The following is a 125,318-nucleotide window of genomic DNA, read 5'->3' on the forward strand; positions in this document are numbered from 1 at the left end:
GACAGACATAGAAAAGGAAGCAATCATGATTTGCCATTTATTATAAAATCTTGCTTTCAGCTTGGTAATCAAGGAAAAAAGATAGCAACAGATATTTTATTTTAGGGTTTTTCAATAGCATCAGCAGTTTCAAACACAGTGTTCATCATCCTGCTCTGGCCAAAGCTCAAAAAAAAAAATAAAATATCTAAGGCTCTATTTTGATGTATGGTCTGCATCTGGTTTGAAGGCATACATTCAAACCTGTTGACTTGTATTAGATCAGGGCTCCAAAATAAATAGCATTGAGCTAATTCCAACAGATGTCCAACAGTCAAAGTCCTGATGGAGACAAACCAGTTTATGACTCCTGAGAATTTAAGCTGTTTTGTGATACAAAATAATGATCTGGGCAGAGAAAAGCCTGCTGGAGATTTACCAGCTGGCATAAGCACTTTTAGAAATAAATCACCTTTTATTGTATTTGCATATTTTCTATTCTAAAAATGAAGAAAAGCAAAAACTTGAAAATTTAAAATATTTTACATTACCTGCAGTTTAATAAAAAAAAATGTTGATGTTTCTAGCAATCGCCAGTCTTCTGAAGTGGTCAAGAAAGATAGATAAATGCCCCTATGGTATTAACCTCATTTACCAGCTATCTGAAGTTTAAAGAAGTCAAGAGGCATATAGAAGATATAAAATATATGGCATAGCAAGAACAGAATGTGTGTTTCCTGGGTCTTTAACGAGGTTGTGGATATTCATGCTTTGCCAACAGCTAGTTCGTTTTAGTCCCAATTATGAGTACATACACACAGACATACATCCTAAGAACCTGATACATCACAAAAAAATTGTACTGAAGACAAGTAATGCCCTATCACAGGTAATAACCTCTGAAAGTTTTAATGTGAACAATAGCATGTGTCTATTCTGCAGATTTTTCATTAAAGTACACAGACTGATCTTGAAGAAAAAAAATTATATTTGAGGAAGTAATAACCCAGAGGTTAAAAAAATATTGATTAGGAAAAAATGTTTTCTTCATAAAGGCAATGTTTCTATTTTAACAAAAAGAAGCTATTTAGTCTCCAGGAAAAAAAAAAATAGAAAACAAAGTATGTTCTTACAGCACACATTTCATTTGTTGTGAGCTTTGTTGAATAATGAGGATTCATCTTACAACCTTCTCTCACCTTACCTATCACAGTAAAAGATTTAAAATTCTTCTGGAATGTCTGTTCCATTTCCTTTATTACATGGAAAAAAATTAAACATCCATTTTTTTTTCAATGTAACTACCTGCCCTTTGGTATCTAATACCTTCTTAGAAGATAAGTCCTGGTAAATTTAGTATGGATTACCACAGACTTCTTCACTTCTAATGAGACATAGCTTCTCCTGATCTTTTTCATCTACCTTCAGAAAAAAAGATAAAAAAACCCCAGAGCTTGTTTCTGTCAGAGTTCTTTCTTTGGTGTCAGGGAAACATGCTGGAGCTTTTCCTCCTCCGTCTTCTAAGTTTTCACCTTGATCTTGTAAAATATTACAAATAATCCAAATGCATATATCATTCTGCTGTTTTCTAAATTCAAACTGAATAGTCAAATAGTCAAAGATAATGATAATGATTACTTGAGAATATATTTTTCCATCTTTGAGAAATGCATTCAGTGGTACATTTCCAAATTTCAGGACTGTGGTGGGGGACTTGTAGAGTAAGCCAAATGCAAATTAAGATAGCTGAATCAAGGCCCTTCTGAGGACTTCAAAGGGCTTTGGAACAAGCCTCAGATTTTTAGGACATTTCATCCTAGATATCAAAATACCTCACAACAATCAGCACATTTCATGACTTCTATTTCATTGATGGGGAAGTGATGTATAAACAGTGAAACAATTCTCTTCCTGTTTAGTGACTCTGTGGCATATCCCAGGATAACAGCCAGCTCCCATTACTTTCCCATTCAGCCATCTCAATCAAATTTTCTCACAGAGATGGCCTTAGAAAATAATACTTAGGCTTAATACTCCAGTAATTCTGCTCCCCAAATGACTAATGTCTGAATTTACATGTTATGTATCACTTGACAGAGGAGATCTGTATACTCATTCTTCAGAAGTAGAGCTAGATGTATTAGCAAACCTCCAAAATCCCAGTGTGCTGTACCTGCCACCACCAACTCACTTCCATCTTTTCCTACAACCTTTTCATCCTCCCCATCTCTTACGAATACCAGCTACTTCAAGGGTTAGACAGAATTCAAATAAGATCTTGTGTTGATTTAGAAGTGTATTTTTTCAGCTAGAAATTGTATCTTCTCAACTATGTTCAAAAATAAGTAGTATGTTGTTGTCATCACTATAATATAAATGACTAATTATAATAAGGAGCTGGATGCCTATAAAATAAACAAGAGTTATGAGTGCTCCTGTCCTGTTCCTTCTAAATCATATAATCTGCATTAAATGTTGGGAGCAGGACTACCTGCATGATAATAAATAGTTAAGGGGAAAGCCTGATACTTTGTCATGGAAAAGCATTCTTAATAGGTGCGGCTTGACACATGTCATGAGAAAAGACACTTGTGATTGCCCATTAGATGAGTAATAGCAGGTAATTAATAAATTCTATTCTCACGTGATTCACAAACAATGAAGCAACCAAAAAGAGCCAGGTTAATTTCCAGTCTGCTTGCAAACAGGAGAAGAAAATCAGTATTTGCTTAATGCAAAAAGGATATACTTGAAGCAGGACATCAAAGGTGGAAAAGCTGTCCTATAGCGAAAACATAATCCCGGGAATCAGGAGACAGATTGTCATGGTCCAGCAGCTGCAACCTCAGAACTGGACTGGCCAGGAGTAATGTGATAAAAGAAATGTAGATGGGTCAACTGGGTTGCCTGAAAACAACAGAACTTTAATGGATAAAATAATAACTAACAGAAGGTGCACACAGTATGAGGTTAGCTCTAAAGGACCTGAAAATGGGGGAAACACAACAATATATAGTGAATGATTAGAGGGCAGGGGACCAACTATGAACAAGAGCTAAGAACGCTACCTTATATGCAACACACTAACGACCAGCTAGGAATGGGAACTAAAAACATAACCATATAAGGCGTAACCTTATTAACATAACAATTCCCAGAATCCCATTCTTCTCACCCAAACGAAAAATATTTCTCCCATGGCTTTAAGTTAGTGGCTGTCTCAGGTTGGCCGACTCCCACATTTCCCCCTTTCTAATCTATTAAAAATAATGAACATAAAGACTTCCTAAAAATGTTCAACAAATAGCTTATTAAACATGGTAACAACATTAAAACAATAACAACAACTACAATAACTAACAATACAACTTCGACTAGAGACAACTAGCCTGATAAACCCCAACTTTTAAGTAGTCAATTTACCTAGTCATTATTGTCTTTGACTTGTAGTTTCTTGACTCTTTCTTTTAATATTTGGATGCTTTTGTGAATTAACTTGCTGTGGTCTTTCAGATTTATGCAGCACATGCCACTGAAGTCCTTGCAGCTGTGTCCTTGAGCTAACAGCTTATGGTGGCCTTATTTTGCAGGGTGGCATGCTTGATGCTATCAATATTAGTTAGTAGCTCATTTAGTGCTTTGCATGTAGTGTGGGTATACTTACTCAGCTAACACCTAAGAGAGTCTAACATTTTCAAAGCTCTTGCTGCAGCACTCCAAGAACTAATGCCAGTGCTGCTATTCTCTGTCTTAAGACCTAAAAGTTAATTTTGTCTTTGTAATCTGCTTTAAATTGCTGAACAATTTTTTTTTGCCTAATCTTTTTGTTACGAATCATTGTGAGGTTGGATGTCAGTAGAGTAAGCTTCCCTAAGCTACATGGTCTGCTCTTGATGTCTGATGAAATGGTGGGCTATGCTCTGCCTCCACAGATGAGAAATGTTTCAGATGGTAATTGTAATGGGGAATCACTGGATCAAGAGAGGATGGATGAGGTGTAATTAAACCACATGCTTTCATTATAATGGGGGGAAATATCCCACCATATTTTTTTGCTCATTTCTTATTTGTCGGGTATCAGTGCCACTCTGTATTTTCTGTATTGCTTCTGTCTTATACGCATAATGAAATTTAACACAAAAATCTATTTTAACAGAATGCAAAAGTTCTAATTTTTGGGGTTCTAGTGGTGCATGTAGTAGGTCCTAGGCTTAGTAATCCCAATTATTAACGGTGCATTGTGGAGATGCCGTTTGCAGATGGCATCCTTAGTTAACAGCCACTCATCTGCCGGCAACTTTACTAACCAGGTGGAAAAGGGGTTGTCTGGAGTAGTTATTGATAGCTATTGGTAGTTTTTGCTGCGTGGCATTGGTTAGTGTTATCAAAACGTTTTGCTTCGGCTGTGGGACTTCCTAGGTTTTAGTGAGGAACATAGTGTTGACTAGGATGGATATAGCGAGTAGGAGTCTTTTGCAGGTCATGTCTGAAATTTGGTAATACTAAGAATTTTAGTAATAGTAGACCATTAGGAATTAAGGGTTACTATTTGTAGGTTGTTGGAGTTTTGCTTTTCTTTGTGTAATCTCTTGGGATCTTTTTGCTTGATGACTTGGTGTTCTTGTAGCGGCTGTAGGTACAGCTTGGCATTTTTAGTCAGAATCTACTGAGGATTTTTATCTGTGGAAACACAAGTATATCTCTTCTTCCAAGTAATCATTGGAAATTGTCTCAAAATTTGGCTTGTTTCTAGGTCTTTGATTAAAATTGCAGTTTTTTTCTTTTAATTGCGCTTGTATTATGTTGGAAAAATATCTGATAATTGGTGCATTTGGTTTTATAAAAGAGTTGTTTAGAAAGTGAAATATATATATACCTTTAGTAAGCTTCTCTATAGTGGATAATGTCTCTCTTTCCTCTTTCTGTTGTTCAGTAGGCACTTGAGAGACCTATGGGCTTTCTTGGTAATTAATTGGCCTGTGGGGGAGTGTGGAATGCCTGTAGTGCGTTTGATTCTCTACAGCTTAAAAAATTGTTGTGTTTTCTGAGAAACATAGGTGGGTCTGTTATGAGTTTTAATTTCTTGTGGGATTCCTAAAGTTGAAAAGGTCCATAAAAAGTGTTTGATGGTATCTTTGGCTGTTTCTCCAACATGAACAGAGGTAAAAATTGCTCCTGGGAAGGTGTCAGTTGAAACATGTAAATATTTAAAATGGCCAAAAGATGTGAAGTATGTAACATCACTCTGTGAAATTTGGAGACTGTGTAGCTCTTGAGGATTTACTCTTGCCCTGACAGATGGTAGGGAATACTTTTGACAGTTGGGGCATATGGTGATAATTGCTTTGGCTTGATCTTTGGTAATGTTAAACATGGGTGTTAGTGTGGGAGCATTTTGATGGAAGAATGAGTGACTGAGTTGCGCCTGTTTAAAGATGTTTGGAAGTGTGGTTAGTATAGTCATTGTAAAGGTGTCAGCTTGTCTGTTTCTTTCTGCCTGAAATCTTGGTAATGAGGTGTGTGAACGGATGTTTATGACAAAATAAGGATGCTGTCTCTTGGAAAGAATGAGAATTAAATTTTTAAGTAAAGAGTATCATTACTAACTGAGTTCAGAAATTAATTTTTAGCTCTTTTGACGATTTCTGAAATATAAGAAGAATCAGTAATTAAATTAAAAGGATCTATGAATTTAGACAAGGTCAACAACTGCCAGTCCAACTATTTGTGGTGACCCCTCCATGGTCTCAATATCTGACTTCTAATTATGTGTTACCAGATCCTGTAATACTATAACTCATTTATGAGACTGTCTAGGCCCATCTGTGAAGAGGTAATTGCATTAAGAGGTATATCACTTTTCAGTGGTTTGGGAATTAAGTTAAATGAGGAATGCAAAAATTTGTGTTTAGGGTAGTGAGTTGAAATTTCTCTGGTGAAATTTTCAAATGCAATTTGTTAATGTTCTGATTGCTGTCATAACTATTCCAAATATAGAGTAGTTATTAGTAAAAATATAATGGAAAAAACTTTTTCCTGAAAGGGAATTTAAGCATGACCTAGCTCTTATGACAAGCTGAGACATCATTTCTGGTTTTGTCGTTATAGTTTTCCCTGGCTGATGGGGTAGGAAAACCCATTCTAAAATTAACAAAGGAACAAGTGATTTAGAATCTCACTGAAAAATTGAGCATGAAGTTGAGGTTCTTTCCCCAGAATAGCTAACAAAAATGGTAAATCAGGATTCATTGATGTGCTTGCTGAGTTTGAATGGGTTGAGACACTTTGTCTAAGGCATTTTTTGCCTCATCAGTTAGATGTCTGGGTGAATTCAGTGCTGGATCTCCTTTCAGTAGGACAAACAATGGAGCCAAATCTTTATTAGTAATCCTAAGCAGGGATTTAACCCAATTGATGGTTCCAAGTAGTTTTTGTAAGTCATGGAGTGTCTGTGGATTTTCATTCAGTTGTAGTGGTTATGATCGCATAATCTGGGAAAGAATTTGAAATCTCAAGTACTTCTAAGGTGGCATTTGCTGTATTTTTTCCTCAGTGATGGTGAGCCCTGCCCTTTGGACAGCTGTGTTTGTAGCTCTTGGTGCAATCTCTAGGGCTGAGCTGGTTTGTGTAGTAATGAGGATGTCATCTATATAATGGTAGATGATGGTCTGTGGGTGTTTCTTGCAGAACGCATCTAACACCTTGGTGACAAAACACTGGGAGATGGTTGGAGAATTCTTCATACTTTGTGGTAGCATGGTCTAGTGGTATTGCTGGAGTGCAGCTTCATGAGAGTCCACTCCAGGGACCACTTGGATCGTGATATGACTGTCATGTCCGCACTGGTGTTTACTAGCCTTGTTAATATAATTTTCTTGTTGTTAAATTTTAAAGTGCAAGTTAATTGAGGTCTGCCGCATAGTAATGGGGACTTGAGTCCCCATTACTAGGGATTTTGGTGTGCTGTCGATGTTTTGTTTAGGGGGTAAGATTGCTTGTGCAATTTGTAGTCCTTGGGGAAAAAAACAAGGTGGATTAGGATACACAGCTAATACTGCAATCTCCTGTTGTGAAATTGCTGATAGTAATGATGGTAAAACAAAAAGAATATCTCAGTCTTTGACCTGTAGTTCCCCACATTAACAGCTCCTGTGGCTGATCTTTAGGCTCAAGCTGTCCAGTGGAGATGCAGTCTGCTGAGCAATCTGTCAACATTACTGGCTTGGCACTTCCCAAACCCAGCACAGCACCTATAGGCAAGGCTACTGGATATCCTAAAATGGTGCACTGAAGCTTTGGGCTACTTGCCCTTCTCTAATGGCAGGCATTGATGGCTGGGTTATTTGTGTCCTTGTGCAGGGCCATCCTGCACTCCACTGGAAGTGTCCTGGTGGCAGCCTGCTACAACTTCTCCATTTTGTGCAGAATTGGTTAGTGCTTTGATAATTTCTTTTGTGTCTACAACTCCTAGGAGTGAGTTTTGCTCCTCACTGGGGGTAGTCCTTTATGAAATATCCCTTTTTGCTGCATCAAAAGCAAAGCTTTGGGTTCTGTTGCTGTTGCCTTTGAGAGATGACTCGCATTGTGGCAAAAGCTTCTGCAATTCCTTGTCCTACCACCTGTGCCTGAAAAGTGACTGAGTGTTTTGGTGTTCTGAGGCAAGCCTGTATCATTTGTGTCAAAGTAGGTTCTGGCTCAGGTGGTAAAGAACGTGGAACCATTTTGCACTCTGGGTTGGCATTGGAGACAGCTAGCTTTCTGAGTAGCTTTCTGAGTACCATTCTAGCAAAATTTGTCTTTTGACGGCAACCTTGAGTCTATCAATAAATTTCATGTAAGGTTCATTAGGCTTTTGTCTGATGTCCACAAAGTCCAGGTTAGGGGCACTGTTATTGAGCACCTGCATAAGGGCCTTTCTGGCCACATCCTTGATGTCATTTAGGACAGGTCTAGGGAGGCACACAGCTTGGTCATTGGGTTGGGTGTGTGCCCCTTCTTCTGTGAGGCGATCTAAAGTTAAATTCGCCCATGCTTGGTCCCTAGCATAGTCTACTTTCCTTCCCAAAGGGTGTATTCTGTAGGGGATAACAGCATGGTCATTATGTACTGCATATCATGGGGCACTATGTCATGTGTGGTGAAAGTAGCCCAAATTAAGGTGTTGAAGTAAGGCGATCCCTTCCCATACTCTCTAGCAGCCTTACACAGTTCTTTCACCTCCCCATAGGCCAATGGCTCCGATATTGGGTTCACGTTTGCCCTCCTTTAATAGCACACCTTTAAGAGCAATAACAAATTTGGAGACTATATCCTAATTCCCCTCCTTTACTGCAGTCTTCTCGATCCTTTCCCATGGAGCCTCAGTGTTGCCAGATCCAGAAAGGCTGAGATTTTCCTCAGAGGAGGAAGATATGAAAAGGAGCAGTCAGGGATGTGTCTTCTAACACCTCTAACTCCATGCCTGTAGATAGCATGGATATCTTATCCTGCCTAGGATAAGACAAGGGAGTGAAGCTCAGAGGTATATGGTCTCCCCAGACTCCATCCTATCACCAGTGTGGAAGACCAAGATAGATGCACCACTGCTTTTCTATTCTTGATTTTTCTAGCAGTGAGCATAACTGCTCTTGAAATGATTTAGCAGGAGTGCAGGGACTTTTATGTAGTTGGAAATGTTATGTCAAGGTATGTTTTCTATTTTAAAAAATGGTACAAAGAATAATTAATTCAGGTAATTCTCATGGCCAATGTTAGGGAGGAGCTCAGATTAAATAACAGCACTATTCCCATCTGGCTTCATAATCTACAGATCTATGACATTTTCTCACAGCACAATAAATTTTCAATTTCAGACTTGACCCTTCTCTACAAGATCCTTTTTATATTCAACTATAAGTTTTTTAGTAGGATCCCTTACTACCTACCTCTCCCTTTATAATAGCCCTTGTTTATCTTTAATAAATGGCTTTATGTTGTTTACTGTGCTTCACATTTTTTCATCTTCTTTGTGTGTTCTACACAGCACAAGTAGGTATCTTTCAATAAAGACTGCCTGAGAGCAAAGACAAGGAAAGTGAGCAAAAGAAAGACAGATGGGAGGGAAGGTCAGAGGAAGAAAGAAAAGACTGATGAGAATGTTATTCCTGAAGGATTTGAAAACAATTTACTGTAATTCAAGAAAATCTTTAAATGTCAGGGAATAAAGTTCAACTATTTTAAAGAATTTGTAATAATCTTTCTGATTTTTTTACCACTCACATTTTAATAAAAATAGCTGATCATTTAAACTTAATTTTAACACACTGCAGTGGTGGAACATAGTAGTTATGCATACTTCCATTTCTTACCTTGCCTTCTTGATGATACTGTAAATTACACTGGAGTTATCTTTAGCGAAGGCAGTTACTATGAAGGCAGTTACTATGATGGCAGTTACTATCATGTTACTATGAGTTACATGTTAACTACATGTTACTACTATGTTTTAAATATATAACTGATTTTTTTTATAGTCATTGTTAGGATACTTATTTCACGAAGAAATGTTGTAAATAAATTTTAGATATGGATTAAGAAGAAAAAAGTAAGTAACTGCACAACACTATATTGCTAGCAAGTCAAACAGGATTGGTATTAAAGTACAAAGTTCCTGAACATATTCAAGATTATAATTATGTAAGCTATAGTATAAATTGAAAGTGTCTTACAGAAATAATTATTTCAGTGCAGGGATAAAAAAAAAAAAAGAAAAGTCCTTGTAAGTTTATTTCTACAAACAAACCAACAGAAAGAGGAAAATCTTTGAACTTCCATTGTATTGACAACATTATCTATGTTTTATACAGCATAGTGTTTTTAAACACTGTTAACTTAGAGACAACATCACCTTTTTTTTTCTTTTAACTGAAGAAGTGGGGATGAAAAGGGGTGAGAGATAACCCAGCTGAACATTTTGTTGGATGAATTAGTTTTATTCGAATGCAATTGAGAGCTCTTGGAGACTGAAATACAGTAATATACCAAAGGATACTTGCTACTTGTTATGTTTCACAGTGGTCTCTCACTTTCACAGAGAAAAAGTGTGTTAAAGCAAGACAGAAAAATTTTAATACTATTTGAAGTCTGAATGTTGGTCAAGGTCCAAGTTTCAATGCTAATTCTGATTTCTGTGGCAAAAAAAAATAAATCAGATACTCCTGTCAGACTTAAATTTTTAAAATTCAAACTGGCTGGTATGTCATCATCCTGTTAGAAATGTCCTGCAGAATTCCCATCCACTGGAAGCTGTGCATTGAAATAGGCACTAAGAACATTAAAGGCATTATGGTATGGCTAAAATATTTATTTAGATACTTATGAAGAGTGCCATTTTTGCTGAACCAAGTTAAAACTAAGCAACCAAGTACAGCCACCTATCACGAGGTGAATCTGAGCCAAAATGCTCTACCTCAAAGCATCTATAATCTCACCAGACATCACAAATCTCTACCTCTAGTACAACTACTTTAACCCAGACTTCAGTTCTATGCTGGCAGACAGAGTGCAAGTAGGTTTTAAGGTTAGGACAGAACATTTACTTCCCTTAGGCAGTGCTATATTTCCCACTTATGCTGAACTATGCTTAAGCTTTTTATCTCCAAAGGTTGACTGTTCTCAGGCCCAAATCTGAAGGATGCTGAGTAATTTGTAGGAGGAGCTGAAAGGTTTTAAAACCTATTGATGGCATTGCTTGTAGATGACTTTCGGCTCTTCTGGAGGGCAGATGTGGAAGGGGTGGCAGAATCAGATGCAAACATGTTAAATTTTCCTGACATAATAAAAACCTATTATCACGGCAGATTGAATTCATACCGTAAGTCTAAACAACAAAAGAATTAGTTTTGCACTATTCTGCCAGAAATAAGCAGCACACTATAAGTAAATCACATTGTTTATACTACTTATTCTGTGTGCAATGAAAACAAGAACAGCTGTTCCTTGACGGCTCAGTTTGTGAAAAATGAACAAATGTACACCGTTAGCTGTTATAATAGCAAAGGTTACAAGATCTGCCATCCTTTCCCTTACATTCTGTTTTTCTTGGCACTTACAAAGTCAGTTACTAATGCTCTTTCCAGTTTAAAAAGTGCCACAAAATACCTGTTGATGTAGAAAAAAAGGAAAAAAGGGGGGTACTGGGGAGGGGTTTTGAGGGGTTTTGGTCAACCTATTGAGGGGTTTTGGTTTTTCCGCTGAAAGTAGGGAAAAACCTCATTGGCAAAATTTCCTTTTACAAGATATACAGAGTGTCAAATAACAGAAAATATAGCTTGTGCATTACATATTAAAGGACTAATCCTGCTCCACTGACAGCAATAATATATTCTTTCACTTGATCTGAACAGGACTAAGATTCAAGAAGAACTGAATGGGCCTATAATGGGCAGCATTCTGGGTACGCCACACAGCTGTCAGCAAACACCTCTTACAATCTCTTATTTAAGTTTATTAAGTTTCATCTTGAAATCAGTTAAATTCCTTGCCAGCAAGATTCTTCTGAGGACCATGCATGTCTGACACATGGGAATCTATTTCTCATTTCCAGCCTAAATGTACTGAAAATATCTGATACTGATTTGATCTCACACATTTTACTTTGATAGTTCTTCCTCTTCAGATCCCTTTTATTGCTAGAATGAAGTTGCTAAGCCCTTCTTTTTCATCAGTCTTCTCCAACACATCAGACCCTAAAAGTGGTCCTTTGGTCCCTTCCAGTTTCAATCAGTTTTTTTTGTAACTAAGGTCACTCCAAATTTACAATTATATCCAGGTGTGGTCTCAACAATATTTTGTACAATGTCAGGCAAGCATCTCTTTATCTGTAGATATCCTATGGTTTATATGGCCTGGATGACCTTTAAACACTTCTTTGCCATGGCACTTTGACAGTCCATAACAATCCATAAAAAAGATAGTTTCTTTTATAATTTTCAAATTAAATTTATTCAGGATAGCTATTTTCATATGTTCTTGCACTGAAACTGTAACTTCGATACCTCTCTCTCAACCATGTGTACCACTTTCAGTGTGACTTTAAAGAACAGTTCTAGCTTTCCTCAGCCAAAATTCTGGCAATTGGTTTCTAAAGGTATAGCAACGATATACATTATTTTCATAGCCAAGGTAATAGTCTCTTGCAATTAACTGTATGGCCTTAAGGTTTTGCAGTGTGGTATTATAAGATTTCTCTTTTATTGCCAAAGGTAAACTGCACTGCGCATTCTTAAATTCATGGCTTCGAACCCAAGGACGCATAACACTGTAGCTCCACCTTAGATTCTAAATAGCTCCAAAGGCAAAACCCAAACTATAAAAGTTCTGCCTATTGCTTCTTAGCTTTGATTATGTTTGTAACACATAAAGAAAAGCCGCTTGCGTACAACAAAGACAGTCAAGTCTTATTTTATGCTTTTAAAAATCAAGATGCAGCAGCTTCCAGAATTGTAGAAGACATTTAGGCTTCTGAAATCCTTCTCGTGACATTAGTGTGGGCCATTTCAATACTCATGATTAAGTAAAAAGTACAAAGAGGACCAAAGCTGCTACACGTAGGCTCTGATGGAAACTGGAGGATATAATGGCAACCGGAGCTGTGCTCGACCAGGCGCTATTGAGATGGATGATGAGATAAATAGGTATGATTCATGCTGATAAAAATTGAAACAGTAATCAATATAGACACAGTAATTAATATTTGGGAATAATAAAATAGTTAAAAGTTGTAATGCCAAAGAAGAGAGGGAGAGGAGTGGCTCCACCCCCACTCCCAGCAGATGTTCTCAAGGACCACAGGAAAGAAGCTGAAGATACAGTTGCTAAAAATGAGCAAAACCTGGTTGGGTTCTAGAAAATGCTAATTATAAGGGATTTATTGCTTTGATATGTAGATCTAGTGATATGTTAGTCTTGGCTTACATTGTACTGGCTTGATGCGCATGTGTAACCCAAAGGTGAATTAAAGGACACAGATGAAGACTACGAAATCTTCATCAGACGACCCCCAAAGACTTGTGCCACTAAATTGAGTGGTGGCGCATGCGTGGTAAAGGTGGTAATGAAAGCAGAGATAGAAGTATGACAAACCGAAAATAGGAGGAGATGGCATTGACACATGGCATAAAAGGGGTGCATCTTTACTTGGCAAACTTGTATGTGATGTGGCAAGGGTCCAAGAGCCCTGCACTCCGTACCCCACAGTTATCTTTTGCTTATGCGCTATTATTGGAACCAAATTATCCCTTATTTTAATCAAATTATATTGTATCCAATTTTATATTTTTTTTATTTTAACTATTCAGTTAAAATTGCTACTACTTTTAATATTGTTTGGGGTTTTTTTATGATGGGATAATTGGGCAAACATAATAATGACAATTAAAGGGCCCGGACCGGGAGCACTGGCAGTGCTGCACACAACAGCGGCAGCAGGCAGGCTCTCAATGGCTCTTGGCTTCAGCTACACCCGAACCCTGATCAGGCGCCAGCTCATCAAGCACTGCGGTGGCTGCCTTCAGTCTCATCACAGCTGGGTGTACCATGGAGCTAGGAGATCATGCTGCTCTCCCTCAGAGAATCGATGGGTTTCAGCTTAAAAAAGCGTCTCGCAGCTAAGGAAGGTGGAGAGGAAACTTAGCTGGGCTGCGCCCTCCGTTTTGTACGGCATCGCCACCCCACTTCAGCTGCGCTGAGGAAGGAAAAAGAGCGGGGGGAGGGAAGGAAACGCTTGCTTCCCGCCGAAACTACATTTCCCAGAGTGCCTCCGCCTCGCCGGCTTCCTGCCCTCCCATGACAGCTGCCTGGCTGCGCCATGGCGGAAGCCGGGGAGAAGGTAGAGACTGTCAATGCACTGTGGCCGCAGCGCCGAGGAGCGCGGCTCAGAGCGGGACGGCGGAAGCGCGGGACCGGGGCGGGCGCACCTGGGAGCGGAGGGCCGGAGGGACAGTGGGACAGTGGGACAGGGCCTGTGCCAGGGGCAGAGGCCGGCAGCCAGCCCTGCGGGGTGCGGGGCCGTCGGAGGGAAGATGGAGGCAGCGGAGCCGGCGTCTGCCCGGGAGGGTGGGTTTAGAAGGGCGTCCGATGCCGCTGTGGAGCCAAGAGCTCTCTCTGCCGAGGGACATAGAGACATGACCAAGTGCATTTCAACAAGGGAATTTTTTTCTGAGAAAAAAACTTGAGGATTTTGGGGTTGTTTCCTTAATCGGGTGTTCTCCTAAAGCTCCCCGTCCTCCCTAGATTGCTCTTTCCCAAGAAAAAATTAAAATAAAGGAAAAAGTGCAGTTCCTGGCCTTTTCAGGTACTTTCTAAATGCTTGTTTGCTGAGCCAGTATTTGAACAGACAGCTGAGCTGTGCAGTATTTGTCAGTCATAAATGCCCAAAAGTGAGAGAGTCTTGGAAATACTTCAAGGTAACTGGCCGTGAGAAAGTTAGAGCATCTGGTTTGCACCTTCCCTGCTGACAGAGTTTTGTTGGGAGGGCTTGGCTTCCCTGGGGGAGAATTTTTTCCCCCAAGACTGATGAGTTTTTAACTGTGACAGCCTTTGGAAGGATGAAACAAACTTGGACAAGTCTTCTCTAACAATACAGTAGATTACACTAGCCTATGTTTTGCTCTCATTGGACTGTGACAGGAGAGTTACTTTATTCATTTCAGTTTATTTCCTGTGGGTAGCATGCACACCTCTGTTGAAAGGGCTGTGTGTGTGTTGTGCATGTGTTTCTGTAAAACTCAACTTTTGTATCTTTCAACTTCTGTCAGGTTTACATTATGAGCCTAAACACATAGTGGATTACATATGGTGTTTGTGAAACCAGGGGAAGGGAAAACCCTTTACCCATCATACTGGAAAGCCCACTTAAGAATATTTTGAGAAGTTATGTTGTATCTTTTAAGTGAGAGATTATAATGGTGAGAGATTACTTCATATTTCTATGGTTTCCTGATCTGTGTTCCCTTACTTCACTCTTGGGCTACTTAAGCAACAGTGTTTGTCAGCTGCCTGAAGTGTACTGCTGATTTTCCCCTAGAGTCTGAGATTGCTAAAGACTGCTATTCCTACATGACTTTGGATTCTGGTTGTCTACAAATCCCTTTTTAGGGATTTCCTTTCCACAGTTACAAGGCTACTAAAAAGTGGAAGTGGAGGATAATGCTTTCAGTTCGTGCATTGGGAGACAAGGCAAAGGAACCTAACAAAGCCCCAGGGCAATCATAACTACAGTTTACTGTTCAAGTTTGCCTAAACAAGTAGGAAAACCCAGGGAAAAAGCTTTTCATAGTAAGTTGCTACCAAAGTGAGTTTGTAGGTAAGTATCAATTCTAAGCACCTTCAGCTAAGTTCTTGTCAGAGAACAAATACAATATTTGCATTGCTTTCCTAAGCCAAAGCTCCCTTTGATTTTTTTCTATGTTATTTTTTTGCAGTAAAACATAAATGCCATGAAGCATTTACCTGTATTAGTATGCCATTTATGAAATGTAGTATCTGATACTGCAGTGCCTTGTGAATACAGTAGAGATACCAGGGTAGATGTCCTAAATAAAAATAGATATTTTCTTAGTTCACATGGATTGATTATTGGAATCAATTTCTGGCATGCCCTAATTTTAGATGTCAATATCCTCTAGGGATGCCTTGCACATAACTTGTGGCTCAGTTAAGTGGCTCAGGTGGGTGTAAGGACCAGCTGCTGTCTCAGTAAGTGAGCTTATAACTCCATCCTGCACGTGTCTTGGTCTGACAGCACGGTGTTAGATAGTGAATTCATCCTGAAAGTAAGTTTCTGTTTCTAGACAACCAAAACAATTGGAACCATGAGGAGCAGATGTAGTTGGTGTAGCTACACTAGCAGAAATGTCACTTGCTGTAATTCCTTTGTTTGGGAGAGATTTTTTTTCCCCAGTCTGTGTGAATACCACAAAATACCACAACAATAGTGCTATTAATTTTGATTTATTAAGGATTTGAGTAGGTTGCTCTTGATATTCAGAAGAGAAAATCATTGTTTTTTATTAGCAATCTGATGATACTTTGTGTTGGACTTTGTGTGTTGTTCTAGCTCATCCAGTCAGCTGGCAATATTACACCACACTGTTGTAGTTCAGTTCTCACTTGGTTATTGTTAAGATGCACAAAGATTGTATGTAACAAAATTGTAATTTCCTGAAAAGTTACAGCAGCTTGTGATTAGAGACTGGGAGATGAACAGGCAAGCAGTTGGGCTTGCAAAGTTCAACCTAAACTTCAAAGGATGCCAGGATTTTACTCCATCTTCCCTTGATTCCCATGTACTTTTTACTTGCAATTTCCCAATTCATGACACAAGTGTAGACTACACTGATAACCCTTCTATGGGATGTGTGTTTTAGAGGTGAGTCTGTCTGAAGTGTGTAAAATGGACTAAATGGATGTCAGTGATTGTGGTAACACCTTGCATGAAGCTTCCAGTAGCCGGTAGGAGTGCTGCTTTGCATCTGTCCCATCTGCTGTGATGGTCATGATGGGCATCAATGTGAGTCTCCACTAATGAAAAGGAAGCCTTTGCTTTTGGTGTACAGGTCACAATCAGTGCATTATATAAACATAGAAAAGAAATAAATATGAGAAACAAAAATTTACACTGGTTGTCAGTGCATTAAATTTTCTCCCTTTTCCATTTTTCTCTAAGCTGTTGGTAAGGGTGTAATTTATTTTTTTTTTGTCTGGTCTGGTGGAATTCTGTACCTATTAATCTTACTCTTCAAAGACTCCCTTCATCAGATTTGAAATGCTGCTTTCTCTCTTACTTGTTCTTTGTTTATATCATATTTTATTGTTAAAATGCTTACATTCACTGCTGGTGTATTAGTTGTAATCCTTTATTGCTATTGATAAAGATAAATACGTTAAGTAAATCTTCGTTTTGCTGACTTCTTTGAGGAGGCATTTCATCAGCAGATTTTCTCAGTGAGCAGATGAGAGATGAGCTGGAGTTGACTTAAAAAAATTTTTTTCCAGGGTAGAAAGAATCATCTTGCCAGAGAGATGTTTTAAAGGTACAGTTGTTTCGAAGGCAGGAGAAAGCCACATCTTGCATTAACATCACATGGGAAGGAGAAAGTCATTGAATGCTGGATTTCTATGGAAAATGGTTTGAAATTATTAAAGTTTAAAATAAGCCTATTAACAGCTAAATAGTTAAATAGCAGAGGGGGCTTGTGGATAACTTGAGAATGCTGTTCTGCCATGAAAGTCAAGATATGGGCAGTTTCTTTGCAAAATTTACTACTGCTTCTGGAAGAGGGGAGGATAATCTCAGGGACAGATTCTCAGATCCCCCAGTCACTCTCCCTTCTAGGGTAACTGACAGCAGAGTCCCTGCTGCTCCCGAGTCTCACTGAGACACTGAAATGAGAGTGCAAGCACAAATCCAGTATGAATGACAAGGATGGAAACTCTGAACTTTGAGTTGCTTCTGCTTTGTCTTTCATTTCTTAGTAAGGGTTTAAAAGTACTTCTTAAAGGGAAATACTGCTCGGTTATGTATATACATAGCTATTTACACCTTTGTTTCTTGTGTCCTTTTCAGGAAACCAGGTCTTATGAGGAATCAACAGATGAATCTGAGGTAACCCTTCTTAACATGTTTCATACTCAGATTTGTCAGCGTGGTCAGTGCTAGTTTTTTTGTCAATATGGAGTGAAAAATACTATTTCACTGGTTGTTTTTAGAAATTTGGCCAGTATTATGTACCAAGGATTGTTACTCTGATCTTAAATTATTAAAAAGAAGCTGTGAATTGCTATTAGAAGCTTCTTTATATTAAAAAAACCACATTCACCCCATTATTGTAAAATTAATTATGTTGAGAGATAAATTGAAGTGCATTTGCTTCTGTTTTGATAAAATGAAAATTTGTAAGTATAATTATATATGCAGTAATACTGCATCCAGGTAATTACTTTGTGGTTTTAATAGCTTCACAATCTCAACTTAATCATGTCCTGTAGACTCTCTATTCTTAAGATGATGTTTTGTCAACAATTGTCTCATTTTCTGGAGAGGTCTGCCTACACTGCTGTAGGTGATGGGAAAAGGGGGGCCTGCAGTGAAGAGAGGAAGGAAGCTGGAGAGAGTTAAGAGCTTGTCTCTGAGCAGTAATGTTATAAATAAAGCTCTCAGGAAGATTTTGTTTTTCACCAAGGGACAAATCTCCATGCTGGGTTTAAGCGCTAAGCAGACAGAAATCCTCATTTCTATGACAGCGGATAGTGCAGAGACTGTAGTGGTGGATTCTGAAAAAACCTTTTTGCAGTGGAAGGGGGCTTTGTTTCTTGTGAGATTTTTTTTTTTTTTTTTTTTTTTTTTTGCCATTGAGTGGTTGTCTTCAGTGGCACTGAATGGCAATACTGGTGAGAAGCAGAGGTTTTTGGCCCTTTAACATTGCTCTGTGGAGCAGCTGCCCAGGCCAGACTTTTTTTTGTCCAGTGTGAAATGCCTTCATTCTGAATAGTGCTTTGTGATGTGGAGATAAACAATCACTGGGCAATGTGTCAGTAGAACAGTAATCCTCTCGAGGCTTGACATTCACAGGATAGTGAGCACAGATACAGATACTTACCTGCTGAGGTGCTTTTTTTTATCTTAAAGCTTATTGCAATGAGAAAATGGCACTTTTACTGGCCTTTCAAGATTTCAGCTTTAGCAAATCATTATTTACAGCAGAATTAATCACAAATGGGTTGCCAGGTTGGTGGAGGTTTACTAATTTTCCCTTAAAAAAATAGGCATCATGCATCTTTCACAAAATTTAAAGTCCCAAAATTTCAACTAGACCTATGTTGAAGTTGACATCTAATTTCACATGCAGAGAGAAGTGAAAATTTATATATTGAGAATGCAGATATTGGGTCTAAAGAACAATTGTCATTCTAATGTCTATGAAAATGCTTTGCATTAGCCATCTTTAAGTCTAGTCTTTAGTATATTGATCATCAGTATGAGAAATGAGTCCTCACTTTTAAAAATTTCAAAGGTTTATTAAAAGCTTAAGAAAATACAACAAATGAGTGAATAAGGAGGGACAGCACGCTTGGAGTAGGTGACCCAGCAGCCACAAGCTGGCCTACAGAATGGCTGCTCTGTGTTTTGCACCCCAGGGGTTGCACTGAACAGCCCTGTCCCCTCTTAAAGCCTGTCAGTCAACTCTTCTTTGCCGCTTACTGGTGGAGATCACTTTCTTACAGCTTGGTTGCAGGTCAGGTGTTGCCATGCCGTGTCTCCTAGTGACAAGCCTGCCCCCCTCCCAAATGCCTCTGCGAGGGGCACAGGCACCTGCCCTCCTTCCACATGTCCCCATTACCAAGGCTGTCCCTTGGCAACAGTACCGGGAGAGACTATGGGGAGAACAGAGGACATCTAACCAAAAAATCCCAATAACAATACTATACATTGATAAAACTTCTCTTAACATGCACATAATAGTCATCTCTTTATTGTGAGAGCCAACCATCACGTTACCCATCTATAACAATCAGCAAATCGCTAACGGAATGAAACTGATTAGAATATTTCTAAAGATTGTTCAGATAAAACCAAAATGGTAAAAGCACAAAGTGTAAAAATGTTCTCAGTGCTTGCTTATATTACTTGAAGTATGGTCAGAGCTTAGATCAAACAGCTTCACTCCTAACTCTTGTGATCATAAAACTGTAATTATTTCTTTTGAATGGCCTGTAGTTTGAATAATCAGGGATGTATTTTATGGTGGTGGTTCTAGAATCAGAGACTCTGATTCCTGCAGCCTGTGTTGTTTTAGCCACTAAAAATATATTTATGGCATGGACTTCATAGACACTTTACCATAGTACTAAAAATCTTTACATATACAGTTACTCTTGCAATAAAATTAATTTAAATTCTATGAATTTTGAATATTGTTGAATATTGTTACTAATTATTCCAGAGGGCACATGACACATATCTGACTTAAATTATAGATGTGCTTTCTGTTAGGGAGAAATGCAATATTAAAATTTCCAATTTTGAGTAAATTATACCCCTAGATGTGTAAATAAGTATGGATTTTTTTTTTCTGATGTTTTTACCCTTCTGTGCCATTATTTTAGCAAAGGATCAAATATACATTAATTCTATCTCATGCAGGAACTCTCTTACTATCATTCCTTTAGCATCTTCTACCAAATAAGATTCTAGTGCTGTTTTGCTCCCTGCTTGGTTTATTTGGAAGGACAGGCTCTTTAACAATTGCCAGGATGCCCATTTGCACAGACTTGGTGGTAGAGCTTGATAGTAAGCCTCAAATGTGGAAGTCTGCAAAAACTGATTGTCTTGAATGTATGTCATCTGAAAGCTCATCAATGTAAGTTTGGTTCCAGCAATGGCTGCACAGGAAATTGAGTTCCTAAGGCTGCCCTGGTGTAAAATACTTCTCAGCTGTTTAAGTCAGAGTGTGTAAAATGCAAAGGTATCAATGAGCAGAGATAGTGCATTTGTTCAGATCTTCCTTCAATATAGAAATAGCTGAAATTACTAGTAAAATTTGTAGAACTGGTAGCACTTGTAGAAGTGTTGTTACATTTCTTTCCTGGTAACTACAGTACAGTTGGCACTTTCCTGTCATGTTCTTATATATGATTTGGGGTAATACATCCTTTTTCTTTTCCCATAGTCAGACTACAATATATTATGCCAGGCTATGATGAGGAAGCTGTATATCTAATAGTCCTTTAATTCTTAGGGGAAAACCTCCTTCTTTTGTGAAGTAATTTTACTCAGTCTTGAAACACAGGTATTTTCTTTTTGTATGTTTGGCTTTAGACATTTGGTTTTGGTGTTTTTTGATGGGGTTTTGGGGTTTTTTGGGTTTTAAATTTTTTTTGAAGTATATTTGCATTACTTATCCCAACCTTGGCTAATCATCACATATGCAGCCAGATTTAAGGGTGGATCTGAGCAGGTTTGTTTGGCTGAAAAATCCTGGTTTCAGTGTGGTTTCATTGGCTTACTTAATTTTGTTTTATAGCACCTGAAGCTATATGTTTGGACTGTCACATTTGATGAGATCTAAAAAGTAGATAGCAAAGTAATCAGGCTTTTGGCTATTTGGAAACTGTGGAGGGAAAAAATATCCATAAATTATGTACAGCCTGAATCTGAATTTATTTTCAAATTATTTTTCTTCCTTGCAATGCATCTGTTGCTGTAAAATCTTTTCTCAGTTGAGCTGTTTTCTGTCAGACAGATAGTTATGTTTTGCCAACTAATTAGCAAAGAATAAAAGACTTAAAATTTTCTCCTCCATTCTAATTTACTACAGGGATTATTAGCAGATTGTGCTGATCCATCATGTGACTTTTTTACAGGAAGCACCCTTTCAAGAACAAATGTCCCTGGAATTATAAATGCATGCTATGTCCCAAGAAAAGATCCTTGATTATGTAAGGCATAAGTCACTGTTTGTGGTTTTGTTTCTTTATGTCCCAAGAAAAGATCCTTGATTATGTAAGGCATAAGTCACTGTTTGTGGTTTTGTTTCTTTTTTTGATGCTGCACTACAGCAGAAATTTTTTTTGCAATTGTTTGCTTATTAAACTACAAAAAAAAAGCCATGTGGGTGCAGATGTTCTGCAAAGAGGTATTAGAATAGTATTTTGTAAAGACAGTACACTGATATCTGTATTCTTGCATTTTTGTCAGATACATCAATGTGTTAGTTATCAGTATTGCATATATTTTCATTCCAGCACTTCCATTTTTTATTTGTCCCCTTAACATTTTTTTGCTGTTTTGGTCACTGTTACCCTGGGAGAGGGACATGTTTGTTCATTTAGTTTCTTGATTAGTTGTTTAAACACTATATTAATAAATTCTATGAGAGTTTGTAGAGAGAAAGGTACTGTAGAAATTCCTGGTGAATCCAGTGCTCCAACTATTTCTGGTGGTTTAGAAATATCCCTCTCTGATACATTTTACCACTGAGACTAGTGGTGGTTTATTCTTTAGGGTTTTGAAAACAGATCAGAGCAGGAACACAGCTAGGAGAAAATGCAAGCCTTAAAAAAAGGCAACTAAAAATCCTTGATATTTTCTTTCTCTTTTCAGTGCACTCCAAGTTTTAGTCTTGTAGGTTGGGTCTGGATTAGGTCAAAGCAATTAAATCATTTCAAGTAAATAAAGCATCTGGTGAAAAAGGCTCCTTGTCATATTGTGTTTCCATCACAGCGTTCTCTTAACATGGGGTGTGGAGCACTGGGCTGGAAGAGGTAAGCTGTTCTGTGGATTGTAGCATTTGAAGGGGCATCAGCATTGCGAGAAAAATGGATGCTTGAAAAGTAGATGTGGCTACTGTACTTCAGTCTGAGTTGCCTTTTTTTGTCTACGGTTTGACCTTTTCCAAAGTAATTATTTTAATCATGCCATGTTTCCTTATTACCGAATAGTTGTACACTAGATTATTTTTTAAAATGTAAAACGCGAGAAAAATGCTCAAAAATATATTCTGTTTCATATATTGGACATCTGAAGAGAGATTTCTTCTCTCTGTATGGCTTTAAATTAAATTGGCCTTTTGGGGAGAATGGAAGGAAAAGTTACATAAATTCCAAGTACTAAGTTCTCCTTATTGATGAGGAAATGTATCATGCAAATAATTTATCAGTTTGAATCAGTAGGGTGAACATAGTAAAATATTTATTGAAGTTTAAATGGAATCTTTTCCTGCATTAATTTGAAAAACAAGTTTGCAGTGACTAGTAACTAATATTATAATAAATATTATTAGAGGATTGGCTCGCAGGAAAGAAATGAATTATTGCAATATTCTTTTAAGATGTTCTGGTTTTGAATGAAAATTAAATACTTCATTTAATGAGCTATTAATATTAACCAGAAGTGCCTGTTCTATTTGTGTGTTGTGGAATACATAAAAAGTAATAATGCTGCTGTGCTTACATACATTAAAAGCGATTGCAAAGCTACTGTGTTAGCAGAGTATGAAGACGTGGCTTTCCCAAAGCATTAAATGTATTTCACTGTATGGAATAACACTCCTGGCTGCAAAAAGAAAGTAATGGTGAAATTCAGCTCTTCCCCAGTGGTGGGTAGGTGAGCTTCAAAAACTGCTGTTCTCAAAACCGCACTGTCAGCATTTCCTATGCAGTAGATCACAAGGTGGCAACCGGGTTGCTTGAATAGTGTTCACAGGGGAAACAAATGTTTGCCCAAGTTCCTTACTCAGCAAAAGGACAATAAAAGTAGAAATCCATAGCTTCATTGATATTTGGACTGAGTTTGGATTTTTCTGTGCTGGAATTGGATTTGGACATGGAAGATGAAACAGCCTATCCTGTGCTGCCTCTGTATAGCGCACTTGGTGTGGATGGATGTATCCTGTGTTTTTGAACACTGAAGTGGATTTGGAAGTTTCAAGTGTTCTTTTTCATGCACAAAACCATCAGCAAAATAAACTGAGGTAGTTGAAATGAAACCAAATTATATTATATTGACTTTCTACTACTATTTTTTTTAAACATGCCATTTTATGAGGATTGGTCATGGGCAAGTATGTCATCTCTGTGTTACTTACGCTTTGAAACTTGGCTGATGCCCAGCTCCTTCAAATCTGTAGGAGTAAATCTTCAATTGGTGTTGTGCAAAAATAGTCTAATATTCTTTATGTCACAACAGTTTTGTGAAGAAATAAAATGCTCCCTGTTTTGTCTTTCATCTGTGTCATTTCATACTGCAAATGCAGCCCTTTTTGAGACATTCACAGGCAGCCATGTAATCTTAATTCCATGCTCCTGGTGTATATCTGCATTTTCCCAGAGTATTAAATAAATCCCTATGGAAAATGCATGGTGAGAACAGAAAGTTGCTGTGTGAAATTTTACCATCCTAATCCATATATACCAATTTTACAGCTAGGTACTGGAAAAGCGTTGGTGATTGCCTTATGAACAGTTGTAAAGGAATGAGATCAGAGGTTATTCATGTTTTTCACAGAACTACCATTACTGTATTTTAACCATAGAATTAGGGGAAAATATTTTTAGCAGCGTAAGTCACAAAACATGCTGTCATAGTTTAGAAATTTCAGTCTTCGTGCCTTTTTTGTGTACCAATAGTTGGAGATTTCTTGTACAAGTTGAAAACTGTAATGGGTTTCTAGCTTTTATTCACTATTGCTCTATCTGCTTTTGAACCAGTGACTTCAGGATAAAATGCTCTTTGCTATTCTCATTCTTAAACCAGTTTTTTTTTTTTCTCTGCTTTGTTAAAATTTTCCTTTAGGAACAATTTTTTTTAATGAAAGTAATGGAGGAAAAGAGATTTGTGTTCTCTCAGTGAGCTTCCAGAGGGTCTGGTAAAGTGCTCAGGATTTAAATTCAGCACAGTAAATAAAGCAACAACTTGCACTAAAACGGTATTCCAGTTTTGGTATTGTCAAGCAGCCGGGTTAAAGGCCTTGGTCTGAGTTTTTCTTGGTATTCTGTTAATGTTAGAGATTTCATTGCATTGATAGAAATTGAGTTAGGATCCTAATTCTGAAAATAGCATAGATAGTCCCTTTATCACTGAGGTAGGAGCTGAAGTCTGAAAACCATATCCTAGGGATGGAGAAACGGTAATGATGAAGCTGCACTTCATAACAGTTACACAGCCTGTTACAATAATTGTCCTTGTTTGTTCTGTGGCACTTGATTCTTCAGCAGAGGTAGATATATCATCCAAAATAGTGGGGGATGGAGTGCTTTCTTCTGTTTGGTTCTGGATTTTTTTTCTTCTGAAAGAAGGCCAGGTAAGACCTAGAAATGGCCAATCAGGGAAGCTGTGTTTGCATCACTCTAGAACACAGAGCATTTGTTTTTTCTTTTTAAAAAACAAATATGGGGACATGTACTTGAGGAGCTTTAATAAATGAGTTTGAGGTGTGTGATGGGTTGATGCTGGCCAAATGCCAGTGCACCTATGAAAATCATTTATTAATTTTTTTCTGCTATAGTTAAGCAGAGGGAGGGGAAAGAAAACTCAAGGGGTGAGATAAGGATTAGGAGAAAACACTTTAAGGGCAAAACAGGCTTAAAACTCTAAAAGGTATAAAGGAAGAAAAATTCGTTAACAGAATTAAAAGAGGATAATGAGAACTAAAATAAACTTTCAGAACACCTTTCCCCCCATGCACTTCATGAATTACAGGGAAACTTGTATTATTGTCCTCACCATAGCTTTCAGAAGAATTTTAGCTCTGACGCTTGGAGCACCTCCTCCTCTCCCTCCCTCTTTTTCACCTACCTTAGTGTTCTCATGCTGTTCTCATGTGTCTTCACTTTTTCCTTTTCTCTGACTCAGGAGAGAATTGGTGTTTGTCGGTGTGGTGGGTTTTAGCGCTGGTTAAATACCAGTGCACTCACTAGAATATACTTACTTATTTCTTGTTCTGAGATAGGATTAGGAGGAAGGCAAAGTAGGCTCGAAACTTGGAAAAGGTATAAAGAAAACTTTATTAACAGTAATGAAAAGAAAGAATAATAAGAATCAAAATAAAACTTTTAGAACACTTCTCCTCCCCCCTACAACTTTTTCTTTCTCACTAACAACATACAGAAACAATTCAGTCAGTTTATCACTTCTAGAATAGTCTTTCTTCAGGTCACTTAGGGAGAGAAGTCCCTCTTGTTAATTTATGGAGACTTTTCTACAAGAAAACAGTTCTCTTGTGGCTTTTAATTTCCACGAATAGCCATCCAGAAATCTGCAATCGTGAAGTCCCTCCCATTTTTCACAGCCTTCCCGACAGCTACGTTTATGGGCCATGTCAACTTATGAGGTACTATTTTAAGGATAAGCTGTTCAAGAGCATCATTTCTTCACAAGGAGAATCACTTCCACGGCTGACTTTTTCCCTCTTCACCAAAAATCAGTTATTGCAAAATCAGCACAAGCTATCTTTTTAAGGACCAAATTAGATTCTAAATTATACTTCATGTATTTCTTGATTGTAAAGAGTAACAATCTTCTAGAGGTTTTGCAACAATGAAAATAAATAAAAAAAATCTTCATTGTGAATTTCCAGCTATGTTTTCAGAATTAATGATTATTTAAATTATTTCTAGACTATAACATGGGTTCCAGTTGGTGTGAGAAGAAGCAGGATTTGGTCTAGGGTTTTTTCCTGACTTCCATGTCAGAATGGCAGGCAACAGGTTGTCTTGTGTGCAGTTTCTTTCAAAAGTGGCAGCATCAGAGGCAAACACCAAAGAAGTCTGACATTACAATGGAAGAACATTGAGTAAATAGCTGTCTCCTTTACGATGATAGTGTTACATCCTCATTGCCCACCTCAGTAATTTGCATCTTTTGACAATTTTGACTTCAAAAACTTTCCAAAGAAAAACCTTTATCCTACCCCTATTCTGACCAGAATTGGTCATCATCTTCAAATAGATTTTTCCCAGTGATGCTGAGGAAATACAAGACTCTACTGGTATGCACACATAATGCAGTTAATAGTGGGTCAGATTACTTGAAGTTGAACATGTTTGCTTTAAGGGTAGAAGGAAGTGGACAAATGTCCAGAAATATTCCTGGGTTCCTTCTGATAATACACCAATTTAATGTGTAGAGTTCAAAACTTCTACTCCTCATCTTTAAAGTACAAGTTATATTCTGATGCTGCAGTCATAAGGCAATAGTAGGATTTATAAAGACCAACTGTTTTGTGACTGTGAAATAGGAATATAAGGAGGAAGAGGGGGAGAAAGCAAATTTACCTCATCACAGGTGTAACCCAGTTGTTATTGTACTTAACGTTGTGAGCAGGGTAAGCATTTAGTAGGTAAAGATTAGGAGTTTTTCTTCATCCTCGTGTTCTTAAAAAACAAACAAAATAACCTATTAATTGGTTTTACCAGATAGTGCAGGGACTTTGGCATGGTCAGGGGCGGAAGTCAAAGGGATCTCCCAACTGTGTTGTGACATGATGATGTCATTTCCTTAAATTCATCAACAGATGTTAGCAATTTGTTACAATTTGCTGCTTAATATTTTCTACTTTTATTAGCCCTCCTGCATGTGTTAAGTCATGTGTTGCTCCCATGTGATATTTTCACTTGCAGCAGGTTTTTTTCCTAGATATTTTTATTCATTTGCCGTATTCCCTTGGATTGCAAATGAGCAGTGTGTTCATTTGCATATGTCAATCTCGAATTAGTAAATAAATAAAATTCCTTTTTTCCTTCCATGTATTATAAGAACGTCTGTGTTTTTAATATATGGAAAGAGGTCGTGGAAATACAGGATGGCAATTGTCTGCATTGCCAAATCCATTTGCTCAGTGGTCAGTCTTGATCTCTGTCCTCTGAATGTCTCTGAGCTCTGTGGGTCTGCTGCTGTGATGGGAGCTGTGGCCTGCCTTTTGCAAGAACCACCTGTAGTATATTTGGTGAGCTGTTCATGCTGGATTCTGGTGTCCTGTGATCAGCTGTTTCATGTCAGGCTATAAGCCGTCATTAAAAACCCTGTATTGGGAAGCTGTGTCATGAGGGTTGCCTGGCTGGAAGTGAGCTTCTGACTGAGGACATGGTAGTTTTGGAGAGGAAGAAGATGGGGTTCCTGGCATACTGAAAAGTGTTGAAATTGGACTTGTAGTCTAGGCTGAGAGGGCTTGGTAAAGTGTTTCGGGGAAGTTAGGGTATCAGCAAAGATCCATCTGAGGATTACAAGGGGATGGAGCAGAGGAGAGTTGTAAGAGGGGGCTTGGGGAAGACTTGTGAGCCTTCAAGACTCTGCAGTCTTAAAAGTGGAGGTTAAGTGTTAGAGTGGGAGCCAGGCCCTTTATGTGTTTTTTATAATTGGATTATAGGCGGTTGGATTGGTACTGTGAAGGCAGTCCTTCAGTCCTTTAACCTTCATAATATTGTGGTGGGGCAGAGTCACTGTTTTCCTTTTCCATTTGTGTCCCAAAACTGAGAGTAACCCTGTCAGCAGACCCCATCCTACAGAGCTGTAATGGAGAGTTGCTCTGCCTGCATCTTGCCTTGTTGTCCAAATCAGCAAAGTTGAAGAATTTGCTCATTGTCCTAGCTGACCAAGGGTGTCTAAACTGAAGCATTATTTCCAGGGTGAAGAAACTGTATGGTTTGTCAATTACTGTCACTAGATACGAGAAAAGTATGGCAAGTCTTAGTTTTTTTAGCATACAGCTACTAGAAAATGTTTTGGTGTGAAATACAATAAAGAAGGAAGTGAGAAATTATGCACATGGATATTCACAGGGTGATATTGAGAATATAGAGGCTTCTGTCTGATTGTCTGGATTACCAGATGGTCTGAGCCACATTTAGCCTGAATATAATGTGGGTAGAGAAAACTAGAGATGACACATAAGTGAACCTGCTTGTCTGAGGGACTTAGTGTTAGATATTTTCCCTGTAGATTTTGGGGAGTGGGATTCAGCAAATGTAAAATCAGATTCATATGTTAATCCCTATCTCTTTACCTTGAATGAATGGAGATTAGTTGGGTCCTAGCAAAGGTCTGAGGCTGAAAATAGTTACAATTTCTTTATTGGGCCGAAGGAGGCATTATGACCCATTTGGTGCAGCTCCCAGATATAGAAATGCTGTGAAGGTTTAAATAAAAAGCTTTATCTATATCTTCTGTTGGGTAGTACTTGTCATGGAAATCTTGTGGCAGTTAACCTTAAGTTTGTAAGGTTCTTGTTGGGCTCCCTTGTCCAAAGTAAGGTTTGCACAGCCATCCTGGGTGCAATCCTGCCCTTCCAAGCCATTCTGGTGATGAAAAGGGTTTGCAGAGAGCCAGGGGGTCAGATGTTGGTGTTAAAACCTCACTGATGATGTTCCTTTCATAGCAGTCTGGTTAGAAGTCATCCATTCTACTTCTCAGCCACACACCAGACACTTGGCTAAGTACTCTTTGCACCCATGTCAAATAGGGCATTTACAGATGAAAGACCATTTCCAGCCAACCTCACAGGCCCTCAAAACTAAAGCTGAGACAATCAGTCAATGCCCTGATCAAGACATAATTTCTATTAAAAAAATTAGGATTTGGAGGGGGTTATACCTTGGATCAAGTCAAGATGTCAAAACCAAGGAAAGTAATAAATGGTGTTGGCAACTGTGTTCTGCTGGGTATTTTGCTGTTCTTTGAGCTTCTGCACATATGCAAGAGAAATAAGGAACTATCCCTGGAGACTTAATTTTGGCGCTTGAGGTCTTTTTATGTTGGTTTCTATTTCTTTTTATATTTGTCATTGAATTTCTGTAAGAAGTGGAGATGCCCCCAGTGGAGCACTAAGGAGGTGTTCATTTTTGTATAACTTAAAATACTTTTTGTATTCATTTTTGCATAACTTAAAATGTTCTATGAGGTTTTATTTTAATTCAAAAATAATTTGTTTTCTTTGGTTCTACTGGAGATTTTCATATAGTGTGTAAACTAGTAATTCTGGAGCTCTAATTAGCTGGTTTAATTTTTTTCTTCTGTGTGATAGTGATGACTATTTAAATAAATAAAGTGCTGATATGGTTTCTCAAGGTCTGACCTGTATTAAATGTCAAGAAACGTTACTCCCACAAATTTCCAAGTAGTAGTCTCTTCTCACTTTTTTGCAGTAGTATTGGGGTTGCACTTTCTGCAGCAGAATGAGGTTTTTTTTTAATAAGGCTTTATAATGTGTCCTAAACATTAAATGTTCAGACACATGGTGGCAGAGCATTTAAATGACCCAGTAAGCTAGAGAGTGTTGCAATTTAGGAATAGTACTCCTTGCTTTAGTGCTCTCACTGAGACTCTTACAAACCACATGCTTCTTGCTTGCTCCCCTCCTCCCCTTCCCCTGGGGTGGGCTGGAGATTAGGGGACACAAAAGGGAAAGATGATGGGTTGAGATAGGAACAGTTTCCTGGAAACAACAATGAGATAAGAAAATGAACAGTAACAGCACAGTACTAGTAACTCAAGTGTACAAAAGAGAGAGAGTGATTCACATGTGAAAATACTCACACCTGCTGCTCTGGGTTGGAACCAGCATTACCCAACCCATCCTCTGATCAACCAGAAGGAGCCCTTTCTCCTCAGAGAAGGGGTTCCTTCTCCTCAGTGTGAGTCCTCTCCACACTTGGCAATGGCATAAGTGGTGTAGGATAGCCTCTCTGTCCTAGCCATGCCTCCCCTGGTTACTGCAAAAATGAACCCTGTCCTGGCCAGGAAGAAATGAAGTAATTCACCATTTTTCTTATAATCTCTGAAATCAATGGAAACTTGAAAGAAAGCATGTAAAAGAAGAAAATTAACTGTAGAGTTTTTGTTTATCTTGTCTTTTTTTCTTTTTCAGACATAGCCTTTTAAGAAGGCCTGTGACACTAGGTCTTTTTTGGAGTAGGGTGTAAGTGTGTCCTTTTTGAAATTGCTTCAGTGATTTCAGCTGTCTTTGTATTGGAGTTTAAATGCTTTGCAGGATCAAAACTTGCAGGCATAAACAAGGCTGGAATGGACATTTAGAGTAATAGCAATTTTATCTGGGACCAGACAGAAGATGTGCAGCAAAGGGGAAGGACACTTGCCTTATAATGTATGCAATGTTTATTTCCATAAAGGCTTTGAAAAACTTTGAGGGCAAATTGTGTGGTAAGGATGACACTTTGGTGATCAGTACTTGTAACATAATTTGAGTATCTGTAATCAATAGAACAATGTTCATGTGACAGTCTGTCCTGTAGGCAGATCCTCTGCTCCAGGAGCAAATGTGGGCTAATGAAATAACTCTGGGAACTGCCCACAGGTTCCTTCTGGAAATTTTCTTCACAGGGACTGATTTCAGATTTTTTTTCTTTTTTGCTACTCATGGTTCCAGCAGAGCAGTTCCTGTCGGCAAAGCTAGGAAATATGGGGCAGAATATCTGAAGAAGGTTGTGAACCTGAGTTTGGAAAGGCTGGCGAGAGTCCCTTGCAGTGGTACTGGCCTGTTGAGAGAGCTTGTTGCACATGTGTAGTTTTTGTTAGTTTTCTAAATCCGTTCCAGAAGAAGAGTTGATATTCCATAGGTACTGGGTGAATGAGAAGGAATTTGGTTTCGGTTCAGGAGTGTTCAGCAATGACAACTGGAAGAGCTCTCAGTATGAAGGAGTTTGTATTAGTCTTAGGGGCTAATCACAGTATTTCATTCAGTTGGAAATGTGCTTTCAGTGAGAAATGTTTATGGATGCCTGTTCTTTACAGCATATTTTAGCGATATGCCCGCTAGCTTTAGCTTTAAAAGGCAAGTGAAAAATCAAATGGAGTATGAGTTTCAAGTTAGCATTCCTGTTGTTGAAAAATGCTCATTATTTATTTTATCACATCACCTTCCTCCTGGCAGCTCTGTGGATCTCCTTGCCTTTCAGAATTTAAGGCTGCCATGTGTGCTTTACAAAATTGCTTCACACATTTTGTGCAGTAAATGTTTATTTTTCTCTTAAAACATTTGTCAAGAATATCAAAAATTAGTATTGTTATTTCAGATAATTTTAGGTGTTAAATATTGAAGTAATATTAAGTGTTGGTACAAAAAGCAGTGTTACAAAATTTATTTTCAAATTTTTAGAATCCTCTAGGAGGGTTTAATTAAAAGTGTCATACAGTTAGTAAAAATACATGTAAATTCAGCAATTGATTTTTTAATTATTTTTTCCCTTAAAAAAGGAAAGCTGTGAGTTCTCTTGTATGGGGTAAATTTCACTCTATTTGTATCTTAGCTTTGCTGCAAGTCAGGACTTGTACTATTCCTCTAGGTCGTCATAGAAACACAGCTAACTGACATCTCAACTCAGGCTGCTCATGGTTTAATTTGTGGGTTTTCAAGATTATTAAAATTTAACAAAAATTATTGATTTGCTTTTATTAACACTGGCTTGTGTTTACTTTAGAAGTTCAAACTGCATAAAAGCTTTTCCTAGTAGAAAAATACCTTTAAAATTATTAAACCCTGATACTCTAAATAAGAGATCATCAAATTCATTTAATATATCAGTGTCTGAAGCAGTAATCTTGAATTTTTGAAAATCACCTTTTTATTTCATATTGTTAACAGTAAAGTGCTCCAACCTCATTTCAATTCACCTTTTAGCTTGACTTCTATTTAACATACAAGATACCTGTCAAGAAAGCGTGAAATAGGTACATCATCATGCCTAATATTTGGGAGTTTTCATTTTATTTACTTACTTTGAAGCCATGGCAGAATGCTGGCAGAATGCTTTGGTGCACTGACTTTTGAAAGTATATATTTTTTGTATATGCATGTGCAGAAAAAATTACTTAGTTTTCACTCATAAATAAGACAGGTAAAACTTATTTAGAGTAACTTTATTTAATGGTCCATGGATGAATGATTTTATGCAAACTACTCCAGAGACTAGAATTAACTTTTCATGTTGGTTGCACATTGGATGTCCTGGCCCCAGCAACATGTGGGATCTTATAAAAACTAGATGACTGGCGTTCAATTTTTACTTTTATGGATTTATTCAATGATTGCCCATGCATTTCAAGTATAATCTTTGTAAACAATGTATAAAATACAGTAATGTGTTAATTGTTATAATGGACACATACTTCCTTACACTCTCCTTCCGTCAAATGTATGCTTTTTACTTTGACTTTACCTCCTCCCTCTACCTTGTAGCCATTTATTAACGATCTGTAGGCATGAGGAATTTGACTGATTTATATACAGACCTGTAATTTGACATTGTCATTCTGTCTAGTAACAACTTTGTTCAGTGTTAGATTTACTGAATAAAATTGTTTCTTAGTGGACATTTTGACATCCCACTTCATACTCCTACGTCATGCACTGCTGACATCCCTGTATTAATCTCATTTGTATTCTGTCATAAAACTCTCACGTAACATTTTAAAACACTCTCTTTGCAGCATATTTCTATAAGCAAGGGACTAGGTATTGGGTGTCTCCATAGGTGTATATGGCTTTTTTGTGTTTTGTATGAGGTTATGTACATGTTACCATATATGATGGTAGCACACATAGTAAATGGCCGTACTATTTAACTTGGAAAAGACTGGCTTTAGTACTGCAAAAGCAATTTTAAAAAATGTGGTTTTTTAACCTGTTAACATGTCTCTCTTCCAAATTTATTTTTTGCATCGTATCTACAAGAAAGTGCTGCACAAATAGAGTTCTGCTATAGGCTGATACTGTGTGTTTTTAGGAATTGGAAGGCAGTGGTTGGTGGGAAGTCAAGGCACTTCTTTAACTAGACCACTGCACTGGTATATTCTGGTTGCTTAAGAATGAAAGATGTTTTATATGGAAAACATACTTGTTGGGGAAGATGAAACAGGAAAACCTTATAAATATGATTGCCTGGCAAAAGATTTTGAGAATATAGAAACTATAAGCGAGATTGAAATGAAAGCAAGCTTTGAGATACCTTAGTTACTGAACAACTGGAAAACAATGGTGTGGCCAGACTGGAGGTAATCCTCTTTTGATGAAACAAGACCCTCTGCTTGCAGACAGGTCCAAGGCTCAGAGCAGACCCTACTAGCTTGGCAGAAGGGGTCCAAGGAGTAGATTCAGGGTTTAAAATGTAACACAGTATGGTAATATAATGATTCTTGTAGGCTATGTATAAATGCTATAGGATTTGTATCTTGTATTAGATTGGTTAGTGAGAATTAGAATATTCAACACAGAAGAAGAGTTAATGTATGGTAGCAAGAACCTTGCTCTTTACCTTCTCCCTCTCTCGGGCCTGCTCCAAGCTGTGTCTGGCAGCTCCCAGCAGGGCCCTGCTCCCAGGCCCTTGGCAATCAACCCCAAGTTCCACAGCCTGGCTTCAAGGATCTCTCTTCTCTGTCTGTCCTGACCGTCCTGCCCCCCGTTGCTCCTACACATACTCAGTGTTGATGTATTCATTATAGTCAATAGCAAGTGTAGGAGAATATTCTTGCAGGTATGTGTTTCCCAGTGAGGACCAAGGGATATGTAAGGGTTTGTGTATGTCTGTGCATGTATAAGATTGACTGAGACTTACTGAAGCCTGTGGAATCTCTCTGGCATTGTACCTCTGTACACCAGCTGTTACAGATAGATGCCTATGACCAAAGAGCTATTTTGCAACTAGGATTTTATTTTCCTAAGAGATAAGCATGTTGGGTCTTCTTTGAGCAATAAATTTGCTGCTTGGGGGTTTTTTGGTTTTTTTTTTGGTTTTTTTTTTTAGCTTGGATTCCTTTCTCTTCACTCTTTTCCCCATGGTCCTTCCTTGCATTTAAGTAGTGACTGGGTGATAATACCTAACATGCATGAAAAGAGCGGAACGCTTCAGTATTTACCAGAAAAAGATCCTAACATGCAGAAGATAAAGGTGATTCATAAGAGTATAATGTGTCCAGGTTCTCTTCCCAGAAAACATATTTATAGTATTTTTTTTTTACCATAAGCCCATTGGTGGATTTTATACAATTAACTTATTCCTAGTGGATTCTTCTTATTTTTGTTCACAGCATTTTGCCTCTATCCTTCCTACAGAGGTGCAGCATCTTGTAAAGGTCGTGAAGTTTCTTGTAATGTGCATGCTTCAGCTTTCAGTTCATTGTGGCTACAGTGGCACACTTTATTTTATCATCCTTCATTATCATATTCATCCTTCTTGTATTTTACTTCTAAATTGCAAATTACTAACTTTGTGTAACAAAGTACACATGCACATTTTTTTCTGCTTTTTAGATATCAAGTAAGTGCCTCCTACAGCTAAATTGACATGCTGCTATACAGACTTTGCACTCAGAACTTTGGAGTAAAAAGAAAAACCAGTAACAAAAAAGCACAGCCCAAACCCCTTCAGATGATTAAACTGTGAAAGTTTGGCTTTTGATTGTAATGGCTGTTGTGAAGAGATCGCAGTGATCCATCTTCGCCTGTTGCTGTGTGATAGTTTTGGGGTATCTTTTAATTTGTTTTTTATCTAAAATAAACTTCTAAGTATTTTTGTTGTTTTTTCTCTCTTGCTCCCTTTTCTTATACTCCTAAAAATTTAGGAAGATGAGAGTGAAGAAGAACCTAAGCTCAAGTATGAACGGCTTTCTAATGGAGTGACAGAAATTCTCCAGAAGGATGCAGCCAGCTGCATGACAGTGCATGAGAAGGTATTATGTGACTTTGTGGCTGAGATAGCACTTCTGCTCAGTTTTATATATTTATCTGTCCTTATAGTGCATCAATATATTTCTGTGTAGAAGTGATGCCAAATCTAGTTGCACTGCAAGGCATCAGTGACATAAACAAAATTTACCATTAACCTGTATTGAGAAATCCACATTTTCTCAATGTTAAAACAAGTAGTTCACATGGTTCAATTAACAGCAGATCTCTCAGAATCAATTCCCTTCTTGTTTGTATCAAGCATTTTTCAGTGGTAAACACATTTTCTCAATGAGGAAATGAGGTAAGAATCCAAGATGCAGTGATTTGTTATATGAGATGTTTACATAAGCTACTAGAAAAATGCTCACTCACATTTAATAATGAAAAGTATTAAGAACTGCAATCAAAATGGAATCCTAACTTTTCTTTATTCAGAAAGGAAGTTGGCATATACAGTGCTTATTTGTACAGCCATGTCAGCAAGGATCAACTTGATCATGCCAGGAAATTAGCATATATTTGGCTGTGGAAGACATGTTAATACAGTGGAGAAGAAAGTAAATATTGTGGTTTTTGTTTGCTTAGACTTTACTTTTGGGGAGTGTCATACTAACACTTGCCTGTCCCCCTTCCCTGATTCAGTATGTTAAAAAGAGAGGAACTGCACGTGCTAGAGATTTTGATGTACCAGAGGGATGATAAGGATAAAGACATACCTTAACAGATGATACAGATAAAGACATATCCTAATAGACAATGCAAAGTAAAGAAATTTCTAAAATAATTTCTATTTTATTCTTAAAAGAAATAAGCTTCATATGATTCTTTAATGATTTAAACAATTGCTTTTGTGTTTTATGAGTTTTCTTCTCTTTTATACATACTGTAAAACATATTAGAATATTGAGGCATTCTGAAGTGCAGCTGAAAATCTGAGCTAATTATTTGTCAACTACTAGTATGTAAAACATAGTAGCTATTTTCTGAATATATAATTTTTCACAGCCAGTAGTATCTCCTTAACAGTTATTGTTGAGGGATCTATCTTTATTATTTGGCTATATTTTTAGATTGACTTGTGCTATGTTTCTTTTCCTCAGAGGACTGTTGCTATGGCTCAAGAGGCTCTTAAGATGAAGCTTGTGTTTTAACAGTGTGAATGAAAACAATAAGTCTTTTTAAAATGTTTTTGACAACTTAGAATTACACAGATATTTGGAAAATTGGCGAGCATTTCCTCTTTGTCTGTAGCCTGTTTCTGTTACCTTTTATTCCTGCATCTCAGGTAAATTTTGAAAGCCAAGAGTTTAACAGGATTTTTCTATAAGGATGTGCACAGATACAGCTTTTGCTATAGTGTCACAAAGCGTGACAATACAGGAAAACTGTTGAAGTATCCCAGTACTTTCAGTTTTCCAGCAAACTAGATACACTACTTATGAGAAGAATCAATATTGTTACAAGCCAGGTACTGTAGTCTTTTAGGAATAGGTCTCTTGCAACAGAGAACTTAAAAATGAAGCTGGGTTATAGGTTTTGCAAGGGTATTTCTGTTTCATTCTTGTTGTTTTTTTCAGGATTTTTTTCCTGAACGGACAGGAAAAGCCTTGCTAAATGCTATCATTAGAAAAATCACTCAGTAATATGTAAAATATTGCTCTGATTAAAGCACTTTAACTTTGATGGGAATCCTGAGATCTGGCTTCTGCATTCAGACTAATTTCCCCCCAGAATTTTTTTTTTTTTCATTTTTGCTGCTAAAGCATCATATTTTCACCAGGCTTGCTGTCTGCACTGGATGACTAATCGTCATGGCACCTGGTGCATTCAAGCAGGCCTGTGCAGTGGAATAGTCATACCTAGTTATGTCTGCACACCTGATGTTTTATTAACCAGTATTGATTTTTTTACCCGGGGGACTTTTTTCTTCCTGAAAAAAGGCAACCTTGCAGGAGTGAAAGGCATTGCAGGGAATGAATTTCTAATGAGCCCCTTCTTTCCCTTTCTTGCCTCCTTTTAATGTAGCTTCATATTTTAAGTGCCTGAACAGAAATTTCATTTTAAGCAATTCCATTTTGATAAATCCTTTTAAACCTTGACTTTCTGTAAGGTTATTTTTTAAAGATTGTGCTGCCTGACTGACACGCTTAGCAGTGCCTGTAAATTTGAGCATTTCATTATAGGTTGCAATGAAGCATGCTCACATGCAGTGAAATACAGAGAATTGAGTAGCCTAGACTATTTCAGTAATGCTGAAAGTGGGAGCGTGGGGGAGGGGGCAAATAAAAGAAACCTCTGTCATAAATCAAGTAGTACTGAAATTCTATCTTTTCTGTTTAGGTGTAGTTCACATGGTTCAATTAACAGCAGATCTCTCAGAATCAATTTCCTTCTTGTTTGTATCAAAATAAGTTTGTGATAGTATGGATTTATGTCAAGATTTCTTTATTTTGCTGCTATTTTTTAGAATGAAACTCCTGAGATTTCCAAGGAAGTGTATTTGTCTTGGGAGTATTCTATTTAGGAATGTTACTATGTGAAGGAAAGCAATCCCAGGAATTATCTGTGTACTTAAATGCACTGTCATAGACCTTCCATAATTCAACTGTATTTTACCAGGGGCTTACAGTTGGCCTTTTGCTGTGTTTGAACACTTTTTTTTTTTATTTTAATAATGAAGAAGAATTAAAAATAAAGCTCAAAGGAAACATTAGGATTGAAACAAAGCTGCAGAAAGGATCTAGGAACTATTTCAGATCTCTGTTGGTTCTTGCTCTCACGCTGTATTTTTAATTTGCTGCCACAGTCCATCAGCTGGTGTATACAGACTGCAGACCCACCATTAGTTGTCAGTGGATGAGGGTCCTCATGACTCATTCTGACAGCTAACTTGCACTATCACAGTAATATGGGCTTGAAGCCCTGTTTTATTCTTTGGGTACAGTTAAAATAACCTTTCTCTATAGAAAGTGGTGGGCTTTTTTCTTTTCCCCAGTGTTGCTAATCCTGGAGTTCATTTAGCATTGCAGTATTTCTTGTGGTGTCTTTGTGTTTATGTAATCAATCTCTTTCTTTCACAGTTTTTGGCACTGGGAACACATTATGGCAAAGTTTATTTACTTGATGTCCAGGGGAACATCACACAGAAGTTTGATGTTGTAAGTATGATGTTATTCAGAACCCATTTACTGGCATGTAAAACTGCTGCAATGTACACTTAACACTCATGCTGCAGTAAGTCAGTTACAAGTGCAACTACACTAACACATTCCATAACATAAAAACCAGTCTGTGGTCCTTGCAAAAAGAAGTTATGCTGGATGTCTTTGTGGTGAGCACATCTCAGTTTATATATAGGAAACTTCTTCATGTAGCAGAAGAGGAAATGCATATTTATGATTGCAAGTGGCTATTAAAAATGGAACCCGGAAACTCATTACTGCCATAAGGCATGAACCTGTTCATTAGCTGACTACTGTCAGTTATTAGCTTGTGCACTGTCACCTTATCTAGTTGCCACAAGTAATTGAAAAGTGATGACCTTGCTGGCTCAGTTTATCAATTACAAATACATAATGCTAATATTTTATGTAAATGTTTTGAAGTTTGAATTATTAAGGGATTGTATTGATTGAAGAAAAAGAAGAAGCCTTTTTCCTTATTGTGCTTTGTGATATCAGACGAATAAAATGCTACATTTAAAGCTCTGTTCTAGAGTATTAAATGTTCCTTTTTATTGTGGATATTAGTTCATTACTTTCAAATTCCCTGTCATTCTTGGGGAGTGGAAGGAAAAGAATTAGAATTTTTTTTTCTCCTCCGGTCTTCAAAAATGTTGGTAGCCAAGCACTGTTTTTTCATAGCAATATAAGCACTAGCCATAGAAACCACCACAAGATGTGGACATGTTTGCAAAGAGAATATACATTCTAAAGCTGACACAGCTGCATGGAAGGGGTCAAGCGTTTGTTTGTATTTTTGAAAAATCTAATTATGAATTGTGCAAGGGAGTAGAGCATAAACTTAAGTATAAACTTAAGATGCAGCTCATGAAGGGATTTTTAGATTTAATTTTATTCAGATTGACAATGACCTTACTGGGGATTCATTAAAGTCAAACTAATTATGAGCTTCTATTTCTTTTAATTTTGTATGTTCATCAGCCCTGTAGCTGAGAATGCTGACTGCATTTCAGAAGAGGAAAAGCTCTTGGTGTCTCCCTTGCAGTTCTTATTACTTTACATGCATGCTTCTTGATAGAGCTTCTCTGGGAAGTAGGAGAAACTTCTCTATTTGAGGCAGGTCAGATTAAATATACCTGAATTATTCTCCTCCATTGCTGCAGTAGAAAACAGAGTCAGAGACTCACTTAAATGAAGTGGAGATTTTGTATTGAGTCTGGCATTAACTGTCCTAAACTTGTATTTGTTCCACTCAGTATAAGGTGCTTGGAAAATTTTAGTTGTAGAACAATATTTTGTCCACCACCAATGCATGTTCTCTCACACTGGTTCCAAGAGATGAAATCATCCTTCTGTGAAGACTTAGGGAACTGCCTAGATGTAGAGCAAGGAACAAGGGGACCTGTTACCTGGTAAAGTCTATAAAACAAAATCCCTGCATTCTCTTTATACGCACCCTCCCAAATTTGCTGTTATTTTCTTTGTTTTTCTTTACTGAAAAGTCCTACCAGCGCCTGCTGGGAGGCTGGTTTCTTATGAAGTTAGTGTTGAACTATAAAGTTACTTTCTGCTCAAAGATGTTACTTTTCCAAACTTAGCCTGCTTCAGCATGATTTTTGCACTGTGTCTCTTGTAAAGATGACAATGATTTCTTTTGAAACTATTGTTAGAGTACAAACTGCTTTTTGAGCTGGAGAATAGGAAAAAGAAATGTTTCTTGGATTCTACTCTTAATGTTTATATCTCTTTTTGTAATGTACATGTCTCCGCTGCAATAGATTATATCATGGATTAGTTGGAAATGGTGCTTCTTTTTTCTTTTTTTTCCTCTTTTTTCTAGTTTGAAGAAGAATGATTTTTCTCTAGTACCACTTGTCTTTAAAAGTAAAGTTTCTCAAGGAACTACTAACTTGTAGAACAGAACAGGCTGCCTATGTGAGAAGAAAGCAGCTCTATGATGTACATGGCTGCTTAAGCTGAAAAGTTTTCTGAATTAATAGTGTCAGCTGCTGAACCCATAGACAGTTTATTCTGAACTGGCTGCTGTATGCCAAAGTATTTTCCTTCTAACCTGAACTTCTCAAGATGTTGAATTTCAGACTAGAGACATTACTACAAAACATTCACTGGGGGTCTCAGTTCACTTCTCTCCTTCTAATGCCTCTTTATTGTGTCCCCTGGGGAATTTGCATTAAAGTATTGCCATGTTATAAATCCCAAATGAAACCTAACCCTTTCTGGAAAAAAAAAGGGAATTACTTCCTGAAGTCACGCAGGGACAAAGCATTTCTGTAAATGTGCTGGTGAAGACTGTTTTCACTAGTGGTGTTTTTTCTGGTTCTTTTTCTCTGATCCAAAAAGAACAAATTCCTTCTCAGACCCTTATCATTGGTGAAATGGCATATACAGCTCTATCTTGAAGTTGTTAATAGGGGAAGTACCTGTTGTTACTGATTATTGGAAATTAATATTATATATAATTTTTTCTGATTAAAATAGCAATATTACCACTGAAATATTTTAATTGTTTGCAGTAAACAGTGTACCTGGGGAGTGTCTTTTATGTATTTTCCTTTTTGAAAGGATCTTTACAGCAGATGTTTCCTGTCTTGTGACATTGCAGAAATTAATAATAAGGATAGCAGTGTGATGCCCTTTGTACAAAAGAAAACAGTTACATAAGGAACTGTACATCATCTGAGACTTTATCTCCATTTTTCAGGGGGTTGTTTTGGTTTTGGGTTTTTTTTTAAAGAAAAGCTGGGATGTGAAAAAACTAATTTTTTTTATACATCTGTTAAATGTGTAATTATCAAAAACAAACCATACGTGGGAAACTTAAAAAGCTACTAGATTCAAACACTGTTAGTATGTAAAATAAACCAGAATTATGCAAGAGGGTTTTTTTAAGCATTTTTTAGAAATTCATTTCAATGCCAAGTGCATATTAAATATTCTTAGAAAATACCATTATTGCTCTCTTAGTCCTCTTGATTACTGTTTTTCTTTCCTAATTTCAGGAAGGCATGTTAAAAAAAATATAAATGGTCTTGGAAATTGAAGAAATAAGAATTTTTGCTTTTATAATAAATTCTTTTTTTTTCCATAATGCATCTGCATTTGAGCCAAATTGTAAAAAGGTACTCATATCAGAGGATTTGCAGCAAAATGAGGGAGAAAATTCACCAGTGTGTTGCATTATCTCCAGAATGGCCAAGTTTTGAATGGCAGCACTCATTTTCAAGACCGAATGCATTTATCATTTTAATTTGAGCTAAAAACAGCTGTAAGAAACATTAAAATATAAAGTTTTGCATCCCTAGATGTTCTGGTATTGTAACACACTTTCTTGTTTATTGTTTAAAAAACCTATTAGGACTACACTTCTTGATGTCCATAGCAGGAAATCAATGTGGTTATCCTGGGTTACAAATTCTGTAGTGTCTACTCTGCTTTGACCAATAAATATTCAAAGAGGCTTCTGTGAAACTTACGTTAAAAACTAAAAATTATTTTTAGAATGAAATCTTACTCTCATCCAGCTCTTTGAATATCTGATGCAGAATCCTATACCAAGTGGATGACTAGTCTTTTCAGGCTTGCAACTCTAGTCAACACCAGTAGAAATGTGTGCTTTGAAACTGTTGTAAGATATTTGTGTTTTGGGGGGAATTGAGACAGGAGTTGGGAGGCTTTGGCCTTTTGTGTTGCTTGGTATCTCAGCAGTTGTGCTCGTGCACTTGTTATACCTCTCTCCGCTTCACCTAGCATTTCTGTAGCTCTTGCCAGGGTGGCTTGTCTTTGACAATGTCAGTTGCCTAAGATTTAGTGGTATGCATCCTCAATAATGTATGTTTGACAAACTGGTATTCTCTTGTATTAGGGTTCAGTGCATTGAGTGAGCTGAAACGTGTCAAATACACTGAAAATTATTACTAAAAGGCAACAAGAAGAGGCAGGAAAAGCCTGCTAATTCCACTGACAAAGGATGATGCAGAACTGATTCACAGCACGTTAATTCCAAATGTCTCTCCATCTTTCTTTCCTTCTTAGACTGTCTACAATTTATTCATATAATTACTGCCTGAACTGACATCCTGTGGATTAAGGATTTGTAGATATGAAGAAAGCTGTACAAACATGTTTAGTTACGTAACAAATCAAAAAGCTTTCAAAGGGCAAGAAAACCTGTCCCCATTCTGGTCTTCTTCTAAACATCAAGCTTAAAGCAAAAGTAATAAGAAGTCTTGGATGGTGCCAGTGATAGCCTTTTAGAAGGGGGAAGATTGCCTATTTTATAAGTAACCCGCATTTGAATGTTTAATGCATTGAAGGTGTTTCAGTAGTGATGTATGAGTCTAGAAAATGATCTAAATAGTGGTTTAATGCTTCTCTTAATACAAAGAAATTGAAGTCTTTTAGCATGCAACAGCTATTGTGAGTTATTCAAGACCGCTAGAGTTTCAGAAAGAAACCTCCTCACAGCATATCTTTTTACAATATGTTTCTTGCCTTGCCTTGCCTTGTGGTTATCTTTGTGATTGTCTCGCATTGTGTAGCACTAGCTCTTTAATTATAGTTTTTTTATTGGAGTGATAGTAATGCAAAAACACTACGTCATCTCTGCTGCCATGAAGGCTTGAAAGGGAGTTCCTTCTGTGGCGGTATTATTGCCCTTGAGTGTATTGAAGTTACAGCACTCACCAGTCTCTGGAGCAAGACCTTGGTTGAAGGTCAGTGTGTGGCCTATTGGTTTTGCTGATAACTCAGCAGGTTGCAAAGAAAACCAGAGGTTTCAGTTGACTTGTTGCCTCTTGGCAAGAGTTTAATTGTTAACAACAAAAAAATATTTCTAACAAAGAAACAGCTGTTCTTAAGCACTAAGTGCTGCTGCTAGCAATGATACAAAACCTGCTAACTGCTGTAGGAGATTAGGCAACATCTTTCAATGGGGAAGGTAACTTACCTTTTCATTGTATAATGAAGTTGCTTTGGATGGAACTTTGCATGAGAGTTTGAGACTAAGATGATGTAAATATCACTTACTTTGACAAGCTACTTCAAAGTCCCTGTTTTTTATCTTTAACGACATCATTGTAATTGTTAGTGTCAGACTATGTAGGAAAACTTAGGAAGTGAAGCAGCAGAATTTAAAGATCTGGGTAGGTCTCTGTTAGGATTTCCATGGTGTTACTGTGCCTGTTAAATTTGAAGCTGATATCCTGTTTTGTTTATAAAACCAAGTAGTCTATTTTAAGTGAGAGTTCCAAAAGCCAAAATAAAAATTATGGTTTTGATAGAAGCAAGTGTCTATTGCAAAGGACAAGTTTCCTTTTCAACCCTGGGACCTCCCAACAAAATAGGTGTTGCATTTTTATGTCTTAAATGCTTTATGCCAACTGCTAGCTCTTTCAAATGGAAAAAATTGATACAAATGTCATGTTTTGGGATTTTTGTCTTAAGTCTTGAATGTCTACACCCAATTTAATATCACTTCTGCTTCTCTCTGTCTGTCTTTTCATTTTAACTGCAAAGGATTTGGAAATCCAAATGTTTTTACAGTAGTTGTGGGAATAATTCAGATGGCTTTTGAGTCTGGCTTTTTTGTATCAAGGCTTAAAAAGTATGTTTTATATGTTTCTTCTGGTACTGTGCTTATTAGGTTGCTTGTGACATGAACAGTTTCCAATGGGAACTGTGGAGCTATTGAAGATTCAGAACCATCTTTGGCAGGAACCATGGTGTACCTGTGGTATCTTGCATAGACTGGCAGAAATTTTGGCGTCATGACCATTTATTCCATAGATCTAGAAAAGTTTCTTGTCTGACAAAACTGAAATAAGAAAAAAAAACCTCTTGTACGTTTTGCACCTCATCTTTGTACTATTGTATCTGACTTTCCTATGAAAGGAGTATTAATGAAATTTTTAGTTAACCAAAAAAATCAAAGGGATATGGAAGGTATTTGATACTAATAGAAATGTTGTTTGGATTATGGATGAAATGTGGGAGTTCTAAACAATTCTAGAATCACTTATAATTAATTTTTGTAGCTCAAAACTTAGGAAGTGTCACCATTTCATTCAATTATTCTTTCAGGATTGTACTTTCAATAACTGTAGCTTAGTGCAAAAATAATGTTAAAATTTTAGCTGGAGGTATGAGTTCAGCTACAGAAAGTCTTGTATGGTACAGTCATTTATTTCTTGAATGTTGTTAACTCATACGAGTCAGATGTGTGCTTGTACTGCAGCAAACAGTAACATGTATGCTGTCAATCTAATTAATTTCAATTGAAGTATAAAGCCCGTGTATTTTAGCAGCTGATTTTGGAGTAGCAATTGTTTCTGCCTTCTCTTTTGAACTCTTGACTAGCAACTAGGTGGCCCATGTCCCTTTTTTGAGAAGGATTACAGCCCCATCTTTAGACCTAATGGTCCTTCTACAACTTCATTACCCTTCAAATGCATATTGTTTTCCTTTTTTTTTAACATAGAAGCATTGGAAGAAGTCTCCTTTTTTGTTCCCCAGTATCAATCACTTTACCTCAGACTGGGTATCTTGTTGTTTGTCAGCTGCATTTCATGACCAGCTCTAAATGTATTACATTTAAGGTACCTTAGCAGCCCTCTTTATTGTCTCTGACTTCAGTAGAAATCTGTTATGTCACCTTTTAATGAGGTAAAGGACTGTGTTTACATACTGTTCTGTCACAAGCATCTAGACATAGGAAATAGTTCACTTTCTCTTGACTTGGTAGGATGCTGTCGTATTCTGCATGGTTTTTTCGAAAAAAAGCATTGAATAATCTAGGGTGAAGACATTTGAAAAGGGGAGAATGCAAAACATAAAGGACATTAAAGACATTACTACTGTAGTATTTAATACAGCATTGTTGATCAATGAAAGCTTCCAATTTGTTTTCTTTTTTCACCAGACCTTGTTGCCTCTTATTTCTGTGGAGGATCAAGCAGAGGACCTTACTGTAATTCTGCAAAGTAAATTTACATGTGTCACTTTCAGACAGTTTTGAGCAAAATTATTTTTGATATTATTAAGATACATCAAAATCATCAAAACAGGTTTTTTTTTTTCCTTTTAACTCTTTCACCATCCAGGTGTAGTAATATTTGCTGTTTGAATGTGTGTCACGTCTCAGGACTATTTAGAAAGTGGACCACTGTGCCAAATTGCTCTGGAGTTTTATTGGCACCAAGGAAGCAGCAAGTTTCAGGTAGCACTAATTTAGTGTTTTCATAGAAGACTGGTAACTCAGAGGTGCATTTTCTAAAATCTAATAACACTTAAAAGCACAGGGAGGATTTGGAGAGGTTTGATTGTAAGAAAGCTAGCGTGTTGCTAATTCCTAGGGCTGTTTTCCTTTCAAATGGGGTATTATACCTGGATGGTATTTTTGTCCATAGGGAATGCAGGCACTTATGTGCATATATAGAATAATAGTAGTTTGCCTGTCAGAATTATTAAGAGTTCAGGCATTAATAAAATATTATTTACATTAGAAAATGTTTTCCTGGTTAGAAAGACTGAATTCTGGAGGACAATGTTTTTTATACAAGTTGACATTAATGACAGGGCTACAGCCCTTTGTTTCCATTAACAATAAAAATACAGCACTGTTAAAAATAGATAATGACATAACAGGGGCATAATATGATGAGCAAAACATGAAGGCAAAACCAAGTAGTTTTTTCTATGAGGAAGACATAATTGATAATGAACTTAAAAATTCTAATAAAGGTTCCTTTCTGGAAGATGAGACTTATTTGTTTTAAAAGACATGCCAGTGTGTGTAGTACTTTATTGCACTTGTGATGGAATATTAAACATGTACAGTCCAGATTTGACCAGTGTCTGGTGTTAATACCCTCAGAATGGCTGCTGATAAAAGTACCTACTGTCAAGTGACCATCTCCACTGTGATGGTCTTTACTGTTAAAGAAGTTAGTTTCACTCAGTGTCCTCTGACACAGAGAAATAAAGATATAAGAAACGTCAGAAATTGGTATTTTGGTGTTGGAAGGTTCACCACTGTAATCCTAAACTGGCTGCTAGTTGAAGTCTAGTTGTTGAAGGTCTTGGCAGTTTTATGGATAGGAGCTTTGAAATGTCAGCAATGTAAAGATGGAGTGAATGAACGTGTTTGATTTTTTAATCTACTTTAAATAAAGTTTATGATATGCAATCAAATGTACACTTCACTGGTATTGAAATAGAGCCTCTTTGTATGTAAATGCATTGAGGAACTTGTACAGGATCAATTAATCTTCATATTTAGCCTTGCCTATCGTACTGTCACAGTGAGGATATGGCATACGATACACTGCTTACAGTAAATTACAGCGCCCTTCATGATACACAGTTTCTACCAGTGTGAGTACTCTCTGTCTCCCTCCATCTTTTTGGTTTGCATATGCTTTTAAGATCCTGACAAGACATCCAGTATTGACTGAGTATCTCTGGGGGACTTGTGAGACTTTACCAGATGTTTATAATTGCAAATAAAGAAAGTTCCAGAGTTGGTGTCCAAAGAGAATACAATGCTTTCAGTAATCAGAAAATGTGTTTATTATTGTATGTGGCTCTGACTTATGCTAGTCTGTATCAGTGTTGATAACTGAAAATTTACATGGAAAATGACACTGTAGCTGTAGGTGTTGGCTGAGCTTGAGCATTGATAACCCAGTGTAATATTCCACTATGCCAGGAGTATAACTGCTTATGTTGTTTTCAGCCAGGAAAGGGAATTCATTTCCTTATAATATTTCTGCGTCTGTCTGATTCCATCAGTGGAGATATTTTCACTGATTTCACTAGCCACTGGGTTTGGATCATTTTTTGTAGCAGAGTAGTTGACAAGCCAAAATAATTGGGAAAAGTACTTACTGAAATTTTCCATTGCAGGAGCTTACAGAAAGAAAAAAACAAAAAAGAGAACTATGAAGAAAATAATGGGCATGTGTGGAGAAACAGTGTTTCCAGGCTCCATGGGATGATGTCTTCTATCTTGTGTTAGGTCAGAGATTGGGATGAGCACCATGGCTGTTCAGAAAACCTTCCTGGAAATGATGTTGGCACAACAGTGCATGAGCCCTAAGCAGAATAGTCAACAGCCCCTTTGCTTCTTCAAAAGTTTGGTGGATGCACCAATAAATTCATCTCTAAAGAGAAAACCTCTCCTGACAAGAGCTTTCGCTCTATGTCCTGCTTGGCTTTTTTCATTTGTCACGTTTCTGAAATGTGGCTTATCAAGAAATGGAGTAAAATCTCATACTTTCCACTTCAAGGATGGAATTCTACAAAATTCTGTTAAATACATTAATGATGGTGGTAGTATTCTGTTAGAAACAAGCAGTGAAAGTGCCCCTTAAGTTACATCCTCAGAGTTTTAGATATTTTTGGCGACTGTTCTTCAAAGCCTATTTTAATAATTCAGTAGCCTCTCTTGAAAGTTTATATTTAAAGATGAATTCTCACAAGTTCATTGTGTTTGGCAAACTATTCTGAAAAGAAAGCAGTAACAGAAGTTGGTGAGGTGAACCTCTGCATTGCCTGGAATAGTCTTTCTCCCCAGGGGGTGTTGAGTTTTCCAAGGAAGATCTATCTATCACCAGCAGGCTTTCCTCAGCCCTCCCCCCGTACTTCAGCCTTCTCCATGGCTGTGTGATTGGGAATATTGCTTCATATTCTCAGATGGCTTCAATACACAGATAGCAACAAAGAAGTAGGGAAAGGCTTAGGACATAAAATTGTTGAAGAGCCCTACAGTTATACAGAGGATGGCAAAGGGGATGTGGGGGGAGAAGGAAATGGGAGTAGTTTGCTTACTTTGGTACAGAGTTCCCAGGAGGATATCTCCTTACACTGCAGTGTTTTAATAGAAAAGAGATTTTTCTTTGGATCCATCAGGAATTAGCTAACAGTTCGATTCTGCTAGGAAGTAGTCGAGGCTTTCAGTATAGATTTGGTTTTGGTAATAGTTCCATCAATCGTAAACAAGCATTCTGATTATCTAGTAACTACGAGAGATTTAGGGAGATCCCTTGTTAATATTTTTTTTTTCCCTTGGATGTTTTGGTTTTTTTTTTTCTTAGTCCCTGCAGTTGACAAACAAGGTTAAGGGATTCACTGATGTGAAAAATATTGAAATCACTGTAGGTTTTTTGTTCTTTCTCACTGTCTTAGACTGTATTTCAGAGACTTCTTGTCCTCATATTCCCTTAGTTTTTGACAAGCTTTTGAGATCTTTGGTTTTTGTAGATAAGGTCTGCCTTCCTGCAGACAAGATAAAAGTTAATGTTGTTATTGTTCTGTGTCCTAGACCTTGTCACTCCCCTGAGCCTTCCCCCCTTCCTTTTCTTCTAACCAACATAATCTCCCATTTTTCATTTGGAGAATGACAGATTCAAGAGTGTTACAGGATATGCAATGGAGCAATAGTTCCCACCAGAATTTTGTTGCTAATATTGGTGAACTAAACCTCTTTGGTGTGAATATTAGTAAATTTTCAGGAAATGAAACTTTCGATGTTATAAATATAGAGTATGCTTCTTCATTGCAGGCAGTGGTGAACATGTTTTTCTTTAACTCCTACAGTTGCATTTTCAGTTTAGACTTTTGTGTTATTGTGCTTTGTTCCTCGGCTATGTGTAAATACATATGTGTGTACTTCTGTCTTTTTATGGGTAGATCATGGTACAGCACTAGAATTTGGGTTTCAAGATGCTTTTTCCTGTGTTGTATCAATGAAATTTTGCAAATATGCAAAATATTTGCGAGTCAGTGCAACACTGCAGCATTTGGAACAAGAAAACTGCGTGGGTTCAGTTTCTTTTTAAAGACAGTTCCTCAGTACAAGAGATCTCTGGGTATGAGTGTTTTGAAGTTAAAAGAGGTGGGACACAACATATGATAGAGTTGTGCTCAACTGTTGCTGAGGATTTGGGATGCTTTTCAAAGCCAGTTCCTCATCCTACATGGAGCAAGGTTTGTGTTTTGTGAGGATCTTAGCTTAGTTATGACAATAACTGAGGTGGTTTCTGTTTGCAAATCAGTATTTTACACTTGGATACCTCTGCCATGGTGGAAATAATACAAACATAATAATGGTAGTCCATACTCCAGTAAGCTAACCATGTATACAACCAAGTATACAACCGTGGGTTGATTGATCATATTGCTGTACATTGGAGCTTTACATGCTTGTTTATGTGAATGGCATGCAGATGAAACATGAATAAATGAAAAGTATGCACATTTAGGAGACAGTTTTTTTATTACAATGCAACTTTGTACATGCAATTTGCCTTAGTATGGAGAACAGGCAAATTGCATGTACAAAGTTGCAATGTAATAAATCTGTACATAATCATTGTACAGATCCAGACTGATAGTCATGTAGCAGAAAAGACCCTTAGGTGTTTTTCTTCTTTCAGTATATATATATATATATATATTATATATGCATGGTATCACGTCCCTCTGAGGGAATCTGAGGGAATCTGCAAGGGGTTCTTTTGGAAATGGATGATTAGGAACTAAATTAAGCCAAACAAGGCAAATGTTGTATCTGAGAACTGTTTATTAGTGATGAAAAAAAAAAAGAAAAGTAAAAGAAAAAGGAGTTGCCCAAACGAAAGAGGGCTGGAAAAGAAGGAAGGAAAATGGAAAAGGAGGGGAAAGGGCAGGGAGAGAGGGGGGAGAGGAGACAGAGAGGAAAGGAGGGCGTTGCCACCTGCGGGTCCGGGGAAGTGCCGCCGGTGTTCGGGCGGCGGGCCGTGCAGGCCTGGCTCCGAGCGAGCCGACGCGACTCTCGGGGAGGCTCCACAGACACACAGACCGGAGGCTCGGGACCCTGGACAGGGTCGGGGCGAGCATCGCGGTGCCGGGCTCGGTTGGAGCAGCCGGGTTGAACGCAAGTAGCTCAGGCAAGGACGCGCGGGCCAAGCGGCACTGTGGTGGTCAGGGACAGGCGCGAAGGCAGAAGAGCCAAAAGGCAGACTGGGGTCAGGGCAAAGGAGGGAGCGAGCAAGGCAGCAAGGGCGCAGTGGCGAGCCCCTGAGCAGGCTGAAGCCAAAGGTAAAAAGCAAGTCTCAAAAGCCCCTGGCCAAAAGACAAGTCCCCAGAAAGACACAAAGCATAAAACCCAAAAGCCCCTCAAAGCAAAAAGCATAGTCTCCAAAGCCCCCCACTGCTCGTGGTGAAATTACTTTTTGTGCTCTCTGGCTCTTCCCTAAGCCTGCCTGTTGGCTGGAGACCATTGGCCCAGTCTAACCTTCCAGGGCAGTCCATTGGTGGTGACCTTACATCGTCTGAGTGGAGAAGCCTCTCTGGGGAGTTCCGTGTCTCCTACTGACTGCCCCTTGGGAGGAGGTGAAGTCCCATGTTGCCAGGTGGAATCCTCCCGGAGACAAGGCTTACCTCCTGCATGTGGCAGTTGTGCAACCCCTTCCTCATGTGCCCCTGGCAATCAGTGTCGAGATAAAGCTAAATTGGTTCCTCGCACACAGATAAATAATTGTGTGTAAATTAATTTAGGAAAAGTTTATGAAAAGTCTTTTTAAAGAATGGGTGAAAACACTGATTAAGGAGATTGTAGAAGTGATGGGAACTTCTTGAAGTAAAATGAGCTTTGCTGTAAGTATGATTGAACACTGCTTTGCTTTTCACACTCCTAATGTGCATGTGGTTTGCCTGCAAACCATGGCTAAAAGGCATGAAGTCACAGACAACTATTAAAATGTTTAGATTCCTAGCTTGTAAATATTGCATTTCTCACAGAATTGGAGTGAAATCCAGTCTTATGTTTCATGTTCATCCAGTTCAAATCCATTGGGATGCAGCATTTGTGAAAGAATCAATTATCCATTTGTTAGTCGGGGGAGCTTTACAAATTATACATTAGCAGATTGATTTCTCAGGTTCACCATTGGGCGACTGATTGTATAAGGTGGGTTGATGATGAGTGTCAGGGGAGAAGGAGTTGCCACAAAGAACACAATTAAAAGAAGCTTTCTGAGTGGCCATGAATTTACTCCTAATTGAAGAGCTGACTTAATCCATAGTAAGAGCATTTATTTCAAGCATTTTACATTAGGTAATTGATTATCACATGAGGTACATTTGCTGCTAGATATTTGATTTTCCTTTCTTTTAAATTTAGGATTTTGCAAAAGTCTGCATTTAGATCTTTATGTTCAAGGTGTCTACTAGCTTTCTCTCCTACTACCTAAACTTCTCTTTCGTCCATTAAGGTAATGGGTTTTTTTGTTCTATAGTGTCAGCTTGACATTATTGATTTTGAACAGTCAGACTTACTTATGTTGTCCAGAATTCCAAACATGTCTCCATCAGAAAGAAAACTGAAGCTAATGGAAATTCAGCTGAAGGTATTTCTTCCTTTGCTGGTGCTTCAAAAGTTTATGAAATTCTGAAGCTATTCCCAGGTAAATAATTTCCATTCCTAACCAACTGGACCAAACTTTTTGCTGAACTTGAATTATGATGCTTGAGAAATTAAATGTGTATTATTATCTCTTATACAGTACTGGAAGTATGATTGTGATCACAAAGTTGTTGTGTATTTTTACTTGATTGGCCTAATGGTAGGGGTCCTGATTAGGTGCAAAAAAGATTATCCAATGTAGTGCTAATAAAATAAATAGTACATTTTCAACATTTTATATACAGCGCCTCTGGTTTTATGACATGAGGCTTAAGATTAGATCATCTCTCTTACGTGTTCTAAATTTTAGATTCATTTGCATGTTACAGGTTTTTTCCAATGCACATTTCAAATACCTTTACAACAGTCAAGTGACCAAATTACAGTGTGTATCATGGTTCCAACTGTGTTAAATAATCAGTGCTTCAAATTATGATGAGTTAGTGACGACTTTTGTCTTCTCTAACCTTGAGTGATTCTTCATCTTTTGTAGATATGTAAAGGTAGATTGGGCAGGAGGGGTATTTATTCCTTTACTGTAAAATCCAAAGCCTGTTTTCTTTTGTCAGACAAATACATTCATCAGTGTGTTAGCTGGACAAAGCTTTAAAAAAAACACAAGGGAAAGGCAGTTGTAACTTTATGCCTGAGTTTATAACATTTATTTAAAAAAAGAAAAATAAGAGCAAGGTGGGAGGGGGTGACTCACAATATTATATGTTTTCCTCCTTTCTGAAATATCAAAATTATCCACAGGGTATTGGATGCAATTGAACACAATTAATTTTGATGCAATTTAATTTAATTAATTTAATACAATTAAATTTGAAATAGTAAGTAGCTTTGCTGACTGGCACAAAAGTATATTTAAACAAATGATGGTTATGAAAAGAAGAACTGGAACTGATTCTGGAAGAAACACTTTAGTTTAGATAATATATGTACCAATTTTATCTGTGGTCTTTTCTTACTTATTTCCTGAATAGATTGAGATCTTGATTTTCAAACAGCTTTCCAGTGGAACATAATTCTGAAAATCATAGGTTTGACTGTTATTTAACTCTGAACAAGAAGAGTCTGGTATTAGAGTTCTTCCTGAAACTTTGTTTTAAAATGCATGTAATATTCAGCCTTTATTTTAAAATGCATGTAATATTCAACACTTTCTGAGCTCCACAGAAAGTTCTGACTTGTAATGTCAGCAGACAGGCTAATAGTCAATGTGCTAGTTTGACTTGAGTACAGAAAAAAATTTACTCTGTTTGCTTTACCTTGTGTATATCATTTCCTGTCAACACTTAGCTGGAGGGTTGTGTAAATGAGCAGGTCTCTTTTAGTTGAGTTCAGTTGTTTTCCCTGATTGTCATCTGTGTATGGTGGAGACAAAGAGGAAAAAATAATAGGAGAAAGAAAAAGTTAATAGCAACTGATGAAGGTGTTGGGCATGCAGAAGGCTTGTACCAAATTGCTACTTAAAATATATATGCTGTTATGAAATACTGTATCGTTGAATTAGAAACAGAACAAGTCTCGAAGTATTGTGCACTATTTTGAATGTTAGAAAAGTGCAAATACTCTGGAATCACTCTTTTTTTCCACTGACAACATTCTAGAATCTTCGAATCACAGAATGTTAAGTGCTTAGAATGTAAAGATTACATAGTCCTAATCTTCCCTGCCATGGGCAGGGACACCTGCTCCTAGACGAAGTTGCTCAAGGCCTTATTCAGCCTAGCTTTGAACAGCATCAGGGTTGGGATATCCACAACCTCTCTGGGCAACCTGTTCAGTGTCTCACCACGCTCACAGTATATAATTTCTTCCTAATATGTAGCCCAAATTTTCCCTTTTTCATTTGTACTCGTTACTCCTTGTCTTATCATTGCAGTTCCTGATGAAGAGTCCCTCTCCAGACTTTCTTGTAGGTCCCTTTCAGGTACTGGAAGTTGGGGTCTCCTTCTTTTCTCCAGGCTGTACAGCCTCAGCTTTCTCAGCCTGTCTTCATAAAAGAGGTACTTCAGTCCTCTTACAAACTCCATGACCCTCCTCTGGACTTGCTCCAACAGTTTCATGTCCTCCTGATGTTGGAGACACCAGAACTGAATGCAGCACTCCAGTTAGGATCTCACATGAGCAGAGTAGAGGGGCAGAATAATCTCCTTTGACCTGCTGGCATTCCTTGTGATGCAGCCCAGGATTCAATTGTGTTTTTAAGCTATGAGCACACACAGCTGGCTGGTGTGGAGTTTTTCCTCACCTGTAACCCCCAGGTCTTTCTTAGCAGGGTTGCTCTCAACCACTTCTCTGTACAAGCCATTGGTGTGTCTGGGATTGCAGTGACCCAGGTGTAGTGTCGGCAATGAAGAGGGACGGGGACTCCATGAAATAGTCAAAGAATCCAAATTTATTGTGAAGTACAACTGCTTATATACTTATTCTAGGAGGACTAATAATGTTTTACTGCCAGGATTGGGTTAATCATCACATAAACAAACTTATGCATTTTACAACATCTCTTGCATTTTACATCTCTTGCTTGAAGAGTTTGATGTTATTTTCTTTTTCTGGTAAGTCTGTCTGATTTAATCTTCTTGCAATCTTGATTCTATCCTCAAAGTTCTGTTTGCTATTACCAAGGCATCCATCCTCATTGAGGATCTCAGCCTCCTCTTCGTCCAGGGTAGCCTGGTCTCCTGTTTTCTTCCCACATCTTTTCTTTCCCTAGTATCTCTTTTGCTTGCCACATTCCTGTAGAAGCCCTTCCTGTTATCCTTAGTATCCTGCAGGAGAGGTTTTGCCTTACTGAGCACTGTTAATTACCTGAATAGGATCATACATTTAATCTCCAAAGTATTGCCATGTGGCTTTCACATTACAACAGATAAATTCCATCATCCTGATCCTTGTCTTCAGTGTTTATGTGAAGATAGCTTATGTAGTCCATTTTACCTATTTTCTACACGTAATTTTTTCAGAATCAAACTTTTTCAAAGCCATTTGACTGGAAAATAGGAATAGTGTGGACTGTAGGATTGAGCCGTCAGCTCCTCTGGTGTGTCCTGGTTTGTGTCATTTTGTCTTAGGTTTTGTTGCAGTAGTGTCTCCAACAAGGCCCGTCACATTGGAGTGCTGCCAGATCTGCTGTTGCTGTGATGCCAGTCTGATGGTGGATGTAGGTGCTGGAGTTATGAGAACATGACTAGTTGAACAGTGTACCTTAGTGTATGACCCTGTGCCAAGACTGTACTACTGAAGACAGATGTTTTGTCTTTGCAATTGCAAAATAACAAATGAAGGGAAGAAACTTAGTGGGAAAGTTGTGGCAATGGCAACTTAGATGCAGCCCAGAACAAAAAAAACCATATCACTTCCATGATAAACTCAGTTAAACTTTATATGCTTCTCCTCTCAGAAGGCCAGAGGTGTTCCTGGTAGTAGAGGGAATGGTGCAGAAATGGTTTTTCCCAATGGCCACCCCTAGATAGAGGCAAAGTCTTCTCTTGCACCTTGATGAGCAAAACAGAAATTTAGAAAGGCATTTTTCAAGGCAAGACAGGAATGAAAGTACATGCTGTTTATGAAGATTCTAGAAAGTTGCACTGACAACTGATACAGGATGCCTTACTCAGCATCCTCCAGTCTTGGAATTAGCCAATTCTGTGTGCAATATCTGAGAATAGAGCTTTTACAAGGATGTTGGCCACACAATCAGGTTGATGGGCTTGAGCTGTACTCCTCTGCTGATACCCCCTAAATGTGACAGAAGGAACACAGCTGTGGAATGTGCTCCAGCTGCCTGCCCTGCTAGTCATGCACTGGTGTCTGACCTTGAAATGTAGCAACTCAGCATAACCGGTCTGTGGTAAACAAAAATACTTCTGGAGCACATAAGTCAAGGAAAATTGGTTTAAATTCCCAGTGAACTACTTTGTAAACAACACTCTGTAGAAAGACCACTTTGTAATAGGCAGTAATTTCAATATTTCCAGGTGCCATTTTGTGGCGAGACCAGGAATTGTATGTTTTGTACACAAGAAAGCAAGAAAGCAAAAAGGCAGTGTAACTTTCCCAACTCATCAGACAACTATGGCAGTGCAGTGTTCAGTTGTTCAATCAACCTTGATTTTAAAAAAGCTTCTAGAAAATATAATTTGGGCATATGATATTTTCAGAGAGGATGGGAGAAAAGCTTCCCTTTCTCTGAGTTGGAATTTGTTGTGTGTGTGATAGATTATGGGGGGAATAACTTTCCAGAGGGTGTGAAAACACCTCAGTTCATCTGCTGTAGAATAGCCCACGTGGAGAGTGTGTTTTTATATACTTATTATATACTTTTAATGCAATTCCAACTGCCATAGCATATGTAAGGACCTGTGATACTTCAGACACAGTTGTGTAGCATCTAATGTGATCCCACAACTCCAGTGCTCTTCCAGTGACACTTTGTTTTTACACAAACGTATGATGGATTTCTTTTATCATGCTCAGAACCACAGGAGTAGTCTAAGTTGTGGTTAATTCCATTCTATTTTTTATGAGAATAAGAAAACTGGTTCTTAAAAGTCTAAGAGACTTACCTGTGGGAAGATCCTTCAGTGATTCTTGAAATGATGAGCTATTTGTTACAGAGGGTGAAATCAGGATCATGGTGCATAAGAAGTTTCTGGTGCCTGAATATAATTGACTTGGTTTTTGTATGCAAGAGGATATGCATCAGGTTATCCAAATGATGTTATGAGTTAGCCCTCCATACCTCAGGTATGAGTAGCTGTTTAAGCTAAGTAAACAGTAGCAGATACTGTCTAACCCTGTAGGTTAGAACCAAAAGTATATTTGGATAGGGAAGGGCAGATTTATTAAATTGGGATGGTTTTCAGGCCTTTCTCTGTATTTCTCTAAGAACAAGTAAATCGATGTTGCACTTCAATACCTTCTAATACTTCTGAGAACAGTATTAGAGCCAAAAATGAATGTAAGAGAAGGAATTTGAAAAAACAAATAAATACAGGCCTAGCCATCAGACCAAAATAGAAAGTCTCCAGTTGCCCTGATGTGTCTGTAGTCACTGCATTTTATCCAGAGTTTTGATAGCAAGAACTAATAGCCAGTGGTGCATAGGCACAGATGCTTAAGGTCTGGGAGCCTGGCACTTCATGGGAGTTCCAGAGCCCTGAGGCAGGTAACTGCAAAAGGAAAGTCAGAATTTTGGAGTGGGGCAGAAGGCTGGAAAGAAGTCTTTTGGCTTTGTCGTAGAAATACCTGTTCTGTAAGGATTTTTTGATTCATGCAACTAAACACTACTCAGTCGTTCACACGTAAATCTTTCAAAGTGCAAGGAATGTTAAAGCATGTCCTTGGTGATGTAACTTTAAAAGTATCTTTTCCTTGTTTTCTTTCTCTAGAGCCCAGTGAAGATAAATCAGATCAGCCTGGATGAAAGTGGAGAGCACATGGGTGTTTGCTCAGAAGATGGGAAGGTACAACAAATCTCTTTATATATTTGTTGAGGTAGCAGGTAGTCCTAGTATTATACTAGGATAATTGTGATAACCTGTGGAGTTGATTCCTGCATTGAGCACCACTACTTTGACCATACATTTTGAGAACTGAACTCACCTTTGAATACTCAAAATTAAAGTCAAATATATTTTGCACAAATATGCTGTAGGAAAAGTAATTACAAGAATGTCAATAATGTAACTGCTATTAAGCTGATTAACAGCTGTGACAGGAGGTCATGTCAACTTAATCATTACTGCTGCGCCAGTTATACTTCGGTGACTACTCTGCTGTTCCTGCAAGACAGTATTTTAATGCCTTTCTGCTATAAATCCACAAAATTGGATTTTGTGGACATGATTTCTGTGGGCTGGTGGTTTTCATTTTCACACACTTTATGAATGTTTCTCTTGAATTACAGAATATTTTGATAAACAATCATAGTTTATCAGAAGAACAAAGTGTCTTACAACAGCCACATTAAATAAATGTAAAATCAATATATGTACAGTTTCTTAAAAAACCTGCTTCCTTGACTGAGGACATATATCATTTGTGTAGTGTATAAGTAGCAATTATCAGTGCTTCTCTGGAATGTTGAGCTGTGACATTTAGTCGTTTTGGTGATTGATTTTCCAGTTATAAGAATGTCTTTTTGTTTTTTCAGTGGAAGACAGTATTTTCTAATGTTGGTTTGCAATGATAAAATTCTAATGCACAGTGTGTATTTAAGCTTATTTTTAATATAGCGCCCATATACAAATGCAGTGCATTAAAAGTCATTTAAATAATTTCTCAATATCCAATTTATTTCTCAGGAGAACATTTCTTACATAGTAGACTTGGGGGAGGAGGAGTGTTGGTAATCCTAATGTTGCATTCAGTTGAAGTTCTTTAAATTAAAGTACAGCTGGAATTTGCAATGGGAAAAATGGGGAAAGATCCACTTTAGACTGTGTGCGTTTGGGTTTTTTCATTCCAAATAGAGTTTTTTGTCCGTCAACAGGCAGGCAGCCAGTTTGTGTATCCAGGCCTTTTGTTTCTGAGAGATATCTTATGTCAGTACCTTGGCACAGTAATTAGGATACTAGTGCCTATCAAAGTGGTTATAGAATTTTACATCCTGGGTGAAACCCCACAAGAGTATCCTGTTTGTCTAAGCAAGATAAGGCAAGGGTCAGTAATTGTGCAAGCTAATAAAAATGTTGAGCTAGCATTGTTGGTTTAGGTTTTCCTATGGTGTTGGGAAGCAAGCACTTAATGTGAGGGCTCCTCAAATATGGCTGTGGGTGACTGTCAGTAATCCACTATGCTGCGGTGAGACTGCAAGCCATACACATTTTTTTTGTATACTAAGCTAATATTAAATACACTTATTTCATTTCAGATATACTGAAAAACCTATAATCACTACTCTGGTGTGGTTCTATTTGAAAAGACTTCAATACTTTAAATGGTGACTCTGTCTTCATTTAGTGAAATAGCAGTTGTGGATCCCGTGTATGACATTCATACTATACAAGGCAGTCTAAAATACAGTGCCACAGCCACAGGAATGTAGTATCACAGGTACCATATTCAGCATAGTTGCATTCACAGAGTCCAGGAACATTGGTGCTTCACCATATTCTACACTTGTGAAAAACTCATCTGGAGATTTGAAAGATATGGGTATATTAGAAGTTAGATTTTCCACATGATCCAGAAAGGCTCGTGCCTGTGAAATAATCCACCCCTAAAACTGATCAAAATTAATTGTTTTATGTTGTGCTACTGTATAAGAAAATGGCAGATTTCCAGCCAGATAATGTAGCACTTAGAGGTTCTGGTCATAAAAAAGTGTAACTTTTGTTCCTTATAGCTCTTACCTTACTAAAGTGGGAGTGTTGATATTATGAGCAGTTAAAATACTTGTACAAGTAGTTACAAAGTCTTTATTAACTTGATTAAATCTGTAAAAATGGTGACAACCTTTTTTAAAAAAAAACAAGGGGGGAGAAACAGTAAAGCAGTACAGTAAAACAGTTTGGTTTTCTTAAATCAGTTTTAAACAAAAAAGCAGATGTAAAGAAGAAGCCTGGGAATTTTGAGTCAGCTGCAAGTATATTCTACCAATTAATGAAGATATGTTCTCTCTTGCCATAAGTAGAGTGCATTTTCACATATCAAAATGGATCCAATATGATAGAGATGGAAGTCATTTATTTTCTTGCAGAAAGGCCTTATGATGAGAACCTCCTCCTCATATCTGTTCTGCTGGTATATTTTATTTTACTACTTTTTTTTCTGACTCTCAAACTAGATTTGATCTAGCCGTATAGACTGGGGGGAGAGCACAGAAGAACAGTACAATTTTCTAACCTTCTTGACAGTCAGCATCCAGACCCAATGTCAAAACCTGTCCCATGTATGTCATGCATGTCCAACAAATGCTTTGGGAGCCACTTGCAGCTTTTCTGTACTGCACATTTGGTTCTTTGAAAACCTTCCTTTCTAATGAAGTCAGCTGCAGCTGATCGCCACTGGCATGGAAAGGAGCAGAAACCATAACCAACGCCAGCCTTCTAGTCTAGCTGCTGGGTATTGAAATGTTAGGGTATAAGAGAATTTTGGTGCTCAGATAAATAGAACAGGAAGCAGGCTGGCATCCTCAGAATTGTAGAGATTTTTAGATTGTTTTTTTTCTATTAGTTTTGTATGTAGTTAATGGTATACTATCTTGAAAAACATGTATGTGACTCCCGATTTTGCTAAAGCTTCCATGACATTACATAAGAGTGTAATTGGCACTCTTATTCTGGCCTGTAACTTTTTTATATGAAGAAATAGAAATTATATTGAAAACTCACGTGCTTAACGTGTTTTAGTGTCATCTCTAATGCCTGTAACAACATTGATGTTAAGGATATCCATGAATTACATTGATGATTTTTCAAGAAACGTGACTTGATTTCCTGCCTTTTGGTCACTGAAGGTTGCTTACTTTTTCAACATGTGGAAGCAAAGAAGCAGCTAAGTCTGGATGCACTGGAGTGGTGGGTTCTAGATATTTAAAAGCAGACAGGACTAGCAAAATGTAGTGGAATCATAAAATCCTTTTTCCAGCTGCCTAAGAGCATCGTGAACAGAGTGGGCATGGAAAGTAGAAATAGATAAATCCAATATAGGTTTGTAATAGCAAAAGAATCACTTTCTTTCTGAAGAATATGAGACATTAAGAAGTAATAAACTGTTAGATGATGTCCCTAGAGTAAACATGATAGCATGTATTTTTTGTGGAATTGTTTTTTTCCTCTTAGCTCACTCCATGTTGTTGTAATACTCCAAAAGAAATATATTGCTGTATTCAGTGATATATTAGGAAAACGTTGAAGGCCCTGTTGCTAATTTTGATTAATTACTTTTAATTTGAGACAGGTGTTTTGTAATTTTTGAGGATTCTGTTTTCACAGAATTTGTAATGTTATGTTTTAACTGTGTATTTTCTTTTTTTTTCTCCTTTCATTTTCTGTCTTATTTTCTCTTTCCTCTGTTTCTTACTTTGTGTAGGCTATAGTACTGAATATGATGTGCCAACTGATGAAAACAAAAACCCAGAAAGCAAAATCCTCTAGACATCAGCCCAAAGGTTTTCTAGGCTTACAGCCAGGTCCAATTCAAATACAACCCTTTGGCTGGCTTACATAATCACAGCTTTGTGATACATCTCACAGTCTCCAAATATTGATTTTTCTAATCCATTGGAGCAGTAGCTCAGCCCTACACAGTGCATGCAGAAGTATTTTTAAAGTGTGTTGTTAGAGGCAGTATATTCACTAATGAGTAATGGACTGAGCTGATAATGCTTAGGAGATGTATCCAGGAGACAAGCTTGAAAGGAAAACGAGGTGCAGGGAGATGTTTTTAACTTCACGAGCCTGCTGAACTTTGAGCCACTCTAAGGATGTCCCAGTTCCTTGCAGATGGCTTAGTTCCTCTTGTAGTTTCCCGAAGTTTAATATATTTACTTTGTCTTCTTGACTGTCTGCAGGAATTTTGGGTGTTCTTGGGCCCTGAATTGATCTCTTTTGAGCAATTAAGCCTCACATTTTGTGGCCCATTACTGATATTTACTGACTTTATTCTTCAGGTCTCTCTCTAAAGGGATTTATATTTTCTCATTACTGTTATTTTTTTATTTTTCTCTCTGAAGGAATCACGATGGGAAGAAAGAAATAAGGTTGAAAGATTTTTTAGAACTTTAGAGTCCAATGCTGAACATGCAGAGCAGAATTACTGAAGGGATTACCTTTTCCTGAAAATTTTCCAGAAAATAATGAGAGCCTATCTGAGAGCATTCTTAAGTAGATTTTCTGTCAGATACATTTCCTCATGATCACTCCATGGGATGCTCTTTTTTCTCCCTTCCTCCAGTGGTGTTCATCCCTCCTTGGATGAGTTTGTTTCAAGAATTTTTGACAGTGGGTGGAAACCTCTTAAAAACATAATGAAAAAACAAACCATTTATTATTCTTCCTGGAAAACATAGTTAGTAAATCAGTTACTAATTTCTGGCCATAAGTCATCAGCCCCATTTTATTCCTAAATTCAGCAGGAACTAGGCAGTTAACTGTCTGATCTGAGAGTAAGGAAAGGGAATATTTTCTATTGAATGGGGTGACATGAATCCAAAAGGGAAAGGGAATATTTTCTATTGAATGGGGTGACATGAATCCAAAAGAGGGCTGTACTTAAAATAATCTGGAGGTACCTTATTCTGTAGTCATATCATCTAATAGCATTTCATTAACACTTGATATCTCTGTACTTGTTCTGAATTAAAGGGAAGGAAACATTTTAAAAATCTGTTCATTCTCTTGACAGTAGAAACTTTTTTTTAATTCAGTGTTGATGCTTCTTCAGATGGATTAATTCTGATAAATATGATTGCTTATGGTTGCAACTCCTTTGCTGACTCTTAAATGTACTGATACCTCAATATAAGTGAGAAGGGAGGAATCTTCAGAGAAAGAAATTTCCAGTGATCATGGAACAAAACAAAATAGCACTGTATGCACTTGGGAGGAGGGGAGGATGCCTAGAAATATATGGAACTTGGATTTCAGGCTGGTTTTGCTTTATTGTCACAAGTTTCTTTTCTTATGTAAACCCTGTATTGCTTGGAGGGAAAAAAAAATCCTACCATTCTTTCTCAGAAAGGAAGAATTTTTAATTTATTTTCTCCTGAATGTTATTCTGTTGCTCTTACCATAGTTAGGTTGCTATCTGTTAAACAGATTGGATCAGCCTAAAGCGAAAGGAACTTATTGTTTTTACTGTGATTGTAACAAAAAAAAAAACAAGAGGAAAAATATTCATAAAAGTATTTCTGTACTGCTGCAAATATTAGAGATATGTCACTGTAGAAGACCAAGCCATATCAATTAGCTCTGAAATGTTAATTGTGCCTTCCTTTAGGAAAATAAATGTCATGTTAGCATTCAAATTAATCTTCTAGTTGTTAGGTTTTTACTTTCAGTGTTAATTGTTCAGTGTATATCAGGTAAATAATTTTCATTTTCAATATACTTTTTCAGGTACAAGTGTTTGGATTATATTCAGCAGAAGAGTTTCATGAAACATTTGACTGTCCTATTAAAGTAAGTGCTTGTTTTAATCTATAGTAATTGTGGTGGTGTTGTCTTTAATAACAGAAAGGTCACATGCAATATAAATGAAAGAGAGGAATATCACTTCCTGACAATGTTATTCAAGTAACTAGGAAATAGTTTTCTATCTCAATATAAAAGCTTTTGATCTGGTTAGGTAGGAAGAAAGCCAATCTATGTTTTGTAAGAAGTATTATTGAGTTTTTCAAATACAAAAGGAAAGTGAAAGAGAAATTGTCCTGTTTCAGGTGTTACCCGTCTCACCATATTTCTTTGTAGATTTGCGATACAAATTCTGATGGTTCTGCTAAATGGGAGGTCAATACTTTGCAACCAGTTCATATCCATTAAACCTGCCTCAAAATAAGGCAATGGGCAGTGATACTGATGTGCCCTATCTGAAGGGAAGACTTGAGTTTAACTCTGCTTTAGAAAAGTGTGTCTGTCTGGCTGGTGAAAAAAGGACACCTACTAGGCATATGGGAAAATCCAGTACTTTTTAACAAGAAATATTTCTTGCAGGAGGAAAGGCGATGTGGGCAAATGTTTGCATTTTGCTGCTTGGGGTCTTCCATGTTGCAGCTGCTCTTTGGGGTGTGGGGGAAAGGAATGAGATGGTTAAGTTTTCACACATGCCAGGTGTGACATGCCAGACTTGCCTCCTAGGGCCTTTACTGCTGGTACAGCTGGATCTCCACTCTTGACATTGTAACACATAAGGCAAAGAGACTGTGTAAGGTGCTACACAATGTTGTCCTCTGGCAGGGCTGAGGTATATGTGCCCTTCAGGCAGGCCCCAGACCAGATTTAACTGGGGTAACTTGCTCACAGCAGTCCTGTTCTGATTGGTCCTAATTCTGCAGCTTGCTCTACAAAAAAGTAGCTGTTCAATGCAACATGATGCTCAGTGTCACCCGTGTCCTGCAGCATATAATCTGAAGAATTATCTTCTAAGAAAAACAACCAAGTGTCTGAAGCAACTAGGCTTTACTTCAGAGAAAGAACTCAGCTGTAATACTTGATAATTGACAAAGGGTTATCTAGTTTAAAAAGTGATGTGGTGCTTTATGTAAACTCTTATTTAATCCACAATTCTCTATTTCCCTTTTCCCCCACCATCCCCAGATTGTTGCTGTTCATCCTCAATTTGTAAGATCCCACTTCAAGCAGTTTGTAACAGGAGGAAAAAAGGTAAGCATTCATAATGAACTTTGGCTACCTTTAAATAGCCCTTGATATAGCTCAGAAGGCTATGTATGTGAGTTATAACACCTAGAACAAAGACTTTTGCTTTTTCCTTCTATTTATGCATTGTATTCTAAAACATTGTTAATTAGAAGTGACTTCAGAGGGAAAGTGCAATTTTTATGTTAAAAACATGTCAGAACAAGTTGAGATTCAGAGTAGAAATACCATTCTATCTAGATAGCCTGAAAAAAGAGTAATTTATATGTCCTGGGCCAGATTTTCTCCATTTTAATTTGTTGAAGTGGGAGCAGAAGTTAGACCTTAAAACTGATCGTGTTATCTGTGGGTGCTTTCTTGGGATGGGGTTTTGTTTTGTTGTTTTGGGTTTTATTTTAAGGAAATAAACCCAGGTGTCTTCATCAGCTCTTGGCCATGGTGAGGGATTTTGTTGGTTTTTTTTAAATGAACTGAGGGGAGTTCTTGGTATAGTAGAGCTCACCCCATTCCAGGCACTTACATGTCTAGGTGGTCTTCTATTTGGATTCAGTCGATGTTTTAAATTACATTAAGTGTCTTATTAGTGTAGGATACAATTCTGACTTCCAGATTGCAGGTGTTTCCATGTCCTACAGGTATCTTATATCACATTGCATATTTTCAGTCAAAATATGAAAAGTTTTATTTGGAACATTTTCTTGAATTCATGGAATTTTATTTGCCTTCTGTTAAGAGTTAAGGATGAACAATCCTCACAGATGCATCAAACCAAATGCCATTGCATTGCTCTTACCAGCACACAAAAACTACAGGCTTCTAGTGCTGAATGCATCTTAAATTTCATTAACAGTTCAGTAAAATGTTTCAAAGCACAGCTGTGCTTTAGTTATTTAAGTGGTGTGTGTGCTTGACAGATTTTTCTGGCTGGTAGAAGTTGGTGTTGTCCTTAAAATAATGCACAGTCAGTGTGTGTCTTTGTCAGCCACCAGTTTGTGAAGCTTTTTAGTGCTGATAAAAGGGGCATGGAAGGAGAGGAGCAAGGAATTAATAGAACAGGCTCCGTCAGGTGGTAAAAGATCTTGCATTCACCTGATGCCGAACAGAAAAAAACATCAGGGAGTTAACACATTCTCTTTGGTTATCTTTGATTACTTGACAGGTTGTTTTATATTCTGTCCTCTGGGGAATGGTATACTCATTCTTAATACATTCATGCTTTGCTGAGGAACTTTCCTCCTCAGAAAAACTTTAATTGACATCTTAACATAAGGTATTTAGCATTGAAGCAAATGTCACTTGACACCTGAAATTTGATTTTATTGGTACAGAAAACCAACAAACAAAGCTTTTAGCCTTGCAGTAGAAGCCTTTCCCCTTCTCTCCTTTCCTCCAAAAGGAGCATATGTACTTCTGTAAAAGCAACCACAAAATGCTTTTTGAAAATTCAGAAAGCTAAATTCCACCTACTAGGAAAGCTACTTTCTTGCTTTTTCTGAACATTTACACCTCTCCTGAACTGTAAAGCCAAAGTGTAGTATGGAGGCAGCAGGCAGCTGAAGAGTGAGGAGAAGCAGGCTGAAGCATACAGCCTCAGGCTGTGGACCTCACCACTCTCTCCCTGTGTCTGGGGAATTGTGCCTACTTAAGCAATGTTAAGCAACCAAGGTGAGCTCCTTCAGGGAAGGGGACAGTCCTCCTGTGGCTCCTGAGGTCTGTGCACTTTTAGCCTTGGCGTGTATACACTAACTTCATCCCTGATAGCTGGCAGTGGTGGGAAGCGTGTTGCCTGTTGTCCTCATCCACACCAAGGTAAGAGTAACAGTAAGAGTATCTTAATTTTGGAGCAAATGTAAAAGAAAAGCTTTGCTTAAAGCTCTCATAGTATGCTCCTTGCCTGAGCTGCATTAAAAAACATGGTATATATAATGTAAACTCTTAATTCAAAAGCTTGCTGGATCCATTTTTGTTTTTACTTTCTGAGAATGGTGACATAATGTATGCAAGCAATTTTAAAGTGGAGTGAGTTTTTTTGTTTGCTTTGCCTTCATTTTTTTAGAAAAATATTCTTCATAACAATATAAAATGTGTAAAAAATACATTTTTCAATTCAAAGATCCACTCAGGGCATCCTGGAAATATTAAGAGATGGAAGTGGGAAAAAGACCCTAGCAACATGCTTCAGGGATGCACATTGCAGGTCCTCAGTTCCCTACACAGGTGGATGTCTGGAACTTGGGTGAATTGCTGTGTAATGCTGGGATTTGCTACGTCTTAGAAGCTCAGCCTGACCTAAAGCTGACTTAAGACTAGTGCTCCCTAGGGTATCTGGGGTAATTATTGTGTGTTGTAAGCCTAACTCTACTGTGCATTTGTTTATATGGTTGCTTAACTTTGCTTAAGTAGGCATATAGAGAAGCTTTTCTCTAAAATGTATTATGAACTAATTGAATTGTTTGCATATTAAAGCATTAGTTTTTAAAAGAAAAGAACTTCTGTTAAAATTGAGATAATAGTTTGGGTTGGTAAAGCTTATTTCACCCATTTTCCTAAGTGAATTTATATTATCTGTGCCTAGAAATAAGGCAGGTACTGTGGAAACTGACACTGTTGCAGTGAGAAGCACTAGGTGCCAAACTAAAAGGAGGTGCTTCCCAGTTCCCCTCCTCATCTCTGCAATTAACCACAGCACCATTGTGCTTATTTGGCAGATGACGGTAACCCTGAAATAATAACACTGTATATTGTAAATAATAGGGGATTTCTGTCCAGAGCAGACAATAGAGCTTCAAAGCAAGGGAGAAAAGACAAATACTGTGTTATTGCAGGCCATAACCTTCTACCTTTTAAAAAAAGGCTCTAATCTCAAAAAATAACAGGGTAAAAGCCAGCTAAATGAGGGTGGTAAAGCTGAAAACAAGGTTTTCTTGATTTAACTCTTAGAGTGCTGGTCTTCCCCAATACATCAACTAAATGTTTTTGTGAAGTCCAAGTATCCGTTATGTCATGAGGGTTAAACAGACAGAACTAATAAAGAAAGAAGACTGAAGATTATTTCAGATGCAAAGTCAAGGTATCAGCTACTGTGACTTATGTAAAGACAAGGAGAGCAGGACAAGTTGAGATTCCTCTCTTGGCAGTGACATCATTTCTATTAACATCAATAACTAGATACAAAGGTTTTTGTAGGGAAACACTTAGGAGAGTGGGTCCTCTGGAGTGATTGAGTCACCCTGCTGAATGTGTGCTAATGAAGGCGTTTTTTGAGTCTTCTCAACCTAGCATGGTAGTGGGGACCCAGCACAAATTAAGCAAATGTATTCTGAAGTATAGGAGTAGAATATTCTGTATCATAAAGGACTGGGTCTCCTCATTTGCCTAGGACATATATTTTGTATAATAAATATTGATTTTCATGTCCACTCTGAAACATTTTAAGGGCTAGAGAACCAAAATAAAACTGATTTACCCAGTGACTGTCAACAGTGTCATCTCTCTATATCTATCTGTGTCTATAGCTACACAACATATTAATGGGTTTTTATATATGTATTTGTTGGAAATATATATAAAAACCTTTTTAATAATGTCTGTGTTTCTTTTGCTGCAGAAGATACACTATAAGAACTGATCTTCAAATACAGATGTGTCTGATCATGTTTGTCCCATTTATCCTCCTAGAATTAACATTTAAATATATCAATGCTTGTGTTTAAATATTAGACTCTTTTTTCTTTTATAAAAGCAGAGAGAACTTATTGTTATCTGGGGGAAATTTCTTATTAAAGAAAAAACAAACAAAAAAACAACCAAAAAAAAACCTATTTCAATGTCAGAATTTTGGACCCATGGTAACTCTTACCTGAAATGCAAAACAAGACAATCTAAATTCCTTTCCACTCCACGTGGAGCAACAACATATACAGAGAAAGCATGGTGATTGCAAACAGTGCAGAAGTGGAAAGAGAAAAGCATTGTTGAGGATCTGTGACTGCTGTTAGGGGTAGTGGAATTTCTATGTTAAAGTCAAGGAATGTCTCAGATATTTTTTTTTAATTGTTGCGTTTTAGTGTCAGCAGATGCCCTTTGTGTGGTATGTAGATGACCTTACCTCTGAACCCTATGATGTGTACTTCATAATAACTGAAGTACTTTGACAAATTATTAAATTGTCAGGATGCTGTTTGCAGCACAGTCCATTTTTAGAAAGCAGATAGTCAGCTGTTTGGCATTATGTTGGGTAGAAGAGTACTAGACAAGAAAGGCACATTGCTTTGTAAGCTATAAAATGTCACTCAGTAAATACTCAAAGGTCTGATTTAAGTGAAGAAGGAGTAAATACTGTGGCAATTTCTGTCCATGCATTGGATAATTTACCATAAGCAGGAAACAAACTGTAGCAGCAGGTAAACCACAATACTACTGGTCTGTTATTGCCTTGCTGCAATGCATAATGCCCAGATGTATCTCATATTATTAAACAGATGAGACTTGGATATGTAGTGTGTCCTGCTTGCTTAATAAACTTTGCTTACATTTCTTCTTTATGGGTATTTGGGTAGGTGTTTCTTCTTTATCACTAAAACAAAAATTCTCCTTGTGCAGCCATAAATTTGGTTTGTGTAAAGGAAATGGATCATAGTCCTATGTGCATGCAATCTATAGTTTCGTGTTTTACAAATGTCTGTGTAGAACCCTTTTTTTCATTGCCTGAGGTGGGAACTGAAGAGATCTAAGTGTATGAAATGTGTCTCTCTGCCTGTAAGACGGCAGGATTTGCTTTTCAAGGTGTTAATTCTGTAGCTTTTTTTGAATAAGCAACAGCTGGAATGTGGCAGTTGAGTTATTAAAAGTGAAGCCTAATAAAAGTCCTGTGGCATTTGTTTGTATTAAACATCTCAAAATGTCTAGCTCCTCTGTCCATGAAGTACAGCAGTAGCTCCTGTTTCATCTCTCACTGTTGCCATCACATACCTCCTGATACTGCTGTGTGCCTCTGCCTCCTTGCTTGATTTCCCTTGACTGCACTTGCTGCCCTCCTCTCTGTTCACATCCCAGCTCCCTGCACAACATTTTGTGATGAAATCTTGAAAGCTCATCTTCAGCCACAAGCTTGAGGCTTACATTATTCTGTGTCTTGTTTGGGCTCATTCCAGTCCCATCGTCTGTTTCAAATACAAAGTATAATTTTTTATTGTTGCTGTATGTTTTCCTAGGGATGAACTATTAAACAGTAAGTCTTCATGAGGCATGCTGTTCTGTGTTACTCTCTGGTATCTGTTAATCTTGACTGTGCCTGTAAATATTTGTTATATGCTGAAAACAATAAATAGCTGTAGCGATCACTTGTAACCATGGAAATAGCATTTTAGATTTTTGTGGTCTTGCCTGGCTGAGGTGAAAGTGGTGACAGAGGCACCAAACCACAGGACAAATGACAAAGATAGGCTCATTCTCACACTTAGACAAAGAACAGGACAAGGAAATTACAGGGACTTTTTTCCTAATTTTGATTTTGGGAGATAAACACTGATCCAACAGTTCTGCAGTAGGGAATGGAAAAGTGGCTCTTCAGTTACAAATTGAAGATGTAAGTCTTTTTTTCTTCACTTCACTTTTTCTTCACTAAATCTTCTTCAAATCTTTACACAGAAGTCACTGTGTTGAAACAAAGTAGTGATGCTAGGCATCATTAAAAGTGTGTTTCCTTTGAAATTTCTGTGAGAACAGACAGATTTTATTTCAGTATATTGAAGCTAGTAAGTGGTAGTAAGAATAAATTAAATTGAATTACTTCACCATGTTGATGCTTCCAAAGTTGCAAATCATTCACCTTTTTGTTCAGAGGACTGGGAATTCCTGTACATAGTTTGAGACCAGGATTACACGTAGTGTGTTAATGCTAATTGCATGACAGGCTCCATTAAGTCCAAGCATTCATCTATTCTCTTTCCTGAATGCACTCTAAAATAGAATGTTGAGCTCTTTTTGGTGTAGATTAATCTCCTGTTGATAAAATATATGGAGAGATTTAGTCACTAATCCAAAATATGTATTCATGTATTCACTAATCCAACTTTTTTTTAAAACCAAAAAGTGTCCTGCTCCACCTCTTGTCTCATACATTTCAGTGTCTCTTTTTTCTTAATGATCTGGTGGACAATATGCAGTTAAGACTGGCAAAATAATTAGTGAGCTAACAGAAGATTGCAATGTGCTGTGAAACAGTGTGGGTGGGGACCTTGATGCTAAAGGTTATTTTATTTTAGTTGTATTATCAAATTGCAGTGCATGCAAGAAACACTGAAAGAGTGTTCTAAGCACAACTGTATTGTATGTAACAAAAGACTAGAAAGTTCTATGAGAGCAAATGAAAATCAGGGAAAACAAACTATTGCAGAGAAGCCAAGAAAGTGGAATTTTGGCTGCTGTTGAAATATAAGTACTGTGAATGCTGACTACCATAATTTAGGATTTATGCAAATAAAGTCTTACAATATTTTTCTCCTACCAAAATAGAGGGAGGTGGTAGGAAGAGCCCCTCCAGAAACCATGGATTTCTTCTTACAAGTCTTTTGAAGTTTTAAATTACCTTCTAGTATGATCAACATTTCAATGTGGAGACAGAAAGGAAGGTTAAGAAAGAAATTAGGCTCTTCATTTTGAGAGAGATGCTTTCAATAGGCAGCAGTTCCAAAATACATAGGAAAATTCTGGGTTCACAAATTCAATTTCCAGGTGCCATTGCTCTAAGAAATAATAAATAAATCACAGTGTGTATATCAACAGCACACAGATAATTGCACTGAAGAAAATTTAGTTAAGCATGTTTTGAGATTGCATTTTTTTTAAAGCCACAGTGTGAAGAGCCCTTTGGCCTCAGTGTTTGACCTATTTCAGTTGCTGATCTGAAGATGGGAATGATAGGGTGTTTCAGTGATTCAATTTCCATCCTTATTATAGCTGATACCAGCCTGTTGTCTGATACTGCCTTGATCTAAAAGCTTGTATTCTTAGGGTTGAGCATAGATGGAAGCAGGATTTTTCAAATTACCTTCTCTCTTCAGAAGAACTTTCTCAGATCACTTACTTTTCCTTGCAGTTTGTTATTCAGAGTCACGAAGAAGCATGATGTTCCCAAACCATGAATAACAAAAAAGATGCAAAGTGTCATACCAGGTTTGCTCTGGATTTTGAGTATAATAAATTAATTTAAATCACAATTCAGTCACAAGCAGAAAAAATTCCAAGTTCAATTAATATAATTGACATCAGCTAGGTTTCACATCATCCACATCAGCTTCTGGATCTTTGTCCAGTAAGTCTCAATGCAAATACCACGTATTTTGCTGCTGTCTTTATTGCATGATATAAGCATCCAAGCAGCAGTTCTTCTTCTTCTCCTTAGGAAAAAAGTAATTTTCAAGTCTGGATCAGCACAGCACCTTTTTTTTTTTTATGGCATCTTTAGCATCTGAGTGGAGATCATTCATTTGGGCTGAGGGCTGCTCCTATGCTTAACATCTACCTACCAGTCTTCCAATGGAAATCCCTCCATATAGCACTGAATTGTGGGTGTGGATGTTACGCTGCTTTCAGTGGCTTGCCCTGGTAGCTGTAAAATAACGTGTTCTGTGAGAGTTACTCAGTGACCTTTTCATATGTGGGAAAAAAAACTATACTGTCTGAAAGTTGGGCCTTCACATGTGACCTATGTGAAGGACGCAAAATCACTTCGCTTGAATTAAAAGTTTGATGTCTGCAGTGCAATTCACACAAAAATTTCTCAATAGACTACCCTACCTATGCTTGCTTTAAACTCTTGGAGAAAATACTTGTCTTCTGGTGCCATCTGGTGGCTTTAGGAGACAGGCAGTCTGATAATTGCCATTAAAATCTTGTATTTTGTTTAAAGATCTTATTTTAAACAACTAATATCTTAACACTTTATGTATTTATCCAAATACAAGTGGCAGGAAACCATATATAAAAAGTGCATACGGCTGGATCTCAGATAGGAAATATTAGCAAGAATAGTACTCCATTTGAGTTTAAGCATGGTAGAAATCCTTGCACACAGCTATTTCACACCTTCCAGTGTGAGGTGTGAGCTCGGGAGCTTGGGTTCAGGTTGTGCATATCTTTGTATGTGGGTGTACTCATGCAAAAGTTAGCAGGACTATGATCTCAGTAGATGCTTCAGCTTCATACTTGGGTATCCCTCCAAGTGCTGCACTTTGCTTCTCTCAGAGTGATTCCTTGTAATCCTATTAAATAATTTAATGAGACATACAAAATCAGAGTGCTCTGATTTGGAAGGGACCCACAAGGATCATTGAGTTCAACTCTTGAGTGAATGTCCCACAACTGGATCCAACCTGCAACCATCACATTGTTAGCACCATGCTTCAACTAACCGATATGGGCTGTCTTTCTGTGCGGACTTTCTGCATGTAGTTGGGTTTTTCTTTGCTGCTGAATAGCATCCCATAACATCTCTTATGCTTTTAGATATTCTAAAATACCTTCCTTAGAACCTGAGATTACCAGCACACAAGTTTTACAGTCAGCAGCACTTGTGGTATAGTGCAGTTTGCACATGTGGGACTAAACCACAGTATCTCTAGATCCCTGTGGAACACTGTGTAGTTCCACATGGAGGCAAGCAAAAGGTCACAGGCTTGGGGATCTTCTAATTTTCTTTGACTGCTTATTTTTTTTGGAGGCAAGGAGCCTATTACGAGATTGATGAATGTCGAGATCAGTGAGGTGACCTGGTTTCTTTAACAATTTTCTGAACTGTTGTCACTAATGCTGTAGACTTAGGTTTGGAAATACCCTAATTTCTTTATCTTTAAATAATTATTCTTACTGTTCTTTGGAGAAACTTGATGAAAGGCCTTCTGATTACTATTTTTAAAATTTAACAGGAATTCTGTAATGTACAAGATGTTTGATGTAAATATAGTATAGCGAAATGTTTGATGTTTTTTGCTTTTGTTTTGTGATAGGTGTGTATTTTTCATTACTCTTAAATCCAAACAGAGTAAGGGATAATGTAGAAAAAATAACTTCAATGTCTGCATACAGTACTGTGTCAAATATTTATTGTTGCACTTCTTCATAGTTGCTGTTATATGAAAGAGGTTGGATGAATAGATGGAAGCCTTCAGTTTTACATGAAGGGGAAGGAAATATAAGAAATATAAAATGGAGAGGGCACTTAATTGCTTGGGCTAATAATATGGTAAGTATTTTTCACTTCCATTACATGTACAAAAAAAAAATCTCTGTGTTGCACTGATTATTGACATTTTTCAATGTTAATTGCCAGAATATTCAGGTGAAAAGCTGTGAATTTGTAGAATTGCGTATAAAAGGCATTGAAGAATAGTGGTTTATATGTTATTTCTTTCTGGAAATTTCATCTGTTGTTTTCTGCTCATTAGTCAGGGTTCTCCAATATGATTGCCACTTCTGAAGAAATTAGGAAAGTAGCTCTACATACCACTGTGATGGTCACTAATGTACACTGTTATTAATTAGAATTTTGATTAGTGCAATTTATTGAAGCAAACTGAGGAAGGAATGCCTATGTAATTCCTCTTTATATAAATAATAGAACATCTCCACTCTCTTCCACCCACCCAAAAAAAATAAACTGTCTGGATTTTGTCATTTGTACTGAAATGACATTGTCATATGCACTTTCACTATTGCAGATTATAAAAAAATACAGTAATAATTTCTCATTTTGTTCGGCCACTAAAAGAAAGTTAGACTTAGAAAAAATAGGCCTCTTTTGTTCTAAGTGTAATTTTAAAGGAAACCATTGCATTCATTCTGAGTGTTACATTTCACCTATCACTGTATGTTTAATTGATGGGTCAAGCTCTATGTTTTGCAGCTCAGCAGTGAGGGATATGTTTTTAATGTGTATAATGTCTAAATTCCAAAGTATTTTTTAAAATGTGTTGAAAGTACTTCTGAAACACTAGCTTTATTTTTCTATTGTTTTTCCATCCTAAACAGAGGCATTTATTAAAATATTTTAAACCATTGTTCTTTTTTATATTTCAAAACCAGTTTGATATGAAATTGGTAAAGGCGGACCTTTGTCTATTTGCTTCCCTTTAATAACTCTGTTAGAATGGAAGCTTCACTGAGGGCTTGACTGACATAACATTAGATTATTTGAAGATTTTGTTCTTTTCAGATCCATATAATTAAATACATATTCTAGGTATCTGCTGGAATGGATAGGACAAGAGCTATCCCTAGAGATGATGTGCCACAACAGAACACAGAGTACTAATAAAACATTGAGAGCCATCTGTCAGAGACAAAAAGCCATGATCAGGGCCTATATTTCAAAGAAAAATGAAATGACATTTGCCCTCTAAAAGATTAATATTTTTGGTTATTGTCCTTTCTCTTCCCCTTTAATTTTTTAAACTCCATTCTCTAGCAAGGTTTTGTGTTACACTTCTTTTTTCCCAAATCAGAGAAAATGTTTATAGCCTTGCTTCTTACTGTGTGTGCATGTCTACCTAGTTTTTTATTTAGATAAGGTCTAATTCTGCTTTTCCGATGCATAGGTAATCCAAGTTTTCTGCTTTTCCTTGCCTCTTCTCCATCCTCCATGGCTAATAGTGCAAGTTTTACAAACTGAGACATCTAAGGGATAAATCCTTAGAGGCATTTGGCTGCTGGACTCCCATTTGGACAGGTTTTTGCTCATTCATGATGGGAAGTTGACTGTGGAAGGCCTTTCAATTCATGATGCAAATGGCACACCTCTTAGAGGAGAAGCCACTACTCAGGCATTCTCACACCATTCAAGGAGTCACACACACACTATCCCACACTATCCCACACTTTAACTTCAAGGACTGGAGTCCTTTTTCAGTAGGCAGCTCCAAAGGGCCAACAGGGACCCTTTTGATTCCTTGCTCACTTCTTGTGCACCTGCTCGCAGGCAGAGCATGGGAAATTACATAGCAACAACTAAAATATCAGTGAGCCATCAACATTATTCTTACAGTAAATCCATAATTCAGCACTGTACCAGCTACTAAAAAGAAAATTAATAATTAATTAGCAGCCAAAAACAACAGGTGTAAGTTCAGAGCTTACCGCCTAAGACTTCAAAAAAATCCAGCTACTTATGCTAAGCAAGTAAACCTAAGCAAGCAACATACTATAGCACACGATATTATAACTCTAAGTAGCTTACTCCTATGTAAAACTTACTATATTAAACAACTGTCTCTCAACACTTATAACCAAATAAGATCCTACACTGTTAGTTTGAAAGCTACTTCAAACAAGAGCTGGTCTATCCCATATAAGATTTGCTGCCATGTAGAAAAACAGAAGGTGTGGTATGGGTCACTAAAAATCATCCTTGGAGACAAAGTGGTGAGATTTATAAAAAGCAACTTTATTAAAATGCAATTCAAGCAAGATTAAAAATTGTATCAGATGAGCTCAGAAAACACAAAGGATAATATTGTTTATGTTACTTAGAGATCTGCGTTCTGTACATTGCAGATGTTTTGGTAAGTTGTTGTTTGTTTGTGTTTGTTTGTTTGTTTGTTTGTTTTTGAAACCTTGATGTCTGCTAGCTGATGAGTTGCTAGTGGAAGTGTGTTCCATGCTCACAGTTACTCAGTGACAAAGATCACTGAAAAAAAATCCCACACCCACCCTCATACCACTTACCTTGTGGTTAAAAAAGAGGCAAAACCTGGCTTAGACCATAACCCCCCTGGCTTAGACCATGACTTTTACAGCTGAGGACATAGAAACTCACAATGGGGGGGGACAGAAATAGGCAGGGGAATCTTTTAAATCAGTTTTGCCACTAGGAAAATCCTAACATGGCATGGCATCATGGTTGCTGACCTTTCAAGGTCTTTTCCATCCCCCTTTTCTGTGATTTGAAGACTCACTCTCTAAGACCTACCAAAACATTTTATTTTTGAGACTTATGTTTTAAATTATGAAGAACAAGTCATTACTTATTTTGAAATTAACCTCCATTTTGCTATTGGAAAGGTTATAGCTTACCTTGTCTAAATGATACAGAAAAATCTAATTATTGGTTCTTTTTTTCCTCTGTCTCTTGAATGACTTTAATCTTCCTGGGTTTTAATTTCTTGTTCTATTAGTGTAAGAGATTTCCTGAAGAGGGAATAAAAAAAATCACAAAAAGTAAAAAAAAATTAAAAACCCAAACGTTGTTTAAATATGCTCACTTTCCTGTTTTAATAAGAGTTGAAATGCATATCTTGAGACTGAATTAGTTTATCTTAATGTGCTGTTGCTTTTCTTTTTCCACGGTGGAAATTTCTGTGTCTCTGCAGGGACTGTTGTAAAAAGGCTGGGATTCATTTGATTTCTCCAGGAGTAGCACCAACCTAATAAACCGAACTGGTTCATGACTGGAATTGCTAGTCTGTCACTCATTCACTTATTATGTCTTTTTATTTGACATGTGAATTTAAAACATCTACGTTACTCTGATCCCTTTACTTCTTTTGTCACTTCCTGGGTTAGATGGGGTTTTGTATCAACAGTTTTTTCTGGTGGCACACTCAGCCCTGCTCTGAAATTTATGCCATAAACTGCTCTGGCTGCCTTAGCGTACAAAATGGTGAGTAGGAGTTTGTCACACTGAATAAAGTTCTCTTGGTTTTAAACTTTCAGGGTGTGAAGATACTTGACATGATCTCCAAGCAAAGAATTACCAACGTGCCTCGAGATGACATAAGCCTTCGCCCAGATATGTATCCCTGCAGCCTTTGCTGGAAGGATAATTTAACGCTGATTATTGGCTGGGGAAATTCAGTAAAGGTGCAATTACCTGTCTTTGTAATAAATGCTTGCTGTTATAACACACAAACAGAGGATTGTTTCTGAAAAGTAAAGACAATCGAAAAAAATAGAATTTGGTTTGACCAGTGTTCAGAACTCTTGCTGCCTTAGAAATGTCATTGGACTCACCCTCACTAGGAGGAGGAGTGATAGGCAGTCAGACAGATCTCAGTGTGAGGGCATGCAGTGAATGTATTCCTCAGGGACATTTCACTCCTTGGAGAGATTTTGTCTTTGGAAAGCTTTCAGTGTGCTGTTGAATTCATTTCTTTGGACTAGCATTAAGGAAGAACAACTAGCCATGAGGTATTTTTGTGAGGGGATTGGTTTGGGGGCTGAGGAGGTTGCAGCTGCTAAAACAGCCACATGATTTTGGTCAACCATGGGGGGAAAAAAAGGATGGGTGGCGGGACAGGCTGCTTAGGGTTTTGTTATCTTTCAACAGGAAACTGGCATTTCAAACTTGTGTGGTGCAGACTGATTATCATTTGCTCAGACCAGCATATGACATGAGTTTGTTACGAGCCTGTTAGCTGTTTTCTAATAACAGACTGCTGCATCACCGCACAGTGGGAAATTAAAAGTGCCTGATAGGAATAGATGGAAAGGGAGGATGGAGTGAGGTAGGTGACATGTAAAAAGCTTTTGGAGCATTAAGCTTAGAGTTTTATAAATGAGGAGGTTTGTCCTAAGTTTGTCATCTGTCTTCCCCCTTCTATTTGCCTTCTAAATGCTTCACAACATTTGGTTATTTGCATTTCTTTGTATATACATACTCCCCTCTTGTAACTGGGAGGAGCAATAGCAAACTTAGTGAATAGGAATCAGGTACCTTGAAAGGTAGTGAGACACAAAGTGTGAGAAGACACCAAAACCAAACTCATAAATAAATGCCTCTGTGAAGAAACCACAGTGGGCATGTATTTTCATATTTCTTTTATGTGGTCCTATGTGGTCCTCTTCTCTTCCAGTGTATTTACAAGGCTGTGAACTACAGCCACTACTTTTCTGTGTGGTTTTCTTTACTGATGCATCATTACTGTTTCACAGCTTGTGTTTTTCAAAATAAAGAAATCCATATTGGAGAATTCCCGGAAATTACTTTTATTATTGAGGCAAAGGTAGTGTCATTTTAGGAATTAAAGCTTCCTTATTGTAACAATTCAAATCTCTTGTTTCCTAGATTTGCTCAGTAAAAGAACGGCATGCCAGTGAAATGCGTGACCTTCCAAACCGCTACGTGGAAATAGGTATGGTTGTATGAATTCACTCCTTCCCAAAAAGCTTTAGAAGTCTTCTACATGCTAGCCAGAACAAAACTGTTACGCTTTGGAGGCAACGTGTAGTTGTAACGTAAATGTCTCCTCATTTTTAGTTGCTGAGGTTGTCATAATGCCCTCTTGCCTAGGTGTGAGGGTTTTTTCTAGAGAACCTTAAGTTCTGTGATGATGTAATATCAAAGATACTTGTGTGAACAGTGGATAACTTAACTTTCCCTTCATACAGATTGTATGGAGGGAAAACAGATGAGTTTTCATCTTGCCTGAATGATTGATGGTCACTGTAGCAGTAAAGAGAAAATAGATACTACTTCATTTGATTATATGTTGTTTGAGTACACTATTCATAACATTTTTCTCTTTTTTTTCCCCCCCATAAAAATCTCTGGTGTAGTGCTAGGAAATTGATTTTAATTTATTTTTGTTTCCTTTCTTGGCTTTTGAATTTCATATTTTCATTTGCTTTCTTATTTTTCTAGCTAATCTGATGTGCATAAATTTTTATTATTGCTGATTATTGGAAAAGTTCTTGACAAAGTGGAATTCAAAGAAGATTTGGAAGGGAAGTGGGGATGTAAACAAAAAGACACAAGTGTCCCCAGAAGTGTCTGCTGGGGAAAAGATGTATCTAGGAACAGATAGTGCTGGCCCTCTGAAGATAAACAGGCCCTCTGACTCTGCAGATCAGAGTGGGAAACAGTTTGTAGGCGTGGATGCTCCCTTGACTGTAGTAACATGAGATTGTAAATAGGATGTTCAAGCAAGATCCTGAATCATGTCAGTTTGGAATGGTGTATGGCATATGTGTGTGTATACTCTGTTTTCTAATTTCAGGAAGGGACTGTTCTAAAAAAGCTTCTGAAAATCATCTAGGAGACTTGTTAAGCTCTGCAGGGAGTCTGAATACTGAGAGATTGGTGGTGTGCCTGAGAATTAACTGAGACCTGAAAGCTATTTGATGTTTAGGATTACATAGTGCAAACAGACTATTTAACTGCAGAATTCTAGGATATTCACAATAATTTTAACAAGGAAAAGTTTGGTCATGAGTTTTAGCCTCAGATCTTGTATATAATATTTTCTGTATCTGTAAGTAGCTTTTAGAAAATAACTAAATTAGTTTGGTCACATACTGAGGTATGTGGTAATAGAGGTAACTTCTATTTCATCTGTAATGTGCTTATATGGATGGTGCTAGTTTTAGGTGACTGTCTATTGGAACTTGATTAAAAAGCATAAAAAGTTGTCATTGGGCTATTTAGGTGCAGACATGAAGGATAAAGACTTTTTCATCTTAAAATTTCTGGCCTATGGTTTTCTCTGTAGTATAGAGGACTGGTATTTGATCTCACTTAACCTGTTAATGATGTGCTTGAGATTTTATTTTCAGGTTTCAAGTCAAAGCACTGAAATTGCTTTGATAAATGCCGTCCACGTCACTCTAGAACCTGGGAGGATTGGGATGGAAAAGAGAGAGACATTGTTTGTTCAAGTCTCAGTATAAATTAATAGTCTTTCATAGAGTCACACTGAAAGTCTTCTTGACTGCAGTATGTCATGCCATAACATCCATTTCAATTTTACTTCATCATTACTTTTCAAAGGTATAGCCAGAAAATCTGATCTTATATCAGACCTGCAAACAGTATAGGTTTTTTTGCAAGACTACTAATATCCAAAGTGAATGTATAAATTTATATGCCTGCATAAAGTAAAGAATTTATACAAAACAATAATATAACCCTTCAATGCAAGAACAATTGAGTATCCTTCAAATATTTTGACTCATAAGATCTTGTCAACAGACTTAGAAAAAGCAAAACCCGTAACACAGTATTACTTTTGTCATGTTTAGTGGTGTGGTGTTTTTTGAATTTTTTTTCTCTCTGCTTTTACAATTTTTCACCTGGAAAGAAAACCAGAAGTGGAACAGGAAACTTCATAGTTGCTTCTTTGGTCATCAGGGTAATACATATGGAGTCTATGATAAAACAGTGTCCTGTCACATGTCAACAGTTTCAGGTTTATGCTGTTTTAAAGCCATTCTGAGGGCCCCTAGTTCTATAGTGGTATCATAGAAAACTGTGATGGCTTTAGTAGATAATAAATGTTCCTTCAGTACTTTGCAGTCCAGTGAACAAGGAAACAGTATTTCCTGCATTGCAATTTAGGTGCATAGAATCCTGTTTAACAAAGTACTTCCTCATCTTCTGCTTGTCTCAAGAATTAGCTATACTTACTCTAAGGTGGTAAATAATTTCACTATCTGCTGTGATGCCGAACCCCACAATGTGTGAAAGTTACACCGCTGAACTGTTCTGCATGTTTTATCTTAAAGAAGATAATGCTGTGATTATCTGTAGGAGAAACTAGATGAATTATACAAGTCTCATGCACTGAGATTCATGTGGCATTGCTAATTCAATTTACATCTTTCAGTATATTAGTGGTGCTTTTCTTCAGTAATCTTACTATTGTTTTTGCTACAGTTCATTACCTCTGAGAGTCCTCATTCAGTGTCAAAGATAAACTCCAAGTGAGTGTTTCTATTTAGGTTTAAACATATGTTAGCTGAGCAGATCCTATCAGTTTAGCTCTGTCAGCAACTGCTGTGAAGTAGTGTATTGATTAGAAGGTATTGGTATTGAATTACAGGCTTAACGTGGACTAAATGCCATTGTGATCCTTCTTAAAGAGTGCTTGACCTCTGTGCTCACTCCTGAAGCGTGTACAAAAGCTGTAATGCTGCACAGCTTCTGCTCTGAACAGAGAACCCTTCCTCAACTGGAGCCCAAGAGAAGGCTCGTTGCTAAATAACTAATTAGACTTTCCAGTTAATATAATACCTTGTCAAAGGAAAATAGGAAATTTAGTCTTCCTTGGCCTTGGCAGGATTTTATATACTTTTATGGAGAAGTACTTTATCTCTGCCTCAGTTACTCGGGTTGTTAATGATAGCATAAAATAGAGATAAACACCAGAATTATGTAAAAGACTTCAAGTTGATTATAGAATTTATGTTCAATTTACTTTTGTCCAGATTTTGTCTGAGGAATCTCAGCTTAATTACAGGTACAAGCCAGGCAGCAATGTCTCTTGAATACTTGTCTCCCTTTGCACTCTAGCGAATTTTCCACAAAGCAGTTTTCTGTTTTAAAAATTACATGTTTCAAGGCTATGCTTGTAACAACGTATCTGTATGTTTTACAAGAGAGTAGCTTCATGGCAACTTAGCATCATGCATTGAGATTGCACCTTTCAATCTGAATACATGGGAATATTTATTTTCTTGTTTGTAAAGCGAGATTAATGGGATCTAATGTGCCGACATATTTCTCTTTATGTAGACGGAATGTAAGGCTTAATTGATGAATGTGATGATCAGGAAATTTACTTCATAAGGTGATTTATGCAAACATTTCATTTAAGCAAGTCTGCTATACTCTGAGAAGCCAAAAAAAAGAAGAAAAAACCCAAACCTAGTTATATAGTTGATTCTACTTTGACTTTTGTTCATCTGTTTTGCCACAAGCCAAACTTATAATTTATAAATTTCTTCATAAAATGAGTCAAAATTCTTCAAGATTTTGACTTCTTTGTCATCAAACCTCAGAATTTCTAAGCCCCAAAATTCTTCAAGACTGAATATTTTTCCTGTTGGTTAACAAAGTGTTCTTGGTTCAATGGAAATAAAGAGTTTTTCAGAAAATCGGCTTTGTAGCTTAAGTGATATTTAAGTGAGGCCTTTTCTTGTCCTCTAGTTGGAACTGAACTCACATACTGTTGGGGGAAAAAAAGTTATATTTTATGTCAAGTGCAACTCCATGCACAAGATAATAGCTAATCAAATCGTGCCATTTTGTATTCTGTTTTGGTTTGCATAATTACCTAGCTCACTAAAAACATCTGCAGAATTTGTATTCATTGTTATAGGTCACAATGCACCATACCCTTAAGAGTTCTCAAGATGGTATCCCCACCACCAATGCTTTTAGGTGGAATCAGAGGTAAAACACTCTGACTATAACCAAAGTTTTACTCTTCAAAATCTGCTGTGGTAAAGCAGGGGCTGCTTTTAGAGGTTTGACTAAACAATATTGGTTCCTTTTAGTTTCAGTGTCGCGTACGCGTGGATCTTTAAATCCCAGAGAAAGTGGCTATGCAGTTTAGGTAAATATTATAGCATATATAGTTTCATTTCTGTATTTTAGTGTATTTCATACATTTCATTTAATGAGCAGCAAAAAAGATTTACAGGTTTCTTCATTTGGCTTCCAGGTAATTTATTTGACATCTGTACATAGATGCTGAACATGGAGTAGATCCACTGTCAGCCTGTCTTCTATCTTCTCTTATGACAGGCATAAACATGTATGACACATGGCCATACCTCAGTCATTTCCATTTACTTCAATACTGCATTTGTTTTAATTATTTTAGATCCTTTTCAAATTAACAGCATTTCTGCATTGCCTTTATGTTGGATTTCTTTTCCTCCTTGATCACAACACAGTGTCCAAAGAGTAAGTCAGTTTAACCTATTATTGTTCTGTGCAGCTGTTACTTCCATCTTCTTTTTTCAGTAAGACTTTTTTGATTAGCAGCATCAAAGGTTTTTATCAGGTCAAGAAGCACTGTCTATGCCAGTTATTCTTTTTTCAAGGCTGTAGCTGCAGAGCTAGAGCATTGTGTTTCAACAACGCCTCTTGAGAAAGATGAGCTAAGAGAAAGCTGGTAATGAAACCAAGGAAACTATATTCTGTTCAAAAACAAAACTTGAAGTGGTGATTCTTATTTGTTTGTTTATTTATGTTTCACATATCAGTACTTCTGTTGATCTTAAATACACCATTACATTGGGCATTACAAGCATTTTCACTGGCAAAAGGGACTTAAATTCTAATATAAGACAAAGAAATACACATGGATTTTAAAGCTGTGTCTATAATAATTATAAATGCTAATTCAACTTGCTCTTTTCGTCTTCAAATACAAACCGCAGTATTTTACATACCTTGGAGACTGTTCTCCTAGCCCTTCTATAAAGCTGAATTTAAAGTTTCTTTGATAGTATTCTGGATTTCACTTTGTTTTTTCTTTTCCATGTTTTTTCTCCAGCCTTCCATATTCTTTTAAAATGCTAAATACTAAATTTTAAACTGAGAATAAGGTATGTAGTAAGGTATCAGTTTTGAACTGATTTGTTTTAAATCATCAGTGAGAGCAACATGTGACACAGTCAAAGTAATCTCATCAGTCTTGTAGGCTAGAGTGAGATAATTACGTACGTGGTTACACATGTGAACCTCTTCTCTGTGAATGGATTGAGTGCTCTGCCCCTGTGCTATAGTGTGGTCCTTCAGTGATGCCAAAGTGTCAGCAGTCATTAAAAGAGAAACAGTGCTTGGTTATTCCTAGAGAGACAGGTGTCAAATATATACTCCGTTTCATTATATTTTCTCTCCTTTTGTGAGAGGACAATTATTTCTCCTGTTCCTTCTTATTATTTTAGCTGAAGAAAATCAGCTTTACTTTTAATGTCATTATGCTGTATTTTCTGTTTGCCTTGCTAGAAAATTTTAGCAAATATATATATATATATATATATATATATATATATATATTAGCAGTTTTAGCAGTTTAATATGCTAAACAGTAAGGAAGGAAACTTTTTGTTTCTTACTTATGCTTAGATTCTCCTAAAACCATGTTTTGGGAGAAATTAATGAAGTATCTGATGCTTTTTTTAAAAGCTTATAGTTACAAGGTTTGCTAATGTAAGCACTTGGATGATTCTTGCTTTTGTCCCCATGAAAGAGGACTTCACAAAAAGTGGTGCATTGTAAATCCAGCAGAATAAAAACAAAGAGCTGTTTGTGGCAGAGGTCTCATTTATTAAGTCTTTTTGTAAATACAGTTCAGCACTCTGTTTTTCTTTCTCTTCCTTGAAATAATCTCATATAACTATCTCAATTTCAAGACCAATTTCAGAAAAGTATGTTTTCAGTTTTATGAACAAGAAAAGGTACTATGAACTGTTGTTTTCTTTGTAATGATTGTATCTGTAAATTATTTTGTGATGTTTAAAGTGATGATAAATAAATAATGATCTTTGTGTTTTCCTGTATACCGATAGATGTAGCAGGTGCAATTCTCTTATGGCCACATGGACATGCTATGTATATGCAAACCAATGAAGTTGTACTACTTACCGCTTATTTTATTGAGTTTGATTTTTGTTTTGCTTCCTTTTTCAGTGTGATTACTGAAAATCAGACTGCACCTTCATTTCAGATGTTTCATCTCTAACAACCTGGAGCACAAACATTTCCTTTTGCAAACTTTAATGTAATTTAATCTGTTAAATATAGATCTTTATCTGATCCAACTGGGAAATCTCTGGGTTTGTTACATGTGTTGAGTCTTCAGTTCTCTAAAGTGGTGCTGTATGCTGTTGATTGTCTCTGAAAATCAGCAAGTTTTTCTTAGGCTGTAGTTCATACACTTTCATGGTTTTGAGTCTGTTTTTCTTTCCTGTATTTCAGTTTTCCAATTTGACACTGAATTCTACGTCAGTGGACTTGCACCTCTCTGTGACCAGCTTGTTATACTTTCATATGTAAAGGAGATCTCCGAAAAAACGGTAGTTTTTTTTATCTCAGAGTTTCTTCACAACATTAATTTGGCCTGTGAGTTGGGCCTTAAACTAGTCATACAAATATGATTATCTAAGAAAAAAATTGTAGTCTGCTGGTAGTGAACAGTGGAATGTCTCTGATCCATAAAACAAGGTCAGTGGAGGTGATGTTGAAGACTAATGTGCTTACCTCTCAGAAATCATGTTGGGTTCCTTCTTTCCTTGCAGAATGCAGAGAAGGTCTCTAGCTAGTCCTTCTTGCTCTTTTTTTCCTTCCTTTGTGTCCCCCCCCCCCCCCCCCCGCTCCTTTTTCTCTCCTTTTCTCTCTTCCTGATGTTTCTGCACCAGAAGAAATAAAGAATCTTGTTTGGCCATAAGAGGAGCTTGCTGACACTGTATCTCAAAAGAAACAAGAGTAGGGAAGTTGATCAACTCAAGCATAAGAGTGACTGTGGAGTGGAATGAATGATTGTGCGTGAGTGGCATCATTGTCTCCCGTTCTTCTAAGATCTTTAGTTGTGTACCATCAGATCCATGTGTGGAGAGGTAGAATTTAGAATTCTTGTCAGCTGTCTTTACTGTGCATGGACAAGTGCCGTGTCTGTCTCCAACATCGATTTCGTATTGCCAAATAAAAGGCAAGGCAGTGGAGGAAATCCTTGAAGCTGCAGTGTGAGAATGGCAGATGCTCTTGATCATCTCTTTGATAAGCATGTCTGCATTAGACAACCATCACCATAGTAACCTTAAGAAACTGGGTGCACGAGTTGCTAGGCAATGAAATGCTGTAGGTTCAAACAAATGCATGAGCTTTCTGAAATCAGTGGGGTTAGCTTCTAGTTCTACTTCAGGATGTCAGATTATTATTTCTTTATTTATATTAAGGAGAAAAATAATGTCACAGCAATGTTTCCCAAAAGAGACAGCACAGTGTGGGAGAGTCGGTGAAAGACAAGAAAGCAGACAAATGGGAAAAGGAGGGGGGAGGAAGAGGTGGCTGAAATGCTAGGGAGCAAGGAAATTGGGACACCACTGTTAATGAAAAAGTAGTACAGGAAAGGAGCTAGTGTAAACAAGGTAGTGACTGCTAAAGGTTAAAGTCATTTTAATTGCATTAGGAGAGAAAGATGAAAAGGGAATTTCAGGTGATATAATGGTAATTGAACATAGGAAAAAGTTTTTCTCATGTATTTGCTTTTAATTAGCCTTTTAAACAAACTCCAAATGCTGGACTTCACTAACTTCTCAGTTCTCTGGATAGCTGTAGGAGAAACAGAGGTACAGTTGTCCCTGATGGTGCATCTGTGTCCTGTTGTGTTGGGAACTCCTTTGTTAGTGTCTTGGTTCACTTGTCTTGTTCGTGTGGAGCCCAAACTGCCTGAGCTTGCAGCAGAATTGCTGCTCACTACAAAAGTGTCCTTTAGTTGCAAGGAATACTTGTCTTCCTACATTTGATTTCACAGCTTGCAAATGACAGCTTCTTACTTACTACAAATTAGATCACAGTTTAACTTGCTTTGAAAGTTTTTTTGGTTTGGGTATTTTTTTCCTGGAATAGTTAAATTGAGAAAAGACCCAAGGAAAAGACCCAAGTGGTGCTACTTCCAAATGAGTAAGTTAGAGCTGTTTAAATCCACTTTCTGTATGTTCTTGGTCTTTTATTCTATATTTTGCTGTAATTCACAGCCTGAAGTAGAAAACTTCAGGATTGTCTTCGACCTTGACTTAATTAAAAATGCAGCTAGTTGAAGACAGCAGTTTCACTTGAACAGAAGGTGAAAATCCATTATGTCATTTTACCATAGCCATCTACATTGCACTTGAAAGTTCATTTTACTCTAAGTTCATCAGAACAGCAAAGTTTTTGTATTATTCTCAGATTAATTTTTCCCTGCCTGCTGCTGGCTGCCTATCAAATACCAGCTTAAAAAAAAATAAAATTATTTTAATACCAGAATACCAGTCTCATAGAGCTCTGTCCTTCAGGGCATGAGCCCAGTTGGGTATGTGCTCTAAATTGTTCTGTTGCTTGGTGAATGAAGCAGTTAATAGTCATCTGTGATAGCCCAGAAAACTTCTGTGTCCAAGAGCAGAGAAGGAGCGAGCAAACTCAGGGGTAGGATTGGACCTATGTCTATCTATATCTCCTCCCCCAGACTGATCTTCTTCGAGGAAAGCAATCAAAGAGTAACTTGGGTAACTTGGAGTAACTTCCCTCTGAGTTCCAGATGCAATTACTCTGTGGAGCACAGCTTTGCAACTTATATGATTTGCAGCTGAGTAGCCAGTGCAAAGTACTGCACGTTTGTGAATGTTTGCAGCTTTCAATTTCAGCCTTGTTTCTAGATGACCACCAGTTGGTATTGCTAAGGTAAATAATGTAGGAAGTGACTAAGGTGTCATTTTTCTAGGAAGTGGAGTGTTGTGCAAGGCCTAGACTTGATATTGTACAACCCCTGCCTGAGTCCTGTGAAGAGATCTCTTCTGATGCACTAACAGTACGAGGATTTCAGGAAAATGAATGCCGTGATTATCATTTAGGTAGGTATTCTCAATATTGTTTTGTTTTGTTTTCAGACCCGCTTAAAAAAAGATTTGGGTGTACTTATCCTCCCTTTTCATTTTTATGTCATTTTTTTGTCATCTCCTTGAACAGCTGTAACTGCTTATGACACTGAAGTGTAGAGTGGAAATCCACAAGAACCAGTCATATGAAAGAAAATAAATGTGTGTATTTAAACATCATGATTTTAATGCCATCTATTATGTCAGACATACTGGAGAAGGCAGAAGTATATACCTCATGTAATATCCAGTATTGTCAAAGGCAATATCTTTGAACGAGATTTATTCAACATATGATCCATAGGAGCTCTTTGTACACAAGAGGCTTCAGGAATAATGAAATGAGTGGCACAATGTCTGGAAAAGCTGCTCTAGAGGGAAAGATTGAATAAGTATCATTTCAACAGTAAGATGTACATGGGTCAACTTAAAAGGGGCCCATTGATATTTAGCCTCTCTGTACTGACAAAGCTGCCAGTTGTATTACAGACCTCAAATGGTAAAATGGAATTAATAGGAACTGGATTTTGGCAAGCTCCACCTACAAGATAGGTTTAATTATGTAACAGGAAGGGACATTAAGCCCTGGCACAATATATGCTGTCTTTTAAAGATGGGGTAGTTTTCTGATCTATATGTTGTAGCTCAGAAAAATGCATGGCAAAGCTGATGCAGAATTCCTTGGTGAAGATTATGTAGCCTGTCTTAGACAGAAGCATTTCTTCTGGCTTTTAAAATCCATTAATCTGAATTTTAAGTATCTCCTCTGCCAGCATGCTTCAAATCATAGGCTTGGCAAACCTCTTTGTGTACATCTATGCCCTTAAGCCACTAGAATATCTGCTCCTCACCTCAAAAACATCAATGCTGCTATCAGTAGAATTGGGGTTTTTTGTACATCTTCCAAAGCAGAACATTGATGTCCAGAGCTGTACTTTTATGCTTTATGAATATTTTAGCTTACCTGAAAAGTCTAAATGTTATGTATGTTTTTAAGACAAGCATTATTTTGTGAATTGCTTATCACTTCAGGAGTGTATTTGTATGTGTTTATAGAAACTCATCTGGACAGTGAGTGGTTTTCTTTTCTGTACCTACAAAGTATTCATGTTTCTTCATGGCTCTGTCCAAATGATAACTATTTAGAGCAGTCATCTTTTGCATTTGATTAGACCTTTTAGTACTTTTTCTTTCAGCTTACTCAAAAATAAAGGCTTATGGTGTAAGAAAATGCATTATACATATAACCTTAACTTGCAGCATTGTAAATGCATTGCTGTAATGATGTACTGTGTCCCCAGGGGTTATGGCATCTATCATTTATGCTTTTGATGGCCTTGACCTTGATGGGAAGGATAAGTTTATTGCAGGCTGTGTAGTGTAATAGTCCTCTAAGAGTATAATAATGGGTTCTAAACCATCATAAAGTTTGCACATAGTGGATGAATCAGAATTTGCAATAAGTTGTAGTGGTTTTTTAAAATGTATTTAGCCATTTAAACCACTTTTAATTTATTGGAGAATGCAGCATCCAAACTAGTGTGTCCTGCAGGAGCAGCTTTGCTGTCTTCCTCTTTGTAAATTCCCCTCAAGGGTATGCTAAAAAGCAGAACTTTACTTAAAGAAAATATAGTAAAAATATTAAAACTGTGTATGCATTTGCAGAGTACTCGGAAGGTGAATCGCTTTTTTATATCATCAGCCCAAGAGATGTGGTTGTGGCCAAAGAGCGGGACCAGGATGATCACATTGACTGGCTTCTTGAAAAGAAGAAATACGAAGTAATTTTTACATCATTCTTTCCTTCAGACTTTCCTTGTTTGGAAATTGAAGTAGGATGATGGAATTTGCTAAGTCATTTGGATTGGATATTTCTGTTCCTACAGTGATTGAGTAAATGCTTGTAAAGGATGGGACTTGACTATGCATTACTCCATCTCTTACAGAGTTAATCTCACTACTGAAACAACTAATCAAAATTTCACTCAAGTGAGGTAGTTGAACTAGATGCTGAAAATACTGCTCTCATCATCAGTTATGAAATGTATTAGCTCACACTGAAAATTATTAAAGCTGGGTTTTGGCTTTAGAATAGCAGAAGAGTTAACTAATGAGCTGTGCTTTTAAAAGTAAAATATTATGGTCTTAAACTGTACCTGCACTTGCTGAAAGTAGTGTTGCTCACAATAAAGCTCATCCAATATTAAAAGACAAAGGTATACAGCTCTCTTGGAAAAAAAACAGCTCACCATTTGGTTGTGTAAATACTGATGTTTGAGTATGCATATCTAAACATCTAAAATAGTAATAATGCGTTCTTTCATACCATATGAACACGCACACAGTGGTCTGAATTCTAATATCCTGTATTTATTGACTTAGAACATTTGTTATGATGCATAAAGTTAACTTGGAAACTCTAATTTATGTTTGTTGTGTGCCCATTAGAAGAAAAAAAATGTGGAAAAGCCATTCAGCATGTATTGCTTTTGCTAATATAATCATGATATTTCTCATGCAGATTTGTTTAATCCTTGTGGATGCTTTTCCATTGGAATAGCAAACTTGCATGATGAGTGTAGTTTTGCAATATATGTAAATCACAGCATTTGGTCCCTGAAGACTCCAGTAATTTGCAAGTGACAGCTGTGTGTGTGCCTTTATGAAAGCCATTCAAGTTAGTAGACAGGCCTGTTATGATATATCTTAAAGGTTTCATTTTTATTTGTAAAAGTGCCAGATTTTTTTCTATACATTTGAAAAAAATAGAAGGAGGAGAACAGCAAATGACACTTAAATATAAATCATTCTGACTGAAGAAGACATTTGGGCTGGGGAACTGGCAGGTAGCTTTCCCCATTCACCCCTTTTCCTGTTGATTTTTTTCACAGGTTTTGGTAATGAAGTGATCTCTTTTGAAAATGATGAAATGTGATTGCATTGTGTGTTTTGTTGTGATTTGATCTTAATATAATAATGTGGAGTGAACCCAGATGGAAACAAAAGTAGTTTGCTCTTTGCTTGACTGCTTTTGTTTGGGTAGGAATTCAAAGCTGTTCATCCAACCATGGCATTAAAAATTCTAGTGCTCCCAACACCCTATTCTGAAAAAGAGTTGATTTATACAGTTCTGTATTGAAAGTTTGTGTATGTGACTGGTATCTCGGTTTTCTCCTTTTTGAATATAGGAAGCTTTGATGGCAGCTGAGATCAGTCAAAAAACCATAAAAAAGCACAAGATTTTGGTAAGTCTCAAAACTTACATTCAAAATATAATATCATCTTTCTTTTAGAATGCCATGAGATGCAACAAATACATTCCCTGTTTTTTATAACACCAGGAAATAACTGTTAGGCATACTCCAACTGGCATCCGATTTCTTGGTTTCAGCTGTTAGTCCATAAAACATGAAAGGATCTGCATTTTATGAAGGTGCTATTGGCTTGAAAGGAAGAGAATTCCATTTCTCTGATTACTGATGGGGATTTTTGTTTGCTTTTACTTTTGTATTAAATTTACTGTTGTTTGAAGTAACACATAGTATTTCACTATTAGAGATTGCTGGCAGGAGTGACAAATTTCCCCTTAACTTATACCTCGTAAACGTGACAGGATTTTGTAAAAAGTTTGAGATGCTCCTTTTCTCGCACATAGTTATTTCCTATGTTTATAGTCCCTTTCACAGAGCAACAAAGGGTATCAATGTTTAAAACAAAAGGAGAAATGGTGTAATAGACCATAAAAGTGTCACTAATTTTATCTTTTGTTTGTTTGCTTTGTTTAAATTCATTAATACTGATGCTGCTTTAAATTGAAATCTGTACAAAATATTCAAGATGTGTTTAATTTTTTGGCCAGAGTACTGGTGTTATAAGCATGCTGTATATCAGTATGTCTTAAAAAGATTTACTCTTTTGTAGTCCAGAAGTTCAATCAAGATTTAAATGGCATGCCATAACCTATCACAGAGTTTGCGTTTAACAAAACTACTGTGTGACCCTTGCAAAAGATGTAAAGAGTTAAAGGGAATCCTGGCAATGCATTAGGAGGAAAAAAAGAAAGCCAGACAGGCAAACACCAAACTAAATAAAGAAACCCCACAGCTTTTCTTTTGCTTTGCAGAAATTTGCTTTGCAATAAATGATTAAATTCAGTGAAATACAAGCAGTTTTTGAGATTTTGGTCTCTAAAGCAAAAGCCAACGGACTGTGTTGAGGAAACAAATTGTTGACATCAAGCCCTAAGTGAAGGATTAGTGGTACACTGATTTGAAACAACCCATGCTCTCACTGCCTAGTGACACCACATTCAGAGTACCTGACAAGTCTGGTAGTCTTGGGGATTTTTTAGATGGAAGTAATTATCAACTGCTCCTCTGCACCTCTTGAGCAGAGCACAGAGATCCTAAAGTAGCCAGATCTACATCTCTTTTCCTTAACCATCTTCTCTGTTCACTGGGAAGCTGGTCCACTGGAGAATGACGATTTCTGTCAGCCTCTTTCTTGAGAATGGTGAAGTTGAAAATACGAAGGTGGTTCCTATCGTAATGAATTCCTAAAATCTTGTGTATGTCCATTTTTTTTCTAACTTTGTAGTATATTTACCAGTTGAAGTTGTTGCACACCCCTATTGATATTCTGCTATGGTCAGTTCTTTCCTTGTTATGGATCAAAGAAATGTTGTGCCTCAGAAGATGCAAATGTTTAATTTTTTTAAGAAACAAGGACTTCATTGTACAGTTTTGGTTTTTTCTTTTCTCCTCTTTTTTTTTCTTTCTAGAAACAATGTGCTTTTTTTAGTGATGTGATTCTTAAGCTATGCAATCAGTACACTGGGCTGTGTCAAAATGGATATGAGTGTTGAGATTACATTAGAAGGCTCATGCCGAACTTTTAATATATATTAAATGCATATCAGAAACATTTTACAACAAACCTGTGTGATGAACTTTGAGAAAGAAAATTTGGTATGTAATAACTAATAATCTTGTTAAGTTCGCAGTAATTCCTCTACTTTATTGAGCAGCATTAGGATTTATATTCTCAACCAACTTTTTGCCATTCTCTGCAAATTGTTTTGACAAAGAGCATGTTTTATACAATGACTGGTGGATTTCTTTTTGAATTAATTCAAGCACAGCAAGATCAGCTAAGTGTTTCAAACAGTCCTTAATAATTAGAGGTGGTATCTTCTCAGCACCAGTGAGGTTATGGGAATTATTTAAAAGAGCACCTTTAGTTGAAACTGTGAGCAGTATATGCAAGTATTTTGTATTGACTGTTCTGTGGTAAAGGAGAATCAAGGGATGCACTTAGGGCCTTGAATTTCCTGCTGTATGCACTACTGTTACCGTAGTTCTGCACAGTAGTCAGGTAGTTCACTTCCAGACTTTTAGAGCTAATTCTCTGTTTTCATTTGCTCTAGGACATTGGCTTAGCCTATATAAATCACCTGATGGAGAAAGGAGAGTACGACCTGGCTGCTCGGTAACCTAGTATTAAAGATCTTCTTTGCTGGCTGAAGTGTGTCTTTGTAGGGAAAAGCAAAAACAAATTTTTGATTTTGATGTTTTTGCAGATGTTGATTTTCTGTGTTTTGGAATTTCTGAAGTTTCAAAACATAGAGGTGTATTGCAATGCCATATATTTTTTTGCCTGTAGTTACCTAAAAGTTGCTGTAAATTTTAACTGGAATTGAGGCATACATTTTTGAAAGTAAGCCTTGATTTTTCAATGTCACACTAGATTTTCAAGACTAAGGTTTTCTTTGGATTTTTATAAACTCAGTTTATTAGTGTGTCATTGCACATAAGAGCTTCAGAAAATAATTTGATTTTGTGTAGATATAAACAAAAATGTCAAATATGGGAATGTAAAGTAAGGATCAGAAATTACCCAAGGTTTTTGTTTTCGTGTACATGTAAGCATAAGCATATCTTTTTAAGTGTTCAGTTTTTCTCAGGTGAAATTTAAAGACTTTATTTTTAAATTTAATTTAATTTAACTTAAATTAATTTAAAGAGATTAAAGACTCATAAAGCTGACCAAGAAGGTGGCATCTCTGTCTATGGTGTGTGGATTTCCACTAGATGATGTTTAAGCTCCCTTCCAATCCAAACCATGCCATGATTCAATGAAAGCTAATATGGCCCTCAGCACTATGGGTGAATGCATAATAAGCAGTTGATCCTCTTGGATGCAACAAAATTTTAAGGTTTGAGAGGAGAGCCTGGCATACTGTACTTAAAGTGGTGGTTGTCAAAATAAGTCACTTTAACAAGTGTTATGATAGGGAGAAGAAAGGAATCCTTGTAGTAATGCTGTCACATTTGTATTACTTTCTGTACCTACTTTTGTTATCATCTCTTTCATTTTTCTTGCAGAAAATGCCAGAAAATCCTTGGCAAAAACACAGAACTCTGGGAATTTGAAGTTTACAAGTTTAAAGAAATAGGTCAGCTTAAAGTAAGTTAATTTCTATGTCTGCACTCAAGTAATTTATATGTTGTACTTACTGTTTGTATTGACCAAGTATCTAAAGCATCACATTTAATGGCCCTGTTCTGGTATTGCTGTCCCAGATCTCTGTTTGTTTCTAGACAGCTGTCTTTCCGATTGATGTGTAAATTACTAAAACAAGATTGGAGGCATAGTGCTACATATTTTACTTGTTGGCAGTCTCCAACGTGAAAGACCCACCCCAAAGCTTTTACTTGCTAAGAGGCTCACAGTTAAATACATCTTTCCCATTTACTTTTCATTCATTTCCTGTATGTCCTAAAAATACTACCCCAGGTATTAAGGAAAATAGACTCTGTGGGTGCCAGTCATTCTGGCAAATCCAGGTCCGTTGCAACAATTACACAGCTTTAACTGTTAAAGAATTGCAAAGGAGCAGTGAAGACCTGTGTTGTGTGGTAGAAATGGTGGTGAGAAAGAGGAGCAGTCTGTGCTGCCTGGTGTTTTCCCTAGTCACAAGCCAGCTACTACAACAGTACACATTTAATGTGAGAGTCTCAGTTAATAAATTGCACAGGACATAAAACCTAGTACTGTCACTGCTAAACCAATTGAAAACTTTATGCACACTCCCTTTGGTGACATGTGTACATTTACTTCTGAATTTTATGTCTTCCTATTCAAACTCAATGAGCCAAAAAGGACATACTATTAAGATCTCACAGCATGCCGTCCCTTGCTGGTTTTGAGCTATTTAATTCTGTTCAAAAACCAAAAGTGTTTCAGCGTTACGAATTTCAGAAATGTCTGACTTCAGTTTCAGGGCCACTCCAGTGCAAAACCAGCCTTGCCTTTAGTATTACTTCTTTGTGGTTTGGTGCACTCTTTACTACTTTGAAGCTGAAATCCTGTGTTTCTGTTCTTTTACTTCTGTCCAATAAAGGGCTTGAATGCAGGTACAGGTGAATTTTTGATACACTGCTTCTTCTTTTGGGTTCATTTTGGTTTTTAGCTGCAAATGTCTGGAAGGGATGTTTGTCTTGTCTCCGCTTACATCATCCAGCAGACTGTAAAACAACAATATTTGCAGGTTTGTTGCAAAAACATCTCACCTCAATTACCGCCTTTCTAAACAATTGACTGTTTTCAGCCTTTAGAATTTCTCTTTTCTTCTTAGAGCCTAGGCCCAGGATCTCTCAGAAATACATGAGATGCAGTCTATTACATTATTCAGCTTCAAGTTGCAGTTCTAGAAAATGCCTGCCTTATTTTGCTATTTCAGTTGCATAGAACTTGTCCTAGATTTCTAAAGATGCCTGAGTATCATAAAGGATGCACTAAATTAGGCCAGATCTGAATGAAGGGATCCTTGAAATGCTTGGGATCACTTGTGTGGAATTTTTTACCTATGTAACTAGCAGATATTAAACACCATATTGTAACTGGCCTATAATGGCTTTCAGCCCTGATGAGGAGACTATTGAGATGTGGAAACAGAGTTTATTTCAAAACAGAATTGTCTTATAAGTTGTTATATTGTCTTATAACCTGTCATATTGTCTTATAAGCCTGTTGTCTTATAACAGGCTTATAAGTTGTTGCCTGAAATCTGATGTTTCAAATCTAGCATGATTTGCCAATAACTAAGGTGACAGTAAACTAAAAGCCTGAAATTTCCTTCCTTTTTGTGTGTGATTTTAGAGGATTTTTGAATGTTCTGTATTAAGCAGTCCTTTTTGGCTACCAAAGGTTGCATTTTGATCTCTTGATATCTCTCATCTTCAATGAATGTCCTCTAGGAAACCTAGTTGTTTTAGATTCAAGACTCTAGAGCCTTGCTGTGATCTGTTCCTCTACTGCCCAGCAGTGGTGGCTTGAGGGAGTTACGTGCTTGTGTTGACTTTTGCTCAACCTGGAGTGAAACTCAACATAATTTTAGTAAGGAGGTAATATAAAAGAGAATCTGTATTTGAAGGCATTCAGGAGCAGTTGTGGAAAGGTGTCTATAAAAGCCCACCCCTACAGGGATGAGTACACATTTAAAGGTTTCAGGAAATTAGCATAATTGATTAAAAGCACCAGTTAGGAGGACAAGTGGTGATGTAATTCCCCCCCAGGTCAAGCCTCTTCTCTGGAGCCCCCCCTTCAGCACTGTGCTGTGCTCTATGAAATGTATCTCAAAGAGTTGTTCTCAGCCTTAGTTCCCAGGAAGAACCAAGAGGGCCTTGTACCTCCTGGGGCTTGGAGCTCTGGAATTTGTTTGTCTTTTTGCTTAAGGAAAGGCCATGGAAAAGTACTGGGAAAACTAGTCACTAGTACAATAGGTGACAGAGTTACAAATATACATGTGAGGAATACAGAGAACATATGAAAGAAAAAAAAGGCAAAACCCAAATGGCATCACTTGTGCTCAAGTCACTTCAGTATAAAAATCTAATGTCTCATCTCAAGCAGCTGAGGAAGGTGAATGGATTCAAAGGAAGATTTCAAACTCTGTGGCTGTTGTGGCCTGAGGGATACCCTCCATTCTGTTTGCTGTGACAGCAGTGACTTTCAGCAGTGGTCCAGGATCAGCTAGCAGCAGCAGTGCTTTAACCAAAACACTGGATGGAAGACATTTGAAAGACTTCACCAGACTGTAGTGGGCATAGCAGAGAGAAGCACTATACTGACAGGCTCTTTCATCTCTTAGATAGCCTTTGAGGAATAAATAATTGATGTTCTGGCTTCTTGGTGAGATGGTTTAGGCTATCTCATGTACAACCTTCATATGGGTTTTGTTGTATATACCTCATCCTTACATTTATTGATGAAAAGTCTGAAAGCAGATCTTGAAAAGAAACAAGGGAAGAAAATATTTCTCTATATAGTATCCCTTTTTTATTTAAAGTCACTTTACCACATAGTTCAAGAATTGGCACAAAGGCAGTCTGATTCAGAAGCTTTTTTTTCTGACCATGCTCCCTAAGTGCAGCTTAAAAATAAAATAGGAAGAGTTTGTAACCTCCAGCATGGGTCACCTTTGTGTCAAGGCTTAAAAATAACTTGTATGCTTTGTACGTGCTTCTTGTATGCTTTCCTGAGCATGGTGGTCAAACTGCAGGAGGTGGCTGTGTGTTTTCTTCAAAGCAGTGGGGCACAGGGCAGGAGACATTTCCTTCACAAGGCAGCCTGGCCCACACACAAGGAAACTACACCTCTCTAGAGCTTCCTCTATGGCCAAACTACAGCCAAGAGTTGCAACAGTCTGTTGGGGGAGGTTGTTCATTTAGGAGGTAGCAGGAAGGCAGAAAGTGGGGGTGAAAACACTCATTAGAGATTGTCTTCTGCCTTTGAGTATCCAGTTAATGTCTAGCTTGCTTTCTGTATGGTCTAAAGAGACGTTTTATGAAGGGGTCAGGAATATACCCCAGAGCAGCCATCAAGACTGTACCCTGAGTTAACTGATAAATCCTGTGACAGCTGGTTGGAGCTGGGGTTGGCAGCACTACATTTCAAAAAGTGGCCACGTCCAGACAGCACAGGGAGGAGAGGTCTAAAATGTAGTAAGATGTTTTTTCAACTGCTTTGTTCAAACAACTTCAGTAATGCTGTTACAACAAAATGCTGTTGCACCATGTGCCAATAGCGGGCAACAGGCAACATCTCTGAGTGTTTGGAGGAATTTCACTGCTGTTGGTCCCTCAGCTGCAAACCCTAAGTCCCCAGACAGCTAGTAGCAGTGGGATTTATTTTGGCAGGTGGAAATAATCTTGGCCTCTAGTTGCATGGAATAGTAGTGCTAATTAGATGCTGTGCTGAAATTCCAGGGTATGAGCTAATTTATTCTGGCAGCTTCTCATCTCTTGCTTGCTGGAATTCAATTCCTTTACACCTTCTATACTTTAACAGATCACATGCCTTCATGCTTTTCATGGAGAGATATATTTTCGAATTAATTTTTAGTTGGATATGTAAAAATACCCCTTCATAGAATGTGGTGACCCCAACATAAGTCATAATTCAAAATTACACATATATTGTGCTTGTGTGATCAGGTTCTGGTAGTGGGAGTGCTACAGTACTGGCTTCTGTGAGAAGCTGGCAGAAGCTTCCCCCATGTCCATCAGAGCCAATGCCAGCCAGCTCCAGGATGGACCTACTGCTCGCCGAGATCAAGCCAATCAGGAATGATAGGAACACCTCTGGGATAACAGATATAAAAACAAAGAAAAAAAGTTATTGCACAGTTGTAACTGTGACCAGAGAAGAACTGAGTTGATAATATGAGAGAGGATACAACTTTGCAGACACTAAGGTCAGGGGAGAAGGAAGACGAGGTGGTGATCCAGGCACCAGAGCTGAGATTGCTCTGCAGGCCATGGTGAGGACCATGAAGCAGCTGTGTCCCTGCAGCCCATGGGGGACAAAGGAGATGCAGAGATGCACCTGCAGCCCACATAGGAGCCCATGCTGGAGCAGACTGTGCCTGAAGGACTGCATCCAATTGAACAGTGGCCCAGATTGCAGCAGTTCATGGGGAACTGTTGCCCATGGGATGGATTAACGTTAAACAAGTTTGTGGAGAGCTGTCTCCTGTGGGAGGGACCCCACAATGGAGAAGGGGAGACTTCTCTACCTGAGCAGTGAGAGAAGCAATGTGTGATGAGCTGACAATCATTCCCTGTCAATCAATACCCATTCCCTGTCTCGCTGTCTCGCTGTGTTTCTAGGGTGAAGGAGGTAGAGCCCAGGAAGGAGAAATGGATGAGGGAAGGTGTTTTTGAGATTATTTTACTTCTTATTGTCCTGCTCTGGTTTGGTTATTAAAAAATTCAATTACTATCCAAAATGGGAATCTGTTTTGCTATGATGGTATTTGGTGACTGATCCCTGGATCTTATCTTAACCCATGAACCCTTTGTTATATTTTTTCTCCTCTGTCCAGTTGTGGAGGGAAGTGAGAAAGTGGCTTTGTTGGGTACCTGGTGTCTAGTCAGGGTCAATCCACTCCAACACATTTTTCAGCTAATGAATCCTTACGCCTTTTTGCAAGGCTAAGACTTAACAAAATGGATTTTTAAAACATTCTTGTTTTGAGGGGTCTTTTATGGGTTTTGTTTTCTAAATGACTGCTGATCTCTTAAGGACATGGCTGATTCTCCTATTCTAATTAGTATCTTGCCACCTGTCTCTCAAATGATAGTTCTTTCAAGTGACTTATAAAATTCCAGTGTGTATAATCCTAAAGTAAATAACTTCTGAGTGCTGCTAGCAAGTATGAGTTTATAAGGTTTCTAGTGATTACCAGGAGCCATGTTTTGTGTATAGCCTTGTTCTTTTGTTTCACTTTTTTTTTTTTTCAGTGTACCAGGATGTTACATGTCATTCACCATCTGACACTTTGTTCTCTTTGTTCCTATAGGCAATTAGTCGTTACTTGCCAAGACGAGATCCAGTTTTGAAACCTCTGATCTATGAAATGGTCCTGCATGAATTTTTGGAAAGTGACTATGAGGTACTGCAGCCTGATGTGTTCCACATAATGTGTCCCATAGCCAGCCAAATACCCTTAGCATTGAAGAATTCTGACAGCAAATTCTCTGATGTATTCAAACAGATTATCAGTGCACAGTTCCACAATAATGACAATATTTAAGTGTTGAATTTTAATTTTAAGAGAATAAATAAATGTTCTTCAAAGCATGTGAATACTGTAAGATTGATTATTTATTAGACTGTTATTTTTAGGTTTTTAAATGTAGCATAAGTGGTTGAGATGATGCACAAAGCCTACAGCACCTGAAAGAGACTCAGCTTCATGAATCATAATAACATTATCCTAAGAAGGAAGAATCTGTGTTCTGCACTGTACATGTCTGTGGGCGCATGAAAGTTCCTTAAAGGTTAAGGACAGCAGGTATCATCTCAGAGGCTTAGCTGAAGCTTTGATGTTTTGAAATGCTCCTTAGGCCATTCTTTCTATTTCTTTTACAATCTCTTATACTTTTAGGGGTTTGCAACGCTAATAAAAGAATGGCCTGGAGATCTGTACAACAACACAATCATAGTTCAAGCTGTAGTGGATCACCTGAAGAAAGATCCGCAGAACAGGACTTTGCTACGAACACTTGCAGAATTGTGAGTACAGTTTTAAACTCCTGTTACAAAAGTACACTTAAAATAGTGTACTGCAGTTTATTTGTATTTGTTTAGCTGTCTTCTTTGCTGCATTTACAGAGTGTTGGCTTTCTCTCCTCTCCACTCTGCTGATTGCACAGCTTAGCAATTCTTTACCCTTCCTTGTAATGTTCACATCGAGTATGAAAGCAAATTGTTAAGCATGAGATTGGATTTCCAACTCCTCTTTCCAAAGTAAATAACTAGCATTCCTCTACATGCTGTCAGAGGAAACCTCTTTTCTGAGGTGCACATTTCAGAATTACCCATGTAAAAATAAAATGGTGGGGGATTTTGCCCACTATTTAAGAAGTAGCATGTTTAGGTTTACTGCATGGATGGAAATATGTGACTGGAAAATGTGCCAAAACTGATCAGATTCTTGGTCACTTCGTACAGGGATAAAGCTCTTTGATTTTCTCAGCCTGATCACTGTGTTATTTTCTCACTGCTTCTTTGAAGAAAGAAGAATTACTGTCTATTACTATATTACAATCTGTCCAAAAGTTCTAAGAGAACAATGTTTTTTAAGCTCTGAAGAATGTTGGTTTCCAAGAATTGAAAGGCTAGCATTTTGTGTGTCTTCCCCTGTGAGTTGAAAATGGAGAATGAAAATGTAGACTACTGCAGTCCAAACACAAATGAAGGCCAATATAAATAGAGGTGAAATTAATGGTGCCTGATGTTTATTTCCCTTTACAAAAATTAATCACAGATCTGTTCATAGATATTTATAAATTCAAGTAGTATCCTAATGTTTTACATACCAGAGTATGTTTATATTTTCTCTCGTAAGTGATTTTCCTACACTTAAGTATGTAATATTACATGTTTTATAATCCTGTTTCTATCAGGTACACTTACGATCAGCGCTATGGCAGAGCCCTAGAAATCTACCTAACTCTGAGGCACAAAGATGTCTTCCAGTTGATCCACAAGCACAATCTCTTCAGTTCTATTAGAGACAAAATTGTTCTGCTCATGGATTTCGATTCAGAGGTATAGTCATCCTAATGATTTTATGTTCATTTTCCTCTAAATACAATTTAACAGATTAAAAATAAATGATCTATAGATGATGTTGAGGCAGAGAGTGTGTTTGCTACAGCTGGATACATTCTGAGATAAGGAAGATTGTTTGCCTAGATCACAAAATAATTGACCCAAGGATTATTTTTTTCCTTCATATTTCCATTTGTGTTTCCTTTCCATTTCCACTTGTCACTCTCAGTGAGAAAAGTGAGTATCCGCATGATTTGGGAACATTATTGTGATTCTCAAGTCACAACATTGAATATCATTTCACACAGAGTATCATTTCACCATGTTATTCTTTCTGTATTTTGAATCAAATAATGGTATTAATAAGCCAAAGAAAGGAGATAGTGAATTTATTTAAGCCTATATTAAATGTACTTGCCATTTCCTTTCACCACAGAAAATTAATCTGCTTCTGAAATTTTACAGGGTTATTGATCTTAATTCCAAAAATCAGGAAGTGTTTATTCCATGCTGAATTCTACCTTAGTTCTTTCCAGCTGGCTGTAAAATGCAAGCAAATTAATTTTGTTGTGATCACTGGGATGATAACAAAGTAGATCTCTTTTTCAGTACAATAGTTGTTTAAGTGCTGTAGCTAAAATATGGATCTCTACTGTTGATGATCATCTTTAGTATGCCCATGTTTCTCCACTCATGGAGGAAAAAAAGTATAATTTTTGTTTGATTCAATAGAATAAGTAGTATCAGGAATCTGTAGTTTGGTATTTTTTGAAAGTGAAGCAAAAGTTTGCTCTTGAAAGGGGAAGCAGAACCTGAATCCTGATGGCCACTTGATGGTACTGATCTCCAGGTAGTTTGGAGGAATCCAGTTGTGAGGCAGGTTGAATTGTGTGTTTCTTACATAGTCATCACCCTGCAGTTCTCTTTTGAGATGGAACAAATGGTATTTCTACCATTTCTACATCGTTTGGCAATAGCTTTTGGTGACTGATGGTGATTCAGTGGGCATAATTCACCTGCAATGTAGGTGCACAGTATTTACTACTATTAATGAGGGAACTTAGGAGAAGTATTCTGGAATACTGTGATGCTGTGCTGTCAGGGTATGCTGGTGTTATGTAAATTGCTCTCTGAATTTCTGTTGCTGAAAAGAGTAGGTCTGTCCATCTGACACCCATCCGTAAATAAGCATAGTACTGTATAGAGAGTAAGAAAATATGTGTGCCTGTTACCTACTTGAGTTCCCTTTCTCTGTTGTAGAAAGCAGTAGACATGCTCTTGGATAATGAAGATAAAATTTCTGTGAGTATAACAAGTTCATGGCATGGCAGTCCAATGCCAGCTTTTATTACCTGTCCTTTTTCCAGTCTTGTAAATGTAATGTTTATCACAGGTTTGTTTTGTTTCAGATTGACAGAGTTGTTGAAGAGTTAGAAAACAGGCCTGAGTTACAGCATGTGGTAAGTATTCCTGTATTCTGTTGATTTGAAATTGAGCTGAGTAAACTCTTGGCTGGACTTACCTTTTACAAGTGTGTTTATCTTGTCAAAGTGAACCTGACACTGAAATGTCTTAAATCATCAAAGTGGCTATTCTGCCAATTTCCTATTTAGCATAGCCATAGCTTCTTCACAGTAGTTAAATGATCTAAAAATGTGGACCTGTGAGAATTTTATAACATAACGCAGGCTTATTAACATCTCCTTATAGCATTGTAGGCACTTGTCTTTCCTGGTCAATTACTTCTTTGTTTTATTCCTCCTTTTTCCCTACCCAAAAATGGGATTGGTTGGTGGTTGCAGATCTAAAATACGTTTTGCTGATCCATAGAGAAAGTGAATTGCTTGTTTTTCTGGAGCTGTAACTTCATACACTGTCAAATTGTTTTTGTTTGTACAGAATAACAGTATCACTGTAATCACATAATATGTGACTGTGGGCTTGGGCTGTATCAGAGAGGGAAGTTTAACTTGCTGCTGATTACAGATAGAGTTCAGGTGTTCATCTGGTGAAGAGATGATGTATGGGTTAGAGATCTCGTTATGGGAAGCAGATCTATGAAAAGTGCAGTCCACAGCCTAAGAGCTTTGCAAAGGCAACTGACAGACTGTTGGTTTACAGAAGGGATGCATACCGAGGAAGGCAAAGAAGATGGTGAATGGTCTAGAGGAGAAGCCACACAAAGAGCAGCTGAGTAACTTGGTTTTGTTCTGCCTGGAGAAGAGGAGACTGAGGGGAATCCTTGTAGCATTTACACTTTCTTCACAAGGGAAGCATCAGCAGGCATAATCTCTTCTCCGTTGACTGTGGAAGCACCCAGGAGAACAGCATGAAGCTGTGTCAGGGGAGGCTTAGGTTAGATGTTAGGAAAAGCTTTGCCCACTACAGTGACTGTGCACTGGAACAGTCTTCCACTCTGGGGAAATGGTCACAGCATCAAGCCTGAGTTCAAGAAGCATTTGGACAATGCTCTCAGGAGCATAGTGTGGTTCCTGGGGCTGTCCTGTGCAGGGCAAGTTGGAATTTGATTATCTATGTGGCTCCCTTCCAACTCAGGAGTCTCTATTATTCCATTAATAATATTGAATAAGTGAGTTTGAATTCTGATTCTTTTTTGATTCCTAGTATTTACACAAGCTTTTCAAAAGAGACCACCATAAAGGCCAACGATATCATGAGAAACAGATCAGTCTTTATGCTGAATATGATCGACCAAACTTACTTCCATTTCTCAGAGACAGCACACACTGCCCACTGGAGAAGGTAAGCCCCAAAAATCTAAGCATAAGTCCTTGATTTTTATTAAGGTCCTGGTCTGTAGCTTGTAGTCTTGTGAATTTCAAGCTGTGTCTGGTACTGCCCTCTACTGCCAATATGAGGGATCCTTTAAGTTTGTGACCATCACCTGCAGTTTGGTTTGCAGAGCTGATGACACCTGAGACTTTCCTCTCTCAGCTCACAGGGCAGAAATTCATGGGTATTTTTAATGCAGAAGTTCTGACTACAGTTCTGACTACAGTTCTAGCTACAACATATCTACTCATCAGTGCTTAGCCTCACTGAACATAGATTATGGGTTCAAGAAATTGACAATCATTTTGCCAAATCTAGGAGCTGTCAGTGTTAGATCTTGAAAAACCAGTAGCTGTAACTGTAGTTATTCTATCTTTCTATTGTAAGGCCATAAGTTTCTGTTGAATAATATACACAATATACATCACTGAACTAACAGGGCTAAAAGTATTTTGTCTTTGCAATTTGGGTAATACACTTGAGGTTTTACAGAGTACCAGGTTTCCATCTTCTAATATTTTTATATTTTTTTTCTATTTTCTTTCCTTGCTCTTTCTTGTCAAATTACAAAATGCATAAAGGGAATGCCAATCTTGAGTTGTTTCCCCTGCCTGAATTAATGTGAAACAAATGGAAATTCTAAGTTTTCCAGTTTAGATGGGTCAGTATTTTATTATTTGTATTTGTTGCTGTTAATGGCTGAGCAGAGCAGACCTTACCTATCCATATGCAGCTATAATGATGACACAGTGGAGTATGAATGTTGAATTACATGGTTAACATTCCAAAGAAAACTAGTACTGTTCCTGGTACCTCTCTTGTTTTGCATGTTTTTGTCTACTGGAAAATACGTTCTTATATTATTATACATTCTTAGATTGGAGAATTGGGATTTGTTGAAACCATTGCCTGAAACTAGATTGACTAGTTTAGGCAGTGAGCCTGCGAGGTTTCCAGCCAGAAACTTTTTTCTACAATATTGGCTTACTTGTTTTTAATTTTATGATTCTTAGTTTCTGCCTTATGTGTTATTCATGTGATCATGGTTTTATGTATAAAACCTTACCTGCATTTTTCTTTAATTTTGAGGCAAATTAATTTTAGTTATTGCATGTCCAGCCTCCTGTCTTTAGTGGCAGGTGGTGCAGAAAAGTCCTGTGTGAAACTGATCCTCATTGCAGGCATTGCTTTGCTGAACATACAGGCTTTGAGCAAGAATAGGTCAGAGACCCATCAGCTTCTGGAAGGTGTGGTACAGTAATCACCAAAGTCAAGAGAGAATGTCAGAAAAAATGTGTAATTCTAACCTTAATGTTAAAATGTTAACATCTTTCAGTAAGAAGCTAAGGAAGAGACAAAAAGATGCTATTAATTCTGTAATTATACTTCTTACCATGCATGCTGTATAATAACACTTCTTGTGACATACAGATCTTCATTCTAAGAAATTGAAAAGGGGACTAAGAATTTCCCAGTTACTACTATTTTCGCTTCCTGTTAAGTGTATAAACTGCAAAAAGCAATTTCTGTTTGAAAAAAATCTGCTCTTTTTATTGTTCTAATGAAATTATAAACTCATCAAGAAGAAATAATTTGTGCTCTCTAGAAGTAAGCCACTTTTAGTCAAGTACAGTTTAGCAAACATTTTAAAAATGAGCTGGAAGAGAAGTAGGAATGTTCCCTGTTTTCCTCTAGAGGGAGCATGACAGTCAGGAAATGGCAGTGTCTAGAACTACTGAATACCTGGTGCTTTGTAGTTTACCTTTTAAGTGGAGAGGAAAAAGAGGGCTGTCAGCTTTGTATATAACTTATTAGTACTATTCATACCTTCCTTCAGCTGAAGTACCTAGTTGGTAATTTGCTTACCCCTAGCCCAAAATTTGTTGTCCATAATTCTAATCTTCAGAGTAACCCTTCTGAAATAATGAGAATTGGAAGGAAAACTGAATTCCTACCTCATCTTTGATTGTAGCTATACTTTATGTATTTAAAACTTTGATTTCCAAGTGTGAAAGTTGGTGAACAGTTGTCTTTAGAGGAACGCTATGAATCTTGAGCTTGCTTTCTGTTTCCAAATTGGAAACAGACATGGCATTGTTTATGGCATACCAGCCCTGCTGATTTCCTGTTACTACAAACTTGTTGGTAATCAGTTTGGTAGTTTTTATAATTGTGCTGGTTTCCAACTACACACAGATTCTGCAGCTGCTGAAGATACTTAGCCCTCAGGTCTTTAAACCAAATTTACAAGAAATGCTTTCTCCATATTCTTTCACATTTGTTTTTTTTGCATTGTCTTCTTGGTACAAAATTTGGAGGGCACTCTCTCTCCTGAAACCATTCTGGTTACCCTGAAGAGATTTTCAGCCTTGTGTTATTAATGAATATCAAGCAGACTTCCATCACTAGAGACTACGTAAGTCCACCCCCAGGAAGCGAGTCTTGGTAGTAGATAACCTTGGTGTTTTGTATTAACCAACTTTTGGAGGCAGAATAAAGTTGCCAGTAGAATTAAAGGCAGAGATTGACATAGTCCAGACTGAAATACCTGTTCTGTCCCCAGATTTATTCAGTCTCAGAGAAGAATTTTAAAGAGAGTCATGGAAGTCACAGAGTTTCTCTTCTTAATTAAGGCCAGAGGACTTGGCAGTGCTTATTAAGGGAGCTGCGTTCCTGTCAAAATGAATAATGTAACTACACAGAAAAATCACTTCAAGCTTCTTGCAGCATTTGTGATCAATAAAATCTCATGTTGCATGGTTTCCATATATTCTCTTCTCTCTTCTCTTCCCCTACATTCAAGGCTCTTGAGATCTGCCAGCAGAGGAACTTTGTAGAGGAGACAGTCTATCTTCTGAGTAAGTAACTCAGAATAAATAACTGTGATCAATTACAACACTTTTAAACTTGTAATAAAGTTTATGGTATGAAGATATATTGTTTAATATTAAACCAAATTAGCATGATTTAGAAAATAAAACAAAGCACCAGATGGATATGATGTCTTAACTTCAAATATTGTGTTACTATGTTTTTTACTTGATGTTCTTCTGGGGTTCTGGAAGTGTTGCAGAGGCCATGGGGAGCAAGTTGGGTGGGGAGTTATTTCTGATACAATCTCCAAGAGAAGAGTAATACTGTTGGTTCTGAAAAGAGAGGATAAATTAAACAATTGTTTTATTCTAAATACGTCTTAAAAGCTTGGTACTATTTTTTGCTGAGATGAAAGATTTGCTTATATTGCTTTCTATCATTTTTTCCATTAAGTTAGTTGTAAATTAACTCCTTCAGCTGGCCAAGAAATCTACTCTGAATGAGAGGCATTGGAACACTTATATGTATGTTTTTGTATTAGTCATTAACAGAACAGTAAATATTTTTTAAACAATCTCTGGTTGAGTAAGAAGAATATTTTGTGGACCATTTCAGTCCAGTGGAGAGTAAGATTTACTAATAAATTTGTTTTGGAAGTAGTTCATATTTTCTGCTGCTTCTTCCTGTTTCCTCTTATTTTTCATGGGTGTAAGCTGTGCTATATTTACTGCAAATGAAGAGGGCTCATATGGGCCCTTGAAGCTGGTATTTCATGTTATAGTTTACATCTCTACACATACACACACTCCGCCTCATGTTAGATGTTGCTGCAGTTCAGAACCCCAAATAAGACCCAACACATCCTTGAGAAAGCATCCAGGTCCCAGTCCAGCAAACTGCTCCAAGCACTTATTCATATTATACTGATTTGCATTCCTACATCTGAATAGACTAGATTGGGTCATAGTTGAATTAGTCTGAGTCAACTTCATGCTTAGAAAATTCTTACTGGAAGAGCACTGAACGTGGTGAGCAATTAGCATTTATATCTCTTATTTTTCCTTCCAGGCAGAATGGGTAATAGCCGCAGTGCCTTGAAGATGATAATGGAAGAATTGCAAGATGTAGATAAAGCTATTGAATTTGCCAAGGAACAAGATGATGGAGAACTTTGGGAAGATCTCATTTTATATTCTATTGACAAACCACGTAAGTGGGATAGTTTCTGGGAAGCTTGCATGTGTGTAATGCTTTTGCAAATAAAGGATTAAATTGTTCACATGTATGTTAGAGAAGGTGTTTTTGTTTGGTCAGGGAAGTTTTCTAGTTTGTGAAGGACAACACAGCTGTCCTACTGTGCATAAAAACTTGCAGTAAGGCGGTGTGAGAGTATGCTACACAATGAATAAGCTCTGCATAATTATGTCCTTAATGAAAAATCAAGGGGACAGTAGTGCTTTTAGTTTAGCAGAATGAGACTTCATTTCTAGACAGCCTCAAAACACTGTCTGCAGGTTTGATGAGGATTTTGCATACTATTTTATTACAACTGCTTCCCTACGAGATTCTGAAAATGAAAAGCCTACACCTTTCTTCCCTCAGTAAAACAACTAACTAATTTTTTTCTGTGTTACAAAGGTAAGATTGGTAATAATGAGTGCATTTTGCCTTTCATTCATTATATGAATAGCTACTCCAAGTTAAAAGGTTAGATGCACTCAGAAACATAAGCATCACTGTTGTCAAGGAGGCAGATTCAAAGTTCAAATGACTAAGAAAGCAGAGAATTTTCTTAACTGTCCACTCCACTGGTTTTTGCCAACCCCTTCTGGGGCTTTAAATCAAGACTGTAAAGACTCTTGGAACCTCTTTTCTGGGGAATTGACAGTCCTGTAGAATTAGTGTCAGAATATGTATCTTTTCATCCCTTGGTTGCTAATTTTGAAAGGAAGAAGTGACCAGAATCTTTTAAACGTCAAGAAGAATGGCATTCTCAAATTACCCATACTTGAATGCATCACTAAAGTCAGTGACACCTTTAGAGCAAAAGGGATTCGAAACATACAGAATTCTCTCAGTAACTCTATGTAACAGTTTCTGCCTGTGTGTAGAGCAGCTCTACTGATATTCCTCAGTTGTGGGGGTTGAAGGAAAAACACAGCCTTGAGTCATCATTCTAGTGGGTTTTTTACCCAGATGCCCTTCAAAGAGCAAAAGACTTCTATCATGTCACTCTCATCAATGTTTAGAAACACACTGAAATCAGGTTAGGTGCTTGAAAGTTCGTTTTTATACCCTGGAACTGGGAATGGAATTACCACATAAAGTAGTTCTTAGTTAGTAGTTAAACACTATTCGTTTGAGTGCTCTTTTTATTGAATCAAAATGCATTATTTACTTGTGAGTTTGTCCTGGAGACTCAGTTACTACTTTGCTGAATACACTGGAAGTTCTATAAGTTGCCAGACTGTATCTTCCTCACTTTCCCAAAGGCTTGTATTCAAGTTAATACAGCTGCAAGAAACATACAAAGACTGTGAAAGAGACTTAGTGTTTTCACTTATTAGAGAACTGTCAAGTAGCTTGTCACCTTAGTATCTTTTAATCAGGTATTGTGCTGGATTGTTTTTCTTAATTTCTTTGCCTCTTGTTTTTCACAGCTTTTATTACTGGTTTGCTGAACAATATTGGAACCCATGTTGATCCTATTCTTTTGATCCATCGCATTAAGGAAGGCATGGAGATTCCTAATTTGAGAGACTCACTAGTGAAAATTCTTCAGGACTACAACTTGCAGGTAGATGTTGCATTCTTCATGAGATACTAATTTTCAGAGAGACAGCAAACCATCTTTGTCACTGAACAGCACAGTAAATTGCTATCATGATTTGTTCAGTCATTGGTCATGGACATTGTGGGCCCACACAAAACTATGAAATAGTGGAAATTTGATGAGATTTCTTGATGGCATCTAGCCCTTCTAAATGTCTACCATACTGTCAGAAGCCTGGTGGGTAAGTACAACTGGAAGCATCTTGAGTGATTCAGCCTGTTTTACAGTGCCCAGCTGTTTAATATTGGAAAGTTTCATGACCGGTACTTCTCATTCTGTTTCACATGAATGCAGAAGCAGAATGGAGGCAGAATGCAACATGCCCTCACTGAAACATTCATCAGGTGTTAGAGTCATATGTTAAGTATCATACTAACTGAAGGAAGATGAACTTTTAAAATCAAATTCATGTCAGTGGTGCAGAATCAGTTGGTTGGAGCATGATTCTAATAATGCTGAGGTTGTAGGTTCAATTCCTGTATTATGGACCATTCACTTTAGAGTTGGACTCAATGCTGCTTCCAACTCAGAATATTCTGTGCCTGTGTTGCTGTTTATGCATTTTTTTAAAATGGACTGTTCACTGGATTATGGAAGCTCTTGCCCCAGCATAATTATACAGATATGCGCAGTCCCCTGCATGTTTGGTTCTGAGATGTTTGTAAGAGCTTACAAGAAGCATATCTTTAAGTGTTCCCTGTAAGTAGCCAGCAGATTGTGTTGCACTGCATATTTTAAATCTCTCCCCTACAGAAGGAGTATGAAATGAACTTGAATTTTCTGTTATGCTGTTCTCCATTGCTCTGCTGAAAAATACAAATGCCTACAGTGTGACTGTGCAGAGTCCAAGAAAATGTAGCTCAGTAGGCAGCTGAAACTCTGATTTTCTGAGCCTCAAACATTTGTTCCCTGTCTGCTGTTAGTCTTTCAACGTTTCAGGGAAACAGATGCACTCAATGGTTACATTAATGTCATGGCTGGTATCTTGCTAGGCCGTATCTCCCTTCAGGGCAGGGTTTAAGCCTTTCTAAGGCTTTTCCATTATTTTATTTTTATGTGAACTTCAGATTATGACTTCGGCTATTTCAAATAAGCATTTTACATTTCTTCCTCTCTCAACACTTGTAAATAGATACATGTTTGCATATAATGCATGTTTTAGCATTACTTCAGGTTTTGACTTCATTGGGTGACGTCCAAAGCTAGTATCCTTCCAAAATGGGGGATGGCTAAATACCATGCTGCATTTCAACAGTTGCATGTTAATCTTGCTGCTGTCAGTACCACCACTGATCCTCCTGTTCCCGGATTCTCATTAAATCAAAATTTGTTGTGTTTTCAGGCAAACTGAGGAAGTGCTGTAAGCATAGCTAAAGCTTTACACATATACAGAGTACATTGCATGGCTTCAGACAAAGCTGATGACATCAGTATGGTCATATTTTGGGGATGGAAATACAATTTCCATCCCCAAAATATGACAACAATTTTTTCTTCAAATACCTTTTAACAGAATTACTTTTGGATTAAAAGCATGTATTTAATCTTGAGAATGATATCTAAAATAATTTACTGTTAGCATTGAAATGATTTATGAAATTCAAATTAATTGGTTTTGAAGTAGAGTTGGATAGCTCTAGGGCTAAAATTTAGATTTCATAGGGATAATAGAAATTAGTGAATCTTAATGTAATTTGTGCTTGGCTTTCTTGTATGATGGAAAAAAGTATAGCCCAAAAAAAGGCAATACTTCATTAGAGAAGTGTAAGTTATAGTTTAAAATAAGTTCCTTAAGTTCCTTAAGTGTTACTGGCAACATGAAATGCACTGTTCATGAACAGATGGTATATCTACATTGAAATTTAGAGATCTTATTGCTGGTCTTGCACACTCACCAAAGTAGCCACTTTTATAGAGGGACCCAAATTTCCTAGAGGGACTATTTTTGTTATTGCTGCCTCATTAGGTGTTTTAAAGCTAGTCTTAAGTGTGTTTGTGTGATGTGTGGTCATACCTCTGCACATGCTGTGTAGGTTCATGCTGAGAAGTCACTGGCCTTTATTCTGGCCTAGCAGAACTCTGGATTTTAGTAGAAATCACTTGATGTGTAGCATGGAGCATATACCAGACATTTTGAACTTACTCAGAAATACAAATTTCATTGGCTAGGATTTTCTATATCTTCATCTTTTCGAATCTCAAGCTCTGTATGCATATGTTTTATTGTTCTCATTTTCAAAGGCAAAAAGAGTCTTGTGCTAGGATCCATGAAGAAGGAGGGCAGGTGGAAAGAGAATCTGCTGCTTGACTTGCAAGCCACTGCCTAACACAAAAACTGTGCTGGTCTTTTCATAATGATGGCTTCCCAAAATATGTTACCACTGTGCCATTATGTTGTTTAGTTGTGGGCTCCTTTTGCAAGCCCTGATAAAATTGTTTTATGCCTATGTAAGCATGCAAATGCAAATTTCCTGTTATGCTCTTGAGTTTCCATACCAGTAAACTTTACTTAGGTGTGATGTCAAATACGGGTAGGAGTTAAAAGCAGTGCCTTTTACAGACTTTGTCCTTTTGAGAACAGTCCTTTCCATCCCAGCAAAACCAAGTAAATCAAACTGAGTATCTACCAAACTATGTGTGACTCACAGTATGCATTAGAGGATCCAACAAGGAAGTCTACTAATGCAAATTTTGTTGTAATTTTTTTTAATATGAAATCTTCCTTGAATAGTTTTTCAATAATGTTGGCAGATTGCAGACTGATGGCTTCACTTTAAAAAATTGCCATCCACTAGATGAAATGCTGCCACTGCTCTATATGCTACTCTAAGCTAACCTCAGCTTTGTGGTTAACCTTTGAAATCTGATCACTAACAACCAACCAAGCATAGCACTAAAGCAGAATTAGATATTGTTTTGGGCAAAAATAAAACACAGATCATGTACAACTTTTTTCTGCAATTCCACCACGAGCTTAAAACTGAGCACACTTCTAACTATACCCCTAAGCAGAGAAATATTTAAGTGGTTTTTTGAATTGGGATTAAACCTTGAAGTGATTTTTTGTTGGTTTTTTTACCCATGAAGATAATTAATTTTGATGTTTTGTCATTGACATTGTTTGAGTTAATGTATTAAAACCATAGTACATAATCAAATGACCCTGATTGTAATGATGAAAGTTTATTTACTGCTGAAATGATGCTGATTTTAGTGTTTATATACAGTAACATTCACAAACGACAAAGTTATAGTTCTTTGAATTTTAATAGGATAATATTTTATCACATAAAGCACAGTCTGAAGCTTTTTTACTGCGTCTGAAATCTACTTTGTTGCTGTCATAAATTTATAGATAAATTAGACAGGTTGTCTTAAAGAGAAACCTGCTTACTTATTAGAAATTACACATTCCTAGTGCATTTTTAAGTGCAAATGAATCACCATTCTCCAGGTTTCTAAAGCATTGTATCACATATCTCCCAGAGAAGGCCGATAGTAAAATCTCCTTATTTGTAGACTTGTGAGTTAATTATAAGCCTGTTATGCTTTCCAAATCTATAAAATAGGTGTCTTTTCAGCTTTGGTTTGTATCTGAATGAAATGCAGGAACTGCTTGTGGTATTGGAGGAGTCTTGTTTTAGAAAGAACTGCTTCATTTTTCACCCTTTCTATGTCATTTGTTTAAATAAATCTTTCAAAGATGTTGGTTTTCTAAGACTCCTTTTCCCCTAGCTTTAAAATACAGAAGCAATTTGTTTAGATGTAATACTTTGAGATTTTGTGGATTAGCCATTTTACTCAAACATTGACTTACTAGTTTGCACTTTGATTGAACCTGCAGGAACTCTGATCGGTAACAGACATTAATCCATTCACAGAATTCACATCTATCCATTCATAATAGAGTTTATGAACTAGAAGAACCTAATAACAATACAATGAATGCTGCTTGGAACAGCACCTGAAACAATTGTTAGGTTCTGAACTTGAACATAACTAAAAAGCTTTCAGACACCTTGGAGGCACTAGAGGGCAGGTGGCAGCTTGCACAGGGGGACATGTGCCTTTTGGCTGTAAAGACTAAAAATAATGTGGTTTTAGTGTGGCAGTGATGCTATTTGAAAGAATTTAGTTAGCTGGCCTTGAGAAACCTGGACTTCTTTGTGGGTTAAGCTGAATCAAGGCCTAAATTAATTCCCATAGTTTTGAGTATTTGCTTTAAAAATAACTCCATGCTGCAGTGCTTTTCTTTAAAGATAATGTTAGGCTTGATTTACAAATGTAAATCAAGACTTTTCCAATCAAGTAGAATGGTTTATGCCTAATATCTTCCCTAATACAGCCAGAAAACAAACTTTTTTTCACAATAACAGTTTTGGTTTTAGCAATTTTCATTAATTTAATGAAAGGCATTATTATGTTTTATATGCCTAAAACTTTCTGTAGGTGCATGCTACTGTCATGCTTGTGCTCACAATTACATGCTTTTAAAGGATAAATAAAATATAGTTTCATCCTCAATTCTGTTTCTTCTTGGAAAGTGGTTTCATCGCAGATTTATGCCCAATGTCAGTTTTAACTAGTTCAACTTAATCGTAGGGTGCACAGTTACCTATTTCTCTCCCCTTTATTAAAGTTCCCTCTCTCTGGACTCAAATTCCCTTTACTTTCTGTAAGTCTCAAATTACCCATTTTTGAGGTCTTCAAATAAATTTCTTCAGAAGTGCTGAGAATTTATTATATTGAGAATAGATATTTTACATTCTGCATTGCAATTTTTTCTTTTATGTAATAATGGCTGCCTACTGTATTCCATTTCTAGCAAAATAAGGTCAGTCATTAAATGTGGTATGGAAAGATCTTAGTACTGTTTAAATAATGGGAGAAAGTGCATATTTCTTAAAATATACATTTTATCAGATATTTCTGTTATTCTTGGGTTTTAAGGCATCAAACAGTATTGAGGTTTTCCAGTGAGCTAGTGATGTCTGTTGTTTCCCTCTTCATTGTTCTTTCTTTTCAATGAATTTTTTCTATTAGCACACTGTATTTTAATTAAGAAATTCTAGGACACACTTCCATCTTCCATCCTATCTTTGTTTTGCTTCTTTCATTTGACATGGTCACAGCACCAAGGTTGTCAGACTTCAAGAAACATTTGGACAATGTTCAGAGGCACGTGGTGTGATTCTTGTCCTCTGCAGGGCCAGGAGTTGGACTTGACACAGTCCCATTCAGTTGTCCTTGCTAAAAGTTTCTTGTATTTTTTTCAAACCTAGCAACATTTTTCTTTATTTAGAACAAAATTTTACATTCTTTGTTGCCTTTGGATAAAGTTGGCAAGGGAAAGACATAGCCAGAATGTTCCTGAGATTATCGACAGATAAAAATTATTCATTCTCTAAGTATTTGCCTTGTAGATCTGCATTTACTTGCTGGTGCTCTGAAATGTTTTACAGCTCAATGTCTCCAATACTGGAAAAGTCTCATTCACCCACTGATGTGCCCAATTTGAAATGCTCACAGTGTTACTCAGTGTTAATTTTTTTTATGTACTTAGATTTGCAGTCTTAACTGCGTATCATTCTTAGCAGTGTGTCCTTATTACTTCAGAATGTGTATGTGAAAAGGTAGAGTTTTTGACAGTGTCCACCTGGCTGTAAAATCTATGATTGTATTTCCTCTTAGGTATTTGCATTAGCTGTATTTTGTACTGTCTTAGAATGCTCGGTATCTCCAGTAATACGAATGAGCAGAAGAAAGGAATGAACATTGCTTCTTTATACCTCTCTTTTAGTAGGGTTGATCACATTATAATTGACTGTGAGTGTCTTTGTGAAGCAGTTTTCAAAGGAATTGTTGTCTTGGAAAACAAATTTCCAAACATCAATTTGGGAGAAGGAAGAAAAAAGTCCAAAACACTTACTTGGGTTTGTTGTCTTTCCATACTTGCTCCATTAACTATTGTGCAATAAGGTTCTCTATAATTGTTATGCCCTTGCTTCTTCTGTGTTTCAAAACTATTTCAGGCAATGACAGGTCAATTTAATGAAAAATACCAAATAAGTCAAAAGGGAGCTGAGACTTTTGCTGAAGAGGAATGAACTAGGGACCTTTGGTTAGGTGCATAGACATTTAGTACTGCTTATTAAATGACTCCTCAGCAGGATATATATTTGAACAAAATGTATTTTGAATTCCACTGTAAAAATTCCTCTCTGTTGTTATTTTGTCAAGCCCATCTCATAGGAAGATGTTCATAATTATAATAATAGTATCTTTGTAAAGAATTCTATTTTTTGATGTTTGTTTTTGTTTTGTAGGGTTTTGGGGGTTTTTTTGTGGGCTTTTTATTTAGGTAGAAGTGATAGCAACAAAAGGTTGCTCCTTTGCCTCCTTTATAATGCCTTGAAAAGTTCTAAACATTCCTTGCACTCACTTTGGCAGCAAAAACAGAGTGGTGACTTGTCAAGATAGTTCATATACTCATCTGTTCAACAACCACTGTCTTTTATGTTCTTTGCACCAACAGATCTTGCTGCGGGAAGGATGCAAAAAGATACTCGTTGCTGATTCTCTTTCTTTATTGAAGAAAATGCATCGAACTCAGATGAAGGGTGTTCTAGTGGATGGTGGGTACAGAGGAAACATGATGACTTTCAATATTTGAAAGACTATTTTATATAGACTGTTTATATACCTCCTGACTGTCTGCTTTGGAAGCTGCACAAAAGCCTGCATTTTTTACCGTATCTGTAGAGTGTAGGAGGATACTAGATGCTTTTCCCCTTTGCAGAGGAATTACTTGTATCTCAAAAACTACAAGACCCAGCATGCAGCTTTTTCTCTTGATCAGTCTCTGCGTAGCCAGTAAAGTATTTTGTCCTGCATTTCCTCTGTAAAGGTGAAAATGATGGTTAGTACCAACATGGACAATCAGATGGTGATAATCTGCAACCAAAGCAAAAGATACAAGAAGCTTGCCAGAAACAGTTGAAAATATTTTGCAGGGTGCTAATGATGCATGTGAACAGTACTGTAATTCACACCAGCTGAGAGTTAATAGCCAGAGACAAAAGCTGACAGGACAGAGTACCAGAGCTTCTGCTCCATAATGCTGCAGAGTTAACAGCCACCCATCCCATGCTTCTTGTTTCAGTTTGCCTTTCATCTCTTCAGCACTGATCCTAAACAGCCTCAATCCTGCAGTTCTATCATCATCAAATGTAAAGATTTATCATGTTGTTATTAGAAATGTTACATCAGTATTGCTCTTCAATTTTTAATAGGTTGTTAGGCATCTTAAGTAAATGCTTTAGGACCAAGCTCCATTTCTGTAAGAGCAGTATGTTCATGCCTGCTTTATAAAAAGTAAACATGGAGTTTGTTAACAGAGCCTAATTTTCTTTTGTTTTGTTTTTCAGAGGAGAATATCTGTGAATCATGTCTGTCTCCAATACTTCCTTCAGGTAGGAAGCTTTTCTTGGAAAAAAAAAAAAAAAGAGGTTATAAATTTTTTTTTGTAAATTTCTTTAGTAGTATTTTAAGAAAAATTATTCATAAAAATGTGTAATCTCCTTTGATGATCACTGTATAAATTTCAATCTCCTATGCAAAGGTTGCTTTTGAATTCTGACATGGGAGTGGAGTCTAACTGAACATTTTTTGTTGCAGTAAACCCAGATATTATTTCTTATTCAACTTTGTCTTCCTTATTTTCTATTTTGATTACGTGGAATTCAAGGCAACTTTTAATTCCATCAGCATACATATTCTCAAAGATTATTGGAACCACAAACTTAGGCCACCAAATCTTGTCCATATCTGTTGGATTATTCACACTGAACTTGTAGACTGTAAAATGTTTTTGCGTGTATTTTTTGTCTGAATGGTGGTGAGTTCTTGGCTTCAGTCATGGGCACCACATTTGCAACATCTTAAAACCAACTAGCTTTAGACCAAAGTTGGTTTAGCTTAAAACCAACAACCTTGTAAAGGTAGTTGTAAAAATAGAAATTCAGGATGTTATTTCAGAGATGTTCATTCTTCAAGTCCAGAAATATCAATATAGTTGTTGGGTGTCTTAAAAAGAAGTAGTTTTACCAAGAGAATATCTGTTGTGGCCTGTTTAAGCAAGAATATATAATGCAAAGCATATGTACAGACATTTATTTGTTTTCTGGGTGTTAACAGCCTGATAGAAGCACTTACAGTTAATCTGGTTTCTGCCATTTTTCACTTAAATAAATAAATAAAAACAACGATACTGGGATCACGTGTAGCAATATACAGGCAAGGAGAATCTGGCAGAATTGAATGTGCTAGTGCTTTGAAGTATGTGTGTTGAGGTGAAAAGAGCCAAAGTGGAATGCAAATGATGCTTGTGAGTGAGATAGTTATTCTTTAGATATGTGAGTGTTGTATTAAGGGTTCTACTTTGGCTAAATATTCATTTGAGAATGAAAGCTGACATCTTGCACTTAGGCAGCTTGTTGCCAAATTTCAGGATCATGGCGTGCAGTGCAGGCTCTAGAACTGCTCAGTGTTCTGGTTCTCTTCACACTAGTGCAAGAATTTTTCTGCTATCTTTTCTTCAAAGCAGCTGCATTATTTGGTGGTAGTTTACTCTTCTCCCTGCCCAAATTTAGCATGTAGCATATATTGAGATGAAAAATTCCTGATAGGGAGGTATACAGTATCTCAACCACAGAAAAAATTGTTTTGGAACTCCATCACTGGCACACGTTTCCCGAACTCTTAATGGTTTCTATAAATGAGTCAGAATAATTTTGAAATTGTTTTGAGAGATGTTACTTGAAGTTTCTCTGTGTATGACAGAATGTGGGCATATATTGCTGTAGCCACTAAATCATTTGTTTCATAGCCCTGTTGAAATTAATTTATTTTTCTGTTTCCAGATGCATCCAAGTCCTTCAGTGTGGTAGTGTTCCACTGCAGACACATGTTTCACAGGGAGTGCCTGCCTGTATCTAACACGGTAAGGAATTAGCTTAATATGTCTGACACCTTTGCCAAAGATAAAGTGACACATTTTCTTTTCTCAGCTGTGGAGAAAGGCATGGGTCTATGAGGAATTGTATGATTACATGCATAACTTACGGTTATACCACATAGTAGTATGTGACCAAGAAAAGAGTTTAAGGATACTGCAACTAAAGTTCATCCAATGTAGAAAGAAATCACTACTGTTTGAACAGTATTTTATCACTTTCTGCAATCAGAATATATAATGCAACTCTGAGACATACAGGGAATACAGTCTCTCTGATTTTTTAATTATTTTCCATTCCAGCTTTTACTTTAACTAAACATACTCAAAGATGAGAACAAAGGTATTTTCCCAAGTGAACCATATTAAATGATTCTGACCTGGAAGACAAAAATCAGTCATTTCAGAGTGAATTTTTAAATATCTTTGTAATCATCCTTATGGTCAAAACAGTTTTTTCTTTGTAAGTTGTTTGGGGGGTTAGTTTGTTTGTTCAATTAACACAAAGCAAAAAAATATAACTTGTAGATATAACAGGGTTTAAATATAGGGATGAAAGCATTCGAATGGTAACAAAATCACATAGAAAATTAAATGTAAGTCTTTGAGATTCTGTATCTATCTCTGAACATTAACATGCAGTGAAAAAATAGCTTTAGTGAATCACTTCATCTGTAAACAAAGTGCTTGTAGCCATATGGTACAGCATGGATACTTAAATATGTTAGGAAAAGCTGAAAATATTAGATCATTTGTACAAGTCCAACAACTAGTAGATATTTCTTCAATATTTACCACAAATTTTATTGTGAGAAATAATCTAAAATTTATCTACCATTCTCAATTTTCTGCGGCAAGTGACTGATTAGGTGGGATTTTTAAATGTTACGTAGATATTATATGATATCTATTCATAGACAGTATGTATGAATAGAGGGGTGTATACATGTAACAGAGCCAAATTTCCTCTGTTACATTGTAATATGTGGCCTTAGGTGATCCATCATGTTACTGAAATGTAAATAGTGCCTGCACAAAATGCACACAGGGCTAAACACAGAGTAACAATAAACACATCTTTGATGTCAAATGACAGTATTTGGGCCCTGATCTCAGTTGTTGGAAATCTGTGGAGCACTACCCAAAGACAGAGCTGTGACTAAGGCATGCAGTGGTTATAGGAGCTCACCAAGTGACTTTACTCTCATCTTTATATATGAAGATAATCAGTGATACTTTTCATTTTTGGTGTGGAGAAAGTTTGTCATTACTCCTCTGGCAGGTGGCAGTGAGTGCTGGGCTGTGCTGCCCTCTGACTCCAGAACAGCCTGTCTTACTATGTTTTTCTATATTGTCTTCCCTCACCTATCCATGACTGTTGATTGGGAAAAGTCTGACTGTGAGCAGTAATGTTGAGAAGGGCATTGGCACTTTTAATTCATCTTCACACATTCTGATGTGGCTACATTTCTCTGAGAGATTCCTGTTTTCTTTTTTGATTTAGGTATCTTCTGTCCAGTTCTGCAATATATGCAGTGCCAAACACAGGGGGCCAGGAAGTGCAGTCCTGGAGATGAAGAAATAGCAGTGGCCTAGTTCTCCATGTCAGTCAGCGACACCAAATCTGTTAGGACCATAAGAGCCACTGTAATTTTCCATTTCTGTATATAATTTTGATTGTGATTCAAAAGTGGTTCCTGTAGTTTATCCTGTTTATTGAATATTTTGGGTAATGAAAAAATGTGAAAATCTTTGTCTGGTAAGTCTTTGTTATGCAATTCATATGTCATGGTTCCTTTGCTCAGCTTGTTACTTCATTCTGGAACAGAAAAAAAAAAATAAAATGTGAAACAAAAAACCCATGCGATTTAGAGATTTGTGTTTGCTATCAGTTAATGTGCATTCAGTTTGGAACCACATCAGGCTTATGGTTGGATATTGTAAAGAAAAATGTAGTGCCATGAATTCAGCTCACCAGACTACTTCAGTCCTGATTTAGTCTATTTACCTTGAGACCCACAGGAGTCTGACTCCTTTCAGTGAAATTGCTTTAGAACTTGAAGTTGTGTGCCAACTCTTATTTTCAGTTAACAAATTTGTTAGCTGTGAATTCCATACATTGTTAATTTGCCATCATTACACATTCATAGTTCATTAGAAACTGGGTAATTTCTCAATTAATCTTCACAGTGTAGTAGTTTAAAGTGAGTTTTTCTCACGTTCGACTCATCCAGAAACTTTATTTTTAAAGTCGGCAGTAGGTCTCTATGCTTATTTTATGTGTGGTTGAAGTGCATGGTTTCATTTAAGTGCAAGAGAAGAAAATGTATCTGACTTTTCAAAGGTAAGATCTCTAGAAGTTTCTTCTGGAATTAGCAATTTAACAACTAAGTTAAATAAGTCAATTGGATGTTAACAAAATGATATTTTTCATTTGAACTGCATTCTGTTTTGTTGATCCAAAGGAAGTGATCTTTGAGAATGTCTTCACAGTAATATAATCTGTTTATAATATATGCTGGCTAAATTCAAAATAAGCATCTTTTCCTTAAGAAAAGTAATCAGAACTCCCAAGTTATTTTTCTGGTTTTTAATAAGTTGAGTTTGAGAGCAAAAATTTTTTTTTTTTGCCATCAAATTAACTGTTAACTGTTTGAACAAGTTAACATGGTAACATACTAAGTTCTAAATCAATGGTATATACTGCAGTCTATCTGTAAAACTGGAAAATATGGTACCTCTAATACAACACCTTCTTCTATACCTTATTCCCATGAAAGTACACCTTAAAATAATTTCTAATGTGGAAACTTGGATTTCTAGTTTATGTATATTCGTAATAATCTTTTAAAATCCTCTGGGCAATTGGTATAGCAATCTGAAGAATGATTTTGTGTTGTCCACTCTGCAGATTTGTATAATACTGGAATAAAAATTTATGTGTTTAGAAATGCTAGGATTTACTCTGCATGATTACATAGGCAAAACAATCATTAAAAGAATAGATCTTCTCAAAAGCATACTGATCTTTTGTGTTAACACAGGCAGTTGAGGAAAAAATAAAAAAAAATGCAAATTATTAATGAACATAGATTGAGTGGAGTAACAGAAGGGTAGAAGGTTTGTAGTGCAGGACATAGTCTGCATACATCAAGCTTCACCCATAAGAATTTGTGCCTGGTTTTGCAGCTGTTTGTTTTCAGCAGCTAGTACTTATTCTCAGGTATATTGTTCTTTTATCCATTCTTCACTACACTGATCAGGAAAGCTGCTTTGATTCCTAGTAAATGAAATGTTCCAGTGACCTCAAGGGTTGTTTCACCATGATGCTTGAGTTAATGCATGCCATGCATGTAAAAGTTAAAAACTTTTTTAAACCTCTCTTCCTCAGTAGCTTTAAACAGTTTTTCTATGTTCTATCTTAAGAATGCAATAAGCTGTCAGCTTACAGGAGGAAAAAGTCAACCTACTTCCATAGCTGTATATGGAAAAGTGTCCTGTAGATTAGAGTTACATGATAATTTCAAGAGCGTATATTTTTTTTCTTCAGCTTGGCCTTAAATTCACTAAAGCATTTATCATTTTGTGACTCAGTTTGCTAGTCTGTCATCATCAGCAATCATACTGCATTATAGCCTGGCATATTCTTTGCATTATGCAAGTAATTTTAAATCACTGTATGAAAATCTAATCAAAATCTTCACTAAATCCAAAGCTTCTTTCATTTGGGCTTCAGGGACTACCCTTTTCATGTTTTTGAAGTCTAAATTTGCTCATTAAGATTCAGCAGGATATGTGCAGACTTGACTTTGATACACTCTTCTTCCTAAGAAGCCTTTACATCATAGAAAACATCTGATATTAGAGTCTAAAATATTCAGCTACCCAAGAGCTTTTCTTCTGAAGAAAAACTTGGCCTAAGAATAAACTGTAAAATTGCAAAACATATCAGAAAAGTACAGAGTAGCACTTAATCAGTTTCAACTGCACTTTCTTCAGATGCGAAAGCTCTTGTGCTTCTAAGGTAAACTTCAAATAAACTTAAAAGCTATTTTTTCTCTGATACATCCATTTCTGTGTGAGTTCTTGACCAATAAAGGTAACTGAAACGATTTGTGGTGGATCAAGTAAGTATAAATTGGTTTATCATATCAAAAGAGAGAAAACTATTTTGGCTTGTAAGCAGGACATCTCACCTTCCCCCATAAGAAATTATGTTGTTAACCAATCAGATAACTTAAACAGGACAAACTGTCTTGTAGAAAGTTATTTTTATGCCTTGGGGTTTATACTGGTCTCCCAACCAGCAAAAACCATCTTGCTGTTGAAGTGAGATATGGCAAAATAGATTGGATTTCTGACTGACAGACACTCACTTTACAAACTATAAAAGCCATGCTAAACTTTCAAAGAGCAGAAATCTTCTATACATTTTCCTGGAAATGTATGGAGCTTTCCCCATGAGTAGAGATGACTGCTTTGCAGTTATTTTCCAGGGGTTAAGTGAAGTAATCTGTGTACATTACTGTCATTTTGGCTGTAAGTTACATTTGACTCCTAATCAATACTATTTCTTTTGGTAGCTTTACTATAGGTACCTTGATACAGGGCATTATGCTGTAATCTAGTAGTAGTTCTTAACTTTTATAGTTTGTAGTAAGTAATTCTGATCAAGATTTTTATGTGTTATTTCATGTCTGTTTAATAAATAGTTCATTTTATAAATAGACCTTGATCTGCCATCCTCAGAACTTGCCAAAGTGATTTCTTTAATTTAAACTGTTGTCAAAATCCGGGCCTAAGGCAGGGCTTGTTTAAAGCTCCCGCTCATCCTATGACAAGCTAAAGTGAGTCTTTAGATGATTTTTCACATCTGTCCTTCTTTTATTACTTTAAACCCCCAATGCTGTGTGATAGGCTTGGTGAAAATGTTGGGCTACACTGAAGATTTTGGGGGGCCCAAGAGAGTGGGGAGCTGGAGGAGCCTACTCAGCATGAGGCTATTTAGTCCTGCTGAGAACTCAGTTAAAGTGGACAGCATCATGATAAAGGTTGACTTCTGCAAAAGGAGGAGTTTTGCAGAAGTCAACCTTTGGATCGGCGATGTATTGAATCAACTGTGTATGGCAGTTGGGCAAGAGTCTGCTGCCCACCATGACATGATTCAGTGGGTCAGTTAATGCTTCAAGAAGTTGTTCTTTAGACAAAGGTGTGTTTTCTAAAGCTGCTCTACAGGAAGCCTTGAACACATTGGGTGTGTTGGAACATGAGTAAGTTCAGTTTCTGACACTGATCTTGTGCTACAGAGCAAGGGCAAAGACAAAATGAGTTGCTTCCCCATTTTTGGATGCATGTTATATTCCATATGGTATCATATTCCATACATTTTGGCTGATAATTGGGTGGAGGTTGTCAGTATTCTGTATAGAATTCACATGTTGGTCCAGCAAATTTTCATCATAGGAATTTAATCACTTTCCATCTTAGGCTTAATGTTTATTCAGCTGGACTCTTTTAAGCAGGCACTGTTCTTTTTTTTTGCTATTGAGTAGACTACCACAGTGGTTTTCTGCTTGCTGTGTAGAGTTCCTGACTGTAATTCAAGGGAGCTGGAATTGCAAATAACCTCTTGAATAAAAACGTCACAGTGGATTTCCTGCTTCTGAAATGATGTGATTTAGCATTCAAATACTGTATGTCTGCAGTCACCTTGGAAAAACAGTGCCATCTCTGCAGGTTGGTTGCACTGGTCCTTGCCTATGCTTTGGAAAACTACTTGCAGAAAAATTCTTATCTAATGCTGAACAAGGGTGATTATCTGAATGAAGAAACATCTCTCTGAGAAGCTAGTTTCCCATCTCCTGTTGTATAATTCTGGCCTCTTATTTAGGCCAGGCATAACATCAGGATTTCTTCCTCTCTGGAAAGCTTCCCTCTCAAAGACTGTATCTTTGCTAAATACTTGCTGTAAATCAACTGCTGTACTTTCAAAATAACTTAAACAAGGTTAGTAAGAAAATAAGTACCTTATTTAAAGAATGATGCTTTAATTATATACTTTTGGAACTGTCTATGCTCCTGTTTATTCCATGGAAGATAAATTTGCCTTTGGAATTAAAAATATCCATAGATTATGGTTTTTCTGTTCTTCATGACAATGTGTGCTTTTTTTTACTGTAATCAAATATTAAATTATGCAGAAAACAGGACATCTGAAGTGTCTGAGGCATCAAATGTAGAAGAGAATAGTGTGTGAGAAGTTCTAAGAGAAGTTAATGAGTCATAGTGAGAATGACCTAAATTTAGCCTTTAAAGCCTTCCATAAATGGGGATCATAATAAGTTTTTGCAGTAGAGCAGGTCTTAGGCATTCTGGTACGTTCTGACTGCAACATTCACCCAGGAGTCTTAATGTGAATGGACAAGGCCGCCAGTGCCATCTGCTCCTGGATTGTGCTTAGGACCAGTCATGGTGCAGGAGTCAGAAATGGGCTGAGTGGAGGCTGATACCCCTCCAGCCTGAAGGATCTGCCAGAGGTGGAGGTGTAGGAGTATAGTTAAGGGCTAGGAAGTGGCAGGAGCTGCAGAGGGCACTTGAATTGTTGGTAGGATTTTCCTGCCCTTGCCTTTACTCAGACCCAGTAGAATTTAAATCCAGTTAGATTGATAAGGTAACGACATCTTGGTGTCTGATAGCCATAAAATCACATTTAGCAAGAT

The 125,318-nt window shown here is 37.2% G+C and overlaps 1 protein-coding gene across 1 annotated transcript; it reads left to right on the forward strand.

Annotated features, from left to right (window-relative positions):
- The first annotated feature begins 13,785 nt into the window (after window positions 1-13,785).
- On the forward strand, window positions 13,786-120,470 carry VPS41 (VPS41 subunit of HOPS complex). The gene is made up of 29 exons (XM_058022410.1): window positions 13,786-13,846; window positions 17,585-17,623; window positions 35,087-35,194; window positions 38,273-38,350; window positions 57,239-57,313; window positions 62,912-62,974; window positions 64,109-64,174; window positions 73,293-73,412; window positions 76,877-77,023; window positions 78,228-78,294; window positions 84,870-84,967; window positions 87,373-87,502; window positions 89,192-89,307; window positions 90,715-90,771; window positions 92,952-93,013; window positions 93,910-93,991; window positions 99,390-99,482; window positions 99,978-100,105; window positions 100,999-101,143; window positions 102,407-102,448; window positions 102,556-102,606; window positions 103,772-103,909; window positions 106,743-106,797; window positions 107,822-107,962; window positions 109,414-109,550; window positions 116,122-116,221; window positions 117,014-117,058; window positions 118,508-118,587; window positions 120,104-120,470. Exons 1-29 carry the CDS (start codon window positions 13,826-13,828, stop codon window positions 120,182-120,184), a joined length of 2,565 nt encoding a protein of 854 aa, XP_057878393.1. The 5' UTR covers window positions 13,786-13,825; the 3' UTR covers window positions 120,185-120,470.
- Window positions 120,471-125,318: the final 4,848 nt, after the last annotated feature.

The sequence above is a fragment of the Melospiza georgiana genome, chromosome 1, assembly GCF_028018845.1.
Source record: "Melospiza georgiana isolate bMelGeo1 chromosome 1, bMelGeo1.pri, whole genome shotgun sequence".
Lineage (NCBI taxonomy): Eukaryota > Metazoa > Chordata > Aves > Passeriformes > Passerellidae > Melospiza > Melospiza georgiana.

What these genes read in the sequence shown, in the direction of transcription:
- VPS41 (XM_058022410.1), top strand. Translation starts at nt 13,826, where the DNA reads ATGGCGGAAGCCGGGGAGAAG. An exon ending in TTTGCTCAGAAGATGGGAAG is followed by an intron (nt 57,314 to 62,911) that starts GTACAACAAATC and finishes ATACTTTTTCAG; the next exon opens with GTACAAGTGTTTGGATTATA. An exon ending in AAGAAATAGGTCAGCTTAAA is followed by an intron (nt 93,992 to 99,389) that starts GTAAGTTAATTT and finishes TTGTTCCTATAG; the next exon opens with GCAATTAGTCGTTACTTGCC.